The sequence below is a fragment of the Peromyscus maniculatus genome, chromosome 3, assembly GCF_049852395.1.
Source record: "Peromyscus maniculatus bairdii isolate BWxNUB_F1_BW_parent chromosome 3, HU_Pman_BW_mat_3.1, whole genome shotgun sequence".
NCBI classification, from domain to species: Eukaryota; Metazoa; Chordata; class Mammalia; order Rodentia; family Cricetidae; genus Peromyscus; species Peromyscus maniculatus.
The window spans coordinates 41,303,009-41,447,187 of record NC_134854.1 but is presented as its reverse complement, the minus strand read 5'-3'; the positions used below and the strand labels follow the sequence as shown (position 1 = coordinate 41,447,187).

The window sequence follows — 144,179 nt, the reverse complement described above, 5'->3', positions numbered from 1 at the left end:
ATATGGCAAGTGGTGCATAAAAGTTGTTGAACTTACACTTAACTAACTCTTTTTGCTAGAAGTTCAAACTGAATGGTATTCAACTCCATTTAGGAAACAGAATTATACCCTAGCTTGGATGAAAAGAAAAACAGCCTGCTTTTGAGGAAGGGTCACTCTGGTACTCTATTGTGTTTCCTACTGGGCCACAACAGTGAGCTGGCTCAGAAAAAAAGACTGTTAATCCTACACACACAGGGCACATCCAGTTCAACTCCGCCTTAGAAACAGACTAAATCAGGAGCTCCTCTTCAGTCCAATACACTGTACTTGCTGGGAAGAGACGTGGGTGCTATTTGCACGGTATCGGGCAAGTGAAGCATAAGAGTTGTTGAAATTACCGTAATTAACTCTTGAGGAAGAAGTTCAAACTGAATGGGATTCAACTAAGTTTAGGAAGGGGAATTGAACCCTAGCTTTTTTTTTTACAAGAAAAACACTCTGCTTTAGAGAAAGGAGCACTCTGGTACTCTACTGTGTTTCCTAAAGGGCCAGAACAGTGAGCTGGCTCACAACAAAAGAATTGTTATTCCTACAAACGGACCACATCCAGTTAACTTCAGCATAGGAAACTGTCTAAAACAGGAGCTCCTCTTCTGTCCAATACACTGTACTTGCTGGGAACAGATACGAGTGCTATTTGCACTGTCCTCGGAAAGTGGAGCATAAGAGTGGTTGAACTTGCCCTAAACTAACTCTTTTTGCTAGAAGTCAAACTGAATGGGATTCAACTCCGTTTAGGAAGGGGAATTATACCACAGCCTGGCTTACAAGAAAAACACTCTTCTTTTGAGAAAGGGGCACTTTGGTACTCTAATGTGTTTCCTATAGGTCCAGAGCAGTGAGCTGGGTAGAACAAAAGAACCGTTAATCCTACACACACGAGCCAGGTCCAGCTCAACTCAGCATAGGAAACTGTCTAAAACAGGATCTCCTCTTCATTCCAATTCACTGTACTTGCTGGGAAGATTCGCGAGTGCTATTGCCACTGTATAAGGCAAGTGGAGCATAAGAGTAGTTGAACTTACCCTAAAATAACTATTTTTGCTAGAAGTTCAACCATTATGTGATACCACTTAGTTTAGGATGGGTTATTGAACCCTAGCCTGGCTTACAAGAAACACACTCTGCTTTTGAGAAAGGGCCACTCTGGTACTCTACTGTGTTTCCTATAGGGCCAGAACAGTGAGCTGGTGAAGAACAAAAGAACCGTTATTTCTACACTCACGGGGCACATTCACTTCTACTCAGCATCTGAAACTGTCTAAAACGGAGCTCCTCCTCAGTCCAATACACTGTACTTGCTGGGAACAGACGTGAGTGCTATTTGAACTGTATACTGCAAGTGGAGCATAAGAGTGGTTGAACTTACACTAAACAAACTCTTTTTGCTAGAAGTTCAAACTGAATGGGATTTAACTCCAATTATGAAGGATTATTGAACCCTAACTTGGCTTACAAGAAAATCACTCTGTTTTTGAGAAAGGGACTCGCTGGTATTCTACTATGTTTTTTATAGGGCCAGAACAGTGAGCTGGCTCAGAACAAAAGAACTGTGAATACTACACACAGGGGCCACATGCAGTTCAACTCAGCATAGGAAACTGTCTAAAGGAGGAGCTCATCTTCAGTCCAATACACTGTACTTGCTGGGAACAGCCGCGAGTGCTATTTGTACTGTATAGGGCATGAGGAGCATAAGAGAGGTTGAACTTACCTTAAACTAACTATTTTTGCTAGAAGTTCAAACTGAATGGGATTCTACTTAGTTTAGGAAGGGTTATTGAATCTTAGCCTGGCTTACAAGAAAAACACTCCGCTTTTGAGAAAGGGGCACTCTGGTATTCTACTGTGTTTCCTATAGGGCCAGAAAAGTAAGCTGGCTCAGAACAAATGAACTGTGCTTCCTAAAAAACCGGACATATCTAGTTAAGTTCAGTATTGGAAACTAAGTAAAACAGGAGCTGCTTTCAGTCCAGTACACTATACGTGCTGGGAACAGACGTGAGTGTTATTTGCACTGTTTATGGCCAGAAGAGCACAAGAGTGGCTGTACTTACTCTTAATAAACACTTACTGCTAGAACGTGAAACTGAATGTGATTCAACTCTGTATAAGAATGGCAATTGAGTCTGAAACCTGGAACTTATGCAGGGACACTTGGCTTAGTCTGGGAGGAAGGGACTGGACCTCCCTGGACTGAGTCTACCAAGTTGATCACAGTTATCAGGGGAGGACTTGTCCTGGAGGAGGTGGGAATGGAGGGTGGGCTGGGGGTAAGGGGAGGGCGTGGGAGGGGGGAGAATAGGGGAACCCATGGCTGATATATAGAACTGAATGATATTGTAAAATAAAAAATATATATCACAAAAAAAATAAAAAATAAAAGATCATGAAAAAAAAAAGAATGGCAATTGAACCCTAGCTTGCCTTACAACAAAAACACTTTGCTTTTGAGAAACTGGCACTCTTGTATTCTATTGTGTTTCATAAAGGGCGAGAACAGTGAGCTGTATCAGAAGAAAAGAACTGTGCTGTCTACACAAGCAGGGCATATCTAGTTCAACTCACCATTGGAAACTGACTAGAATAGAAGCTTCTCTTCAGTCCAATACACTGTACTTGCTGGGAACAGGCATGAGTGGTATTTGCACTGTGTATGGCCAGAAGAGCACAAGAGTGGCTCTTCTTACCCTGAATTAACTCTTGCAGCTAGAACGTGAAACTGAACGTGATTCAATTCCGATTCAGAATGGCAATTGAACCCTACCTTGCCTTACAAGAAAAACACTCTGCCTTTCAGAAAGGGCACTCTGGTACTGTACTGTGTTTCCTATAGGGCCAGAAAAGTGAGCTGTCTCAGAACCAAAGAACTGTGAATACTACACACATGGGCCACATCCAGTTCAACACAGCATAGGAAACGGTCTGACACAGGACCTCCTCTTCAGTACAATACACTGTATTTCCTGGGAACAGATATTAGTGCTATTTGCACTGTATACAGCAAGTGGACCATAAGAGTGGTTGAACTTACCCTAAATAATTCTTTTTTCTAGGAGATCAAACTAAATGAGATTTAACTTAGTTTAGGAAGGGGAACAGACACGAATGCTATTAGTACTGTATATGGCCAGAAGAGCAATAGAGTGGCTGTTCTTACCCTGAATTAACACTTGCTGCTAGAACGTGACCCTGAAAGGCATTCAACTCTGTTTAAGAATGGCAATTGAACCCTAGCTTGCCTTACAAGAAAAACACTCTGCTTTTGAGAAACGGGCACTCTTGCACTCTACTGTGTTTCCCATAGGGCCAGAACAGTGAGCTGGCTCAGAAAAAAAGAACTGTACTTCCTACACAAACGGGACATATCTACTTCAACTCAGCTTTGCCAACTGTTTAGAATACCAGCTTCTCTTCAGTCCACTACACTGTACTTGCTGGCAACAGAAACAAATGATATTGGCACTGTGTAGAGCCAGAAGAGAACAAGAGTGGCTGTTCTGACCGTGAATTAGCACTTTCTGCTAGAACGTGAACCTGAAAGTGATTCAACTCCTTTGAATAATGGCTATTGAACCCTTGCTTGCCTTACAAGAAAAACACTCTGCTTTTGAGAAACGGGCACTCTTGTGCTCTACTTTGTTTCCTGTAGGGCCAGAATAGTTAGCTGCCTCAGAACAAAAAACTGTTCTTCCTACAAAAACCAGGCATATCTAGTTCAACTCAGGATTGGAAACTGACTAGAATAGGAGCTTCTCTTCACTCTAATAAACTATCCTTGCTGGGAACAAACGTGAGTGCTATTTGTACTGTGTATAAACAGAAGAGCACAAGAGTGGCTGTTCTTACCCTGAGTTAACACTTGCTGCTAGAACGTGAAACTGAACGTGATTCAACTCCATTTAAGAATGGCAATTGAATCCTAGGTTGCATTACAAGAAAAACACTCTGCTTTTCAGAAACGCGCACTCTTGTACTATACTGTTTCCTATAGGGCCAGAACAGTGAGCTGGCAAAGAAATAAAGAACTGTACTTCCTACACAAACGGACATATCAACTTCAACTCAGCATTGGAAACTGATTACAATACCAGCTTCTCTTCAGTCCAATACACTGTACATGCTGGGAACAGATACAAGTGGTATGTGCACTGTGTATGGCCAAAAGAGCACAAGAGTGCCTGTTCATACCATGAGTTAACACTTGCTGCTGGAACGTGAAACTGAACGTGATTCAACTCCATTTAAGAATGGCAATTGAACCCAAGCTTGCCTTACAAGAAAAACACTCTGTTTTTGAGAAACCAGCACTCTTGAACTCTACTGTATTTCCTATAGGGCCAGAACAGTGAGCTGGCTCAGAATAAAACAACTGTGCTACCTACACAAGTGGGGCATATCTACTTCAACTCAGGATTGGTAACTGATTAGAATACCAGCTTCTCTTTGGTCCAATACACTGTACTTGCTGGGAAGAGACACAAGTGATATTTGCACTGTGTCGGGCCAGAAGAGCACAAGAGTGGCTGTTCTTACCCTGAATTAGCACTTACTGCTAGAAGGTGAAACTAAACGTGATTCAACTCCGTTTAAGAATGGCCATTTAATCCTAGCTTTCCTAACATAAAAAACACGCTGCATTTGAGAAATGGACACTCTTGTACTCTACTGTGTTTCCTAAAAACTAGAACAGTGAGCTGGATCAGAACAAAAGAACTGTACTTCCTACACAAACCAGGCATATCTAGTTCCACTCAGCATTGGAGACTGAATAGAATAGGAGCTTCTCTTCAGTCCAAAACACTGTACTTGCAGGGAACAGATGCGAGTGCTATTTTCACTGTGCATGGCCAGAAGAGCACAAGAGTGGTTGTTCTTACCCAGAATTAACAGTTGGTATTAGAACGTGAAACTGAATGTGATGCAACTCCATTTAAAAATGGCCATTGAAACCTAGCTTGCCTTACAAGAAAAACACTCTGCTTTTTAGAAACAGGCACTCTTGTACTCTACTGTGTGTCATATATGGCCAGCACATTGAGCTGGCACAGAACAAAAGAACTGTGCTTGCTACACAAACGGGGAATATCTAGTTAAACTCAGCATTGGAAACTGATTAGAATTGGAGTTCCTCTTCTGTCCAATACACTGTATTGCTGGGAACAGACAAAATTGCTATTTGCACTGTATAGGGCCAGAAGAGCACAAGAGTGGCTCCTACCATGAAATAGCACTTGCTGCTAGAAAGGGAACCTGAACGTGATTCAACTCCTTTCAATAATGACAATTGAAACCTCGCGTGCCTTACAATTAAAACACTGTGCTTTTTAGAAACGGGAACTCTTGTACTCTATTGTGTTTCCTAATGGGCCAGAACAGTGAGGAAGCTTAGTGCAAACGAACTGTGCTTCCTACACAAACGGTGCATATCTAGTTCAACTCAGCATTGGAAATTGACTAGAATAGGAGTCTCTTCAGTACAATACACTATACTTGCTGGGAACAGACGCTAGTGCTATTTGTACTGTGTATAAACAGAAGAGCACAAGAGTAGCTGTTCTTACCCTGAGTTAAAACTTGCTGCTAGATCTTGAAACTGAATTTGATTCAACTCCTTTTAAGAATGGCAAGTGAACCCTAGCTTGGCTTAGAAGAAGTACACTCTGCTTTTGAGAAACGAGCACTCTTGTACTCTACTTTGTTTCCTGTAAGGCCAGAACAGTGATCTGGCTCAGAACAAAAGAACTGTGCTTCTTACACAAACGGGGCATATCAACTTCAACTCATCATTGGAAACTGATTAGAATAACAGCTTCTCTTCAGTACAATACACTGTACTTGCTGGGAACAGACGCAAGTGATATTTGCACTGTGTAGGGCCAGAAGAGCACAAGAGTGGCTGTTCTTACCCTGAATTAGCACTTGGTGCTAGAAAGTGAAACTGAACGTGATTCAACTCCGTTTGAGAATGGCAATTGAACCCTAGCTTTACTTACAAGAAAAACACTCTGCTTTTGAGAAACGGGCACTCTTGTACACTATTGTGTTTCCTATATGGCCAGAATAGTGAGCTGGCTCAGAACAAAATAACTGTTCTTCCTACACAAACAAGGCATATCTACTTCAACTCAGGATTGGAAACTGACTAGAATAGGAGCTTTTCTTCACTCCAATACAAAGTCCTTGCTGGGAATATAAGTGAGTGCTATTTACACTGTGTATGGCCAGAAGAGCACAAGAGTGGCTATTTGTAACTTGAATTAACACTTGCTGCTAGAACGTGAAACAAAACGTGATTCAACTCCATTTAAGAATGTCCATTGACCCTACCTTGCCTTACAAGAAAAACTCTCTGTTTTGAGAAACGGGCACTCTTGAACTCTACTGTATTTCCTATGGGGCTAGAACAGTGAGATGGCTCAAACAAAAGAATTATGTTTCCTACACAAACCAGGCATATCTAGTTCATCTCAGCATTGGAAACTGACTAGAAATCAGCTTCTCTTCAGTCCAATACACTGTACTTGCTGGGAACAGACACGAGTGCTATTTGCACTGTGTATGGCCAGAAGAGCACAAGAGTGACTGTTCTTATCCTGAAATAACACTTGCTGCTAGAATGTGAAACTGAACGTGAAATAACTCCGTTTAAGAATGGCAATTGTACCCTAGGGTGGCTACAAGAAAAACACTCTGCTTTTGAAAAATGGGCATTCTTGTACTGTATTTTGTTTCCTATACGGCCAGAAGAGTGAGCTGGCTCAGAACAAAAGAACTGTGCTGCCTACACAAATGGGGCATATCTACTTCAACTCAGGATTGGAAACTGACTAGAATAGGAGCTTCTCTTCAATCCAATACACTGTACTTTCTGGGAACCGACGCAAGTGATATTTGCACTGTGTTTTGCCAGAAGAGCACAGAGTGGATGTTCTTACCCTGAATTAGCACTTGCTGTAGAACGTGAACCTGAACGTGATTCAACTCCGTTTAAAAATGGCAATTGAACCCTAGCTTGCCTTACAAGAAAAACACTCTGCTTTTGAGAAATGTGCACTATTGTACTCTACTGTGTTTCCTATAGGGCCAGAACAATGAGCTGCCACAAAGCCATCGAACTGTACTTCCTAGACAAACGGGGCATATGTAGTTCAAATCAGCATTGGAAACTGAGTAGAATAGGAGCTTCTCTTCAATCCAATACACTGTACTTGCTGGGAACAGACGCGAGAGCTATTTGTACTGTGTATAAACAGAAGAGCACATGGGTGGTTGTTCTTACCCAGAGTTAACACTTGCTGCTAGAACGTGAAACTGAACATGATTGAACTCTGTCTCAGAATGTCAATTGAACCCTAGCTTGCCTTACAAGAAAACACTCTGCTTTTGAAAAATGGGCATTCTTGTACTGTATTTTGTTTCCTATACGGCCAGAAGAGTGAGCTGGCTCAGAACACAAGAACTGTGCTGCCTACACAAATGGGGCATATCTACTTCAACTCAGGATTGGAAACTGACTAGAATAGGAGCTTCTCTTCAATCCAATACACTGTACTTTCTGGGAACCGACGCAAGTGATATTTGCACTGTGTTTTGCCAGAAGAGCACAGAGTGGATGTTCTTACCCTGAATTAGCACTTTCTGTAGAACGTGAACCTGAACGTGATTCAACTCTGTTTAAAAATGGCAATTGAACCCTAGCTTGCCTTACAAGAAAAACACTCTGCTTTTGAGAAATGTGCACTATTGTACTCTACTGTGTTTCCTATAGGGCCAGAACAATGAGCTGCCACAAAGCAAACGAACTGTGCTTCCTAGACAAACGGGGCATATGTAGTTCAAATCAGCATTGGAAACTGAGTAGAATAGGAGCTTCTCTTCAATCCAATACACTGTACTTGCTGGGAACAGACGCGAGAGCTATTTGTACTGTTTATAAACAGAAGAGCACATGGGTGGTTGTTCTTACCCTGAGTTAACACTTGCTGCTAGAACGTGAAACTGAACATGATTGAACTCTGTCTCAGAATGTCAATTGAACCCTAGCTTGCCTTACAAGAAAACACTCTGCTTTTGAGAAACGGGCACTCTTGTACTCTACTGTGTTTCCTATAGGGCCAGAACAATGAACTGGCTCAGAGCAAACGAACTGTGATTCCTAGACAAACGGGGCATATCTCGTTCACCTCAGCATTGGAAACTGTTTAGAATAGGACATTCTCTTCAATCCAATTCACTGTCCTTGATGGAACAGACGCGAGAGCTATTTGTACTGTGTATAAACAGAAGAGCACATGGGTGGTTGTTCTTATCCTGAATTAGCATTTGCTGCTAGAACGTGAAACTGAATGTGATTCAACTCCGTATAAGAATGGCAATTGAACCCTAGCTTGCCTTGCAAGGAAAACACTCTGCTTTTGAGAAACGGGCACTCTTGTACTCTACTGTGTTTCCTGTAAGGCCAGAACAAATAGCTGGCTCAGAGCAAACCAAATGCGCTTCCTACACAAACGGGGCATATCTAGTTCAACTCAGCATTGGAAACTGACTAGAATAGGAGCTTCTCTTCAATCCAATACACTGTCTTGGTTAGGAAAGATGCAAGAGATATTTGCACTGTGTATGGCCAGAAGAGCACAAGGGTGGGTGTTCTTACCCTGAATTAGCACTTTCTGCTAGCACTTGAAACTGAACGTGATTCAACTCTGTTTAAGAATGGCAATTGAACCCTAGCTTGCCTTACAAGAAAAACACTCTGCTTTTGAGAAACGAGCACTCTTGTACTCTACTATGTTTCTTGTAGGGCCATAACAGTGAGCTGCCTCAGAACCAAAGAACTGTTCTTCGTACACAAACCAGTCACATCTAGTTCAACTCAGCATTGGAAACTGACTAGAATAGGAGCTTCTCTTCAGTCCAATACACTGTACTTTCTGGGAACCGACATAAGTGATTTTTACACTGTGTTGGGCCAGAAGAGCAGAAGAGTGTCTCTTCTTACCCTGGGTTAACACTTGCTGCTAGAACGTGAAACTGAACGTGTTTCAACTGCGTTTAAGAATGGCAATTGAACCCTAGCTTGCCTACTAGAAAAACACTCTTCTTTAGAGAAAAGGGCACTTTTGTACTCTACTGTGTTTCCTATAGGGCCAGAACAGTGAGCTGCCTCAGAACCAAAGAACTGTCCTTCCTTCACAAACCAGTCACATCTAGTTCAACTCAGCATTGGAAACTGACTAGACTAGGAGCTTCTCTTCAGTCCAATACACTGTCCTTTCTGCGAACAGACACGAGTGCATTTTGCACTGTGTATAGCCAGAAGAGCACCAGAGTAGCTGTTCTTACCCTGAGTTAACGCTTGCTGCTAGAGTGTGAACCTGAACGTGATTCAAATCAGTTTAAGAATGGCAATGGAAGCCTAGGTTGCCGTAGAAGAAAAACACTCTGCTTTTGAAAAACGGGCTCTCTTGTGCTCTACTGTGTTTCCTATAGGCCCAGAACAGTGAGCTGGCTCTGAAAAAAAAAACTGTTCTTCCTATACAAACGGGGAATATCTAGTGAAACTCAGCATTGGTAACTGACTAGAATAGGAGCTTCTCTTCAGGCCAATACACTGAACTTGCTGGGAATGGACACGAGAGCTATTTGTCCTGTGTATAAACAAAAGAGCACAAGAGTGGCTGTTCTTACCTTGAGTTAACACTTCCTGCTAGAATGTGAACCTGAACGTGATTCAACTCCGTTTAAAAATGATAATTGAACTCTAGCTTGCCTAACAAGAAAAACACTCTGCTTTTGAGAAAAGGGCAATCTTGTACTATACTGTGTTTCCTATAGGGCCAGAACAGTGAGCTGTCTCATAACAAAAGAAATGTGCTTCCTACACAAATGCGGCATATATAGTTAAACTCAGCATTGGAAACTGACTAGAAAGGAGCTTCTCTTTACTCTAATACACTGTACTGGCAGGGAACAGACACTAGTGCTATTTGCACAGTATATTACCAGAAGACCACAAGAGTGGCTGTTCTTACCCTGAGTTAACACTTGCTGCTAGGACGTGAAACTGAACGTGATTCAACTCCATTTAAGAATGGCAATTGAAACCTAGCTTGCCTTTCAAGAAAAACACTCTGTTTTGAGAAACAGGCACTCTTGTACTGTAGTGTGTTTCCTGTAGGGCCACAACAGTGATCTGGCTCAGAACAAAAGAACTCTGCTGCCTACACAAACGGGGCATATCTACTTCAACTCAGCATTGGAAACTGAATAGAATAGGAGCTTCTCTTCAGTCCAATACACTGTACTTTCTGGGAACCCACACAAGTGATTTTTGCACTGTGTAGGTCCAGAAGAGCACAAGAGCGGCTGTTCGTAACCTGAATTAGCACTTGCTGCTAGAATGTGAAACTGAATGTGATTCAACTCTGTTTAAGAATGGCAATTGAAACCTAGCTTGCCTTACAAGAAAAACACTCTGCTTCTGAGAAACGGGCACTCTTGTACTCTACTGTATTTCCTATGGGGCCAGAACAGTGAGCTGGCTCAAACAAAAGAACTGTGCTTTCTACACAAAAAGGGCATATCTAGTTCAACTCATCATGGGAAACAGAATAGAATAGGAGCTTCAATTCAGTCCAACACAGTGTACTTGCTGGGAACAGACATGAGTGCTATTTGTACTGTGTATAAACCGAAGAGCAGAAGAGTGTCTGTTCTTACCTTGAGTTAACACTTGCTGCTAGAACATGAAACTGAACGTGATTCAGAATGCTGCTGGAATGCTGGATCACAACAAAAGATCTGTGCTTCCTACACAAATGGGGCATATCTTGTTCAACTCAGCATTGGAAACTGACTAGAATAATAGCTTCTTTTCAGTCCAATACACTATATTTGCTGGGAAGAGACGCGAGTGCTATTTGTACTGTGTATGGGCAGAAGAGCAAAAGAGTACCTGTTCTTACCCTGAATGAACTCTTGCTGCTAGAACTTGAAACTGAACGTGATTCAACTCCGTTTAGGAAGTTTCATTGAACTCTAGTGTGCCATGCAAGAAAAACACTCTGCTTTTGAGAAACGGGCATTCTAGGACTCTACTGTGTTTCCTATAGGGCCAGTACAGTGAGCTAGCTCAGAACAAAAGAACTGTGCTTCCTACACAAGCCAGAGATGTCTAGTTCAACTCAGCATTGGAAACTGACTAAAATAGGAGCTTCTCTTCAGTCCAAACTGTACGTGCTGGGAAAAGATGCAAGTGCTATTTGCACTGTGAATGGCCAGAAGAGCACAAGAGTCATGTTGTTACCCTGATTTAACACTTGCTTCTAGAACGTGAAACTGAATGTGATTCAACTCCGTTTAAGAATGGCAATTGAACACTAGCTTGCTTTACAAGAAAAACACTCTGCTTTTGGAAACGGGCACTCTTGTACTCCATTGTGTTTCCAATAAGGCGAGAAGAGTGAGCTGACTCAGAACAAACAAACTGTGCTTCCTGCACAAACGGGTCATATCTAGTTGAACATAGCATTGGAAACTAACTAGAATAGGAGCTTCTCTTCAGTCCAACACTGTAAATGCTGGAAAAAGACGCGAGTGCTATTGGCACTGTGTATGGCCTGAAGAGCACAAGAGTGGCTGTTCTTACCCTGAATTAACATTGTTGCTAGAAAGTGAAACTGAATGTGATTCTACTCCGTTTATAAATGGCATTTGAACCCTAGCTTGCGTTCAATAAAAACACCCTGCTTTTGAGAAATGGGCACTCTTTTACTCTACTGTGTTTCCTATAGGGCCAGAACAGTGAGCTGGCTCAGAACAAAAGAAATGTCCTTCCTACAAAAAAGAGGCAGACCTAGTTCAACTCAGCATTGGAAACTGACTAGAATAGGAGCTTCTCTTCAGTCCAACACTGTACTTGCTGGGAAAAGACGCGAGTGCTATTTGCACTGTGTATGGCCAGAAGAGCACCAGAGTGGCTGTTCTTACCCTGAATTAACACATGCTGGTAGACCGTGAAACTGAATGTGATTCAACGCCTTTTAAGAAATGGCAATTGAAAGGATTCTCTTTCATTGCCAGTAGACTCTTTTTTTTTTTAACTTGGAAACATTTCCATATAATGTTTGACACAGAAATCAAATAGAAGTATACAATGTTGACAGGAGGCAGTACATTTATAATTTATAACCCCAAATGTATTTATAAATTAGAAATGGAAACATCTACAAATGAAATTATGAAGGTTCATCAAAGTCATTTAATCTGTCAGGTAAACCTGTATTAAATAAGACTGACCAATAATAAATTTTAAAAAAGATTGTTGCCATTATGAGACAAAACAAGTATATAGGTACAGAGAGAGAAGTCAAATGATGATACATAAAGAATAAGCCCACCAAGAAAACAGCCTTTAGGAAAACAAAATCCTGTTTTGATCAGTACACCTAGTCTTAGAATTTCATGTTTTTGAATATTGTTACACAGCTATAGAAATTAACAACACATCATGTAAGATAGACTTAGGGTTTATTAGATGTTTACATATAAATTGTTTTACAATAGAGACCACTCTGCAAACAGTTATCAGCTCAGTTAAGGTCTGGGACTACAGAGGAAGACTCTTATTGTAATAAAAACCAACAAAAGAAGAGCAGATCACAGTGACTAGCCAAGGTTCTCTTTTACTCCGGCACAGGCTGGTCTTCCTTGACTAGGACATGTATCTCAGTGGTCAAATGTTTGCTTAACAGGCACTGGATTCAACACCACAAACTAACCAAGTAAACGAACAAGCGATGTCTTTGTAAAGGAGATTACTCTGAGAAGTGTATATGCTCTTAATAAAGGTATGCTCCATGTTAAAAAAAAAAAAAAAGAAATGGCAATTGAAGCCTTGCTTGACTTACAAAAAAAAAATATGCTTTTGAGAAACGGGCACTCTTGTACTCTACTGTGTTTCCAATAGGGCCAGAACAGTAAGCTGGCTCAGAACAAAAGAACTGTGCTTCCTACACAAGCCGGAGATATTTAGGTCAACTCAGCATGGGAAGCTGACTAGAAATGGAGCTTCTCTTCAGTCCAAAACACTGTATTGCTGGGAACAGACGCGAGTGCTATTTGCACTGTGTATGGCCAGAAGAGCACAATAGTCGCTGTTCTGACCCTGAATTAAGACTTGCTCCTAGAATGTGAAACAAAATGTGATTCAACTCCATTTAAGAAGTGCAATTGAACCCTTGCTGGCCTTACAAGAAAAACACTCTGCTTTTGAGAAACAGGCACTCTTGTACTCTACTGTGTTTCCGATAGGGCCAGAAGAGTGAGCTGGCTCAGACAAAACAACTGTGCTTCCAACACACGGGAGGAATACCTCGTTCAACTCAGCATTGGAAACTATCTAGAATAATAGCTTCTCAACTGTGAAACACTGAACTTGCTGGGAAGAGACACGAGTGCTATTTGCACTGTCTATGGCCAAGGGAGCACAAGAGTGGCTGTTCCTAACCTAAATTAACACTTGCTTATGGAATTTGAAATTGAATGGGATGCAATTCCATTTAGGAAGGGTAACTGAACCCTAGCTTGCCTTACAAGAACAACACTCCAGTTTTGAGAAAGGGGTACTATTGCACTCTACTGTGTTTCCTATAGACCCAGAACAGTGAGCTGTCTCAGAAGAGAACTCTCCTTCCAACACACACGAGGCATACCTAGTTCAACTCAGCATTGGAAACTGACTGGAATAGGATCTTCTCTTCAGTCCAAAACAGTGTACTTGCTAGGAACAGACTCGAGTGCTATTTGCACTGTGTATGGCCCGGGGAACAAAAGAGTGGCTGTTCTTTACCTAAATTAACACTTGCTTCTAGAATTTGAATCTGAATGTGATTCAACTCCATTTAGAGAGGGCAATAGAAACCCAGCTTGCCTTCCAAGAAAAACACTCTGCCTTTGATAAATGGGCACTCTTGTACTCTACTGTGTTTCCCATAGGGCCAAAACAGGGAACTGGCTTAGAACAAATGAAGTGTGCTTACAACACACACAAGGTATACCTAGTTCATCTCAGCATTGGACACTGACTAAATGAGAGTTTCTCTTCAGTCCAATACACTGTACTTGCTGGGATCAGACGTGAGTGCTATTTGCATTGTGTGTGGCCAGGGGCTAAGAAGAGAGCCTATACTTGGCCAAAATTAACACTTGCTTCTAGAATTTGAAACTGAATGGTATTCAACTCCATTTAGGACAGGCAATTGAACCCTAGCTTGACTTACAAGAAAAACACTCTGCTTTTGAGAAAGAGGCACTTTTGTACTCCATTGTGTTTTCTATAGGGCCAGAAAAGTGAGCTGGCCCAGAACAAAAAAAAAACTTGCTTCCAACACAGGAGGCATACCGAGTTCAACTCAGTATTGGAAATTGACTAGAATATGAGCTTCTCTTCAGTCCATTACACTGTACTTGCTGGAAACAGACGTGAGTGCAAGTTGCATTGTGTATGGTTTAGGGAGGACAAGAATGGCTGTTCTTAACCTAAATTAACACTTGCTTCTAGAATTTGAAACTGAATGGGATTCAAATCCATTTAGGATGGGCAATTGAACCCTAGTTTGTCTTACAAGAAAAACACTCTGCTTTTGAGAAACGGGCACTCTTGTATTCTATTGCATTTCCAATAGGGCCAGAATAGTGAGCTGGCTCAGAACAAATGAACTGTGCTTCCAACACACACGAGGCATACCTAGTTCAACTCAGCATTGGAAACTGACTAGAAGAGGATCTTCTCTTCAGTCCAATACACGGTACTTCCTGGGAACAGACACAAGTGCTTTTTACACTTTGTACGGCCAAAGGAGCAAAAGAGTGGCTGTACTTAATCTAAATTAACACTTGCTCTAGAATTTGAAACTGAATGGAATTCAACTCCATTTAGGAAAGGCAATTGAACCCCACCTTCCACTACAAGAAAAACACTCTGCTTTTGAGAAGGGGCACTCTTAACTCTACTGTGTTTCCTATAGGGCCAGAACAGTCAGATTGCTCAGAACAAAAGAATGGCACTTCCAAAACACAAGAAATATACCTAGTTCAACTCAGCATTGGAAACGGACTTGAATAGGACTTTTTCTTCAGTCCAATACACTGTACTTGCTGGGAACAGACGCGAACTCTATTTGCACTGCATATGACCAGAGGAACACAAGAGTGGCTGTGTTTAACCTAAATTAACACTTGCTTCCTGAATTTGAAACTGAACATGATTCAACTCCATTTAGGAAGGGCAATTGAATCCTAGCTTGCCTTTCAAGGAAAACATGCTGATTTGGGAAAGGGGCACTCTTGTACTCTACTGTGTTTCCTATAGGGCCAGAACAGTGAGCTGGCTCAGAACAAAAGAACTGTGCTTCCAAAACACACGAGGCATACCTAGTCAACTCAGCATTGGAAACTGACTAGAATAGGAGCTTCTCTCAGTCCAATATACTGTATTTGCTGGGATCAGACGTGAGTGCTATTTGCACTGTGCTTGGCCAGTGGAGCCCAAGGGAGGCTGTTCTTAACCTAAATTAACACTTGATTCTCGAATTTTGAATTGATAGTGATTCAACTCCACTGAGGTTGGACAATTGAACCCTAGCTTCCCATAAAAGAAAAACACTCTGCTTTTGAGAAAAGGACACTCTTGTACTCTACTGTGTTTCCTATCAGGGTCAGAACAGTGAGTTGACTCAGAACAAAAGAACTGTGCTTCCAACTAATGAGGCATACCTTGTTCAACTCGCATTGGAAACTGACTAGAATTGGAGTTTCACTTCAGTCCAATACAATGTACATGCTGGGATCACACGCGAGTGTTATTTGCACTGTGTATGGCCAGGCAAGCACAAGAGTGGCTGTTCTTAAACTAAATTAACACTTGCACTAGAATTTGAAACTGAATGGGATTCAACTCTATTTAAAAAGAGCAACTGAACCCTAGCTTGCCTTAAAAGAAAAACACTAAGCTTTTGAGAAAGGGGCAATCTTGTACTCTACTCTGTTTCCTATAGGGCCAGAACAGTGAGCTTGCTCAGAACAAAAGAACTGTGCTTCCAACGCACACGAGCCATACCTAGTTCAACTCATCATTGGAAACTGACTAGAATAGGAGCATTTCTTCAATCCAATACACTGTTCTTGCTGGACCAGATGCGATCTCTATTTGCACTGCTTATGCCCAGGCAAGCACAGGAGTGGCCTTTATTTACCTAAATTAACATTTGCTTCTAGAATTTGAAACTGAATGGAATTCAACTCCATTTAGGAAGGGCAATTGAACCCTACCTTGCCTTACAAGAAAAACACTCTGTTTTTGAGAAAGAAGCACTCTTATACACTACTGTGTTTCCTATAGGGCCAGAACAGTGAGCTGGATCAGAACAAAAGAAATGTGCTTCCAACACACACAAGGCATACCTAGATCAACTCAGCATTGGAAACTGACTAGAATAGGTGCTTCTCTTCGGTCAATACACTGTACTAGCTGGGAACAGACGCAAGTGCTATTTGCACTGTATATGGCCAGGTAAGCACAAGAATGGATGTTCTTAACCTAAGTTAACACTTGCTATAGAATTTGACTGAATGGGATTCAACTCCATTTAGGAAGCACAATTGAACCCTACCTTGCCTTTCAAGAAAAACACTCTGCTATTGAGAAAGGGCCACTCTTGAACTCTACTGTGTTTCCTATAGGGCCAGAAAAGTGAGCTGGCTCAGAACAAAGAACTGTGCTTCTAACACACAGAGGCATACCTAGTTCAACTCAGCATTGGAAACTAACTAGAATAGGAGCTTCTCTAGAGTCCAATACACTGCACTTGCTGGGACAGACACGAGTGTTAATTGCACTGTGCATGACCAGGTGAGCACAAGAGTGGCTGTTCTTAAACTAAATTAACACTTGCTTCTAGAATTTGAAACTGAATGGGATTCAACTCCATTTAGAGAGGGCAATTGAACCCTAGCTTGCCTTAAAAGAAAAACACTCTGATTTTTAGAAAGTCATACTATTTTACTCTACTGTGTTTCCTATAGGGCCAGAACAATGAGAAGTCTCAGAACAAAAGAACTCCCCTTCCAACACACACTAGGCATTCCTAGTTCAACTCAGCATTAGAAACTGACTAGATTAGGAGCTACTCTTCATTCCAATACACTTTACTTGTTGGGAACATACCTCAGTTCTATTTGCACTGTGTATGGCCAGGCTAGCACAAGAGTAGATGTTCTTAAACTAAATTAACTCTTGCCCCTAGAATTTGAAACTGAATGGAATTCAACTCCATTTAGGAAGGGCAATTGAAAACTAGCTTGCCTTACAAGAAAAACACTCTGCTTTGAGAAAGGGGCACTCCTGTACTCTACTATGTTTCCTATAGGGCCAGAACAGTGAGCTGGCTCAGAACAAAAGAACTGTGCATCCAAAACACGAGGCATACCAAGGTCAACTTAGCATTGGAAACTGACTAGAATAGGAGCTTCTCTTGAGTCCAATACACTGTACTTGTTGGAAAGAGAGGACAATGCTATTTGCACTGTAGATGGACAAGGGAACACAAGAGTGGCTGTTCTTAACCTAAATTAACACTTGCTCTAGAAATTGATACTGAATGGGATTCAACTCCATTTAGGAAGTGCAATTTAAGCCGACCTTGCCTTACAAGAAAAACACTCTCCTTTGAGAAAGGGGCACTCTTGGACTCTACTGTTTTTCTTATAATGCCGAAAGAGTGAGCTGGCTCAGAATAAAAGAACTGTGCCTAAAACATACACGAGGCATACCTAGTTCAACTCAACAGTGGAAACTGACTAGAATAGGAGCTTCTCTTCAGTCCAATACACTCTTCTAGCTGGGGACAGACCCGAGCTCTATTTGTACTGTGTATGGCCAGGAGAGCACTAGAGTGGCTGTTCATAACCTAAATTAACAATTGCTCTAGAATTTGAAACTGAATGGAATTCAACTCCATTTAAGAAGGGAAATTGAACCCTACCTTACCTTACAAGAAAAACACTCTGCTTTTGAGAAAGGGGCAAAAAGGGGCACTCTTGTACTCTAATGTGTTTCCTATAGGGCCAGAAGAGTGAGCTGGCTCAGAACAAAAGAACTGTGCTTAAAACACAGGAGGCATACCTAGTTCAACTCAGCATTGGAAACTGACTGATATAGGAGCTTCTCTTCAGTCTAATACACTGTTCTTGCTGGGAACAGATTTGAGTGCTATTTGCACTGCATATAGCCAGGGTAGCCCAAGAGTGGCTATTCTTAAACTAAATTAACATTGCTTCTAGAATTTGAATCTGAATGGGATTCAACTCTATTTAGGAAGGGAAATTGAACCCTACCTTAACTTACAAGAAAAACAATCTGCTTTTGAGAAAGGGGCACTCTTGTACTCTACTGTGTTTCCTATAGGGAAAGAACAGTGAGCTGGCTGACAACAAAAGAACTGTGCTTCCAAAACACACAAGGCATACCTAGATCAACTAAGCATTGGAAACTTACTAGAATAGGTGCTTCTCCTCATCCAATATGCTGTTCTTGCTGGGAACAGACGCGATCTCTATTTGAACTCTTTATGGCCAGACGAGCACAAGACTGGCTGTTCTTAACCTAAATTAAGACTTGCTTCTAGAATTTGGAACTGAATGTGATTCAGCTATATTTAGAGAAGGCAATTGAACCCTTGCTTTCCTTACAAGAAAAACACTCTGCTTTTGAGAAAGGGGTGCTCTTATACTCTATTGTGTTTCCAATAGGGCCACAACAGTGAGGTGTCTCAGAACAAAAGAATGATGCTTAAAACACACACAAAGCATACCTAGTTCAACTCAGGATTGGAAACTGACTAGAAAAGGAGCTTCTCTTTAGTCCAATACACTGTTCTTGGTGGGAACAGACGTGTTCACTATTTGCACTGTGTATGGCCAGGTGAGCACAAGAGTGGCTGTTTTCAACCTAAATTAACACTTGTCTTTAGAATTTGAAATTGATTGTGATTCAACTCCATTTATGAAGGGCAAATAAACGCTAGTATGCCTTACAAGAAAAACACTCTGCTATGAGAAAGGGGCACACTTGTACTCTACTGTGTCTCCTATGGGGCCAGAAGAGTGAGATGGCTCAGAACAAAAGAACTGTGCTTCCAAAACATGAGGCATACCTAGTTCAACTTAGCATTGGAAACTGACTAGAATAGAAGCTTCTCTTCAATCCAATATACTGTACTTGCTAGGAACAGAGCAAGTGCTATTTGCACTGTATATGGCCAGGGAGCACAAGAGTGGTTGTTCTTAACTTAAATTAACACTTCCTGCTAGAACTTGAAACTGAATGGGATTCAACTTAATTTAGGAAGGTTTATTGAACACAACCATGGCTTACAAGAAAATCACTCTGCTTTTGAGAAAGGGCACTCTTGTACTCTACTGTGTTTCCTTTAGGGCCAGAACAGTGAGATGGCTCAGAAAAGAAGAACTGCTACCAACACACACATGAGGCATACCTAGATCAACTCAGCATTGGAAACTGACTAGAATAGGAGCTTCTGTTCAGTCAATACACTGTTCTTGCTGGGAACAGAAGTGATCACTATTTGCCCTGTGTACGCCCAGGCAAGCACAGGAGTGGCTGTTCTTAACCTAACTTAACACTTGCTTCTAGAATTTGAAACTGAATGAGATTCAACTCCATTTAGGACGGGCAATTGAACCCTACCTTGCCTTACAAGAAAAACACTCTGCTTTTGAGAAAGGGGCACTCTTGTACGCTACTGTGTTTCCTATAGGGCCAAACAGTGAGCTGGCTCAGAACAAAAAAACTGTGCTTCCAACACACACGAGGCATACAAAGATCAACTCAGCATGGAAACTGACTTGAATAGGTGCTTTTCTTCAGTCAATACACTGTACTTGCTGTCCACAGACGCTAGTGCTATTTACACGGTGTATGGCCATGGGAGCACAAGAGTGGCTGTTCATTACCTAAATTGCACTTGCTCTAGAATTTGAAACTGAATGGGATTCAACTCCATTTAGACAGGGCAATTGAACACTACCTTGCCTTACAAGAAAAACACTCTGTTTTTGAGAAAAGGGCACTCTTGTACTCTACTGTGTTTCCTGTAGGGCCAGAACAGTGAGATGGCTCAGAACAAAAAAACTGTGTTTCCAACACACACGAGACATACCTAGATCAACTCAGCATTGGAAACTGACTAGAATAGGAGCTTCTCTTCAGTCCAATACACTGTATTTGCTGGGAACAGACGCGAGTGCTATTTGCACTGTGTATGGCCAGGGGATCACAAAAGTGACTGTTTAACCAAAATTAACAATTGCTTTTAGAATTTGAAATTGAATGTGATTCAACTCCATTTAGGAAGGGCAATTGACCCTAGCTTGCCTTTCTAGAAAAACACTCTGCTATGAGTAAGGGGCACTCTTGTACTCTATTGTGTTTCATATGTTGCCAGAACAGTGAGCTGGCTCAGAACAAAAGAACTGTGCTTCCAACACACAGGAAACATACCTAGTTCGACTAAGCATTGGAAACTGACTAGAATAGAAGCTTCTCTTCAGCCCAATACACTGTACTTGCTGGAAACAGGCACGAGTGCTATTTGCACTGTGTATGGCCACAGGAGCAAAACAGTTGCTTCTAGAATTTAAAACTGAATGTGATTCAACTCCATTTATGTAGGGTAATTGAACCCTAGCTTGCCTTACATGAAAAACACTCTGCTTTTAAGAAAGGGGCACTCTTGTACGCTACTGTGTTTCCAATAAGGCCAGAACAGTGAGATATCTTAGAACAAAATAACTGTGCTTCCAACACACATGAAGCATACCTAGATCAACTCAGCATGGGAAACTGATTAGAATAGGAGCTTCTCTTCACTCCAATACACTGTATTTGCTGGGAACAGAGGTGAATGCTATTTGCACTGTTTATGACCAGAGGGAGACAAGAGTGACTGTTCTTAACGTAAATTAACACTTGCTTTTAGAATTTATAATTGAATGTGATTCAACTTCATTTAGGGAGGGCAATTGAACCCTAGCTTGCATTACATGAAAAACACTCTGCTTGAGAGAAAGGGTCACTCTTGTACTCTACTGTTTTTCCTATGGGGCCAGAACAGTGAGCTGCCTCAGAACAAAAGAACAGTATTTCAAACAGACACTAGACATACCTAGTTCAACTCAGCCTTGGAAAATGACTAGAATAGGAGCTTCTCTTCAGTCAAATACACTGTATATTCTGGGAACAGATGGGAGTGCTATTTGCACTATGTATGGCCAGAGGATCACAAGAGTGGTTGTTCTTAAACTAAATTAACACATGCTCTAGAATTTGAAATTGAATGGGACTCAAATGCATTTAGGAAGGGCAATTGAACCCTACCTTACCTTACAAGAAAAACATTCTGGCTTTGAGGAAGGGGCACTCTTGTACTATACTGTATATCCTATAGGGACCGAACAGTGAGCTGGCTCAGAAGAATAGAACTGTGCTTCCTACACACACGAGACGTACCTAGTGCCACTCTGCATTGGAAACTGCCTAGAATAGGAGCTTCTATTCAGTCCAATTCACTGTACTTGCTGGGAAAGGACGCTAGTTCTGTTTGTACTGTGCATGGCATGGGGAGCACAAGAGTGGCTGTTCTTAACATAAATCAACACTTGCTTCTGAAATTTGAAACTGAATGTGATTCAACTCCATTTAGGAAGGACAATTGAACCCTAGCTTGCCTTACAAGAAAAACACTCTGCTTTTGAGAGAGGGGTACTCTTGTATTCTACTGTGTTTCCTATAGGGCCAGAACAATGAGCTGGATCAGGACAAAAGATCTGTGCTTCCAACACACACAAAGCATACCTAGTTCCACTCAGCATTGGAAACTGAAGAATAGGAACTTCTCTTCTGTCCAATAAATACACTGTTCTTGCTGGGAACAGACCTGAGTGATGTCTGCACTGTGTATGGACTGGTGAGCACAAGAGGGACTGTTCTTAACCTAAATTAACACTTGCTTTTTGAATTTGAAATTGAATCCGATTCAACTCAATTTAGGAAGGGCAATTGAACCCTAGCTAGCTTTACAAGAAAAACACTCTGCTATGAGAAAGGGGCACTCTTGTATTCTACTGTGTTTCATATGAGGCCACAATAGTTAGCTGGCTCAGAACAAAAGAACTGTTCTTCCAACACACACGAGTTATACCTAGTTCAACTCAGCATTGGAAACTGACTAGAATAGGAGCTTCTCTTCAGTTCAATACACTGTACGTGCTGGGAACAGACGCGAGTCCTATTTGCACTGTGTATGGCCATGATAGCAAAAGAGTTCCTTCTAGAACTTGAAACTGAATGTGATTCAAATCCATTTAGGAACGGCAATTGAACTCTAGCTTGCCTTACAAGAAAAATACTCTGCTTTTGAGAAAGGGGCACTCTTGTACTCTACTGTGTTTCCTATAGGGCCAGAACAGTGAGATGGCTCAGAACAAAAAAACTGTGCTTCCAAAACACATGATGCATACTTAGATCAACTCAGCATTGGAAACTGATTAGTGTTGGATCTTCTCTTCAGTCCAATACACTGTATTTGATGGGAACAGACGCAAATGCTATTTGTACTCTGTATGGCCAGGGGGAGACAAGAGTGGCTGTTCTTAACCTAAATTAACACTTGCATTTAGAATTTGAAATTAAATGTGATTCAACTCATTTAGTAAGGGCAATTGGACGCTAGCTTGCCTTACATGAAAAACACTCTGCTTTTGAGAAAGGGGGCACTTGTACTCTAATGTGTTTCCTATGGGGCCAGAACAGTGAGCTGGCTCAAAAAAAAGAACAGTGCTTCCAACACACAAGAATCATACCTAGTCAACTCAGCATTGGAAACTGAATAGAATAGGAGCATCTCTTCAGTACAATACACTGTATGTGCTGGGAACAGATGTGAGTACAATTTGCACTATGTATGGCCAGAGGAGCACAAGAGTGGTTGTTCTTAAACACTCCTCAAACCTTTTGAAATTACTTCTCCTACCCATGTATCATCATGCTCATCAGCCTCAACATTAATTGTTTCTCTAATCCAATCTTGCATAGGTGCATATCTTGCCCTTAATGGCCTGATTATTCTTTTGCATGTTGCATTCGCATTCTCAAAGGCCAAAGATTCAATTATTGCCTTACCAGCTTCTGAATCTGAGACCATTCTCTTTACTGCTGAAGCCAGTCTTTGTAAAAAAAAAAAAATCTGTAAAAGACTCTTTTGGGCCTTGCATCACCTTTGTAAATGACTCAGATTTTTTTCCTGGTTCCTCAACTCTGTCCCATGCATTCAAGGCTGCCGTTCGACATAAAATTAGGGTTTGGACATCATATAAACATTGTGTTTGTACTAAAGCATATTGGCCTTCTCCAATAAGCTGATCCTGGCACACTTGTATTCCTTTATCGCTCCATTGTTTTTCTATGTTTTTAGCCTCCTCCTTAAACCAGGTCAGAAATTGAAGTCTCTGGCTGGGTTCCAGCACACCTTGTGCAAGCTCCCGCCAGTCCTGTGGTACTATCATATTATATGTTGTCCAAGAGTTTAACATTTGCTTTACATATGGGGAATGCATGCCATAAGATACTATTGCCTCCTTAAACCTTTTTAAATCCAACATTTCAATTGGAGCCCAAATATTTTGTGTAGCCATTTGATCAGGCATCTGCTGTACGGTTACAGGATAAATTAAGGGTGACTGTGTGAAAACAGGCTTTCTTTCTGTAACCTTATGATCCAGACTTGAAACAACTTCACTGTTAATTTCTTCTGTCTGAATTTTTACAGGTTTAAAAAGTTTTTCTAAAGCTGCTATCCTGGCACTTAAATTGACTATCTTTTTAAATATTAAAATGAGGACTAGCATAGTGATAAGCTGCATAATTCCACCAATACTATTATATAGTTGTTCTATTGTCAGACTGCCTAAAATTTTGAACAAAAACCAATTTTCTTCCAATGTACACATAAAAACCATATTTTTTTAATATGGAAAAAAATTCTCTTTTAGATAGTTTCCTTTAAAATATCTGATATGTTATGACTTACCAAATCTGGGTAGAACAGTAGAAATCCGAGGGGATTTTCAAAATAGCCACCTAGTGTCCCAGGTATAAATCCAGAGAGAGAGAGAGAGAGAGAGAGAGAGAGAGAGAGAGAGAGAGAGAGAGAGAGAGAGAGAACGCACAAGAAAGCATAGCCGGCTAAAGCTTAAATCCAGCCACGTGTTCCCTCTTGTGCCGAGTCAAGGCTTGGGTCTGGCTTCCTTAAGCTCCGACTACGTGTGTTGGCTTACAGGCAGGGCCCTGTTCGGCAGGGCAGGTCTGAGTTGTTTGTAACACCGGCTTTAAGCAAGCTGCTCACAGACCTAGGCTGGGGCCAAGAAGCCGCCGCTCAGACTAGGAAGCTGACCGCCATCTGCCCCCGCCTGCCGCCCTTGCAGAAAGCGGACCTGCCACCAAGCCAAGCGGTTTTTAACGGATTTGCCCCACATTAGGCGCCATATGTAGATGTAACCAACCATCTCATTAAATAAGAAACACAGAAACAATGTAAAAGAGAAAGCCAAGAGGTCAGAGCTCAGAGCTAAAAATCTCACCCTTCCTCCTCTGTGTCCCAGCTTCTCGAAAGAGAGCTACTTCCTGTGTGTAAGTGGATTTTCCAGTCATTCTGCCTTCTCATTGGTTGTAAACCCAAACACATGACTGCCTCGTCACTGTCTGAATGTACAGCCCCCTAGGTCTTTAAGGCATATGTCTCCAATGCTGGCTGTATCCCTGAACACACAGAGATCTATGGGATTAAAGGCGTGTGCCACTACCGCCACACTATGTCTATGGCTCTAATAGCTATGACCACTGGGCAACTTTATTGATTATCATACAATCAAAATCACATTTCAGTACAACTAGAATACCACCTCACAATACACTGTTCTTGTCTGGAAGAGATGCCATCTCTATTTGCACTGTGTATGGCCAGGGGAGGACAAGAGTGGCTGTTATTAAACTAAATTAACACTTGCTTCTAGAATTTGAAACTGAATGGAATTCAACTCCATTTAGGAAGGGCAATTGAACCCTACCTTGCCTTCCAAGAAAAACACTCTGCTTTTAAGAAAGGGGCACTCTTGTACTCTACTGTGTTTCCTATAGGGCCAGAACAATGTGCTGGCTCAGAACAAAAGAACTGTGTTTAAAACACACACGAGACATACCTAGTTCAACTCACCATTAGAAACTGACTAGAAAAGGAGCTTTTCTTCAGAAAAAATACACTGTTCTAGCTGGGAACAGACACGATCTCTTTTTGCACTGTGTATGGCCATGCGAGCACAAGAGTGGCTGTTCTTAAACTAAATTAACACTTGCTTCTAGAATTTGGAACTGAATGTGATTCAACTGCATTTAGAGAGGGCAATTGAACCCTAGCTTTCCTTACAAGAAAAACACTCTGCTTTTGAGAAAGGGGCACTCGTGTACTCTACTGTGTTTCCTATAGGGCCAGAAGAGTGAGCTGGCTCAGAACAAAAGATCTCTGCTTCCAACACACAGTAGGCATACCTAGTTCAACTCACCATTGGAACCTGACTAGAATAGGAGCTTCTCTTCAGTCCAATATACTGTACTTGCTGGGAACAGATGCCAGTGCTATTTGCACTTTGTATGGCCAGGGGAGCACAAGCTGTTCTTAAATTAACACTTGCTTCTAGAATTTGGAACTGAATGTGATTCAACTCCATTTAGGAAGGGAAATTGAACCCTAGCTTTCCTTACAAGAACAACTCTCTGCTTTTGAGAAAGGGGCACTCTTGTACTCTATTTTGTTTCCAATAGGGCCAGAACAGTGAGCTGGCTCAGAACAAAAGAACTGTGCTTCCAACAGACACGAGGCATACCTAGTTCAACTCCATTGGAAACTAACTAGAATAGGAGCTTCTCTTCAGTCCAATACACTGTACTTGTTAGAAAGAGACTTGAGTGCTTTTTGCACTGTGTATGACAGGGGAACAAAAGAGTGTCTGTTCTTAACCTAAATTAACATTTGCTTCTAGAATTTGGAACGGAATGGGATTCAACTCCATTTAGGAAGACCAATTGAACCCTAGCTTGCCTTACAAGACAAACACTCTGCTTTTGAGAAAGGGGCACTCTTGCACTCTACTGTGTTTCCTATAGGGCCAGAACAGTGAGCTGTCTCAGACAAAAGAATTGTGCTTCCAACACACGAGGCTTGCCATGTCAACTCAGCATTGGAAACTGACTATAATAGGACTTCTCTTCAGTCCAATACACTGTACTTGCTGGAAACAGACATGAGGGCTATTTGCACTGTGTATGGACAGGGGAGCAAAAGAGTGCCTATTCTTAACCTAAATTAACACTTTCTCTCAGAATTTGAAACTGAATGGGATTCAAGTCCATTTAGAAATGCAATTGAACTCTAGCTTGCCTTACAAGAAAAACACTGAATTTGAGAAAGGGGCACTCTTGTACTCTACTGTGTTTCCCATAGGGCCACAACAGTGAGCTGGCTCAGAAGAAAAGAACTGTGCTTCCAACACACACGAGGCATTCCATTTCAATTCAGCATTGGAAACTGACTAGAATAGGATCATCTCTTCAGTCCCATACACTGTACTTGCTGGGAAGAGATGTGAATGATATTTGCGCAGTGTATAGCCAGGGGAGCACAAGATTGGCTGTTCTTAACTTAAATTAACACTTGCTTATAACATTTGAAACTGAATGGGATTCAACACGCAATTTAACCCTAGCGTGCCTTAAAAGAAAAACACTCTGCTTTGGAGAAAGGGGCACTCTTCTACTCTACTGTGTTTCCGATAGTGCCAGAAAAGTGAGCTGGCTCAGAACAAAAGAATTGTGCTTCCTATACACTCGAGGCATAAGTAGTTCAAGTCAGCATTGGAAACTGACAAGAATAGGTCCTTCTATACTGTCCAATACACTATAGTTGGTGGGAACAGACACGAGTGCTATTTGCACTGTGTATGCCCAGGGAAGCACAAGAATGGCTGTTCTTAAACTAAATTAACACTTGCTTCTAGAATTTATAACTGATGGGATTCAACTCCGTTTAGGAAGGGCAAATGAACCCTAGCTTGCCTTATAAGAAAAACACTGGGCTTTTGAGAAAGGGGCACTCTTGTACTCTACTGTGTTTCCTATAGGGCCAGAACAGTGAGCTGGCTCAGAACAAAAGAACTGTGCTTCCAACACACAAGAGGCATGCCATGTCAATGCCGCATTGGAAACTAACTACAATAGGAGCTTCTCTTCAGTCCAATACACTGTACTTGCTGGGAACAGACATGAGTGCTATTTGCACTGTGTATAGACAGGAGAGCAAAAGAGTGGCTGTTCTTAACCTAATTTAACACTTGCTTCTAGAATTTGAAACTAAGTGGGATTCATCTCCATTTAGAAAGGGCAATTGAACCCTGGCTTGCCTTACAAGAAAAACACTGCTTTTAAGAGAGGGGCACTCTTCTACTCCTCTGTGTTTCCTATAGGTCCTGAAGAATGAGCTGGCTCAGAACAAAAGAAGTATGCTTAACACACAGGAGGCATTCCTAGTTCATCTCAGCATTGGAAACTGACTGGAATAGGAGCTTCTCTCAGTCCAATACACTGTACTTGCTGGGAACAGTCGCGGATGCTATTTGCACTGTGTATGGCCAGGGGATCACAAGAGTAGCTGTTCTTAACCTAAATTAACACTTGCGTCTAGAAATTGAAACTGAATGTGATTGAACGCGATTTAGGAAGGGCAATTGAGCCCTAGCTCGCCTTACAAGAAAAACACTCTGCTTTTGAGAAACGGGCATTCTTGCACTCTAATGTGTTTCCTATAAGGCCAGAACAGTGAGCTGACTCAGAACAAAAGAACTGTGCTTCCAACACACGAGGCATACCATGTCAACTCAGCATTGGAAACTGACTAGAATAGTAGCTTCTCTTCAGTCCAATACACTGTACTTGCTGGGAACAGATGCGAGTGATATTTGTACTATGTATAGCCAGGGGATCACAAGAATGGTTGTTCTTAACTTAAATTAACTCTTTTTTTTAACAAACATCACTTTATTCTTTCACATGTAAGTTTTACATGTCCACATTTATGTTTGTTTTTGCATACAAATTCCCTTTTTCCCATATGCATGTTTTTTCATGCCAAATCCAGCTTTATTCTTGAATGAACTCCATTCCTTCTTCAGTTGGCATTCTTTTTTTTTCTACTCCTTGAACTATAGCTCTAGCTACTAATTTTTTTCCATAATAACAAATATGTTTTTCCATCCTCCATTAACCCCCAGCAAAAACAAATATGTCAAATGTGTTTTTCCCAACTTTAACATCAAAACATCTTTAAACCCAAAACAACAGTTATCATTTTCCTGGTTTGGCCAAATATCGAGTTGGGTACATCCTGTCTTTACAAAACTAAAAGGTAATTGACATAGGTATACATTTTCAAGAACAACAATATCACTCAAAACATATTTACAGAAATAGCGGTGATCTGCCTCCGATCCTGTCAGCTCTGAATCAGGACAGCTCCCAGGCTCTTTCAGAGAGCTGGCTTCCCCAGACAAGAAACCTGAGAAGCATCAGCTCCCAAAGAATTTTAGGGGAAAATATTGGAGAAAAATTGGGTTTCCAGGAATGATCACATCTGTTCCATGCAAGATTGACAAAATGACACTAAATCCATCAAGAGAATCATCAATATCACGGGAGAGAAGAGAGAATGCAGGCCGCGTGGTCCCAGCAGTATCCTGCAGTATCCTGAAGTCCACTGGTCCTTGTCGAGTAAGATTGTCCCTGTGGGCTTTTACCTCATCTGGACCTGTTGGACATGCACTCATATACTGGTCCAAAACTAGACCTCAGGGCTCCCAACAGAGAATCATTGGTCTGAGGGCATATAATCAACCCAATATGGCAGGAATTTAACAAAGTTGGTCATATTGCTCCCACAGTCAAGAAGCAAGGGTAGATGAATGCTAACACCCAGCTGCTTTCTCCTTTTTTCCTTTTTATTTATCCTTGGACCTTAGGCCATAGGATGGTGGCACCCAATTTCAGAGCTGGTCTCAGTTCAACTTCTCTGGAAATGTCCTTACAGATATGCCCCAAACTGTATCTCATAAGTGATTCTAAACTTGGTTAACTTGACAATGAAAATGAATCCTCACAGCCCCTATTATCCAACATGACAGATTTCTACTCAACTGCCACTTGTATGTTCAAGAGATACTTTTGAGTCATATTACATTTGCCCTCATCGTTACTCCTTCCACATAAAAAGCCTTTCTTCTGAATTCAGTGCCACCTTTTTTTTCTCCTACTGTCTTCTGGCCACAGCTGGGTTTCTTTTTTTTTTTTTCTTTTTGAAAAAGAAAATATAACTTAAGATATTTGAAAAAAACAAGGTGAATACAGGTTCAAAAATGATTAAGATACATTTTCCTAAAGCTACCTAGAATTAGGCTTTAAAGAATTCTACCATTTCATGGGCCAGTGGCTGGCAACCATGATCCACAGACTAAAGCCAGTGGATGAGTTGGAAGTTTTGTTTGTTTGTTTGTTTGTTTGTTTGTTTGTTTGTTTGTTTTGGCCATAAGCCAGTGGTAGGTTTTACCTTTGAAAATGGTTAATAAGTACAAGACAAGTCTTGGTTTTGCCTCTTGGTTCACAAAGCCTGAAGTCACCTATTATCCTGCCTTTTAAAAGAAAGGTTGGCTCCTGGTACATACAGCAGAAAATGCAACTGAATTTTTGTTCCACAGTCAGGAAGTTTTCAAGGAAGCAGTGGGCCCAGTGGGCCCGGAGCCTTGAGGGCTCCCATTTGGTGTAGGTGGCTCCTACCTAGCCCTTGGATCTTCCTCCTGTGTGGAAGGAGCCAACAGACGTGGGTCAAAGTTACAAAAGTCATCTCTGTTCCCCTTTGCTGGTAGTAGACAGATGTTCCCTTAAGCTCAGGAAATGAAAACTTTTAATAAATTTTTTCTTAAATGTCCTACCCTGCTCTACCAGACAAAGACATGCCCAAGACAAGCAACAGCCTCCTCTGGGAGCTTGGTGGGACCACAGAGCAAGGCCATAGGCTGACCCAGTTCTTACCAGTAATGACTGCTAACTGCAAACTAACATAAGAATCACCTACAAAACTTACATCTTGACCCACACTGTCCCTGCAGCAATGAGCAGGTCTCACCTTCCTCCCTTTTAGAGAAAAAACTAAAATCAGTCCACACTGATAGGTGGTGAGGTGCTGCCCACAGGATCCAACTGCCCCCAGCACACACAGAAGCTTCAGTGGTCCTTGCTATACACCTCACAAGGCGGCAACCAGCAACAGGGCAGCTTTTCCTCACACATTTTGTTTGATCTGAATTGACTGTATATGTGGCTTGTGAACTGGGCCTGTCTGTAGCGGATCCTTCAGAGATGTCCACGCCAGCACCCAAGGCACCTTTGGCCTACATGGACTTTTTTTGTAAATTACACAGTTTCCAAACAGCATTAAACTTTTTATATTATGAAATTTGCCATGTAAAAAGAACTTCCTATTTTTATTGAGGCTGCGGGCGCTTGGCCCTTCCTTTGTGATTCAGTGTCTATTAAAGCATGAGCCTGTCAATTTAAAAAATAAAAAAGAATTCTACCATTTCAAGTTTACCACTAGTTACTAGATACCAATTTACAAAAAAGATATTCACTTTTTTGTTCCTTTATCAAGAGAAAAATCTACCTTCAGACTATGAGGGTGGTGATGGGGAGGGACTAGAAAACAAGATTCAAACAATCCCATGTAAATATCACATTTTTCAAATGGAAGAACTCCAAACTGCACTAGAAGTTCCAATCACTAAGACACTTTCCATTGAAATGATTTAAGTACAAATACATGGCACCAAGGTTTAGGCCTAATATAGGCCTGACAACCAAGTCCTTGTTTTCTGGAAGAAAGGCCTCAAAAGTCCCACTCAATTCCACATAACAATGCTTCAAAGATCAATTAGGTTTTCCTTTCCTTAATATTTTTGTTTTTGACTTCTAATCTTAAAGACTAGATTAAAACTTAGCTCAATTCCCAGAAGGCATTGCTTCCCTTTGCTCTATGAAAGAGTCCACCAAGACCTCTTCCTCAAAACCATCTAGCCCCCAGCCTCCAGCCTGTGCTTGTGATGCATCTTTCTCAACATCCTAAAAAGGTAATGTAGGTAAAATATGCTCATAAACATTAAAACTAATTGTTAGAAAGACGTAACTAGCTTTATAATTTAAGTTTTAAAACATAAATACTTGCAGCTTGATCTGCACTGACAATGATTGTCGGAGCCTAGAATTCAACATTTACAAATTCTCATTCACACACACAAAACACACTATTATCACACAACTTGTGTCTTGAGAGAATCTTCTGCTTTTTAAATCTTTGGCCTCCCAGTCAATCCCAAGTTCAACCAACTTTAACTAAAACTTCACTCAGAATTTCACCAAACTTTTCACCCACACATTAATGCTTGTCGTATCTTTCATCAACTCTCAAAATCTGAAGCGTGTAAACCATGTGCAACATCTTAAGCCAGTAAAGCACGAAAATAAAAAAAAAAATTAAAAACCCACCAAAAATCACTTTTCATAATGATTAACATAGAAGCACAAAATATCGACCATAAGTCAGGAAGCAATTACCCGGACAGATACAATGTCCACCGTTGAAAGAATTTTTCTTCAATTTAAATGTCTTTTCTCATCTCTAAAGAAACCTTAAAGTGCTAACTTTACTTATATAAAGCAAGCAAATTCTTCAAGTAATTTGCTACGCCAATTTTTATCAGCCTAAACAAGGAACTAAAAATAGCAAGTGAAGTGAAAAGGGCAGAACACCTGACCGGTTCCACACAGGTAGACACCCTGGAGAATGTCACCTATCATCCCACCTTTCTTCACTGCACTGCACAAGCTAAAAGATTCAGTATCCTTTTCTTACATTAATTCCCTAGGATTTGCTAAGGTTTTTGCAAGTCACTAAGTAACACATACAGTCCTAAGGAAATAATGTCACTTAAAAATCAGCACACTACTTAAAGCGGGCTTGTGTGTTTCTACTGCCTTAAACTAAAAGTGAGGCATTGCTTACAAACTGTGACGAGCCACCCTCCACCGGCCGGCTCACTACTCCTGCCCCTCGGCTGCTTTTTCAAGGAAGTATACATTAACCAGATGGCGATTGAGGTGCTTGCTGTAATCCTTTTCCTTTCTGAAAGACTGATCACAGAAAATACAAACAAACTCTCCCTCGGTTATTTTAATTGCCAACCCCTCCTTCCCACTTTTTAAACTTGCTTCTTGTGGCACTGGCCGAGCCCCATGCAGCCCAGAATCATCACTTCCCTCAGACATATTATCACTCAGGTCACTTCCATCATTGCTGTGGATGCCTTCATCTTCATCAATGTCCGGTGACTCATTTTTAGCCAAAGTGATAGGAGACGAGGCCCTTACGGTTGGTGATGGGACAGGAGGCAATGGTGACGCCGGTTCGGGTGCTGAGGCTTTCACAAGGACACTGTCTGGGTTCTGCTCAGTGTCCACTTCCATTTCACAAAGCCCAGCTGAACCAGTCTGACACTTAGCATGTAACGTTTCACCACCTGACCCATTTGAATTTTGATCCGAGGATAAGACACTGGTAGATTCCTTGGGAGCAGCAAGCATAGCTAGACTCTTGCCAGCTTCCTCTGTTCCCACTTTCTTGAGAGGGACCATCTTATTTCCTTCCCCATCAGAGCCAATTTCTTGGTCCTTGGGTGTCTCATCTCTTCTTGAGTTTCCCTTTGGAAGATCCTGTGTGCGCCTGCTTCCCTTCAGAAGCTGGCTATCTCTAACAGGCACTAAGCCAACTTCAATAAGGACTTGCTCCTGCCGCACAACCTCACTCCGCATGCCCGATTTCTCCTTGGTACTTTCTTTTCGGGGAGAAGAACTTTTGGTGACTGGTTTCACTTGAAGAGGTGGCTCCATGACAGCAGGAGGCTCCTTCTGAACAGATCCCATGTGAGGAGGCCCTCTCTGAGCAACCTCCACCTGAGCATGGTCCAAAGGACAAAGGAGCCTCTTCTGACAATGTTCCTGCTTAGACTCCATGGGAGGAGGTGGCCCCATCTGATCAGGCTCCATGGGAGGAGGCGGCTCCATCTGAGCAGGCTCCATGGGAGGAGGAGACTCCATCCTATCAGGCTCCATGGGAGGAGGCTGTTCCATCTGAGTAAGCTCCATGGGAAGAGGCTGCTCCATCTTTGGAGGCTCCATGGGAGGAGGAGGCTCCCTCTGAGGAGGCCCCAGGGGAGAAGGCAGCTCCATCTGAGCAGGCCCAGTCTGAGCAATATCCATGGGAGAAGGAAGCCCAGGCTGAGTAGAGCCTGTAGGGGTGACCACCACCTGAGTGAGCGCAGGACCGGAATCGATCTCCTCCTGAGCCAGCTCCATGGATGGAGGCTCTGCCGGAGCCTTCTCCTTCTGCGTCTCCAGAGCAGGTCTGCTGCCTTTCTTACTTGATTTACCTTTTTGAGGTTTCTTCTTTGCACCTTTTTTAATGGAAGTATTTTGCTTTTTATTGTCCCCCTTAGTCTCCTCTCTCTTGCTGTCATCGTTTGGCACCTCAGTACTATTTTTGGATTTGCTTTCCATCTTTTTTTTTTCTTTTTTGTCACTGGTTCCTCGTTCACAGGCTCATCTGACGGATAGGCTTCAGCATCCACCTTTCTTTTGTTCTTCTTGGCTTCACTGACTTTTTTTTATTATTTCCTGTATGTACATCTATGCGTTTCATCTCTGCTGCCTTAGTCTCTGTCGCGGATTTCCGAGTTCTGGTAGTTACCTGGACCACTGAGGCATTGCCACAAGACTTCTCTTTTGAAACATCCTTTTTCTCTAGATATTAGGATAGCTACACCAGCTTGTTTCTTAGGTCCATTTGCTTGGAAAGCCTTTTCCCAGCCCTTTACTCGGAGGTAGTGTCTGTCTTTGAAGATAAATTGTGTTTCTTGTATGCAACAGATGGATGGATCCTGTTTTCTTATCCATTCTGTTAGCCTGCATCTTTTTATAGGTGAGTTGAGACCATTGATATTGATGGATATTAATGACCAGTGATTGTTAATTCCTGTTATTTTCTGTGGTTGTGTTGTGTTGTCCTTCTTTGGTGTATATTGGTGTGGGATTATCTATTGCCTGAGTTTTCATGGATGTGTTTAGCTTCTATGGGTTGAATTTTCCCTTCTAGTGCTTTCTGTAGGGCTGGGTTTGTGGACAGGTATTTATTAAATCTGGTTATATCCTGGAATATTTTGTTTACTCCGCCTATGGTGATTGAGAGTTTTGCTGGGTATAATAGTCTGGGTTGGCATCCGTGGTCTCTTAGTGTCTGCATGAGATTTGTCCATGATCTTCTAGCTTTCATAGTCTCTATTGAGTAGTCTGGTGTTATTCTGATGGGTTGACCTTTATATGTTACTTGGACTTTTTCCTTTGCGGCTCTTAATATTTTTTCTTTATTCTGTGTGTTTAGTGTTTGATTATTATGTGTCGAGGGAACTTTTTTTTTGGATCCAGCCTATTCAGTGTTCTGTAAGCTTCTTGTATCTTCATATGTATTTCTTTCTTTAGGTTAGGAAAGTTTTCTTCTATGATTTTGTTGAATATATTTTCTGTGCCTTTGAGTTTGTATTCTTCTCCTTCTTCTATCCCTATTATTCTTAGGTTTGGTCCTTTCATGGTGTCCCAATTTTCCTGGATGTTTTGTGTTATACTTTTTTGTCTTTAGTGTTTTCTTTGACTGATGAATCTATTTTCTCTATTGTGTCTTCAGTGTCAGAGATTCTCAGTTCCATCTCTTGCATTCGGTTGGTTGTGCTTATTTCTGTAGTTCCTGTTCATTTAGTCAGGATTTCTATTTCCAGCATTCCCTGAGCATGTGTTTTCTTTATTGTCTCAAATTCATTTTTCAGATCTTGGAATGTTTCTTTCATCTGTTTAATTGCTTTTTCTTGGCTTGATTTGATTTCTTCCCATTTTTTGTTCATTTTTTCTTCCATTTCTTTAAGGGAGTTTTTTATTTCCTCTTTAATGGAGTTTTTCATTTCCTCTTTAAGGGAAGTTTTTATTTCCTCTTTAAGGTAGTTTTTCATTTCCTCCTTAAGGAAAGTTTTTATTTCCTTTTTGAGGGAATGTTTTATTTCTTCTTTAAGGGCCTCTATCATCTTCTTAAAGTCATTTTAGGGTTGATTTCTTCTGTTTCTTCTGTCATGGTATGTTTAGGTCTTGCAGGTGTAGAATCACTAGGTTCTGATGTTGCCATATAGGTCTTTATGTTGTTGCCTGTATTTTTGCATTGGCGTCTACTCATCTCTTCCTCTGTGCGGTGCAGGTGTTGTCTGTGTCTGAGAGTGCCTCTCTTGTTCTAATTTTTAGTCTTGGTTTAGTAGGGGTTCTTAGTTAAATTGGTGCTATTGGGCTGTTTCTTCAGGGGCAGCTGATTTCAGTCGGTGAATTATATACATATGATTCTGGTGATCTGGTTTGGTGGCTGGGTAGCGCCTTCTTCTGTGTTCCCAGGTCACGTTTTGTTCATTAGTCGACTCCTCAGCTGATCTTCTTTCTTCAGACTTCAAACTGTAGGCATCTGAATCCTCTCCCAGATGGGGTTCAGCTGAGCAGGGTAGTCTCACCAACACCTCCAAGTTGTTGGGTTTCACAGGATCAGCAGTTGGGCCCTGGGTTGTCCTCAGACGGAGTGTTCAGACTCGCTCCAGCTCCCACCCAGGGAGACAGCCTCCTCCTCAGGTGCTGGGGCCAGGGGCGTCCCCACTCCAAGCCGAGTCTGCCCGTCTCCATCCCCGGGCCCGTCCACCTCCGCGGTCCACTGCCACAGGCCTACCTGCATCTGCCTGTCCCTTCTGCTGGGCCTGTATGTCCCGGCCAGCCGCCGCTGGGTCCATCTGCCTCCTACTATTAATTCTTAATGGTTGTGGTCCTGTCCATCCAAATTATCTCTCTACTGGACTCATCAGCACCTTTCTTCACCTCCTAGCCACTAGCTTGGCTTAAATTAACTCTTGCTTCTAAAATTTGAAACTGAATGGGATTCAACTCCATTACGAAGTGCAATTTAACCCTAGCATGCCTTAAAAGAAAAACACTCTGCTTTGGAGAAAGGGGCACTCTTCTACTCTACTGTGTTTCCTATAGGGCCAGAACAGTGAGCTGGCAAAGAAAAAAAGAACTGTGCTTCTAACACACACAAGGCATACCTAGTTCAACTCAGCATAGGAAACTGATTAGAATAGGAGATTCTCTTCAGTACAATATACTGTACTTGCTGGGAACTGACGAGAGTGCTATTTGCACTGTGTATGGCCAGGGGTCCACAACTGTGGCTGTTCTTAAACTAAATTAACACTTGCTTCTAGAATTTATAACTGATGGGATTCAACTCCATTCAGGAAGGGCAATGAACCCTAGCTTGCCTTACAAGAAAAACACTGGGCTTTTGAGAAAGGGGCACTCTTGTACTCTACTGTGTTTCCTATAGGGCAGAACAGTGAGATGGCTAAGAAATAAAGAACAGTGCTTCCAACACACACAAGGCATGGCATGTCAACTCAGAATTGGAAACTGACTATAATATGATCTTCTCTTCAGTGCAATACACTCTACTTGCTGGGAACAGATGTGAGTGCTATTTGCACTGTGTATGGCCAGGGGGGCACAAGAGTGCTGTTCTTAACCTAAATTTACATTTGCTTCTAGAATTTGAAACTAAATGGGATTCAACTCCATTTCGGAAGGGCAATTGACCCTTGCTTGCCTTACAAGAAAAGTACTCTTCTTTTGAGAAAGGGGCACTCTTGTACTCTAGTATGATTCCTAAAGGGCCAGAACTTTGAGCTGGCTCAGAACAAAAGAAGTGTGCTGCCAAAACACACGAGGCATACCTAGTTCAACTCAGCATTGGAAACTGACTTGAATATGAGCTTCTCTTCAGTCTAATACACTGTACTTGCTGGAAAGGGACACTAGTGCTATTTGCACTGTATATGTGCAGGGGAGCACAATAGTGTCTGTTCTTAACCTAAATTAACACTTGCTTCTAGGATTTGAAACTGAATGGTATTCAACTCCATTAAGGAAGGGCAATTGAACCCTAGCTTGCCTTACAAGAAAAATATTCTGCTTTTGAGAAAGGGGCACTCTTGTAATCTACTGTGTTTCCTATAGGGACAGAAGAGTGAGCTGGCTCGAAATAAAAGAACTGTGCTTCCAACACACACGAGGCACACCTAGTTCAACTCAAAATTGGAAACTGACTAGAATAGGAGCTTCTCTTCAGTCCAATACACTATACTTGCTGGGAACAGATGTGAGTGCTATTTGCACTGTGTATGGACAGGGTAGCACAAGAGTGGCTGTTCTTAAACTAAATTAACACTTGCTTGTAGAATTTGAAACTGAATGGGATTTAACTGCATTTAGAAAGGGCAATTGAACCCCAGCTTGCCTTACAAGAAAAGCACTGCTTTTGAAAAGGGGCACTCTTTTACTCTACTGTGTTTCCTATAGGGCCAGAAGAATGAGCTGGCTCAGAACAAAAGAAGTATGCTTAACACACATGAGGCATACCTAGTTCAACTCAGAATTGGAAACTGACTAGGATGGAGCTTCTCTGCAGTCCAATACACTGTACTTTCTGAGAACAGACACAAGTGCTATTTTACTTGTGTATGGCCAGGGGAGCACAAGAGTAGCTGTTCTTAACCTAAATTAACACTTTTTCTAGAATTTGAAAGTGAATGGGATTCAACTCCATTTAGGAAGGGCAATTGAACCCTAGCTTGCCTTACAAGAAAAACACTCTGCTTTTGAGAAAGGGGCACTCTTGTACCCTACTGTGTTTCCTATAGGGCCAGTACAGTGAGCTGGCTAAGAACAAGAGAACTGTGATTCCTACACACATGAGGCATACCTAGTTAAACTAAGCATAGCAAACTGACTAGAATAGAAGCTCCTATTCAGTCCAATACACTGTAGTTACTGGGAACAAATGTGAGTGCTATTTGCACTGTATATGGCAAGAGGAGAACAAGAGTCGTTGACCCTTACTCCCAAGTAACGCTTGGAGCTAGAACTTCAAACTGAATGGGACTCAACTCTGTTTTTGATATGGAATTGAACCCTAGCTTTCCTTACAAGAAAAACACTCTGCTTTTGAGAAAGGGGCCTTCTGGTACTCTACGGTTTTTCCTATAGGGCCAGAACAGTGAGCTGGCTCAAAACAAAATAACTGTGATTCCTACACACAAGGGCCCCATCCATTTCAACTCAGCATAGGAAACTGACTAAAACAGGAGCTCCTCTTCTGTCTAGTAAACTGTACTTGCTGGGAACAAATGTTAGTACTATTTGCACTGTGTATGGCAAGAGGAACACAAGAGTGTTTGACCTTACCCCAAACTAACTCTTGCAGCTACAACTTCAAACTGAATGGAATTCACTCCATTTAGGAAGGGGAATGTAGCCATAGCTTGCCTTATAGAAAAACACTGTGGTTTTGAGAAAGGGGCACTCTAGTAATCTACTGTGTTTTCCATATGGCCAGAACAGTGAGCTCCCTCAGAAGAAAAGAAATTTGCTTCCTATACACTCGGGCCAAAATCAATTTAACTCAGCATAGAAAACTGAGTAAAACAGGAGCTCCTCTTCAGTGCAATACACTGTACTTGCTGGGAACAGACACGAGTGCTATTTGCATTGTGTAAGGCAAGAGGAGCACAAGAGTGGTTGAACTTACCCCAAACTAACTCTTAAAGCTAGAACTTCAAACTAAATGGGATTCAACTCATTGAGGAAGGAGAATTGTATCCTAGCTTGCCTTATAAGAAAAACTCTGCTTTTGAGAAAGGGGAACTCTGGTACTCTACTGTGTTTCCAATAGGGCCAGAACAGTGAGCTGGCTCAAAAAAAAAGAATTGTTATTCCTACACACAAGGGCCACATGCAGTTCAACTCAGCATTGGAAACTGAATAAAACAGAAGTTCCTCAACATTCCAATACACTTTACTTACTGGCAACAGTCACGACTGCTATTAGCACTGTATATGGCAAAAGGAGCACAAGAGTGTTTGTAGTTACCCGAAACTAACTCTTGCAGCTAGAACTTCAAACTGAATAGGATTCAACTCCATTTTGGAAGGGGAATGGAGCCCTAGCTTGCCTTACTCTGCTTTTGAGAAAGTAGTACTCTGTTACTCTACTGTGTTTCCTATAAGGCCAGAACAGTGAGCTGGCTCAGAACAAAATAACTGTGATTCCTCCACACACGGGCCACATCCAGTTCAACTCAGCATTGGTAACTGACTAAAAGAGGAGCTCCTGAACAATCCAATACACTGTACTAGCTGGGAACAGACACTAGTGCTATGTGCACTGTGTATGGCAAAAGGAGCACAAGAGTGTTTGTACTTCCCCCAAACAAACCCTTGCAGCTAGAACTTCAAACTGAATGGGATTCAACTCCATTTATAATAGAGAATTGAACCCTAACTTGCCTTACAAGAAAAACACTCTGCTTTTGAAAAAGGGGCACTGTGGTATTCTATTCTGCTTGCTATAGGGCCAGAACAGAGAGCCTCTTCAGAACAAAAAAACTGTGATTCCTACACACACAGAGCATATTCAGTTCAACTCAGGATAAAAAACTGACTAAAACAGGAGCTCCTCTTCAGTCCAATACACTGTACTTGCTAGGAATAGATGTGAGTGCTATTTGCACTTTGTATTGCAAGAGGAACCCGCGTGTTTGACCCTTACTCTAAACTAACTCTTACAGCTAGAACTTCAAACTGAATGGGATTCAACTCCATTTAGGAAGGGGATGGGAGCCCTAGCTTACCTTACAAGAAAAACACTCTGCTTTTGAGAAAGGGGCACTCTGGTACTCTACTGTGTTTTCTACAGTGCCAGAACAGTGAGCTGGCTCAGAACAAAATAACTGTGATTCCTACACACACGGGCCACATCCAGTTCAACTCAGCATAAAAAACTGACTAAATCAGAAGCTCCTCTCAGTCCAATACACTGTACTTGCTGAGAACAGATGTGAGTGCTATTTGCAATGTGTTCGGCAATGGAGTACAAGAGTCGTTGTTTGTACCCCAAACTAACTCTTGCAGCTAGAATTTCAAACTGAATAGGATTCAAATCCATTTAGAAAAGGGAATTGAACCCTAGCTTGCCTTACAAAAAAAACTCTGATTTTGAGAAATGGCAATCCTGTAATCTTCAGTGTTTCCTGTAGAGCCAGAACAGTGACCTGGCTCAGAACAAAAAAAAACTGTGATTCTTACACACGGGCCATTATCATTACAACTGACCATAGAAAACTGACTAAAACAGGAGATCATCTTCAGTTCAATACACTGTACTTGTAAAAACTTTCGCGAGTGCTATTTGCAATGTCTATAGCAAAAGGAGCACAACAGTGTTTGTACTTACCACAAACTAACTCTTGCAGCTAGAACATTAAACTGAATGGGATTCACATCCTTTTAGGAAGGGGAATGGAGCCCTAGCTTGCCTTACAAGAAAAATACTCTGCTTTTGAGAAAGGGGCACTTTGGTACTCTACTGTGTTTCCTATAGGGCCAGAACAGTAGGCCGGCTCAGAACAAAATAACTGTGATTTCTACACATATGGGCCATATTCAGTTCAACTCAGCATATGAAACTGAGTAAAACAGGAGCTCCTCTTAAGTCCAATACAGTGTAATTGCTGGGAAGAGACGTCAGTGCTATTTGCAATGTGTATGGCAAGAGGAACACAAGAGTGGTTGACTTTACCACAAACAAACTCTTGCAGCTTGAACTTCACCTGATAGGGATTCAACTCCATTTATGAAACGGAATTGAATCCTAGCTTGCCTTACAAGAAAAACATGCTGCTTTTGAGAAAGAGGCACACTTATACTCTTCTGTGTTTCATATAGGGCCAGAACAATGAACTGCCTCAGAACAAAAGAAATGTGCTTCCTATACACGCGGGCCATATTCAGTTCAACTCAGCATAGAAAACTGAATAAAACAGTAGCTGCTCTTCATTCCAATACACTGTACTTGCTGGGAACAGATACTAGTGCTATTTGCACTGTGTATGGCAGGAGGATCACAACGGTGGTTGATCTTACCCGAAAAAAACTCTTGCAGGTAGAACTTCAATCTAAATGGGATTCAACTCCATTTGGAAAGGGGAAGTAAACCCTAGCTTGCCTTACAAATAAAACACTCTGCTTTTGAGAACGAGGCACTCTCTTGTTACTCTACTGTGTTTCCTATAGTGCCAGACAGTGAGCTGGCTCAGAACAAAATAACTGTGATTCCTACACATACAGGCCACATGCAGTTCAACTCAGCATAGGACTGACTAAAACAGGAGCTCCTCAACAGTCCAATACATTGTACTTGCTGGGAACAGAGGCTAGTGCTATGTGCACTGTGTATGGCAAAAGGAGCACAAGAGTGTTTGTACTTACCCCAAACTAACGCTTGCAGCTAGAACTTCAAACTGAATGGGTTTTAATTCCATTTAGGAAGGGGAATTGAACCCAAGCTTGCCCTACAAGAAAAATACTCTGCTTTTGAGAAAGGGGCACTTTGGTACTCTACTGTGTTTCCTATAGAACCTAAGCAGTGATCTGGCTCAGAACCAAATAACTGTGATTCCTACACACACGGGCCATATTCAGTTCAACTCAGTATAGGAAACTGAGTAAAACAGATGTTCCTCTTCAGTCCAATACACTGTAATTGATGGGAACAGATGTGAGTGCTATTTTCACTGTGTGGCAAGAGGATCACAAGAGTCGTTGTTCTTAAACCAAATGAACTCTTGCAGCTAGAACTTCAAACTGAATGTGATTCCACTCCGTTTAGGAAAAGGAATGGAACCATAAGTTACCTTACAAGAAACACACTCTGATTTTGAGAAATGGCATTCTTGTACTCTACTGTGTTTCCTGTAGAACCAGAACAGTGAGCTGGTTCAGAACAAAAAAAAAAAAAACTGTGGTTCCTACACAGGGGCCATTATCATTTCCACTGAGAATACGAAACTGAGTAAAACAGGAGCTCCTCTTCAGTCCAATACACTGTACTTGCTGAGAACAGATGTGAGTGCTATTTGCAATGTGTATGCCAGTGGAGCACAAGATTCGTTGTTCTTACCCCAAACTAACTCTTGCAGCTAGAACTTCAAACTGAATGGGATTCAACTCCGTTTACGATAAGGAATGGAACCCTAGCTTCCCTTACAAGAAAAACACTCTGATTTTGAGAAATGGCATTCCTGTTCTCTACTGTGTTTCCTGTAGACCCAGAACATTGAGCTGGCTCAGAACAAAAGAACTGTGATTCCTCCACACATGGGCCATTATCATTTCAACTCAGCATAGGAAACTGAATAAAACAGGAGCTCCTCTTCACTTCAATACAATGTACTTCCTAGGAACATTCGCGAGTGCTATTTGCAGTGTGTATGTCAAAAGGAACACAAGAGTGTTTGTACTTGCCCCAAAATAACTCTTGCAGCTAGAACATCAAACTGAATGAGATTCAACTCCATTTAGGAAGGGGAATGGAGCCCTAGCTTGCCTTACAAGAGAAACACTCTGCTTTTGAGAAAGGGGCACTCTGATACTCTACTGTGTTTCCTATAGGGCCAGAACAGTGAGCTGGCACAGAACAAAATAACTGTTATTCCTACACACAAGGGCCATATTCAGTTCAACTAAGCATATGAAACTGAGTAAAACAGGAGCTCCTCTTCAGTCCAATACAGTGGAATTGCTGGGAAGAGATGTCAGTGCTATTTGCAATGTGTATGGCAAGAGGAGCACAAGAGTGGTTGACCTTACCTGAAACTAACTCTTGCAGCTAGAACTCCAAAGTAAATGGTCTTCAACTCCATTTAGGAAGTAGATTGGTACCCAAGCTTGCTTTACAAGAAAATCACTCTGCTTTTGAGAAAGTGGCACTCTGGTACTCTACTGTGTTTCCTATAGGGCCAGAACAGTGAGCTGTCTCAGAACAAAAGAACACTTATTCCTACACACAAGGGCCACATCCGTTTCAACTCAGCATTTAAAATGACTTAAACAGGATTTCCTCAACAGTCCAAAACACTTTACTTGCTGGGAACAAATGTGAATGCTATTTGCACTTTATATGGCAAAAGGAGCAAAAGAGTGTTTGTACTTACCCCAAACTAACTCTTGCTGCCAGAACTTCAAATTGTATGTGATTCACCTCCATTTAGGAAGTTGTCAGGAACCCTAGCTTGCCTTACAAGAAAAACACTCTGCTTTTGAGAAAGGGGCACTCTGGTACTCTCCCGTGTTTCTTATAGGGCCAGTACAGTGAGCTGTCTCAGAACAAAAGAGATGTGCTTCCTACATACAGGACATATCCAGTTTACTCAGCATAAGAAACTGAGTAAAACAGTAGCTCCTCTTCAGTCCAATACACTGTACTTGCTGGGAACAGAAGGGAGGGCTATTTGCACTGTGTATGGCAAAAGGAGCACAAGAGTGTTTGTATTATCCCAAACTAACTCTTACAGCTAGAAATTCAAACAGAATGGGATTCAACTCCATTTATGAAACAGAATTGAACCCTAGGTTGCCTTACAAAAAAAAAAAAAAACACTCTGCTGTTTAGAAAGGGGCACTCTGATACTCTACCTTGTTTCCTATAGGGCCAGAACAGTGAGCTGGCTCAGAGCAAAAGAACTGTGCTCCCTACACACACGGACATTTTATCATTTCAAATGGGAATAGGAAACTGACTAAAACAGGAGCTCCTCTTCAGTCAAATAAACTGTACATGCTTGGAATCGACGCCAGTGCTATTTGTGTATGGCAAAAGGAGCGCAATAGTATTTGTACTTACCCCAAACTAACTCTTGCAGCGAGAACTTCAAACTGAATGGGAATCAATCCATTTAGGAAAGGGAATGGAACCCTAGCTTGCCTTACAAGAAAAACACTCTGCTTTTGAGAAAGGGGCACTATGGTACTCTACTGTGTTTCCTATAGGGTCAGAAGAGTGACCTGCCTCAGAACAGAAGAAATGTGCTTCCTATACACACAAGCTATATTCAGTTCAACTCAGCATAAGAAACTGACTAAAGCAGGACCTCCTCAACAGTGAAATACACTGTACTTGCTGGGAACAGACAGGAGTGCTACTTGCATGGTGTATGGCAAGAGGAGCACAAGAGTGGTTGACCATACACGAAACTAACTCTTGCAGCTAGAACTTCAAACTAAATGGGATTCAACTCCACTTAGGAAGAGAAATGGAATCCTAGCTTGCCTTACAAGAAAAACACTCTTATTTTAAAAATGGGCACTCTGGTACTCTACTATGTTTCCTATAGTTCTAGAACTGTGAGCTGGCTCAGAACAAAAGAACTGTGCTTCCTACACACACGGGCCATTTTCATTTCAACTGAGCATAAGCAACTGACTAAAACATGAGCTTATCTTCAGTCCAATACACTGTAATTGCTGGGAACAGACAGGAGTGCCATTTGCACTATGTATGACAAAGGGGCCTAAGAATGGTTGTCCTTACCCCAAAACTAGATCTTGCAGCTAGAACTTCAAACTGAATGGGATTCAACTCCGTTTAGAAAGGGGAATGGAACCCTAGCTTGCCTACAAGAAAAACATTCTGCTTTTGAGAAAGGGGCACTCTGGTACTCTAGGGTGTTTCCTATAGGGCCAGAACAGTGATCTGGCTCAGCACAAAAGAACTGTGCTTCCTACACACATGGGACATATCCAGTTCAACTCATCATAGGAAACTGACTAAAAGAGGAGCTCCTCCTCAGTCCAATACACTCTACTTGCTGAGAATAGACACGAGTGCTATTTGCACTTTGTATGGCAAGGGGAGCACAAGAGTGACTGTCCTTACCCCAAACTAACTCTTGCTGCTATAACTTGAATCTAAATGGGATTTAACTCCTTTTAGGATGAGGAATTGAACCCTAGCTTGCCTTACAAGAAAAACACTCTGCTTTTGAGAAATCGTCCCTCTTGCACTCTACTGTTTTTCTTATAGGGCCAGAACAGTGAGCTGGCTCAGAACTCAAGAACTGTGCTTCCTACACACACCAGCCCTATCTAGTTGAACTCAGCATAGGAAACTGACTAAAACCGGAGCTCCTCTTCCTTTAAATGCACTGTACTTGCTGGGAACAGATGCGAGTGCTATTTGCACTGTGTATTACAAGGGGATCACAATACTGCATTTCATTACCAAAAAAGAATTGTTCCTCGTAGGACAAGAACCTGCATGTGATTCAACTCCATTAGGAAGGGAATTTAAAACTAGCTTGCCTTACAAGAAACATACTCTGCTTTGAGAAAGGAGCAATCTTCTACTCTACTGAGTTTTCTGTAGAGCCAGAACAGTGGGCTTTATCAGAACTAAAGAAGTGTGCTCCCTACACACACGTGCCCTATCTAATTCAACTCTGTTTAGGAAACTGACTAGCACAGGGGCTTCTCTTTGTCCAATACACTGGTAACAGTCAAGAGTGCTCTTTGCACTGTGTTTGCTAAAGGGAGCGCAGTAGTGAATTTCCTTACTTACAAGAAAAGAACTGTTGCTCATAGGACAAGAAACTGCATGGGATTCAACCCCATTTGGGAATGGGAATGGCGCACTAGCTTGCCATACCAGAAACACACTTTGTATTTGAGACAGGAACATTCTTCTACTCTACTGTTTTTCCTATTGACTCAAAACTGAGCTGGCTCAGAACAAAAGATCTCTGTCCACTAAACACACGGGCCAGATCGATTTCAAAGCTGCTTAGGAAATTGACTAGAACAGTAGCTTCTCTTCTGTCCAATACATTGTACTTCCTCTGATCAGACGTGAGTTTCATTTGCAATTTTTATGGCAATAAGACACTAATAGTGAATTTTCTTAGCTACCAGAAAAGAACTGATGCTCGTAGGACAAGAAATTGCATGTGATTCAACTCCATTTAGATAGGTGAATTGAACATTAATTTGCCATAATAGAAACAAACTATGCTTTTAAGAAAGGAGCACTCTTCTGCTCTACTGTGCTTCCTATAGAGCCAGAACAGTGAGTTTGCTTAGAACAAATGTACTGTGCTTCCTACACACACGGGCCATATCTAGTTCAGCTATGTTTAGGAACCTGACTAGAACAGTAGCCTCTCTTCCGACCAATACACTGCACTTGCTGGGAACAGACATGAGTGCTATTTGAACTGTGTATGAAAATGGGAGTGCAATAGTGACTTTCCTTACTTACCAGAAAGCAACTGTTGTTTATAGGACAAGAAACTGCATGTGATTCAACTTCGTTTGGAAAAAAAAGTGAACACTAGCTTACCTTGCAACAAACACCCTCTGCTTTTGAGAAAGGAACACTCTGCTACTCTACTTTGTTTCCTAGATAGCCAGAACAGTGAGCTAGGACAGAACAAAAGAACTGTACTTCCAATATACACATGGGAAATATGTACTTCAACTCTGCTTAGGAAACTTACTAGAACAGTAGCTTCTCTTCTTTCCTATAACCTGTTCTTGCTGGGAACAGACGCAAGTGCTATTTGCACTGTGCAGGCCAATGGGAACACAATATTGACTTTCCATACCTGAAAAGAACTTTTGCTAGTAGGACAAGAAACTTCATGTGATTCAACTCCATTTCAGTAGGGAAATTGAACCCTATCTTCCCTGACAAGAGACAAACTCTGCTTTTGAGAAAGGAGCACTCTTCTACTCTACTGTGTTCAAGAGAGCCAGAACAGTGAGCTGGTACAGAACAAAAGAACTGTGCTTCCAATATACACACAGGAAATGTCTAGTTCAACTCTGCTTAGGAAACTGAATAGAACATTAGCTTCTCTTCCATCTGTACTTGATGGGAAGAGACACAAGTGCTATTTGTCCATTGTACTGCAATGGGAGCACAATAGTGACTTTCCTTACGAAAAGAACTGTTGCTCTTAGGAGAGTACCTGAATGTGATTCAACTCTGTTTATGAATGCGAATTGAACACTAGCTTGCCTTACAAGCAACACACTCTCCTTTTTAGAAAGGAGCACTCTTTTATTCCATTGTATTTTCTATAGAGGCAAAACAGTGAGGTTGCTCAGAACAAAAGAACCTTGCCCCCTACACACGGGCCATATCTGGTTGAACTCTGCTCAAAAATCTGACAAGAACAGTATCTTCTCTTCTGTCCAATACACTGTATTTGCTGGGAACAGATGCGAGTGCTATTTGCACTGTGTATGGCAGTGGAGGGGCAATAATGATTTTCCTTACCTTCAAGAAAAACACTCTTGCTTGTAGGACATGAAACTGAATGTGATCAACTCCTTTTAGGAAACAGAATTGTATGCTACCTTGCCTTACAAGAAACACACTCTGCTTTTAAGAAAGAAGCACTCCTCTACTCTACTGTGCTTCCTATTGAACCAGAACCGTGAGCTTGCTCAGAACAAAAGAACTGTGCTTGCTAAACACAGGGGCCATATCTACTCCAGCTCTGCTTAGGAAACTAACTAGAACAGTAGCTTCTCTTCTGTCTAATACACTGTACTTCCTGTGAAAAGACATTAGTGCTATTTGCACTGTGTATGGCAAGGCGAGCACAATAGTGAATTTCCTTACCTCCCAGAAAAGAACTGATGCTCTTAGGTCAAGAAAGTGCATGTGATTCAACTCCATTTAGCAAGGGGAATTGGATCCTAGCTTTCCTTACAAGGAATACACTCTGCGTTTGAGAAAAGAGCACTCTTCAACTCTACTGTGTTTCCTATAGGGCCAGAACAGTGAGCTGGCTCAGAACAAAAGACCTGAGCTTCACACAGACACAGGCCATATCTATTTTAACTCTGCATAGGAAACTGACTAGAAGACTACATTCCTTTCTGTCCAATACACTGTACTTGCTGGGAACAGATGTGAGTGCTATTTTCACTGTGTATATCAATGGGAGCACAAGAGTGTCTTTCCTTACCAGAAAAGAACTGTTGCCTTTAGAACAAGAAACTGCATGTGATTCAACTCCATTTAGGAAGGTTAATTGAACCCTACCTTGCCTTACAAGAAAAACATTCTGCTTTTGAGAAAGGGGCACTCTTGTACTCTCCTGTGTTTCCTATAGGGCCAGAACAGTGAGCTGGCTCAGAACAAAAACTGTGCTTCCTACATACAAGGGCCATATCTAGTTCAACTATTTTGGAAACTGACTAGAACACCAGGCCCTTTCTGTCCAATACACTTTATTTCCCAGAAACACACGCAAGAGCTATTTGCACTGTGTAGAGCGCCATAATGACTTTCCTTACCAGAGAAGAACTGTTGCTCATAGGACAAGAAACTGCATGTAAATGAACTCTATTTAGTAAGGGAATTGAACACTAACTTGGCTTACAAGAATCACACCCTGGAGACAGGCAAAAGTGGCAGCCAGCAGAGACATACAGGCCCAGCGTCAGCCGTCAGAGACTGAGTGGCAAAAGTCACAGGCAGGTTGGCCCAATTGTGGCCAGCAGAGACAGACATGCCCGGCAGGGTGCTAGCTGGCAGAGACAGACAGGCCCAGTGAAGGCCAGTAGAGACAGACAGGCCCAGCGGCAGCTGGCAGAGGCAGGTAGGCCAGCAGTGGCCTGCAGAGGTAGACAGACCCAGTGGCGGCCTCCAGTAGACAGGCCCAGCAGAGGCAGACAGGCCCAGCAGAGGCAGACAAGTCCAGTGTGTTGGCAGGCAGGCCAAGCAGGCAGCGGCCGAAACACAGTTGCAATAAAGACCAGAAACTGAGCTATTACCTGCTGAAGAGCTAGTGAAAACAAGCTCTTAATCAAGAGCTTGGAACAGGAACGTCTTTAACCCCAACACCCAGGAAAGAAGCTATCCCCGTGGGACCGAACCAGAACGAATCTGAACACTCTGTCTGAGGCCAACCCAGGGCCCAGCTGCTGATTCTGCAAAACAAAACAACTCAGCTGAAATCCATCCAGGAGGGGATTCAGATCCCTATGATTTGAAGTCTGAAGAAACAAGATCAGCTGAGGAGTTGACGAATGAACAAAATATGACCTGGGAACACAGAAGAAGGTGCTTCCCAGCCATCAAACTAGATCACCAGAATCATAAGTATATACTTCACTGACTGAGATCAGCTGCTCCTGAAGAAACAGCTGAATAGCAAAAATTTAACCAAGAACTCCTAGTGAACCAAGACTAAAAATTGGAACAAGTGAGGCACTCTCAGACACAGACACCACCTGCACCGAGCAGAAGAAGAGATGAGTAGATGCCAGTGCAAAAATACAGGCAACAACATAAAGACCTATATGGTAACATCAGAACCTAGTGATTCTACACCTGCAAGACCTGAACATACAAAGACAGAAGAAATCAATCCTAAAAATGACTTTAAGAAGATGATAGAGGCCCTTGAAGAAGAAATAAAAAATTCCCTTAAAGGGGAAACAAAAAAAATTCCCTTAAAGAGGAAATAAAAAACTCCATTAAAGAGGAAATAAAAACTTCCCTTAAATAAGAAATGAAAAACTCCATTAAACAAATAGAAGAAAAAATGAACAAAGATGGGAAGAAATCAAAGAAAGCCAAGAAAAAGCAATTAAACAGATGAAAGAAACATTCCAAGATCTGAAAAATGAATTGGAGACAATAAAGAAAACACATGCTGAGGGAATGCTGGAAATAGAAATCCTGACTAAACGGACAGGAACTACAGAAACAAGCATAACCAACCGATTGCAAGATATGGAAAAGAGAATCTCTGACACTGAAGACACAATAGAGAAAATAGATTCGTCAGTCAAAGAAACACTAAAGACAAAAAAGTAGTAACACAAAACATCCAAGAAATTTGGGACACCATGAAAAGACCAAACCTAAGAATAATAGGGATAGAAGAAAGAGAAGAATACAAACTCAAAGGCACAGAAAATATATTCAACAAAATCATAGAAGAAAACTTTCCTAACCTAAAGAAAGAAATACATATAAAGATACAAGAAGCTTTCAGAACACCGAATAGGCTGGATCCAATAAAAAAAATCCCCTCGCCACATAATAATCAAAACACTAAACACACAGAACAAAGAAAAAATATTAAGAGCCACAAAGGAAAAAGACCAAGTAACATATAAAGGCAAACCCATCAGAATAACACCAGACTTCTCAATAGAGACTATGAAAGCTAGAAGATCATGGACAAATCTTATGCAGACACTAAGAGACCACGGATGCCAACCCAGACTATTATACCCAGCAAAACTCTCAATCACCATAGGCGGAGTAAACAAAATATTCCAGGATAAAACCAGATTTAATCAATGCCTGTCCACAAACCCAGCCCTACAGAAGGGAAAATCCAACCCAAAGAAGCTAAACACATCCATGAAAAGTCAAGCAATAGATAATCCCACACCAACATACACCAAAGAAGGACAACACAACACAATCACAAAAAAATAACAGGAATTAACAATCACTGGTCATTAATATCCATCAATATCAATGGTCTCAACTCACCTATAAAAAGACACAGGCTAACAGAATGGATAAGAAAACAGGACCAATCCATCTGCTGCATACAAGAAATACACCTTGACTTCAAAGATAGACACTACCTCCGAGTAAAGGGTGTGGAAAAGGCTTTCCAAGCAAATGGACCTAAGAAACAAGCTGGTGTAGCTATCCTAATATCTAATAAAATAGACTTCAAACTAAAATCAATCAAAAGAGATCAGGATGGACATTACATATTTATCACGGGAAAAATCCACCAAGATGAAGTCTCGATTCTAAACATTTATGCTCCAAATACAAAAGCACCCACATTCATAAAAGAAACACTACTAAAGTTTAAAATACACATCAAAACCCACACATTAGGAGTGGGAGAATTTAACACACCACTCTCACCAAAAGACAGATCTACCAGACTGAAACTTAACAAAGAAATAAAGGACCTAACAGATGTTATGACTCAAATGGACTTAATAGATATCTACAGAACATTCCATCCTAACACAAAAGAATATACCTTCTTCTCAGCACCCCATGGAACCTTCTCAAAAATTGACCACATGTTTGGCCACAAAACAAATCTCAACAAAAACAAAAAAAAATGGAATAACCTCCTGTACCTTATCAGACCACCATGCCTTAAAGTTAGACCTCAACAACAACAAAAATTATAGAAAACCCACAAACTCATGGAAATTGAATGATGCCCACCTGAAACATCAATGGGTCAAGGAAGAAATAAAGAAAGAAATTAAAGATTTCCTAGAATTCAATGAAAATGAAAGTACAACATACCCAAACTTATTGAAAGCAGTGCTAAGAGGAAAATTCATAGCTCTAAATGCACACATAAAGAAGATGGAACAATCCCATACCAATGAATTAACAGCACAACTGAAGGCTCTAGAACAAAAAGAAACAAACTCACCCAGGAAAAATAGATGCCAGGAAATAATCAAATTGAGGGCTGAAATCAACGAAATAGAAAACGAGAACAATACAAAAAAATCAATGAAACAAAGAATTGGTTCTTTGAAAAAATCAACAAGATAGACAAACCCCTAGCCAAATTAACCAAAAGGCAAAGAGAGAGCACCCAAATTAATAAAATCAGAAATGAAAAGGGAGACATAACAACAGAGAACAAGGAAATCCAGAGAATCATCAGATCATACTTAAAAAACCTGTACTCCACAAAAATAGAAAACCAGGAAGAAATGGACAATTTTCTGGATAAATACCACATACCAAAATTAAATCAAGACCAGATAAACCATTTAAATAGACCAATAACCCCTAAAGAAATATAAACAGTCATCAAAAGTCTCCCAACCAAAAAAAAAGCCCAGGACCAGATGGTTTCAGTGCAGAATTCTACCAGACTTTCAAAGAAGAACTAATACCAATACTCTTCAAAGTGTTCCACACAATAGAAACAGAAGGAACACCACCAAACTCTTTTTATGAGGCTACAAATACCCTGATACCCAAACCACACAAAGATGCAACAAAGAAAGAGAACTACAGACCACTCTCCCTCATGAACATTGATGCAAAAATACTCAACAAAATATTGGCAAACCGAATCCAAGAATACATCAAAACAATTATTCATCATGACCAAGTAAGATTCATCCCAGGGATGCAAGGATGGTTCAACTTATGAAAATCAGTCAATGTAATACACCATATAAACAAACTGAAAGAAAAAAAAACCACATGATCATCTCCTTAGATGCTGAAAAAGCCTTTGACAAAATCGAACACCCCTTCATGATAAAGGTCTTAGAAAGATCAGGAATACAAGGAACATTTCTAAACATAATGAAAGCAATTTATAGCAAGCCAACAGAAAACATCAAATTAAATGGAGAAAAACTCAAAGCGATACCACTAAATTCAGGAACAAGACAAGGCTGTCCACTCTCCCCATATTTATTCAATATAGTACTAGAAGTTCTAGCTAGAGCAATAAGACAACAAAAGGAGATCAAAGGGATACAAATTGGCAAGGAAGAAATTAACACTAACTAAACAAGTGAAGGACCTTTTTGATAAGCACTTGAAATCTCTAAAGAAAGAAATTGAAGAAGATATCAGAAAACGGAAGGCTCTCCCATGCTCATGGATAGGTAGGATTAACATAGTAAAAATGGCAATCTTACCAAAAGCAATCTACAGATTCAATGCAATCCCCTTCAAAATCCCAACACAATTCTTCACAGACTTGGAAAGAAAAATATTCAACTTCATATGGAAAAACAAAAGACCCAGGATAGCTAAAAGAATCCTATATGATAAAGCAACCTTTGGAGGCATCACCATCCCTGACCTCAAACTCTACTATAGAGCTATAGTAATAAAAACAGCTTGGTACTGGTATAAAAACCGACATACGAACCAATGGAATCAAATTGAAGACCCTGACATTAATCCATGCACATATGAACACCTGGTTTTTGACAAAGGAGCCAAAACTATACAATGGAAAAAAGAAAGTATCTTCAACAAATGGTGCTGGCATAACTGGATCTCAATATGTAAAAGATTACAACTAGATCCATATCTGTCACCATGCACAAAACTCAAGTCCAAGTGGATCAAAGACCTGAACATAAATCCAGTTACACTAAACTTAATAGAAAAGAAAGTAGGAAGCACTCTTAAACGTATTGGCACCAAAGACCATTTCCTAAATAAAACGCCAACAGCACAGACCCTGAGCACAACAATTAATAAATGGGACCTCTCAAAACTGAGAAGCTTTTCCAGGGCAAAAGACACAGTCAATAAGACAAAAAGACAGCCAACAGATCGGGAAAAGATCCTCACCAACCCCACATCTGACAGGGGATTGATCTCCACAATATATAAAGAACTCAAGAAATTAGACATCAAAATACTAAACAGTCCAATTAAAAAATGGGCTAAAGAGCTAAACAGAGAATTCACAAAACAAGAAATACAAATGCTCAACATACTTAATCATTAGAGAAATGCAAATCAAAACGACTCTGAGATACCACCTTACACCTGTTAGAATGGCTACGATCAAAAACACCAATGACAGTCAATGTTGGAGAGGATGTGGAGCAAAGGGAACACTCCTCCACTGTTGGTGGAAATGTAACTTGTACAACCACTGTGGAAACCAGTATGGCGGTTTCTCAGAAAATTAGGAATCAAACTACCTCAAGACCCAGCCATCCCACTCTTGGGCATATACCCAAGGAATTCTGATTCATACCATAAAAATACATGCTCAGCTATGTTCATAGCAGCATTATTTGTATAGCCAGAACCTGGAAACAACCTAGGTGGCCATCAACAGAAGAATGGATGAAAAAAAATGTGGTACATATACACAATGGAGTACTACTCAGCAGAGAAAAACAATGAAAGCATGAAATTTGCAGGCAAATGGATGGAACTAGAAAAAATCATCCTGAGTGAGGTAACCCAAACCCAGAAAGACAGTCATGGTATGTACTCACTCATAAGTGGATTCTAGATATTAAATAAAGAACAATCAGACCACAACCCATAGAACCATGAATATATATAATAATATATATATATATATATAGCATGGAGGTCCCTAGGACGACTGTGGCTTAAAATTTTGGTTTTACTCAATTATTGAAAAAAATAGCCAAATGAATGGAAACACATGAACTATGAACCAAAGGCTGAGGGGCCCCCAGCTGGATCAGGCCCTCTGAATAGGTGTGACAGTTGATTGGCTTGATCAGTTTGGGAAACAACTAGGCAGTTTGACCAAGTCCTGTGCTCATTGCATGAGTTGGCTGTTTGAAACCTGGAGCTTATGCAGAGACACTTGGCTCAGGCTGGGAGGAAGGGCCTGGACCTGCCTGGACTGAGTCTACCAGATCTATCGCAGTCCTTGGGGGAGGATTTGCCCTGGAGGAGGTGAGAATGGGGGATGTATTGGGGGTAAGAGGAGGAGGTGGGAGGGGGAGAATAGGGGAACCCGTGGCTGATATGTAGAACTGAATGGTATTGTAAAATAAAATAAATAAAATTTAAAAAAAAAAGAAAAAAAACAATATCTACAGCAAGGGTGGGCACCTCCCCTAGCCTCTGCTGTGGCAGGGTGTTCAACAACACCCTGCCTCATGGTTTGAACTGCACCAATAAACCTTGCTTTTGCATTTCCGTGAGTTCATGTCTCTGGTCGTCTCTTTGGGGGTCTCACGCCCAGGGCACAACAGTACCATGTAATGTCCTAAACTTTTCTGGGCCATTACACCCTAAAGCAAAATGGGGAAGGCATTGGGCATAATTCACAGTTAATCTGGACCAGTTAGGAGACTGAGCTCCAGGGAGCAATAAGGAAAGAGGCACAGAGAAAAGGCACTTGTGATACTAAAATGGATAGGCAGGGATCAAAACTTAAGCTTTCTGCCCCTGAATAAGAATCCCTTCTTACAGGTTTCAACCTGTCTCCTAAGGTCTAAAAAATGATTAGGAGCTTAGAAAAGGGATGACCCAAATCCTTTCAAGGTGTTCTCCAGTCTGCATGTGACACTGGACATGGTGTCCCGCTGAGGACCCTGAGCAGTGACAACCAGAACAGAGAAGGAAATGTTTTTGATATTGTTATCCTCTTATGTTCTTGGAGAGAATCAGAACAGAGTCAGTAGTTATAAATTCATTTTCAGCCATTGGTCCCTTCTGCTTGGGGCCAAGAGAGAATGTGTTACCCTTGCCATAGAGGTAGAAAAGTCACCAGATCCAGATCCTAGATCCACTCAGTGAGCTGCAGAAAGAAGATGTGGCTGGGAGACCAGAAAGGCCCCAGTAGACAGCTACTCACCCATGCTCTCAGTGCACTATGACAGCCTAAAGATGCCCTTCAGGCACAGGATGGACACCAGGTGAGGCTGCATCTTCTTTAGTGAAGAGAGCAGGTCCTGGAAGTCATCTTGCTCCTTAGGAGGGTACACTGGAGCAGTAGCTACTTCTCGGTGCCTCCACACTCTTAATCAAGCTGCTGCCGCTCACCTGGGCTCAGAGCTCCCATTGCCTCAAATCATGGCCTCCACAGTGGTCATGACCTGGGCCATGTTCTGCTGCTACCAGGCTCGCAGCTCCTGGTGCTGAGGCTCTACACTGGATAGCAGACCTGTGTCACCTCACCCATCTCTTTGGGATGGCACCATGACTACCAGAGACCTCTGTGCTATGTGCTGAGATGGGCGGCTTCCTAGGGTACTGATAGCCACCAGAGGGTGGGACCATTGCCTGGGGTGTGGGGGCTTGGGACAGCAGAATTCCAGTGGTGCTCAGCAGCCACAACCTGGCCTCCTAGGTTCCTGCAGAGGCAGGAAATCTAAAAGAGGAGATGGAGGTGGAGGAGACTGAGAGGCTAGCAACTACAATCTGGTTCTTACTGAAAGGAAATGGGTGGAGGGGTACAACGGGAAATGGCACAAAAAAGAAGAAAGCCCGATGGCAACGTCCCACCTCCCCTAACACTTCTCCCCCCCACCTAACCTCTTCTGATTTCTCTGGATTGAAAGAGAACAGTCCAGGTGATGGTTTCAATGGTGAGATCCCAGATCCCCCCATTTCATTTTGCACCTGAACCACAGCTCCATCTCCAAGCCCCACACCCACAACTGCGAACCTATAATATTGCCACTGCAGACCAACTTTGTCTCTTCCAAGGTGTTGCCTACATTTGATACTCAGCCATCCTAAAGGGAGAGGTGGTAAAAATCTCAATGATCTTCCTTTTTAGTTAGACAGTTTTCTTCCTTCCTGTCTCTCACCCACTCCTCTTACTCTGGGGTTTCCCAAAAGGCTGGAAAACTGCAATCCATCCTCTGCCTAGCCCTACCTTCACTCAGAGGGCAGGTAAGAGGTTGCAAGAAAAAACCTGAAAGCACTGTGAGAGACCCCCCCAGCCCAGCTCCCCCTAAGGCCCGGAGAGCTGAGGAAAGGGACATCTTAAAATAGCCAGAACGGAGTCAGTTCCCCATTCCCAGACAGGGTGAAGTCAGAAGTTTTAAAAGTACAAAATCAGACTGCCTGGTGGTATCTAATCACGAGACGCCCCCCTCCCCAGAGATAACATGACCAAATTTTGGAGATGGGCTCCTGACAGAGCAAAAGTAAGATAAAGTCCAAGCTCAGGAAAACTGGACCAATCAAGGGTGGACCCATACTAACCCCGTCCTCTCTGAAGAATTTTGTGGTTTTTGCCTTCAAAAGCTAACCTCAAGAAAGAGGAACTCTCCTCTGTGCCTCGATTAGCTGCGTGCTGTGGACAAGGGCTCCCTGCTAGCTTTTATTAAGAAGTAAGCCTTGCTATTGCATTCTGGATATCTTTAGTCTCCAGTGGTCTTTTTGGGGGTCCTAATCTGGGCAGAACACACTGAATGTCCTTAAAGACTCCCTTGCTTTGCACACTGGGCCATAGGCCTAGTTATTCTCTCTTCCACCCACTCCCGTTCCCACCTCCTGTGCCCATGAAACTGGCAGACTGAAGGTCACACCCAATCACATGCCTCCCTGTGGCTCAGAACCCACCTAGTCCGTGCCCCGAGGATCCAGACTTATACAGGCCCCATCTTCTATCTTCTCCTCCCCTTCCTTTTCCTTCTCAAGTCCCTCAAAATAAGTGGCATTGAGTTCTGCAGACTGTTGTTAGGCTCCTACACTTGGAGAATGAAAGCAGTTGCAAGAGAGCCCCAGAGCACATGGGGTGTTCAATTAGCTTCTGTATTCAAGAAAAATCAGCAACTTCCCCTGCTTTCACAGGTCTGGGAGACCCTCCTTATGGGGGTTAAGTGTGGGGAGCAACTTGTTCACTGACCTCATGGCTGGAGTTGTGCAATTGTAGCTGTAACCTTATCCCTCTACAAAAAGCATGCTTCCTAAGCAAGGCATGGGACCAGCTGGTTCCGAGCTGCCTGCTTCCCAAAGTGTTTTTACTATTATTGTTAACCAGAGACTAAGGAAGGAATGATGGTGGCATCGACAACACCTAAAGATCAAGATCCTTATCTTGCAGGTAAATTCTAGTTGTCAAGCTGAAAATGGAAGGCTTCTCAAATGTGCAAGGGCTGCTAAGGGCTTATAGAAGGGCTTGCTTATTCAAGAGCAGAGTTGTACTATGAGGGAAGGGGAGAGGGAGAAAGTATGGCAGCTGAAAGGGAGAGATCATTTACTTTTCCAGCACATTTAGTCCTGATACTGGATGAAAAGGGCAGGGAATAGAAAAGAAAAGGAAAACTATTGGTAGAATTCTCCAACTGGCAGAGCCCCCAGTTTCTCTACCGGGCCTGCCTTGACCCTTATTAGGGCTGAAAACGTGATAAGTCCTCAGGCAAAGCCAAAGAGGAAGTCTGTGTTTCTGAGGCCCCTCTCCTCTCCTCGGTGTAGTTCTCTTACCCTAAATATTAGATTACCAGCTCAGTTTCTTACCTTTTAACTATTCCATCCTCTAAACTGGTTCTTCCTATTTTTAATATTTTCCAAAACATTTCTCTCCAACAGTGAGCTATATGTCCAATAGTGGAGTGAAGTAGGAACAGTGTCCAACAGGGTACCAACATACATTATCCACTCAATGTTTTGAAGAAATGAATATTTTATTTTCATGTTGACACAGAGACTAGAAGCCAGAGCCTTCTGTGAGTATTTAAGTCATCAGGAACTTCAGTTAAGCTTATCAAGCATGCTTGTTCAATTCCTTATTTACCTCTAACCTACAGGTTTTTTTCAGGTCCCTTGAAATATGAATAATAACTCATCAGACTATATAAAATAGCCTCATTTGGTTTAATAGATGGAAAACTAGCTGGAATTGAAAACATTGGAAATAGCATATATCATATCAAAAGGAAGTAAAAATACTTCAATGTAAATTACATTCTCTGCACCAAAGAACCATTGCCTAAACATGAAGTTTCTTTGAATCACAGTTTGAAAAGCACAAACAAATGAACTTCTTATTTATTCTAATATGGCCAGAAGAATGTTTGGGTTGCCATTTATGAGAGAAATAGGGCCAGCTATCTCTTCAAATTATAACTTCATTTTTTAACATATTTCAATAAAACAATTTACTAGTGTATTGTATTTGAATCTGAAATGTCCTATTACAAATTAAGCATCTTGCATGGTAAATATAAGTAATTCAACCCCCTTGTTATGTCTTATTCTCTTGGATAGAGATTTTATATGTACTTGTGGTTTCCAAACTTTTTTTAAACATTTATTTATTAGGTATATAATGTTCGGCCTGCAGGCCCGAAGAGGGCATCAGATCCCATCATAGATGGTTGTGAGCCATCATGTGGTTGCTGGGAATTGAACTCAGGACCTCTGAAAAAGTAGTCAATACTCTTAACCTCTGAGCTATCCCTCCAGCCCTTCCAAACTTTTAAAGCTTTCTTTCCTGCCAATTCTCTCTATATGTAAAAATCATTTTCTCGTTCTTCATTTAAATGTAAAATAGTGAAATGAACACACACTTAGTTTTGGAATATTTACCAATGAGCTATCTGGTTACAGAACTCACAGCAACATGTCTGGGGTTCTAACCTGTACCCCCTCACTCTCTGCTATTTTGAGCACTCTGTGGTGTTGGTTTTAAAAATAATAAGTGGCACCATTACCAGGTAAAAAGGTCGTGAGACATGACAAAACCCAGTATCAGAGCTTTATTAGGAGGAAAGGGGGAACAGAAGAGAGTGTAGCCAGTCCTGGAGGAGACACACATGCAGGAGAGAGAGGAGGGGAGGAGAAAACAGAGAGAAGAGAGTGTAGGAGTCTGTGCCTGGATTTTATTGCACCCTGAACATGCACAGATGGGCTTATGGAACTTCACCACACATATGCTGATTGCATGACTGTGCTGTGTGCATTTGATCATGCAGTACACTGATGACATTGGACATAAGACCCCTTGCTTAGCTACTGAATTGAGCATGTGTGGTCATGCAGCTGGAATGGCAGAAGCCTAACATATGGCCTGGTACTGTTCTAGTTGAGAATGATCTAGGCACTGCCTTCTGCTCACACCTCAGACCTCACTGCTTGTGAAAGGCTCTTTCTCATCCTAGAGATTTGTGAGGACATTAGGGAGGAGCTGTGGGGTTTCCCAAATACTTAATAAAGTTCCATGGGTTCTGAAGACTGCCTAGAACATTCAAGATGGGTCATTGTCTTGTAGAAAGTGAGCATTGAAAGAGGACAGAGGTATTTCTTTCCATAGCATAATCATGTCCGCAAGAAGTCACAATGACAACTGAGAAAAGTGTTTGTGAATTATTCTGAAATAATTCACAGAACTTCAAAGGAACTCAAATTTAGGTCAATTTCCAAGAGAATTTTCAGATAAACACTGTAATTTTGGAATACTGAATGAACCAATGGAGAGAGATTGCAGGTCCACCTTGTTTAAAGAGCTTACAGTAAAATCAAAGAAAGTGAACTCCAAGGTAGAAAGGGTATTGTTATGTACATTTATACCTTCCACTTTTTGTTTTATTTTTCCAAGACAGGTGTCCTCTGTGCAACAGCTCTGTCTGTCCTAGAACTTGCTTTGTAGACCAGGCTGGCCTCTAACTCATTTGCCTCTGTCTCCCAAGTGCTGGGATTACAGGTGTGTGCCACCACCACCCAGTATATTTTACTTCTTAAGGTTTGATTGTTGAAGCCTCTTTAGTGGGGCTGGAGAGATGGATCAGCAGTTAAGATCTGCTCTCCCAGAGCACCCAAGTTCAGTTCATCACACCCTTGGATAATTTCAATTGCAAGAGGTCTGGACTTCTTGTAAACACACACACACACACACACACACACACACACACACACACACGGGTGGAGGGAGGAAGGAAGGGAAAGAGAGAGAAATTTTATATATATATATATATATATATATATATATATATATATATATGCAGACACACACAGAGACATGTGCACACATGTAATTAAAAATAAATTATTTAAATATCCTTTAGTTAGCTATACTCACTGGAGGGTAAGAGAGTTCTGTCACAATTTTCCAACCAATAACAGAAGGGAAGCAAAGAAACAGAATTAACTCAGGATATAGCATTACAACTTGATTTTTGTTCAACTATTGTCAGAATTGTTTTTTTCTCTCTGTAGCATCTCTGCCCTCTGTGAGTAGGTTTGGCATTTAATGTATTCTTTGGATGTCATGAGAATTTTTGAGTGTTCAATCATTTAATAAAACTTCTTATATAATGACAGAACAGCACCAACAACTCCAGCAGCAGGGTGCTAGGGAAATTCCCAGGAATCCTCAAGGATGACCCCACCTTAGACTACTAGCAATAGTCGAGATGGTGCCTGAATTGGTCTGCTCAGGTAACCAGATTAGTGAATACCCTAATGTAGTGGGTAGCCATTCCAGCTTTGATCTGGAAGTACCAACCCCACTGAGGCCTTGGTAACTGTCACGCCTACAAGGTGGAGCCAAGGGAGGACCCTTGAAGACCCGAGATCCGGATAAGCTGGTGTTCTTGGTTCCTGGACACTGGACGCTGGAGATAGACCAAGCAGAGTTCTCCAGAGAACACCGACAGACTGTGCTACACCTTTTCCAGGCCCTGTAACCTATCCCTTCACTTGTAAGTTACTCCACAAAATAAACCTCCCTTTTAACTACGTGGAGTTGCCTTAATATTTTAACTAATACCCTAACTGTGATCTTAGAGCCTTCATCCAGTTACTGATGGAAGCAGATGCAGAGATCCACAGCTGGGTGCTGGGCCAACCTCCAGGATTCCAATCGATGAGAGAGAGGGGGGGATTCTATAAGCAAGGGACATCAAGATCATGATGGAAAAACATACAGAGACAACAAGCCAAACTAGTGGAAATACATGAACTGTGGACCGTAGATGTGGAGTCACCATGAGACTGGACTAGACCCTCTGGATAGGTGAGACAGTTGTTTAGCTTGAACTGTTTGGTAGGCCCCTAGGCAGGGGGATCGGAATCCATCCTTGGTGCATGAGCAGGATTTTTGGAGACCAGTGCTTAAGGTGTGATACCTTGTGCAGCCTTGGTGCAGGGGAGAGGGGTTTGGCCCTGCCTCAAATGAATGTACCAGGCTCTGCTGACACCCCATGGGAGACCTTGACTTGGAGGAAGTGGGAATGAGGAGGGTTTGGGGGGGAAGCAGGAGGGCAGAAAAAGTTAGGAGGGGGAAATCTGCGGTTGGCATGTAAAATAAATAGAAAATTTCTTAATAATAATAAAAGAAAAAAGGTTAATTATAGAATATATTTTATATCTTATATCTTAAATACTAAAATAAGTGAGAGTTTTAGTACTATGAATCTTAAAGTAAGGGTGAGATTATGTCAGAACCATTTAAAGTTTCAGTGTTGTGTGTGAGTTTAACTAAACACACACATCTTGGGACCACTGAGATGGAATGGGAGTGAAATGTGCCTGCTGTCAAGTCTGATAACCTGAGTGGGATCCTCAGCACACACTTGATAGAAGGAGAGAATTGACTTCTCTAAGTGGTCCTCTAATCTCTCCACATGCACCAGAGCAGGCACATGCCCACAGATATGTTTACACACACACACACACACACACACACACACACACACACACACACACACACACACACGTGCATGCACACATAGTATATATTACAATGTACACATATTATATATAATATAATAATATATAATATAGTACACATGTTTTATGTATGTATATGTTGGGTACATTTCTACTAAATAAAAAGCCCACCATGTTTTCAAATATAATTTATACAAAGGGAATTTTTTTCTGAGAGCCTAACTTCGGTTTTCACTCTCTTACATGATTTAAAAAACTACTTCATATGAGTCTATAAAACAAAAAAATAAAGTTAACTTTAATTATTTAATATATTCCAAGGAGATTTGATATGTTAAAAAGAAATATAATAGTAATAGTATCTCATGAAACTCAGAACTTTCTGAAAATCATAAGTAGTATGAACTTCTTAGTTAAGCCATTAAATCTGAAGGCAGATGTGCTATCAAGTATTTGAAAACTATTTTCATCCATGCCACAAACTCTGAAAGCAGAAATCCTTATTTTATCTTCAGTGTCTTAGCTTTCAATTCTCATTTCTTGTCCTAAGATTTTGTTGATATTTAAACAATTATCCTTTTTCATGGTGCTCTAAAACACATAAAAGAGCTCAGTTTAATTTTTCGCTATTGTTTAAGAGAATTGCAGTCTTCTGTAAAAGTCACTGCCTTGCTCTGGCACAGGCTTGGATTATGAGAGTAGTACTGCAACTAGCTAACTACTATGGGGTTCCAGTGACCCAGAAAGTAGATGAAACAGCTTGACTGCCCGCTTATGAAATTAGATTTTTCAGGTGAGCACAATCAGGACAGTTTAAAATTACATTGAGCAAAGTGTACTGGAATGTTTAACTATTTCAGGGTCAAAAAATCAGAAATATCAGTTTTGCCCATAAAGCTCCCATCACATGCCCGTAGCCTCCTCTTAGAAGTAAGCATTCTGTGCGGGGCGGTGGTGGCACACGCCTTTAATCCCAGCACTCGGGAGGCAGAGTCAGGCAGATCTCTGTGATTTTCTAGGCCAGCTTGGGCTACAGAATGAGTTCTAGGAAAGGCACAAAGCTACACAGAGAAACCCTGTCTCAAAAAAATGTAAGAATTCTGTGTAGTTTGTGTCTATTTTCACATGACCACAAACAATAATCCCTGACACTTTCATTATCTTTTTTATTTTCACTAAACATTTTGAAACTGGATTTCTGTGAAAGACTAATAAATGGTTAAGAATGGAAGGAGGAAAATATCAGATAATTCCTTTAAGACCCAAAGCTTCTGAGTTACAAATAACAAAAAAGATGCTTATCTGTGTTAGCACACTCTGTTCAAGGAAGCACATGCAACAGTGCCATGAGTTTTCTAAGCAGTGTGTTGTGTGCACAGAGAGCTGTCAACCCCAAAGATGAGAGGAAAAAGACCAATGACCCAAATCATCATGGATACAGTAACTACTGAAAGAAATTAATTTAAGAAAGTTTTTTCATTCTTGTGTTAGGTACAAGGGATCACAAAAAAACGGGGGACAGAACACCAAAGTCTAAGAAACCAGAAGCAAACTTTATTCCAGGGCACTAAAAGCTTATTACCTAGTTGAGACCACAGCCAGAGTTTGGGCTTCTGAAACTATGGCAATGGGGTCGGCTTTGGGGCCCCTTTTATAGCAAGAAGTAAGCATTAGGCATGGACAAGGGAATTTTTATAATTTTGAGGTAAAACTTAAAGACATATTGCAGTTTACAACGTTTGCTTACAAGGTTTCAGCTTAATGGTGTTTACAAGAACCCTGGAGCTTTATTGACACAACTAAGGGTGTAACCTCAGTTTTCTTGACATAGCTGATTTCCCATAGCAGAGAAGGATACAAAACAATGTGACGTCAAAAGTCATGTAGAACAACTTATTAAAAGTTAACCTTGGTCTGTGGCAGTTGCTGGCTGGCCATAGGGGCAAAGGGATTATCGTTAAAAGGTAACCCCTGGCTGTTGACAGAGAAGCTGGCTGTAAAGTAGAGAGCTATTGTTAGAAGTTAACCTTTAGCTGTTGACAGAGCTGATGACTGTCAGGTTTTACTCTTTAAGGTTTATAATTTTATATTTTTATATTCCTGGACCCATCACTTGTACCCAGACTGCCTCTCCCTAAGGTGGGTTTTAAGAGGTCAGCATTGGATGTGAGGATGAAAAGAATTTAGGACTTCAGAGATCAAGGGTTGGGTATTTCCAAATGGAGGATTTGGCAGGCAAAATAGGTGGGTTACAAGAGGAGAATATAAACATAACAAGATAGTGGATAACAACTGGTAGTCATAGGTGGTCAAGATGTCAATAGAAGTGGCCAAGATGACATTTTAATCTTTCATTTCATCTCTCTCTCTCTCTCTCTCTCTCTCTCTCTCTCTCTCTCTCTCTCTCTCTCTCTCTCTCTCTCTCTCTCTCTCTCTCTCTCTCTCTCTCTCTCTCTCTCTCTCTCTCTCTCTCTCTCTCTCTCTCTCTCTCTCTCTCTCTCTCGATACCCAGGCTAATCTCTGACTTGTGTTTTTCTTTCCTCCATGTATGACACTGTGCTTTGATGGGAGCCATAAGCCTAAGTGACCCTTGACACACATGCTGCCATATTTGGGCTTCTCTCTTCTTTTTCTAGATCTAGGCCTTGCTTAAGTCTCCATTGTTGGTTAAACAGCACACTGCTCATGGCTGGCCACTGCTCGTGGCTGGCCACCACCCACAGTTATGTTATGCTGTTATGTGGCCAGATTTACCAGTGCCCGCCCCTATCCACCAATGTAGGTGGTAAATGTGTCCACCCCTTTGGCTCATGGCTGTAGCCAAGAGAAAAATAAAAAATTAAAATAACAAACCGGGATCAGACTACAATCCTGGGCATCCCCAAAGAGTGGAGAGAGATCTATAACTCAGCTCAAGTCACCATCCTCTTCATCAAGGGAAGGTGAGGGCTCTGGCTGTACTGCAGTTGGTCCACCATTGAACCCTAGACACCATTTACTTCCTTGTCAGGAGCGAAAATGTGCCTGCCTTTGCTAGCACAGCCCAAGGACAACCCCCGGGGTGTCTGTCACAAAGAATATAGGTCAGACTACAGCAGTGAGAACAGCAGACTCACTGTGGTGATGGCAGCGGTAGTTGTGTGGTGGTCCAGCAGAAGTGATGAGGGATGCGCATCTCACTGGATGGGGGGAGAGGCGGCAGGTGGCAGCGGTCACAGCAGGTCCTTGGTGCTCAGTGGTGTATCTGAGTCTGAACGGCACCAATGTTGGTTAAAGGGAGTGCTGCTCATGGCAGGCCGCCACCCACAGAGGCCATACTGGTGGAGAAGAATGATGGTTGAAAGAATCATAGAACATGGTTACCTTTTTAGAGCTTTATTGGGAAAGAGGGGGAGAGAGGGGGAAGAAAGAACAGACAGAGGGAGAGAGCAGAAAGAGAAGGGGGCACACAGAGGGCCCACCCACTTTTTAGGCTGGGATGCTGTCACAGGCTGATGATGTAATTAAGGACCGAATCCTTACATCCATAGCACCAGCACCTCTTCTCACAAATATCAGAGCCTCTTCTCAGAAATCAGGTGACCGAGCTGCAGTTAGGCAATTAGGTAAGAGTAGATAGATAACCCCCAGAGCAGCATTCCCTGCTGGCTGAACAACCCATAATTAAAGTCCCTCCCTGCTTTTACTCCCCTTTGCCCCTGCCTATGCCTTAAGAGGAAAATAAAATTTTAGAGCTTGATCAGACATCCTGTCTTGCTCTCATTCTTTGTGTCTCACATCCCTTTCATTTGCTGACCCTCCCTTCAGGTCCCCATTGAAGACCCTGCTGGCCGGGCCAGTGCTTGGCACAGAAGATTCCATACCCTGAAGCTTGCCTGAAACCTGTTAAATAAATCCCATCAAAAGTGAGTACTGACATAACTCAATTCAAATATATAGCTAAATTTACCAGCACCACCACAACCACCCCCACCACCATTACCACCCCCATCCCGTGTGCCCCATGCTTACCTTGCATTGGTTGATTGGGCATCTCACATCTGAAATATGAAATGCTATGAAATCTGAAACTTTTGATCCCAAGCATTTCAGAGAAGGTACACTCAGCCTGCAATTAGCACATAATTAACAATTAACAATGGAGGTCATTTGCTGTGAGGACTTTTAATGCTTTTCACAATCACAAAGAAGGAAGGTGGCCAACTGTAACAGTTCTCATCTTACCACCTGAAATGAAAGCTGGGAGGTTGAGTGAATGCCTGAGAACAAGGCTAGCAAAGCCCTGGCTCTGGAGACCCTGCCTTGCCTCCAGGCTCTGAGTTCTATGCCATCAGATCACACTGTGCTGTCTTCATAAGACCCAGGAAGTTGCAGTGACCTTGACCTCACCTTAAGTTCAAAGCATTTTGCTTACTTGCTCTAGTAAGCTTCCAGGCTTTAATGGATTCTTTGGGAAGATGCTGGATCTCTTATTTGGCCTCAGTTTCTGACTGTGCACCCTGCAAAGTCATCTGACAAAAACCTGTTTATTTTAGAGGCAAATGTTAGTACTGCACTATAATCTCTGTAACTAAAGTCTGGTGCTATTTTTCATGTTTAGACATAGGCAGCTAATAACAGAGCACAACTGAGTTAAATAAATTTAGAAACAAAATAGAGTAAGCATATTTGTTATTTTTTATCTTAACACAAAGTTAACACAGATTTTGGGTTTATAGAATATAGAAATCAACATAATTTTTATTGACATACAGCTCCAGTAAAACTTAAAATTCCGTGAGATAGGCATATCAATATTCTCCATCAACTTTATATAAGATTTATTATTGCTATTATTATTTCTGTGCCCTTTTGTGACATGCATGTCACAGTACATGTATAGTACATGTATAGAGGGGTGGAAGGCCCCTCAAAAAAGATTAAAACAAACAACAACAATTTGGCATTCCAATGGCCATATTTCCAAGTAGGGTTTAAGAAAAAAGTGGGGAGGAGTATGGCTCCTTTAATAGTTTCAACCAGACCATTTCTGCCAGTCACTGAGCCCTTGAGCAGTTAAGTAGAAAAAAAAAAAGCTAAGTGAAAAAGCTTACCACAGTGCAAGCATTGGCATTCTAGACCTCTAGAAAGGTTGAAAGCAGTTCTTGGTCAGACAAACCTCCAACTGGCTTTACACTTGGCTTTCACAATCCAAGAAGCAAGCAGAGCCAGTGGAGAGCCGCATATTTGAAGAATTCAGGTGTACCTTATCAGTCTAAAGCTTGTTCACATGGTTCAAAAAGACTAGAGGTATGCAGTAAAAGAGATCTCGATGGAAAAACCTCTAAGCAAGTTACAGCATGTTTAACAATGTATGTAGGCTTAAGAAAAGAAGAAGAGTATAGTCATAGAAAAAGAAATAAATAGTTTATAAAGTCTTTAAAGAGAGAATAAAAATAAGAAGCCATGTAGAGATAGGAAATACACAGATAGTTTGGATCCCATATGTGTTGATTTTAAATTTTTTGACTGTTGAGAAGCAAAAGACAGATGCTAGGACACCTGGATTGTGAACTGGACTGCTAAATTGAATCAATCTACATACTTTAGAAATGCCTTAATGTGGCAGGGTCCTGTGCTGTTGTCCCCTGAAAGTAGGCACAGAGTCAAACCACACAGATTCTGGGAGAATGTCGAAACAAGCTCAGTTTATCCAGGAAGAGGCAACCCTTATATACCCTCCACCCCACCCTGGGGGAGGTCTGATGAATATGCATCTGCTGGTGTGATATGGCTGCCTCTCATTGGTCCAGGTCATCTCCATATCATGTTTCAGCTGCTGTTGCTAAGGCCCTTAGGCAGACCCAAGTTGACTCTCAGAAAGTATCTTTTTTACTTGTTTGAGCCGGCTGGTCCTCAAGCCTGTTAGGGATGAGTCATCCCACACCTTAACTTAAAACAAATTCAAAAAACATATTTGTCAAATGGAAATCAAAAATGCTTTGGAGTTTTGTTCCCACTGGAGATATGAGGCTGTGGATTCCTTCAGGGTTAATATGGATCAGGTTTGATCAGGTAAGACCTCCTGAACTTGACAAAGGTTACTGCTGGTCTTCCGAGGACTTGGTCATTATCTCAAAATTTTCTCTCTGGGACCCCAAAGATAATTCATCCACAGACAGCAGGAAGATATATGGAAAAAACTATGCCAACATTCCCAAAAATCCAGGGGGGGTGGCTTTTGATTATTTGATGGGTTATGGATGTTTGTTATCCTTTTAGGGGAATACAGAATGTTCATACAAATTTAAAGTTGTTTTTGTTACACTGTACATATGTTTCTACTCTTGTTTAAAGGATTTTTGGGCAGATGGTAGTGGAACATGCCTTTAATCCCAGCACTCAGGGATGGGGGAGGGACAGAGGCAGGTGGATCTCTGTGAGTTCAAGGCCAGCCTGGGCTACACAGTGAGTTCCAGGAAAGGCGCAAAGCTACACAGAGAAACCCTGTCTTGGAAAAAAAAAAGGATTTTTGTATATTGATAAAAGTTTAAGGTTATTTTTGTTACAACATATTGTATATGTGATTCTATTCTTGTTTAAAGTATTGAAATCTACACAGTTTATTTAAAAAGTTAATGTAAAATTCTAGTTTTTGAAAGCTGTTATTATAAATTATATCATATTCCCAAGGAATGCTCAATCATACCACAAGGGCATATGCTTAGCTATGTTCATAGCAGCATTATTTGTAATAGCCAGAACCTGGAAACAACCTAGATGCCCTTCAACCAAAGAATGGATAAAGAAAATGTGGTACATATACACAATGGAGTATTACTCAGCAGAGAAAAACAATGACATCATGAGGTTTGCAGGCAAATAGATGGATCTAGAAAAAAATCATCCTGATTGAGGTAACTGAGACTCTGAAAGACAAACATGTTATGTACTCACTCATAGGTGGATACTAGATGTAAAACAAAGGATGACTAGACTGCTACTCACAACTCCAGGGAGGCTACCTAGAAAAGAGGACCCTAAGAAAGACACAGGGATCGCCCAACAACAGAGAAATGGATGAGATCTACATGCACAAACTGGATGGGGAGGGGGTGTAATGAAGGGCAAGGGTTGAGGGAAAGAGAGCTTGGGGGAGTAGGAGATCCCAGCTGGATCAAGAACAGAGAGGAAAAACAAGGGAAAAGAGACCATGATAAATGAAGACCCCATGGGAATAGGAAGAAGCAAAGTGCTAAAGAGGTCCACAGAAATCCACAAAGATACCTCCACAATAGACTACTGGCAATGGTCAAGAGAAACCCTGAACTGACCTACTCTGGTGATCGGATAGCCAAACACCCTGTCATGCTAGAACTCTCATCCGATGACTGATGGAAGCCAATGCAGAGATCCATGGCCAGGCCCCAGGTAGAGTTCCAGGAGTCCAATTGGCAAGAAAGAGGAGGGATTGTATGAAGTGAGAATTGTTGAGTCCATGATTGGAAAAAGCACAGGGACAAATAGCCAAACTAGTGGAAACACATGAACTATGAACCAATAGCTGAGGAGCCCCCAACTGGATCAGTCCCGCTAGATAAGTGAGACAGTTGATTGGCTTGAACTATTTGGGAGGTACCCAGGCAGTGGGACCAGGACCTCTCCTTAGTGTATGAGCTGGCATTTTGGAACCTAGGGCCTATGGAGGGACACTTTGTTCAGCCTGGGTGAAGGGAGGAGGGGACTGGACCTGCCTCAACTGAATCAACAAGGCTGAGCTGAACCCCCAGGGGAGGCTTTGCCCTGGAGGAGATGGAAAGGGGGGGTGAGTTGGGGGGAGGGGAGGGGCAGGAGGAGGGAGGACAGGGGAATCTGTGACTGAAATGTAAAATTAAATTAAATTATAAAATAAAAAAATAAAAATAAACTATATAGGATAATCAGGAAATAAGAGATCGTGGTTAGTCATTTATAACAATCAAATTTGTAGATATGTTAGATATGTTTTCTAGGTTAAAGAGGTATACTTGCAATGGCGGAAGGAGACGAGCTTCTGCCACTGTCAACGTCGGGTGGGGACAGTTGGGAAAAAGATCTTGAAGAAGCCCTGGAAGCAGGAGGTTGTGATCTTGAAACCTTGAGAAATATAATTCAAGGGAGACCACTGCCTGCTGAACTGAGGGCCCAGGTTTGGAAGATCGCTCTGAACGTTGCAGGAAAAGGCGATAGCTTAGCATCCTGGGATGGTATTTTAGACTTGCCCGAGCAGAACACCATTCATAAAGATTGCCTAGAGTTTATTGAGCAGCTCTCAGTGCCAGAGGAGAAGGCAGCAGATTTACTTCTGGATGTGGAGTCTGTAATTACTTTTTACTGTAAATCACGCAATGTTAAGTACAGCACATCCCTGAGCTGGACCCACCTTCTCAGGCCACTGGTGTGTCTCCAGCTGCCTCGCAGCGACCTGTACAACTGCTTTTATGCCATCATGAATAAGTACATTCCCAGGGATTGTTCCCTGAAGGGGAGGCCATTTCATCTCTTCTGATTGCTCATCCAGTACCATGAGCCTGAACTTTGTTCTTTTCTTGATACAAAGAAAATCACTCCAGACTCCTATGCACTCAACTGGCTTGGGAGCCTTTTTGCACATTACTGTTCCATTGAAGTCACCCAGGCAATACGGGATGGATATCTACAGCAAGCAGATCCATTTTTTATTTATTTTTTAATGTTAATTATCCTTGTAAATACAAAAGAAGTCATTTCAGCACAAGAGTCTGAGAGCAAAGAAGTAGTTATCCACTTCTTGGAAAATACTCCATCTAGCTTGAATCTGGAAGCTATAGAAGACCTCTTCTCTTTGGCTCAGTATTACTGTAGTAAAACACCAGCTTCTTTTAGGAAGGACAATCATCATCTCTTTGGTAGTACGCTATTGGGAATCAAGGATGAAGAGGCAGATCTGAGCCAGGCTCTGTGTCTGGCTGTTTCGGTGTCAGAGATCCTTCAAGCAAACCAGCTGCAAAGGGAAGGAGTCCGGTTCTTCGTGGTGGACTGCCGTCCTGCAGAACAGTATAATGCCGGGCATTTGTCAACGGCCTTCCACTTAGATTCAGACCTGATGCTCCAGAGTTTGCACAGTCAGTGAAGTCCTTGCTGGAAGCACAGAAGCAGTCCCTTGAGTCTGGCTCCATAGCCAGTGGGGAGCACCTCTGTTTTATGGACAGTGGCCGAGAGGAAGAAGACATGTATATGAACATGGTGCTGGCACACTTTTTACAGAAAAACAAAGAATATGTTAGTATTGCCAGTGGAGGATTTATGGCCCTGCAGCAGCACCTGGCCAACATTAATGTGGAGGGACCAGAAAGTGGATATGGCCATTGGATTGCTAGTACCTCAGGCTCAAGGAGCAGCATCAGTTCTGTTGATGGTGAATCTTGTAATGGCTCAAATGATAGAGGAATGAAGTCCCTTGTAAATAAAATGACTGTGGCTCTAAAGACGAAATCTGTTAATGTCAGGGAGAAGGTCATCAGTTTTATTGAGAATACATCAACTCCTGTGGACCGGCATGTGAGCAGCAGCGACCGAGTGGGCAAGCCTTACTGTGGAGTAAAGCCCGTGTTCAGCATTGGGGATGAAGAGGAGTACGACACAGATGAAATTGACAGTCCTTCAACGTCAGATGATGACAGAAAGGAAGTGGTAAACATTCAGACCTGGATAAACAAGCCAGACACCAAGCATCATTTTCCCTGTAAAGAAGTCAAGGAAAGTGGACATATGTTTCCCAGTCACCTGCTCGTAACTGCAACACATATGTACTGCTTAAGGAAGATTCTTTCTCGGAAAGGACTGGCTTACATCCAGTCTCGACAAGCACTAAATTCTGTAGTTAAAATTACGTCCAAAAAAAAGCATCCCGAGCTGATTACCTTCAAGTATGGAAACAGCAGTGCTTCCGGGATAGAAATCTTGGCTATTGAAAGGTATTTGATTCCAAATGCAGGAGATGCTACCAGAGCCATAAAACAGCAGATCATGAAAGTGTTGGATGCTTTGGAAAGTTAATGTAAAAGAAAGTTATTTAAGTGAAATTATGGCAACCAAGAGAAACATGAAAATATATTTCCTGACTCAATACTAACCAGAGACCTTTCATTTGCTCATGAGGATGCCTGAGTAGAGGGTCTAAGTGCAAATTATTGTAATCAATCTCGGGATGGGTACACTTTTTTAAAAATTTCTTTCGCATCTTTGGTTTTATAAAATGATTTATTATAAAGGCCAGTTATTAAATGACTTTGAAGTAACTGGCCTTGTGCCCTATGGACCAAGGGCACAGAATGCAGTTCTGTTTTGAAGAGCTGTTTTAAGGGACATGCATCATTTTCAGGTTTTAAAACAACTGTACACATAACATATTTGCAATGTCTTCACTGAAGTTTAGAGATAGATTTAGTTGAAGAGAGTTAATTGCTACATTGAGTTTTGCTGCAATGAGCAATATCAGAACATTGAAAGTATAGATTAATAATTAGCTCACTGTTTCTGTTCTTAAAAAGATTGAAGTCTGTTTAATGGAATGAATGGAGATTGTAGCCGATTCAGAATCGAGCCCCAGTGAAACACTGCAGCATCAGTTTCTCTCACCTTCACTCCAGTAGGAAATGACTTGTCGACTGATTGCCTCAGAGATTCTAAGCTCCATCCCCATGGTGCTAAGGAACAGTTAACAGCATTAGAAGTAAGTAGGCATGTTAAGGTTCAGATTAGCATTGGGGGGACAGAATGGTATCTGTAAAATGTCATTGGTCTTTATTACATGGATCATTTGGTCTAGGATATTTCAGAGTGTTTTGACTGCTCTGATTTAGCCTTCTTGAGATGATCACCTGTGACCACACTAATGTCCAGTTTAAAAAAAAGGCAGATAATCAGAGAGCCATAGAAACTGCAGTGTTTTTATATCACTTTCTAAAAATGTTCTTTTGGTTTTGTCTTCTCAGTAAAAATGTCAGTTGTTGAAACGATTTTCATTCTAACAAACTGAAGCAGTCTGCTGTATTTTGCAGCTTGCTCAGATTAATTTCTGTGGCCCAGATGAGTCACATGTGATGAGAGATCCAGAAACATCTTTTGGACCATGGGATGATTTTCATAAAATCTGTTTGAAAAATAGTAACTATAACCTGCCATGTCATAAAACATAATAGATTTTCGTTGAGGGGTCGGCTGATAGAAATATCTAGATGACCCCACTAGTAGCCAGTTGTTTTAATTTGCTTAATGGAAATCAAGTGAATAAAAGATAATACAATTAAAGAACCTTATTCTGATACCTAAATAAAAACAGTTTATTTGAGTGGTTGAAGACATTTGCATGAAATTGCACCTGTGCAGTACTTGATATTTATAACTCTTTCCCCAAAGTATTGTATTGCATTTTTTCCATTTTCTTGACACCCTCTTTGAAATGTCCTGAAGTCTCGTTTTTCAACCATCTCAGCTATGGGACTTTTTTTCATAATATTAATGTAAAGATGTTTGTGTTACTGTTTATAAATTACAATTGTAAATAAACTGATATGTCGCTAGAGTTTTCCGCCTTGCCCACAGTCAGGACAAATCTCTGTCACCCGCCAGTCCCACAGCCTCTCAGACCCAACCAAGTAAACACAGAGACTTATTTTGCTTACAAACTGCATGGCCGTGGCAGGCTTCCTGCTAACTGTCCTTATCTTGCTAACTGTGCTTTTATCTTAAATTGATCCATTTCCATACATCTATACCTTGCCATGTGGCTGGTGGCTTACTGGTGTCTTCACATGCTGCTGGTCATGGCGGCGGCTGCAGTGTCTCTGGTCATGGCAGCGGCTGCAGTGTCTCCTTCTGCCTTTCTGTCCTTTTATTTCTCCTCTCTGTTAGTCCCGCCTATCTTTCCTGCCTAGCCACGGCCGATCAGGTTTTATTTATTAACCAATCAGAGCAACTTGACATACAGACCATCCCCCAGCACAGCCAAGTGCAGACCATCTCAAACACCTGCACTCAGGCCCATGGTCCTAATCATCCTCTATACGGACCTGCTGGGTAACGCCACAAAGAACCCAAGAAGGGCTCCCACAGGACATACAGAACATCCCACAGCACTGATACAGTTTGCTCAGAAAAAAAATAGGTATACTTTTTATAGATGATCTCTCTCTCTCTCTCTCTCTCTCTCTCTCTCTCTCTCTCTCTCTTGGTTTTTCAAGACAGGGTTTCTCTGTGTAGCTTTGGTGCCTTTCCTAGAACTCACTCTGTAGCCCAGGCTGGCCTAAAAACTCACAGAGATCTACCTGCCTCTGCCTCTCAGGTGCTGGGATTAAAGGCATGCACCACCACTGCCTGACTATATAGATGGTCTTAAAACCTTTCAAAGACCTACAGAATATGGCATTTAAAATGTTTTGTTAAAGTTTTTTATGACAATGAGACACACCTGCTCCTGATAGCACTAATTTACCAGAAACTCTTTATGGAATTTGCTTTCATTGTGACAAGGTTAGCCACTGGGCAAAGAAACTGTTTTTGCCTTTGACTGCTGACAGTGTGCTGAACAGACTGGACATGCAGGACACACAGGAAGAAGACTTTTGAAATTTGCCAAAACAAGGCAGAGCAGTCCTTCAAAATTCCTACTTCACAGAAGAGTCTGCCAGATATTCTGTGGGACACAGAGGAAAGTGACTGATGAACTATGCTAAAACAAGACAGGACAGTTCAAAATTCCTGCTTCATATAAAAGTCTGCCAGATACTCTAGGCCTGTATGCTGAAGATGAATACCCTAACATTGCACAAGAACTTTGGGTGACTGTCCAGGCAGTTGTTAGATAATATTACATCCTTCTGGGTCTTTGATGGAGTTGAAGACTAAATAGTCATAGTTGCAGTTGTTCTTAGTTACAGTAGATAATAAATTAGGTATAAAACTTTGGATTCATTAAGATAGAATAAATAATGCATTATTTCCTTTGAATATGCTAACTACAAATGGGCTGAATATTGTAAATTAATTCTTACTTGGTAACTGTTTTTGTTGTATGTAGTTATACTATGTTAAAGTTAAAACCTTTGTTTTTATTTAGAGAAAAAGGGGGAAATGTAGTAGAAAATAATTTTAAGGTGTGTTACTTTTGTTTATGTTGCATTTGTTTAACTCTGTGAAGCTGTGTTACTGTGCCTGTGTAAAACAACTCTTGGGGTAATAGAAATCTGGCCAATTGCAAGGCAGGAGAAAGGATAGGTGGAGCTGGCAGACAGAGAGTATATATAGAAGGAGAAAACTTGGAGAAGGTAGCTGAGAGGTAGGAGCAAGAGAAGGGGAGGACATAAGGGCCAGCCACCCAGCTACACACATAGCAATCCATGGAGTAAGAATAAGATACGGAAGTAAGAGAATGGGGAAAGCACAGAAGCAAAAGGTAGATGGGATAAGTTAAGTTAAGGACAGCTGGCAAGAAATGAATTCCAGTGAAAGCTAGGAATTCATAATTAAGAATAAGCCTCTGTGTATAAATTTATTTGGGAGCTGGGTGATGGACCCTCAAAAAGAGTAAAAAACAACCAACAGCAGTATCTTGTTCAGTTCTTTCGGAGTATGTTTTCAATGAATTCAAAGAGTGCCTAAAGCCAAAAAAAAACTGTCAGGGACAAGGACAGAATCTCTAGTTAATGGAAAAATACAGACCCCCCAATAAGACAGGGAACTAGAATATCTTATGGTCAGGTTGCCTAGCGACAGGACATTGAGTCAGAGCCCTTGACCTTTTCACCCTTCCAACATCCTGCATAAATATCCTACACAAACAACCTGTTAGCTTGCCCCACCCTATGCAGATAACAGCTTCCTGCTCCCCCCACCATGCAGGAACTATATAAACCCTCCTGGAGAAAAATTAAGTTGCACCTTGATCAGAATCTTGTCTTGGTATATTCCTTTGTGTCTCCTGTCCCTATTATTCCGTCCTTAGGGTGGTCAAGTTCCCATTGAAGCCCTGCTGGCCAGGGCAAAAAATCTTTTTTTGGTTTTCTGAGACAAGATTTTCCTAGATAACTAACTCATGGCTGTCCTGGAACTTACTCTGTAGATCAGGCTGGCCTTGAACTCACAGAGGTTCACCTACCTCTGCCTCTTGAGTGCTATGATTAAAGACATACACCACCACCACCTGGCAAAAATAATGTCTTTGTGAGTGATGTTATGTTCAGTTTTGATTAACAGTATCACACATAACCAATAAGATCCTTTCATAATTAATGTTTTTTTATTTTTTTATTTTGGATTTTCAAGACAGGGTTTCCCTATGTAGCCTTGTCTGCACTGGAACTTGCTTTGTAGACCATGCTGGACTTGAAACCATAGAGAGCTACATGTCTCTGCTTTCTTAGTGCAGGGATTAAAGGCATGTACCACCACCATGCAGTCCATAAAAGTTTTGTTCTTAACTTTTGTAGTTGATCAGATATTGCATCTCATAGGTACCTCCTAAATTAATTTTCAATTGGACCTTAGCATAATAATCTTTGACAAATGGGACATTAGTAAGCATCAACCTCTCTAGTTCCTGAAAACTCTTCTTCTACCTTGTGAAGAAGGCTGGACTAACACATCACTAGCAAGTTCAAATAACAGACATGTTAGTGAATCCCAGCTGAGATGCTAGATGACTGCATGTCCATGAGTTACACAGCTAAAATGAAATCAAATGCCCACCTGAACATCCTAAAAAGAACTATGTGAGTCATGAACAAAACATGACTGTCTAGACATCAAATTATGGAATATTTATTATTATAATAAAGAATATGTGTAATATAACATAAGCAAATACATTTGAAAGAGAATTATAAACCAATCTCCCTCATGAACATCAATGAAAAATACTCAATAAAATATTGACAAACAGACTCCAAGAACACATCAAAACAATTATCCACCATGATCAAGTAGGCGTCATCCCAGAGATGCAAGGTTGGTTAAACATAGGAAAGTCTGTCAATGTAATACATCATATAAACAAACTGAAAGAAAAAAAATGACATGATCATTTCATTAGATGCTGAAAAGGCCTTTGACAAAATCCAACACCTGTTCATGATAAAAATCTTGGAGAGATGAGAAATACAAGGAACATACTTAAACATAATAAAGGCAATTTACAGCAAGCCAACAGCCAACATCAACGTAAATAGAGAGAAACTCAAAGGGATTCCACTAAAATCAGGAACAAGACAAGGCTGTCCACTCTCCCCATACTTATTCAATATAGTACTTGAAGTTCTAGCTAGAGCAATAAGACAACTAAAGGAGATCAAGAGGATACAAATTGGAAAGGAAGAAGTCAAACTTTCACTATTTTCAAATATGATATGATAGTCTACACAAGTAACCCAAAAAATTCTACCAGGGAACTCCTACCACTGAAAAATACCTTCAGTAATGTGACAGGATACAAGATTAACTCAAAAAAATCAGTAACCCTCCTATATACAAATGACAAATGAGCAGACAAGAAAATCAGAGAAACATCACCTTTTACAATAGCCACAAATAATATAAAATTCCTTGGGGTAACTCTAACTAAGCAAGCAAAGGACCTTTATAACAAGAATTTTAAGTCCCTGAAGAAAGAAACTGAAGAAGATATCAGAAAATGGAAAGATCTACCATGCTCATGGATAGGTAGAATTAACATAGTAAAAATGGCAATCTTACCAAAAGCAGTCTACAGATTCAATGCAATCCCCATCAAAACCCCAGCACAATTCTTCACAGACCTGGAAAAGACAATACTCAATCTCATATGGGAAAAACAAAAACCTAGGATAGCCAAAAAATCCTATACAATAAAACAACTTCTGGAGGCATCACAATCCCTGACTTCAAGCTCTACTATAGAGATATAATAATAAAAACAGCTTGTACTGGCATAAAAACTAACATATGGACCAATGGAACTGAATTGAAGACCCTGACATTAATCCGTACATGTATGAACACCTAATTTTTGACAAAGAAGCCAAAACTGTACCATGGAAAAAACAAATGGTGCTGGCATAACTGGATGTCAACATGCAGAAGATTGCAAATAGATCCATATCTGTCACCATGCACAAAACTCAAGTCCAGGTGAATCAAAGATCTCAACATAAATCCAGTTACACTGAATTTGACAGAAGAGAAAGTAGAAAGTATACTTGAATGCATTGGCACAGGAGACCACTTCCTAAATATAACACCAGTAACAGACACTGAGAGCAACAATTAGTAAATTGGACCTCCTAAAACTGAGAAGCTTTTGTAGAGCAAAGGACACTGTCAATAAGACAAAATGACAGTCTACAGAATGGGAAAAGATCTTCACCAATGCCGCATCTGACTGAGGGCTGATCTCCATAATATATAAAGAACTCAAAAAGCTAGACATCAAAATACTGAACAATCCAGTTAAAAAATGGGCCACAGAGCTTAAAAGAGAATTCTCAACAGAAGAATCTCAAATGCCTGAAAGACATTTAAGGAATTGCTCAACATCCTTAGTCATCAGGGAAATGCAAATCAAAACAGCTCTGAGATACCATCTTACACCTGTCAGAATGGCAAAGATCAAAAACACTGAAGACAGCTTATGTTGGAGAGGATGTGGAGCAAGGGGAACACTCCTCCACTGTTGGTGGGAATGCAAACTTGTACAACCACTCTGGAAATCAGTATGGCACTTTCTCAGAAAATTGGGAATAAATCTTCCTCAAGACCCAGCTATACCACTCTTGGGCATACACCCAAGGAGTGCTCAATCATATCACAAAGACACATGCTCAGCTATGTTCACAGCAGCATTATTCATAATATCCAGAATGTGGAAATAACCTAGATGTCCCTCAACTGAAGAATGGATAAAGAAAATGTGGTGCATATACACAATGGAGAAAAACAATATACAGCAGAGAAAAACAATGACATCATGAGGTTTGAAGGCAAATGGATGCAACTAGAAAATCTCATCTTGAGTGAGGTAACCTAGACTCAGAAGGACAAACACAGTATGTACTTACTCATAAGTGGATACTAAATGTAAGGTAAAAGATAACAACCCACAGCTCCAGAGAAGCTAGCTAACAGGGAGGGACCCTAAGAGAGACACATAGATAGCCCAGCAAAGGAAAAATAGATGAGAGAGGTAATGGAGGGCAAAGAATGGGGGATGAGAACATAAGGAAATGAGAGGGTCTAGCTGGAACAGGGACATAGTGGGAGAGAAAGGAAAGAAATATCATGATAAATAAAGACATCATGTGAATAGGAAGAGGCAGGGTGCCGGGGAAGCTCTCAGGAATCCACAAGGATGACCCCACACTGGACTACTGGCAATGGTCGAGAGGGTGCCTAGACTGGTCTACTTTGGTGACTGGTCTAGTAAATACCCTAACTATCATCATAGAGCCTTCATCCAGGGAGTGATTGGAAGCAGATGCAGAAATTCACAGCCAGATAATAGACTGAACTCTGGGAATCCAACCAATGAGAGAGAGGAGGGATTCTGTGGGCAGAGGACATCGAGATCTTGATGGGAAAATGTGCAGAGATGACCAGCCACACTAGTGGAAACCATGAGCTGTGGACTAATAGCTATGGAGCTCCCATAGGACTAGAGTAGGCCCTCTGGTTATGGGAGACAGTTGTTTAGCTCGAACTGTTTGGGGCCCCCCTGGTGCATGTGCAGTCTTTTTGGAGCCCAATGCCTAGGGTATGACGCCTTATACAGCCTTGATGCAGGGGGGAGGGGCTTGGACCTGCCTCAACTGAGAGTGCCAGGCTCTGCTGACTCCCTGTGGGAGACCTTGATTTGGAAAATGTGGGGATGAGGGGTGGGTTTGGAGAGGAAGGCTGGAGGGTGGGAAGAGAGAAGAGGAGGGAATCTATGGTTGGTATGTAAAGTGAATAGAAATTTTCTCAATAAAAAAATGAAAAGATAGATAGATAGATAGATAGATAGATAGATAGATAGATAGATAGATAGATAGATAGATAGATAGATGATAGATAGATAGATAGATAGATAGATAGATAGATAGATAGATAGATAGATAGATAGATAGATAGAGATAGATTAGAGATAGATAATAAGTAAATAAATAAATAAAAACATTAGTGCTGAGACCAAGCAGGCTCTGTGCCTGGAACCCTGTACTGAGTTTTTGCTTTATCTATGATTGACCACCTTTCTATTTGCCTGGCTGCCAGACTGCTTCACACAACACTGGCTGCTTCTGTTGATTAATTTTCCTTTTCCAGCCAGTGTAAACAGTACCCTGGACCCATGGAGAATGACCATTGATCATCCGGCACCCCTCTGGTGTCCCCAAGATTGGGGGTATACTCATCCATCGCCTTCATCAGCTATGGCCAGCCCCCATCACAGGCTTCCATTTCTAGCCATTTCCTGTGACTGCAGTCATTCTTGCTGTCAGACCCCCATCCTTGGTCTGTGTCCTCTGACTGCATAGACCCTGCTTCATTCTCTAGCTTGATGAAGCTTTGAATGCTGCCAGACCCCTAGGTAGTCCTCCTGCTATGCATGCCCTGGCCCTCACCCTTCTGGCTTGACAAAGTGTTGGATAATTTGTACTAATTGCCAATCCTCACTTGATCTTGGGGACACCAAGATTGTAGTCTTGGATCACAATTGTTGTTTTTTGTTTTGTTTTGTTTTGTTTTGTTTTGTTTTGTTTTGTTTTGTTTTGTTTTGTTTCTCTCTGCTGTAGTCATAGTAAATAAGGTTTCCAACCCTATTAGTCCTCCCTCCCTCCTGGGATGTCTTTCCTCCTGGAAACTCTCAAACCTCTCAGCTTAATTAGCCTTACTTAAAGATCTCTAAGCTTGTCTGCCTCAGCACTAAGAAATGGCCTAAATATCCCTTAGATCACAATAAGAAATGGCTAGCTAATGGCTCCTTTGACCCCAATATTTTCTGGGAATTATCTAACTTCTGCCAGCAAATGGGCAAATGGAAAGAGTTGCCGTATATCCAGGCTTTTTTTGATCTAAGTTTTAAACCTTCCCTCTCTTGACCCCTTCCACCCTGCCCACGTGCTCCTACCTATGCAACCTGAACCTGAAGAATCTTTGACTACCACTCTGGACCCTGCAAATGAACCTCCACCTATCTGTCCTCCAAGTGTCTGCCCCTTTGGCTCCTCCTCTAGTCCCCTCCTCCTCTCTGTTATGGGCTGCTCCAACCACCCAACTCTGGCTCCAACCTTTACACCTCTTTACTGGTTCTCAGACTGCTAAGGGATCTGACTCCAGCCATGCTGACCTGGCAACTATTCTCTCTTTGTGAGAGGTAGCCAGGGTGGATGGACTGGTGAAGGTTTATGTCTCTTTCTCCCTTGCAGAACTTTCTCAGATAGAAAAAAAATGGGTTCCTATACCTTTAATTCTGCTTCCTTTATTAAACAATTCCAATATATTACCCAATCTTATAGTCTCACCTTTCATGATGTATATATGATACTTGCTAATAACCTACTTCCTAAGGAGCACAGATGAATTTGGGAACATGCAGACAAATTCATCAAAGTAATGCTGCCCATCCACCCAGGGCTGAGGCGATTCCCAATCAGGGTCCACACTGGGATTATAATACCCCAAGTGGTTCTCTAGCTAGGGATAGGTTTATAACCTGCCTCCTGGCAGGCCTTCACAAGGCTGCCCTCAAACCAGTAAACTATGAAAAGCTAAAAAACATAATTTAAGATAAGGAAGATAATCTGTCTCATTTTTTAGAATGGCTTACAAAGGCTCTCTTAAATATACTAGCCTAGATCCTGAGAGCCCAGAGGACAGACAGCTCCTTATGACCCACTTTGGTTCACAGAGCTTCCCTGACATCATGACTAAACTTAAGCATCTGGAGAGGGAACCTCTCCACAGGTTCCCACAGGCAGAAGTCTTAGCAGTGGCATTTAAGGTGTACCATGGGAGAGATAAGAAAGCCCATAAACAGAACTTCCAAATACTGGCACATCTATCCAACTGGCTTCCTGAAGGCCTCAGGTCCCTGTTTTAAATGTGATAGAGAAGGTCACTGGGCTCGTGTGTAACCTGCCCCACACAGGCCACCAACTGGGCCTTGTCCAAAGTGTCAAGAGGGACCCTGATCAGCTCACTGACCTGTGAACCTCATTGCATGGGGACATCAAACGAAGACGATTCCCCAGCCAATCTCCTAGGCTTGGCTGTGGTCGAGAATTATTAAAGGTGCCCTTTTCCTGGTCCAACCACAACCTTCTCTTACAGTATTAGGAGGGGATCCATTTCCTTCCTTTTGGCCACCAGAGCCACTTACTCAATCCTGAGGGAGTTTGGGGGTGCCACCTCTCCTCATCTCCCTATTGTTAGGATAGAGGGACAGCCTTACCCACCTCACCAGACCCCACCACTTAATTGTATTTTCAGGGATTTCCCTCTCACCCACACATTTTTAGTTGTGCCAACCTGCCCTGTGCCCCTAATGGGAAGAGATTTTTTAGATAAGGTAGGAGCTTTTATTTCATTTGCTCCCCCCATTTGCCTCACTCAACTCATCAGAAGCACCCCTCCTTCTCCTCTTAGCCACCAAATCTACTAGCTCTAACATTTCATTTCCCTTGCCACCTCTCAGGTAGACCCCAAAGTCTGGGACACCCAGAACCCTTCTATTGCTAGGCACCATCTCCCAGTTACAGGACTCTACCAAGTACATTACCCAAGCTCAGTACCCTCTCTCACTCCAGAGCCTTAAAGGACTTAAGCCTGTTATTTCTGACCTTCTCAGGAAAAAAACCACTCCCCCAACCTTTTCTCCTTTTAACACCCCCATACTTGTAGTTAAAAAGTCTAATGGAACTGACCATCTAGTTCAAGACCTCCAGCTCATTAATTCTGCAGTGGTCCTCCTCCATCCAGTAGTGCCTAGCCTTTATACTCTTCTCTCAACTATCCCTTCAAGGACCTCTCACTTTTCAGTGCTTGATCTCAAGGATTTTTTTTCTATTCCTTTCAACCCTCAGTCTCAAAAATATCTTTGCTTCACCTGGACTGACCCTGACACTCACTTGTCTACACAGCTTACCTGGACTGTCCTGCCACAGGGATTCAGGGACAGTCCACACCTATTTGGTCAGGCCCTAGACCCTGACCTGATCTCTTTGTCCCTCCCTGGCTCTAAACTAATATTGACCTGATCTCTTTGTCCCTCCCTGGCTCTAAACTAATAAATTAATGTTGACTACATTCTGCTCTGCAGCCTGTCATTACAACTTAGCCAAACTAACACCTCTGCTCTCCTAAATTTCTTGTCCAGCTGGGCTTACAGAGTTTTGTCTTCCAAGGTTCAGCTGTCCACTCTTCAGTTCACCTATTTGGGTCTAACCATTACTCCAATCCATAAGGCTATCACTGTAGATAGAAAGCATCTAATCCAATCTCTTGCTATCCATCCCCTCTACTAAACAGATTTTGTCTTTTCTGGGAATATCTGGTCTTGGGTTCCATCTTTTTTCTCCTTGCTTGCCCCTTATATGAGGCAGCTCTGGGCTCCCTGCATGAACCCCTCCTTCACCCCATTACTAAACCCTTTCAGAAGCTCCAACAAGCTCCAGTACTTCACCTCCCAAACCCAAATCATCCCTTCTCCCTCTATGTAACAGAAAGAGAGGGATGTGCCCTTGGAACCCTAGGGCACCAGCTGGGACCCTCCTTTGCACCTGTACCATACCTGTCAAAGAAACTAGATATTACCACTCAGGGATGGGCACCCTGTAATTGTGCTTTAGCAGCTGCTGAGCTAACCTTTGGGATTCCCACCACTATCTTCTCTCACTATAACTTGTCTCATCTCTTAACTTATACAGGCTTACAAACTTTACCTCCTTCCTGGGTTATTTCTCTCCAGGTGGCATTACTGGAAGATGCCATACTTACTTTCCAGACTTGCCCACCCCTTTATGTGTCAATTCTCCTTTGTCAACATAACACTGACTACTCTCCATCTCATTGCTGCACTGAAACCTTAGAGGAACTATTATCACATTCTTCACATATACAGGAGGGCACATTGCCTCAGGCCACTTATACCTGGTATACAGATGGCAGCTCCTTTTTATACAAGGGGACCCATAAAGTGGGCTATACCATAGTGTCAGATACTGGGGTTGTAGAAGCACAGGCATTACCCATGCATACTACTAACCAACAGGCTGAGCTGATAGCTTTCACCCATGCCTTCCAATTGGCATAGGGGCAATCCCTAAATGCTTATAAAGACTCCAAATATGCTTTTCATATTGTCCTGTCTCATGCTGCTATTTGGAAGGAACATGGGCTCCTTACAGCAAAGGAAGAATCCATATCTAACTCAGGCCAAATAATGGCCATGCTAAAGGCCTCCCATCTCCCCAAGGCTACAGGAATTGTCCACTGCCAATCTCATCAGACCGACAGCTCCATCATCTCTAAGGGAAATAACCAGGCTGACCAGGCAGTTAGGACATCAGCCCTCCAGGGCCAAGACTCACCCACCCACCTCAAGGAATTCATACAGTGTATTCATCCTCACAGGCAACTCCTGATACTAGGCAAATTGTCCTGTTTAAATCAGCTCTTTCACCCTAATAGTCTTGCTCTGTCTTAATTTGTAAAAGCCCACTTGCAGCCCACTTCTAAGGACTTACAGTTCTTAAGAACTACTACTGCCTCTTGTGAAATTTGCCAAAAGTCGGATCCTAACACCAAATACTGGAGCCAACATTTTCCCACCCACCAGGCTAGAGGTTCCCTTCCAGGGACTGGCTGGCAGCTTGATTTTCCCCATATGCCCACTGTCAGGTGAATTAAATATCTCATGATGGTGGTCTTATTTTCGAATTGGATGGAGGCATATCCAGTTTCTAATAAGTAGGCTCAGACAGTTGCATATCTCCTTCTGTGGGAAATTATTCCCGTGTTTGGGATTCCTGCCTCTCTTGAGTCTGATAATGTTCCAGAGTTCACCTCCCAGATTTCCCAGACACTAGCTAAGGCTCTTAATATTCCTTGGCATTTTCATATCCCATACCATCCTCAGTCCTCAGGGAAGGTAAGCACACCAACCGGTATTTAAAATCCATTCTTACTAAGATGTCACAGGAACTTTACCATGACTGGGTAAAACTATTACTTCTAGCTCTTCTCAGGCTCTGGGCCCTTCCCAAGTGCCCCCTCTCAATCTCCCTGTTTGAACTGATAACACCAGGCCTCCTATCCAAACTTTTACCCCTCCCAAATGACCTCTTAACCCCTTTACTCTGTCATCTTCGTTCACTCCCATGGAATTTCACAGACCATTCCTTACCCCAGCCATGTGATAATCCATGCCCACCCCCAATCCACACTGGGGATCAGGTCCTTCTTTCCCCTCCAGGCCAGTGCCCCCCACCTCTTTCCCCTAAATGGCAGAGACCCTTCAAGGTAATTCTTGTAACCCCCACAGCTGCTAAGCTTGAGGGCTTTTCCCACTGGATTCACCTGTCTCACCTGAAGCCTTTTATTTTACCTTCACCCCAAGAGAATTCCTCCTCATACACAGTGACACAGACAGGGAGGGCCCTCCTCTCTCAAGTTTCAGAGGACACCAGGATCCAGTGCCTTGTCACCAATTCCAGAAGAATGAGGTTTCACCCCACAAGTTATCCCTTCCTGGTTCTCTCTCATAATTAACTGAAGACAAATTTCTAAACAATCTTATTAAATAAGTAACACAGAGCCAAATACAGGGGTAATAGCTGAAGAGATCAGAGAAATAGCGAATAGCCACGACTAGCCTTAGCTTACCACCACACTGTAGCTTCCCCAGAGAGAGCTTCTTCCTGTCTAACCTGTGCTTTTATTGCCTTCCTGTTCTGCCTTTTCATTGACTCTAAGCCCAGCCACATCACTTACTCGTCACTGCCTATCTATACAGACCTACAGGTCTCTATGGTTGCTATTGGGATTAAAGGCATGTGTTACCATGCTTGACTGTGTCCTTGACCACACAGAGACTCTGCCTGCCATGTGATCAGATTAAGGGCATGTGCTACTACCACCTGACTTCTGTTTATGCTCGCTATGACCTCTGACCTCCAGGCAAAGTTTATTTATTAACATATTTAAATAAAATATCACATTTCAACACAAATAAAATATCACCATATTTAACTACTCAATTAATTGTTACAGGACCACCATAAAGCTGGAGGCCAAGGACCATCAAGTATACCCAGGCAATAAGGAATAGTAACAGTCCAGAGGTATTTATATCCCAAGACTCAAAAGGGTCTGGACTCTGCAAAAAACAGACTTTAATATAACAGTCTATCACTGTTAAATGCCCTCAGCAATTGATCAGCTGTGTCTCCTGGATGTTTAACTAATAAAGGAAAAAGATGCCTTAAAATTTGTCTCAGATAAGGCTTATCAGAGGTAACAATTAAAAGCATATTCCAAGTTTCTCTCCTCTCTCTCTCTCTCTCTCTCTCTCTCTCTCACTCACTCACTCACTCACTAACCAATAAAGTTCTGATAGCAGGGTACTGAACTTTATAATATCATGGCTACCAGCTCAAGATTTTAAATTCCCTTTGGCTGCTTCTTAATATGCTTAAAAATTCTTCCAAGCTCCAGAGCCAGCTTGAATCCACCTGGACAGGTCAGATCCACTTCATATAAGTATAACTCAAACTTTCCTGGTCCCAGGACCCCCCTACCTCACCCTGGGATCCCTCAGGGACCCCACACACACAAGGTAAAAATTTTTTTCTAAACTTCCTCTTCTGCCTTGCCAGCACCTTGTCAGACCCAAACAGCCACAAAGCCCTAAGCAACGGAAGACAATGGACAATTCCTAAAGCAGCAGAGGGCAATTCACTACTTCAGGTCATCCGGCTACATCAAAAGCTTCCTTCCCTACCCCCAAGAGTTAACTGACACCCACTGAGTCAGCTGGGAGCAGACGATGGATGATTCCCAAAGCAGCAGAGGACAATCCTCTACCTCAGGATGTCCAGCTACCTCAAGCTTCCTTACCCCTAAGAATTAACCAATGACCACAAAGTCATCTGGAAGCAGTTTCAGAAGATGTGGCACCCATTCCCATTTACCTGCCATCTTTTACAAGAACAAAGAGTCTGGAATGATAGAATTTTTAGCCATTCCCCATGACCGTGCATGCACTGGCAAGATGTTTAGTCATTCCAGGGCCTTATGTCTTATGTAATCTGTGTGCTGCGTGCAAATCACATGATCAAAAAATCTATGCACATGTGTGGTGTAGCTACATAAGCCTATATGCGCATGTGCAGGGAAATCCATAGAAAGCAGGCCACATACACCTCCCTTCTCCCCTTGCATGAACATTTCCATAGACCTAAGCACCTCCTTCTATTTCCTTCCCTTAATAATCTCTTATAGTGGGTTTTGTCATGCCTCATGGCTTTTCTCACACGGTAAACAGCGCCACATAGTAAACAACAGTGGGTTCTTCTGAGCATGGGAGACCTTGGGGTGGTCTTTGGGCTTGTCCTTTTATTGGGTCCTGGGTCTTTTTTTCCTTTGATCCCCTCTGCCCATATTCCATCTCTAGCCCATGTGGCCTTGGCCTGGATGGAGATAACCAATGCAAGAAGTCCTTGTTAGAGGCATTCCCCCATAAGTGGAAAATTACTTCCTGTTTCCCCTCCTACTTCCCTGCCTGCCTGCCCCTCTCTTCTCCTGACACCCAATCTTGTTTCTTTTCTCTTCTCTTTTGAGGCACGGCTTTACATTGTAGCCAAGGCTGACTACAGTTTATGGCAGTCCTTCTACCTCAGCATCCTGAGTACTGAGATTTATAAGCATGAGCCACAACCCTCCTTCCCTGTCCTTTTGCTTCTTGATCCTTTCAGTCAGTCTGTGTCCTTTGATGGGAGAATTGAGGCCACTGATATTTAAAATCATTGAAATGTGTGTCAGTAGTGGTAATTGTGTTGTTGACTTTTGGTGTTTTTCTTCTTCTCAGTGGTATTTTGTGTTTTAATAATTAATACTTAGTATTTCTTTCCACAGTCTCTCTCTCCCTTTCTCTCTCTGTTTCTCCTCTCTCTGTTTCTCCTCTCTCTGTCTCTCTGTCTCTGCTTCTCTCTCTGTCTCTGTTTCTCCCTCTGTCTCTCTCTCTCTGTCTCTGTCTCTCTCTCTCATCTCTCTCTCTGCTATGCTCAATTCTCTCTTCAGGGAGAAATAATGCTTCCTATATTTTCCTTAGGTTTTAGTTTGTTGGGTATAATTTGTTTAGGATGTTCATACCGTGCAAAGTTTTTCATTCTGCTTCAGTCATCACAGTTTTCCAGGGTATATTTTTTAGGTAAATTACATCCTAGTCTACCTTCTGAAAACTCTTCTACCATGTTAAGAAGGCTGGGCTAACTTGTCATAGACAGAGAACAAATCGTTAGCAAATTTGATTGACAGACACGCTAGTGAACCCTGGTTGAGCTGCTAGATGACTGCATGTCCATGAGTTACACAGCTAAGACCAGACAAAATGCCCAGCTGAGCATCCTACAAAGAACTATGCTTGTCATAAACAAAACATGATATCAAATTATGAAATATTTATTATTACAATAAAGAATATGTTTAATACATAAGCAAATATTTAATTTATATAATATATTTAATAGAACTCAAATAATATAAAATAGAAAAACGAGATATTTTAAAGATGGGTTTTTTCTCAGTTGTGAATAGATGGAAAGAAGCATCAACTCAGATGCTTCTCCCAGTTTATGTTTGGTATTTTGATTCTTTTGTTAAAGAAGTCATTTATTTCTCTTCAGACAGGATTTAAACCAAGTTCTAATAAATCCCGCCAGAATTTTTAAAAAGAGTTGTCAGAAGAATATTATAACAATAAATGAAGAAAGAAATAATATGTGGTTACAGGTATTCTAATCTCTAGATGAATAAAAGAAAAAAACATAACAGTTAACTAAACAGGGTGATCCAGATGAGGCCTCAGACACCCTGATGCAGTTGTCCCTTGTGTAGAACATGGTGGCATTTAATGGCCTTGGGCCAAACGTTGTCCCATAGTCACTGTTGAATGAAAAATTTGTTATTTGTTACAGATATCCTCTCAGAAACTAGACTTACCTTAGTTCTTATTGAAATAGATTCTATGACTTTCCAAAACAAATAGACAAATAATATCAAGCAAAGGAATGTCAGGTATATGAAGATGAAAGGACTAAAGATGTATGACTTTAGCCGGGCGGTGGTGGCGCATGCCTTTAATCCCAGCACTCGGGAGGCAGAGGCAGGCGGATCTCTGTGAGTTCAAGGCCAACCTTGGTCTCCAAAACGAGTTCCAGGAAAGGCACAAAGCTACACAGAGAAACCCTGTCTCGGAAAAAAAAATTAAATAAAATAAATAAATAAAGATGTATGGCTTCAAGTTCTAAATCTCATTTCCATTTTAGACAGTGAATTATGAACTGTCTGTAAGTCCCTGGGCTTGTATGACACTAACTGCTGACTTCAAAGAAAACTCTACTACACTCAAGGTATTATTTCAGAGATTCATTATGCAATGTGTCCTATTTAAACCATTTAATAGGCTAATTATTTTGATATTTTATCTTTATTTGAGATGAAGCAAGTAGGGTGACAAACTATTTTGAAAGTAACAACACAATAGTGGCATAGGGCTTTGTTCTTTAGAATGTTTGATATTTTTATTGAGTAATTAATTTTTGGGCCCTCTACCATCATCCAGAAAGTAGTGTGTCTTTGCTTAAGCCAGTGAAAAAGACAAGAATGTACTTTCTTCCATGTTTACCTTCTATAAATCAGTAGAACCTAAGTGGGTTTTTTTTCTTTAAAAATGATAGTTTACTAGCTTTCTTTCTCTTCCATGGTCATGGGTTATCTAATAGTTCTTCCAATTAGAGAAAGGGTTTTTTTAAAGATTTATTTATTTATTAAGTATACAATGTTCTTCCTGCATATATGCCTGCACACCAAAAGAGGGCACCAAATCTCATTATAGATGGTTGTGAGCCACCATGAGGTTGCTGGGAATTGCTCTTAACCTCTGAGCCATCTCTCCAGCCCTGAGAAAGGGTTTGTAAGTGCTATATTCTCTGGAAATACTGTGGCCACAGAAGAAAAAAAATGATGCATACCATAATTGGAGCAGGCAGCTCTTCACCATCTTCACAAATATCCATGAGCGTCTGTCCAAACAAATGCCCAGTATTTGGGGCTGGTGTGTCCAGATGGACATAGTCAGGGGCCCGCCGAATAATCCGGTTTATGAAAGAACATATTCTTCTAACTGTTCTCTCTGAATCTGAGGAATAATGGAGGTCATTACATACATAAGTTTGATGATTCCCATGCATGATACTATAATGCTTGCTTAAATATACAGTATATATCAAGGAATTTCAAAGTGAATGCAGGGGGTATGATGTAGATGATATATGACATTACACCAAATATTTTATCTAACTGGTCACTTGTCTCTTCTGGGAATCACTCCTTAAATAATTTAGCTCACTGTAAATAGGATCCTGATTCTAGGAACAATACTAAGTCAGTTACTCAAAGCTCTAGATAAGTGTATTTCACTTGGAATAATCTTACAAGTCCAAAAACTAGTAAGAGAAGATGGGGAGAAATTTCAAGGCAGCAGAAATAGAACATGATATAAAGGGGGAAAGAGGAATCATGGAAAAGGAGGTAAATGGCATGGGAGTGAGAAGGCAGCATAGAGGAGTGAATACTAGGAGGACAACAAACATTAAAAAAAATTTTGAAAAGCCATCTGAAATCCAACTATTGTAGATACTGCCTAAATGTGTGTGTGTGTGTGTGTGTGTGTGTGTGTGTATGTGTGTGTGTGTGTGTGTAAAATAGTGTAAGTGGAGTTACCCACTAACAGGTGATGATAACCAGGCTAGACTGCATAGTCTAACAAATGTAAGAGAGTGCTAGAAATGGGATGTTCTTTGTGAATTGTTGGCTAGTAGATACCAAAGATTCCCAACAGGCTGCTGACATTGATCTTGGTTATCCTCCAGAACTTGACACTAAGCTATTGTTGGAGACAACATATGCTTGACTCACAGAAATGGAGAAATCAACCTGGTGTGACCTGGAAGTTTCCTTCCATCTGTGCTATGCACACTACTGGAGAATAAGAGTAACTATCAATGTTATCTCAGTGTAATCCTGTAAGCTACAATAATAGATGCCCTGTCAAGATTTACCCAGTAGTGCAATAGTGGCACAAAAGCAATGGGGTTACCAATGTTACATGTTCTGAATGTATTAAAGTCCAAACCTCAAGATGGAATACATAACTGACACCATCATCAGGACCAATAACCTTAACTAGATGGGCTGAGGCTTAAGCAAAAAACTATCACTATTTTTTTACTAGTATATCTACATAGTATTAAACCAACCCCAAAAAGCTTATCATTATACAATAGATTAGTGAAATTCTCACTCCTCATCAGAGTTGCTTCTTTGGTAGTAGATAGTGATTTAACACCCGGATTTAATCCACAGCTGGTCTATGTGAGGAGAATAAAAGGCTTCGGAGTGCAGAATCCTGGTATCTCAAGAAATCATAGTCCTTCCTCCTATGGCTTAGTGATACTTTCACAAGAGAGCATAAAGACTGTAAGAGAGGAAGGAACTGTCTGACTACAATGAAACAATGTTTTCTACACACCAAGCAGCAGTTGCCAATATGAACTCACATGTGCAATTATGATAAATGCACAAGACATGTGAAAGCTCAAAATTCTAGAACTAATCCCAACATGGGGAATGGAGTTGGGCAGAAAGTATCACCCACATGTGATGAGCTATGGACAATTCCTATCTGCCCAATAGTGGAATTCAGTTTGCTTTAAGGATGTGGTCTCCAGTTGGTGGAGCATGCTCCAGTGGATGGCCACACACTCAAGAGTATATGGCCAATATCAAACTGGATTTTTTAAATTGTTTTAAGGAAAAAATAAAGAAGACACAAAGTGGATGGGTTTGGAAAAGGCATGAATGTGGGAGAAGTTGTGCAGTTGGGATTAAATATGATAAATATACAATATCTCTCTGATATTATGTTAAATCAGTTTTATTATGAATGAGACTACCTAACCATGAAAGACATTAAGCCCTGCACAGCTCAAGCCATGGTCAAAGAAATGTTCATAAAATGTTAACCTTTACTTTGATAATTTTTGGCATTCTAAACTAAACTGCTTCATTGGCTATACTCCATTTGGATGAGCAGCCACTTAACAGGTATAAGGTCCTGAAGCCATGCAGCCCCATTACTGCAATTAATACCCTGTCCTCTTAAAAGGGAGAAAGCATGCATCCTTACATCCTGGAGGATGTTTCTACAAATCAATAGGTACAAATGTTTGATAACTAAACATGGAGATAGACAGTAAACAGACACTTGGCTCTAGATTCCAAAGCGACCACTGGACCCAGAACACACCTTTTGGACCCCAGTCCCAGCCTGCGAACGGCAGAGGCTTGCCCGGGCCGCGGCCATGGACCACTTTGTGTGGACCAGCGGCCTCCTGAAGATCAATGAGATACTGGTGATCCAGCAGCGTGGGGTGCGCATCTACGACGACGAGGAGAAGATAAAGTTTGATGCTGGGACTCTTCTTCTTAGTACGCACCGGCTGATTTGGAGAGACCAGAAAAACAATGAGTGCTGCATGGCCATTCCTCTGTCCCAGAGTGTGTTTATTGAGGAACAGGCGGCTGGAATTGGGAAGAGTGCCAAAATCATGGTTCATCTGCACCCTGCTCCTTCTAACAAAGAGCCTGGTCCGTTCCAGAGCACTAAGAACTCCTACGTCAAACTGTCTTTCAAAGAGCATGGCCAGATTGAGTTTTACAGGCGTTTATCAGAGGAAATGACACAGAAGAGATGGGAGAATGTGCCAGTCTCCCAGTCGTTACAAACAAACAAAGGACCCCAGCCAGGAAGAGTAAGAGCTATAGGAATTGTAGGCATCGAAAGGAAACTCGAAGAAAAGAGAAAAGAAACTGACAAAAACATTTCTGAGGCCTTTGAAGACCTTAGCAAGCTAATGATCAAGGCTAAAGAAATGGTGGAGTTATCAAAATCAATCACTAATAAGATTAAAGAGAAATGAGGTGACGTCACAGAAGATGAGACCATCAGGTTTAAGTCCTACTTGCTGAGTATGGGAATAGCCAACCCAGTTACCAGGGAAACCTATGGCTCAGGCACACAGTACCACATGCAGCTAGCCAAACAACTGGCTGGAATATTGCAGGCACCGTTAGAGGAGCGTGGGGGAATAATGTCCCTCACGGAGGTGTACTGTTTAGTGAACCGAGCTCGGGGAACAGAGGTCCCACCGAGACGGTAATGCAACCGATCCCAGAGAAGCCGGTGGGAGCCCCAGGGAGAGTTCTCTTTTCTTTGTGAAGGGCAGGGCGCCCAACGTGACAAGAATCCATTAAAAACTGCTTGGCGCTCTTTCTCTTCTCTCCTCTTCCTCACGCACGTGTCTCTCCCACAGGCCTGAGCACTCTATCCCTTTAACTCTAATAAACTCTATAAGCGGATTCTGTCATGTTTCGTGACATTTCCTTGCAGGGTAAGAACACAACGCAGCTAAATAACTAACATTTTGGTGCCGAAACCGAGCGGGCGCTTCCGGGTGCCCTGCACCTGGAAGCCCGCGAACCGGGTAATCTGCTCCGTACGCAACAGACCGCTCTCCATTCGCCTGAACCGCATCCAAATTGCATCCAACACCGCTTTCTTCGATTGGTGAGTCCCCCCATTTTTCAGCCAGCGTAAACAGTTTCCTGAATCTGTGAAAATGACCGTTGATCGTCCGGCGCCTCACACGTGTTCTTGAGACCGGGGGAACCCCTGACCACGGTCTTCATTGGCTATGGTCGGCCCCTATCGCAGGCCTAACTTTTCTAGCCATCTCCCACGTCTGCAGCCTGAGATATTTCTCGAGTTAGGGCCACCACCCTTGGTGCGTCCTGGGAGCCACGTGAGGCCGGCACGTCCATCTCCTTGACGAAGGGGCAAACGTTGTCTGGATTCCCGGGGAATCCTTTCCTCACCATGGAGGGGGCCCCTGCTTCTGTGGCTGACGAGTCAAGGAGCAGCCTGCGCCCGGTATCTGCCCTTGGCCTTGGGGACGCCTGGGGCCTTGGCTCCGGATCACGTTTATTTTTTATTTTTCTGCCTCTGCTGCAGACATGGGAAACAAGGCTTCCAACCCTGTTAGTCCTTCCTCTCCATTAGGCTGTCTTGTTGAAGCTTTAAAACCTCTCAATTTAATGCCTTACGTAAAGATTTGTAAGCTAACTTGTTTATGTTCAAAAAAGTGGCCAAAGTATGCTTTAAAAAATAACAAAGAGCCGCCGAGCGGCTCCTTAGATCCCGATATTTTATGGGAGCTATCTAATCACTGTTGGCGTTCAGGCAAATGGAAAGAGTTGCTTTCTTCTTTCTCAACGCTAAACTATCTCTTCTCATTTCCTTCTCTCCTGCTCATATGCTCCTAGCTGTACGTAAACCAGAGGATTCTCTGACTCCGGAATCTCTGACTCTAGAGCTTGCTAAGGAACCAATAATTAAAATTCATGTTCCATTCTCTGTCTCTAACAGAACTCTCTCAGATAGAAAGTAAGCTGGGTTCTTCTACGTCTAATTCTGCTTCCTTTATTAAACAGTTTCAATATATAACTCAATCTTATAGTCTCACCTTTCATGACTTCCTGAGGAGCTCAGGTGTGTATGGGAGCAGGCTAGGACTCATACAGATGAAATTCATCAAACTAACCTTTCACATCCCCCAGGAGCTGAAGTGGTTCCTGACTGAGAGCCACACTGGGACTACAACACCCAGAGTGGCTGTCTAGCCAGAGATAGGTTTATTACCTGTCTCCTGACAGGCCTCCGTAAGGCTGCCCTAAAACCAGTAAATAGTTCAGGATAAATACGAAAATCTGTCTCTTGTTCCCCAGACCTACCTGACTAAAACTTAAACATCTGGAGAGCAAGGCTCCTGACCCCACAGGCAAAAGAGTCACCTGTGGCATTTAAGGTGTGCCAGGGAAGAGATAAAAGCCCAAAAACAAAATTGCCAAGTGCTGGCACTCGCTGACTTCCAAAAGCTGTTGGGTCCCTGTTTTAAATGAGGAAAAGGCCACAGGCTACCGAATGCCCTGCCAGGCCATCAACAGCCTTGTTAAAAGTGCCGCCTAGAAAGACAGAGTCAGCTGACTGCCCCCAGGCACCAAGATGCATGGGTACATCAAGCTAAGACCTCCAACAGACCTAGGCTTGGCTACAGACATGACAGGGAACCCAGAACACAGCAGGGAAGTGATCTGTTTCTTTCCTTCTGGACACCAGAGCCATTGACTCAGTCCTGGGAGTTTTGGGATGCCACCTCTCCTTTATTGTCGGGTACAGGGGACAGCCTTATCTACCTCAGCAGACACCGCCATTTAATTGTATTTTCAGAGGCATCCCTCTCACACATACATTCTTAGTGGTGCCAAGTTGCCCTGTACCTTTAATGGGGAGGGATCTCCTAGCTAAGGTAGGAGCGTCCATTTCTTTTGCTCTACACATTCACCTTCTCCCAGACACGCCAGTAGCTCTCCTACTTCTCCTCCTAGCCACTAACTCTACAGACTCCAAATATGCTTTTCATATCCTCCTGTCCCACGCTGCTATTTGGAGGGAGCGTGGCCTTCTCACAGCAAAAGGAGGATCCGTATCTAACTCAGGCCATATAATGGCCATGCTGGAGGCTTCCTACCTCCCCAGGGCTACAGCTCGATTTTACCCATATGCCCACCATCAGGAAAAGTTAAATATCTCCTCAGACCAGTTCTAACACCAGGTCTTTTTTCCAAGCCTCCAACTGTTCCAGATAGCCTGTTAACTCCTCTTTTATGTCACCTAAGGTCTATTCTATGGAGCTATGCGGACTGCTCACTGCCTCAGCCGTGTGACAATCCTTGCCCATCTCCAATACACATTGGGGATCAGGTTCTTCTCTTTCCTCCAGGCCAGCGCCCTTTCCCCCTTTCCCCTAAGTGGCAGGGACCCTTCAAGGTAATTCTTGTAACCCCTACAGCTGCTAAACTCGAGGGCTTTCCTCACTGGGTCCACCTGTCTCACCTAAAACCTTTTATCTCACCTCCATCCCAGAAAAATCTCTCTTCATATACAGTGAAACAAACAGGGCCTCTCACTCTCAAGCTCCAGAGGACATCAGGATCCACTGCTTTGTCGCCAATTCCAGAGGATTAAGGTATCACCCCTTCCCTTTCCAACCAGGGCCACACAGAGCTGGAGGCAAAAGGACCATCAAAAATATCCAGGCGGTAAGGAATAATGTAATACAACAATTTATCATTGTTCAATACTCAGCAACTGATCACCTGCGTTTCCTAAATGCTAACTTAATAAGGGAAACAGGTACCTTAAATAAACTACCTCCAGCAAGGCTTGCCTAAGGAAAACAGGTGCCTTAAATAAACTACCTCTAATGAGGCTTGTCTCAGATAGAAATTAAGCAGAGTACTAGGACCAGATCTACCTCAGGTAAATGTCACATGCCTCTATCTGGGCAGGCCAAATCTACCTCAGACAAATGCCAACTCCAAAATAAAATAATAATGATTCTTTCTCTCTAAGCTCTCTCTATGTCAACAGTATCTTGTTAAATGGGAGGTCCCCAGCAGCAGCACGGATGGACAGCGCAAAACCAGGAGACGGCAGAACGTCGTTCCAGGACCTCCACCATCATCCCCGGACTTCACAAGATATCCCTCACCCCCCCCCCAAGAGCCAACCAACGCCCACTATTCAGCTGGAAGCAGTCTTTGAGAGAAACGTCGCCCCCGTACCCAGTCAACCACAATTTTTTCTTTTTTTTAAAAAATAAGAGTCGGGAATGAAGGGTTCACAACACCCCCACACACAGTCGCATTTACCAGGCGGACACTTCCGCCTAGCCAATTCCGGTCAGGCCGGACACCGCCTAGCAAGTTCCGGCCAAGGCATCTCGCGTGACCAGAATCCGTGACGTTACATGGCTACGTAAGCGCGCAACGTGACCATGTGATCTACGCACAGGTGTGGAGTAGTGACATGACCTGGCCACGCCCCCAGCCGGTTTTTAAAGCGGAGGGCCATATTCCCGGCTCTCTCTCTTCTCTCCTCTCTTCTTCTCTCCACGCACGTGTCTCTCCCACAGGCCTGCGCACTCTCTATCCCTTTAACTCTAATAAACTCTTATAAGCGGGGGGGAAAAAAAACTGCTTGGCGTCGGCTCCCTAGCCCCGGCCCAGGTCTGCTTGGCCTCAGGCCGGACTAACCATGAGCTGCTTGCTTAAAGCCAGTGCTACAAACAACTCAGGCCTGCCCTGCCAAACAGGGACCCTGCCTGTAAAGCCAAGCCTTGACTCTGCTCAAGAGGGAACAAGTGGCTGGATTTAAGCTTTAGCCAGCTATGCTTTTGCTTTTGCTTTTGCTTTTGCTCTCTCTCTCTCCTCTCTCTCTCTCTCTCTCTCTCTCTCTCTCTCTCTCTCTCTCTCTCTCTCTCTCGGAAGCTAGGAGCACTGCAGGAGGTAAGATTTTAGCTCTGTGCTCGGACCTCTTGGCTTTCTCTTTTACATTGGTTCTGTGCTTCTTATTTTAATCAGACGATTGGTTACATCTACACCCAGCTAACCAGCTGATACCCCAATACCTTAACAAGTATGTCACTGCCTCCCTCCACTCCTGCGAAAGGCCCCTAAATCAGTTCAGCCATGTGATTACACGGACTTCCTACTGTGAGGCCGTGATCTCGCCCAGGAGCAATAAGTCCCTAAAAATGTACCTGCCTTTTATTTATTTTTTTTTACAATACTATTCAGTTCTACATAACAGCCACAGATTCCCTTGTTCTCCCCCTTCCTGCACCCCTCCCCTTCCCCCCAGCCCACCTCCCATTCCCACCACCTCCAGATCAAGGCCTCCCCCGAGGATTGAGATCGACCTGATAGACTCAGTCCAGGCAGGTCCAGTCCCCTCCTCCCAGACTGAGCCAAGTGTCCCTGTATAAGTCCCAGGTTTCAAACAGCTATCTCATGCAACGAGCCCAGGACCTGGTACCACTACCTAGATGCCTCCCAAACAGATCAAGCCAATCAACTGTCTCACCTATTCAGAGGGCCTGATCCAGTTGGGAGCCCCTCAGCCTTTGGTTCATAGTTCATGTGTTTCCATTCGTTTGGCTATTTGTGCCTGTGCTTTATCCAATCTTGGTTTCAACAATTCTCGCTCATATAAACCCTCCTCTTTCTCGCTAGATGCCCTTCAACTGAAGAATGGTTAAATAAATTGTGGCACATATACACAATGGAATACTACTCAGCAGAGAAAAACAATAACATCATGAGGTTTGCAGGCAAATAGATGGATCTAGAAAAAAATCATCCTGAGTGAGGTAACCCAGACTCAGAAAGACAAATATGGTATGTACTCACTCATAGGAGGATACTAGATGTGGAACAAGGATGACTGGACTGCTGCTCACATCACCAGTGAGTCTACCTGGAAAACAGGACCCTAAGAAAGACACGGGGATCACCCAATGACAGAGAAATGGATGAGATCTACATGAACAGCCTGGACATGAGTGGGAGCAATGAAGGGCGAGGGTCAGGGGAAAGAGAGCGGGAGATCCCAGCTGGATCAAGAACAGAGAGGGAGAACAAGAAATAGGAGACCATGGTAAATGAAGACCACATGAGAAAAGGAAGAAACAAAGTACTAGAGAGGCCCACAGAAATCCACAAAGATACCCCCACAAAAGACTGCTGGCAATGGTCGATAGACAGCCGGGACTGACCTACTCTGGTGATGGGATGGCCAAACACCCTAATAGTTGTGCCAGAAACCCCATCCAAGTACTGAGGAATCTGGATACAGACATCCACAGCTAGGCCCTGGGTGGAGCGCCGGGAGTCTAATTAGCCTTTTACTTTTTAATTCAACTCAATTGGATTTGTTGCAGCCTCTATCGGAGTAGTCATTCATTTGGTGCAGAAGTCCCGGGAGGAGGTGACCTCCTGCTTGGCACGCCAGGGCACAGAGGGGAGCTGCGGGGACCCTCCTCTCCTTTGCTCTACCCTGGCTTTCTGCCTAACCAGATCGACCCGTAACTCGTTCTTTCTGGAGAGCAGCGGCTACACAGGCACCAGGTGCTTACTGGTTGTTTTTGGGTTTTTGCTTTTTGTTTTTCTGACATAAGTCGCCGCCACACCAGAAAAAGCCCACAGTAGAACAAAGGCAGCCTTTATTCGGAAAGGTCTTGGTGGCTGGAAGAACGCCTCCTACCTAAGACTTCTCCACCCCATAATCCGACCTCAGGTTACCTTAGAGGACGCTCCGGGCTAACCTTCCGTTTATGCTGCAGCTTTAAGGGATGGGCAACTCCGGATTGAACCGCAATCCTCAGTCACCCCTGGAGTGTCTGCTGCGAATTTTGTCTAAATTGGGGCTTTTTCAGGCCCTAAGCGACTGGTTTCTTTGTTCTGTAACCTCCGCAACAATATACCAGGGATAATGAGTTCAAGTGGCCACCAGAGGGCATCCTTGACTTGAACACTCTTGGTGATTTAGAAATTTTTGCAAATACTGTCAAGCAACCTGAGCTCCCTTACATACAGGGATCCTGGGATTTACGCTCCTACTCCTTCCTCTGTAGCCAATGCTCTACAGCTCAGATTCTGCTGGCCAGGGTCAAAGAGTTCTCAGCTGTGCTTCCACAGGGTGGGACTGACCCTGAGGCTTCAGCCCTAACTGAGCCTCCTGAAGCTCTGGCTTCCCTTCCCCCTACTCTGCCAGCCCTGTCTCCTACTCCTTCTACTCTTTCTCCTACTTTATTCACTCCACCCACCCTGCCTGCTACCGGCATCCCTAAATCCCTTTATCCACTTCTTCTGGCTTCTACACATGAACCCAAGGCCTCACTTCCGATGCCCCCAACCCTGTTCCTGCCCTGACTCCTCCTTCTCTTTCACTGCCAAGGGCTCCACCCTCTGACCAACACCTCCCGTGTGTCTGTCCTCCTTCCCCCAGGGCACACAGACTCTTCCCTCTGGACTTCTGTCTTCCTGGTCACTGGTGACACAGTAGTCTGCTCCTCCAGGGTCCTCCCTTGTGGCTGGCCACACAGGGTCCCTTACAGGATCCCTCTCGCCTCTGGCCCCTCCTGGAGGTGGCTGGAGTCGAAGGTGTCCTCCGGTTCATGTTCCCTTCTCCCTCCAAGATCTTGCTAACATTGGACAATAGTTGGGCTCTTTCTCCACTAATCCCTCTGCCTACATAAGAGAGTTCTGTCACTCAACTCAAATCTGTGATTTAACCTGGCATTATCTCTGCATTATTCAGACCTCCACTCTTCGGCGTGAGGAGCTCCAGAGAGTCCAGGCAGGGGCCAGATAGTATGCAAAGTGGATCCATTCAGTGGATCCTTGGACCCCAATCCGGTGAATAATGATGCAGTCCTGTTCTAGGACCCTGACTGGGACTACCAGCAGGGACAGGATTTGCTGCCTCCTGGAAGGCATGGAGACAGTTCTAATAATGTAGTTAACTTTGATAGACTTCAGTTTTTCTCAACTGATTACAAGAGGACTTGACTGGGCCTTTCCAATAGACTCCACGGTAATGGCCTCTCATTTTATTTCACAATAGGCTCAGACATTTGAATGAATGAAAGAAAAAGAAAGAAAGAAAGAAAGAAAGAAAGAAAGAAAGAAAGAAAGAAAGAAAGAAAGAAAGAAAGAAAGAAAGAAAGAAAGAAGAAAAAACTCAAAAAGTTTGAAGACAGTCCCCAAACCCCAATTCACGACTTGGTGAAGGTGAACTTCAAAAAGACATGGCATAAGTCTTCCCAACAGGCTCCAGGGCGCCAAATTCTTAGGCAGCGATGCATACCCTAGCAGATGCCCTAAGGCTAACAACAGCCGGCAAAGGGGACAGTTGAGATCTCCTAGGCCTCACTCCCCCACCAGGGGAGGGAAGTCCGTTCCACTAGAAGCCTGCTTTTGATGTGGCAAGGAAGGCCACTGGTCCAGCATCTGTCCTAATCTCTACCCACTAACAAAGCTGTGCCTTCTTTGCCAACAACCTGGCCACTGGAAATTGGAGTGCCTTAATGGGAGCTTGACCCCTGTGCCACGCCACAGAGGCCCAGCCTCACCATCAGGGTCATTTCAAACTCCCAAGGCCATTAAACTTCTCCTTTTGGTGGAGAGCTGACAGTGCCCAACCTGGGAGACTCCCATTACCCTATCCGTGCCTAGGGTAACTCTCCAGGTAGGGGGTAAGTCCACCAACTTCCTACTGGACAGAGGGGCTACCTTTCCAGTCCTCACCTCGCACTTGGGCCCTACAATTCCTTCACTGGTCTCGAATACAGTGTTTCAGATACAGTTTCTCTTAAAGGATTTTAAAATACTAAAACCGTAACCCAATACAATAGATTGTCTTTTTGTTATGATGTTAGTATTATACAATGAATTTATATAAAGTGTTATCAACTTGGCTATTGACACAAAAAAAATGTTTACCAATAAACTATGATGTAAATCAAGTAAAAAAAAAATAGCTGGATGTTCACAGTGCAACAGTCACAACCAGAACATGTTTAGCACAATTTCTTTTCTTTTGTAAACACTTCCCCAAGTGATAATCTGTTTTCATTAGATAAAGAAATATCAGTGTGGTTACACTGGAGTTATTGGTGGGAAAGGGGAACAGAATGATTTAGAACCTGTAAACTTAAACCGTGAAGGAAGGTAAGAGACTCACTGCTCTGGTGTTTGGGTGGGTCCTTGGGCTTCAGGAAGAATATTCCTGGCATATGTGGGGACTGCAGCTCCTGGACTGCCTTGTTGATATCAAGATAATCAGTGTAGTCACTTGGCCCCACTGCCACAAAGGTAGAATTTTGAAAGTCACTCATTCTGATGGCGTAGGTGTTCTCATGTCCTACATAGACAAAATAATAAATATAGATTAATGCTAACAGTAACGAATGATCAAACACATCATCTTTTTGGCGAACATGAGCACATGTTGAAATGAGCTGCAGATCTCCTCTGACTATTGAAGTCCTCAGGGAATAAGTTCTAGGTGTCCAAGCATGGACTACTTTTTTTTTCCATCACAGGCAATTTATTTTGTTCTATTCATTCACAGTTAATACAGAAAATACTTGGAAACATTTCCATATAATGTTTGACACAGAAATCATCAAATAGAAATATACAATGTTGACAGGAGGCAGTACATTTATAATTTATAACCCCAAATGTATTTATAAATTAGAAATGGAAAGATCTACAAATGAAATTATGAAGGTTCACCAAAGTCATTTAGTCTGTCAGTTTCTCATTCATTTTTATGTCTTAATAATATTCTATTGTATGAATAAGCCACATTTTATTTCTCTCCAGTATTTGATAGCTATTTGAGTTGTTTTAACTTTTTTACTATTAGCAACACACTGCTGTAAACTTTCATGTACATGTTTCATAGGTGCACATTTTCAGTAGTTTGAGGATATATTCCTAAGGGTAGAATTGTTGAGTAACAGAGTAACAGTGTTTTGCATTTTGACCAACCACCAAACTGTTTTGCCAAAGTGGCACACCATTTTACAATCTCACCAAATCCTTGTTTTTAAGGCTCTGATTTTTGTACAAAAGCATTCAATCATTCTGTCAGACCAAACCAGGAAAAGTAAGCTATAGTTCAGAGCTGTTCTATCCCATTTACTATGCAAAGCCATTCTTGGCGTTTGCAACTCTCAGCCCTTTTGAGTATTCTTGCAGTGTTCACCTTTTCCTCCACCACTTTTTTTTTCTTCTTTTTTTCTGGTTTATTTCTATCTATTACAAATGTATAAAAAATCCTCCATCAACGCTGCTGTTAGCAGCAGAATCTTGAGAAATATACCTTTGGTTTGCCTCAGAAAAGGAACACATATTGCACTGTAAAGTTTATAAAATTGGCGCAAAACATTGTGATAATGTTACAATACCAGTTTTAAGAGTTCAGTGACTAATGGGGAGCCGATGGGATACATGCAGAACTATGAAAGCGATCTCACTTAGCCAGCTGTACACGTAGACTGTAAATCTACATTCAGATCATTTCTGAACTAAGACTATCAGCTCAGTTTATCTGTTGAGGTCAACCAGGAAACCCTAGAATATACCTTGATTTTTGCAAAAAACAAAATAGGGGGAGGGGTTTCTTCAGCATTTCAGTCCACGAGTAACAGTATCCTAACAGGCAAAGTGTTCTCTCACTGTCAACATAGAATGAACTGCTGCTGGAGGTCAACTTGGGTTTTAATTTGCATTAGCACTTACATGCATAGTAGTCCAAGTTGTTGACCTCATGACTTTAAAAAGTAACTCTAAAAAAGTAAAATGGCCCTTCTTGGAAGACTAAAGAAAGACATCCAGCCACAGTTGTAAAAAGTCTCATCAAAACAATATACCCTTTTATGAATTACACCTCAATTAAAAAAAAAAGTAGCCCCAAATAAGAAGCAGCTCTGAAAAAGAAAATATAACTTAAGATATTTGAAAAAAACAAGGTGAATACAGGTTCAAAAATAATTAAGATACATTTTCTTAAGGCTACCTAGAATTAGGCTTTAAAGAATTCTACCATTTCAAGTTTACCACTAGTTACTAGATACCTATTTACAAACAAGATGTTCACTTTTTTTGTTCCTTTATCAAGAGAAAAATCTACCTTCAGACTATGAGGGTGGTGATGGGGAGGGACTAGAAAACAAGATTCAAACAATCCCATGCAAATATCACATTTTTCAAATGGAAGAACTCCAAACTGCACTAGAAGTTCCAATCACTAAGACACTTTCCATTGAAATGATTTAAGTACAAATACATGGCACCAAGGTTTAGGCCTAATATAGGCCTGACAACCAAGTCCTTGTTTTCTGAAAGAAAGGCCTCAAAAGTCCCACTCAATTCCATATAACAATACTTCAAAGATCAATTAGGTTTTCCTTTCCTTAATATTTTTGTTTTTGACTTCTAATCTTAAAGACTAGATTAAAACTTAGCTCATTTCCCAGAAGGCATTGCTTCCCTTTGCTCTATGAAAGAGTCCACCAAGACCTCTTCCTCAAAACCATCTAGCCCCCAGCCTCCAGTCTGTGCTTGTGATGCATCTTTCTCAACATCCTGAAAAGGTAATGTAGGTAAAATATTCTCATAAACATTAAAACTAGTTGTTAGAAAGACGTAACTAGCTTTATAATTTAAGTTTTAAAACATAAATACTTGCAGCTTGATCTGCACTGACAATGATTGTCGAAGCCTAGAATTCAACATTTACAAATTCTCATTCACACACACAAAACACATTATTATCACACAACTTGTGTCTTGAGAGAATCTTCTGCTTTTTAAATCTTTGGCCTCCCAGTCAATCCCAAGTTCAACCAACTTTAACTAAAACTTCACTCAGAATTTCACCAAGCTTTTCACCCACACATTAATGCTTGTCATATCTTTCATCAACTGTCAAAATCTGAAGCCTGCTCAGAGATCGCCAGGTAAAAGAAAATAAATGAAATACACAGAGGTTATTTCAAAACAGAACATGACCATCATCCAAAAAAAAAAAAAGTCACGATTCCCGATTGGGATCATCTTTTGTTTCCCACGTTGGAATATTTCACACTCCGGCATTGGCCAAAGGACACGAGAGCTGGTTCTGGAGCATACAGTTTCTCACACAGGTATCCCCAGAGGAACACCAGAGACAAAGTCACGTGAGGCCTCTCCCGTACAGAGACTGTCTCACAGGGGCAGTGAGGGAGGACACCCACTAGTTTGTGGAGATCCCTGAGAGAGTATGATTCTTAAAATCTGGACTGTACATAATTCACATCAGCCCTGTTCAGGTACTTACTGGAAGAAAGATGCAGCTGTTTGCCAGAACTCAGCACTCCACTCTAGATCTCTGCTGCCTTAGTCTCCGTCACGGATTTCCGAGTTCTGGTAGTTACCTGGACCACTGAGGCATTGCCACAAGACTTCTTCTCTTTTGAAACATCCTTTTTCTCTAGATATTAGGATAGCTACACCAGCTTGTTTCTTAGGTCCATTTGCTTGGAAAGCCTTTTCCCAGCCCTTTACTCGGAGGTAGTGTCTATCTGAAGTTAAGGTGTGTTTCTTGTATGCAGCAGATGGATGGGTTCTGTTTTCTTATCCATTCTGTTAGCCTATGTCTTTTTATAGGTGAGTTGAGACTATTGATATTGATGGATATTAATGACCAGTGATTGTTAATTCCTGTTATTTTTTGTGGTTGTGTTGTGTTGTCCTTCTTTGGTGTATGTTGGTGTGGGATTATCTATTGCTTGATTTTTCATGGATGTGTTTAGCTTCTTTGGGTTGAATTTTCCCTTCTAGTGCTTTCTGTAGGGCTGGGTTTGTAGACAGGTATTGATTAAATCTGGTTTTATCCTGGAATATTTTGTTTACTCCACCTATGGTGATTAAGAGTTTTGCTGGGTATAATAGTCTGGGTTGGCATCCGTGGTCTCTTAGTGTCTGCATGAGATTTGTCTATGATTTTCTAGCTTTCATAGTCTCTATTGAGTAGTCTGGTGTTATTCTGATGGGTTTACCTTTATATGTTACTTGGTCTTTTTCCTTTGCGGCTCTTAATATTTTTTCTTTGTTCTGTGTGTTTAGTGTTTTGATTATTATGTGGCGAGGGGACTTTTTATTGGATCCAGCCTATTCGGTGTTCTGTAAGCTTCTTGTATCTTCATAGGTATTTCTTTCTTTAGGTTAGGAAAGTTTTCTTCTATGATTTTGTTGAATATATTTTCTGTGCCTTTGAGTTGGTATTCTTCTCCTTCTTCTATCCCTATTATTCTTAGGTTTGGTCTTTTCATGGTGTCCCAAATTTCCTGGACGTTTTGTGTTAGGACTTTTTTGTCTTTAGTGTTTTCTTTGACTGACGAATCTATTTTCTCTATTGTGTCTTCAGTGTCAGAGATTCTCTGTTCCATCTCTTGCAATCGGTTGGTTCTGCTTGTTTCTGTAGTTCCTGTTCGTTTAGTCAGGATTTCTATTTCCAGCATTCCCTCAGCATGTGTTTTCTTTATTGTCTCAAATTCATTTTTCAGATCTTGGAATGTTTCTTTCATCTGTTTAATTGCTTTTTCTTGGCTTGATTTGATTTCTTCCCATTTTTTGTTCGTTTTTTCTTCCATTTCTTTAAGGGAGTTTTTTATTTCCTCTTTAATGGAGTTTTTCATTTCCTCTTTAAGGGACGTTTTTATTTCCTCTTTAAGAGAGTTTTTCATTTCCTCTTTAAGGAAAGTTTTTATTTTCTCTTTAAGGAAGTTTTTCATTTCCTCTTTAAGGAAAGTTTTTATTTCCTCATTGAGGGAATGTTTTATTTCTTCTTTAAGGGCCTCTATCATCTTCTTAAAGTCATTTTTAGGGTTGATTTCTTCTGTTTCTTCTGTCATGGTATGTTTAGGTCTTGCAGGTGTAGAATCACTAGGTTCTGATGTTGCCATATAGGTCTTTATGTTGTTGCCTGTATTTTTGCGCTGGCGTCTACTCATCTTTTCCTCTGTGCGGTGCAGGTGGTGTCTGTGTCTGAGAGTGCCTCTCTTGTTCTAATTTTTAGTCTTGATTTAGTAAGGGTTCTTGGTTAAATTGGTGCCATTGGGCTGTTTCTTCAGGGACAGCTGATTTCAATCGGTGAATTATATACTTATGATTCTGGTGATCTGGTTTAGTGGCTGGGTAGCGCCTTCTTCTGTGTTCCAAGGTCACGTTTTGTTCATTTGTCAACTCCTCAGCTGACCTTGTTTCTTCAGACTTCAAACTGTAGGCATCTGAATCCTCTCCCAGATGGGTTTCAGCTGAGCAGGGTAGTCTCACCAACACCTCCAAGTTGTTGGGTTTCACTGGATAAACAGTTGGGCCCTGGGTTGTCCCCAGACGGAGTACCCAGACTCGCCCTGGTTCCGACCCACGGAGATAGCCTCTTCCCCAGGTGTTGGGGTTAGGGGTGTTCCCATTCCAAGCTGTGTCCGCCCCTCTCTGTCCCCGGGCCTGTCCACCCCTGTGGCCCGCCACCACAGGCCCACCTGCGTCCACTTGTCTCCGCCGCTGAGCCTGTATGTCCCTGTCAACTGCCGCTGGGTCTGTCTGCCTCTGCGGACCGCCAACGGGCCTGTATGTCTCTGCCAGCTGCCGCTGGGCCTGTATGTCCCTGTCGGCTGCTGCCACCGGGCCCGTCCACCTCCTCAGGTCGCCGACCTGCATCCGCCTCTCTCGGCCGCCGCATGGCCCGTCCACTTCTGTGGGCCACCGCCAGGCCTGAATGTCTCTGTTGGCCGCCGCCGCCGGGCCCGTCCACCTCCGTCTGCTTATCTCTGCTGCAGGGCCTGTCCACCTCTGTGGGCCGCCGCTGGGCCTGAATGTCTCCGCCAGCTGCCGCTGAGCCTAAATGTCCCTGTCGGCCGCTGCCGCCGGGCCCATCTACCTCCACGGGCCGCTGCCACAGGCCTACCTGCATCTGCTTGTCTCTGCCATCTTCCGTGTATGTGTTTTTAATACTTTAAAATTTTTATTCAAAACGAGGCCTTCAAATTTGTCTTCTTAGCTAGGTGTGGTGGTGCATGCCTTTAATTCTTTTCTTTTTTCTTTTTTTCTTTTTGAGACAGGGTTTCTCTGTGTAGCTGTGCGCCTTTCCTGGAACTTGCTTTGGAGACCAGGCTGGCCTCGATCTTACGGAGATCTGCCTCAAGCATGGACTTTTAAAGGATAAAATTCATACATGTTGCCTTGCTACACATCATGTACAATGGAGATCTGCTACAGCCTTCCAGCTCTAATCATTTTAGTCATGTGTCCTTCATATGTCAAGAGTTATAATGAAAGAAGAAAATACATTAATTTCTTATTGGTTACTATCTTTTTAATAATTTAACAACACATGTTAAAATAGGTATTTTCTCCAATGTGATTCCTAACAGATTTATAGAGACATTTCCCATTGTAAGTTCTGAAGCCAGCTTCTCTAGTGGAGTGGAGTGGTTTTCCTTATGCTTTCTTTCTACTGTTTTCCACCAGGCACCTATAAGGGGAAAGTTACAGGGTACTAGAAACCCAGGACCCCTTGCAAGGCTGCATTTACAAGACAGAAGACTATGCACTGTCTTGTCACTATTTCCATGTATAATCCAGGGTTTGTTGTTTCGTGCTTTTAATTACTTCCTCTACAAAGAATTCTCAAAGATCCTGTATGTCAAAATGACATTCCTTTTTTACAGGAAGTCTCCTTTCCTCAGTTTTCATTAATCACCGATGAAACATGGAAGCTCTTGCTTTTCCCTTCCTTGTAGCACAGATGCAATGCATTTGAGACACACACACACACACACACACACACACACACACACAAAAAAAAAAAAAAAAAAAAAAAAAAAAAACCTACAACAGCAATGTGGTTTTTTCAGCAGCAATAGTTGAGGTCCAGGAAGCCTCCACAGGATACATACAATAACATCTACAAGGGCATCGGGATAACAGCTAATGAAAACATGAGAACTGAGTGTGTTTGCACTCGGGAAGGAGCCTGTCCTGGTTGGCATTATGTCAACTTAACACAAGCTGGAGTCATTTGGGAAGAAGGAGTCTCAATTGACAAAATGCCTTAATACCTCTGGCCTGAAGGCAAAACTGAAGGTAAAACACAGGGTAGGTGTTAGCTATTGTTCCAGGAGGTCTTTGTAGGTGACTACTTTGAAGCTTTCTGGAGGAGAAAGCTGCAGTTGCTAGTCTTGTACACATTGGTCAATCTTTTGTAAACACTCAGACTCCCAAGGAAAGTCCTGCCATTTCTCTTGATCCTTGTCCATATAAAGAGACAGCTTTGCTGACTATCTTATATGCCCAAGTCTTTAAAATCTCCAACATGTTCATGGCCTTGTCAAAACACAGATTCACTCAGGACTTGACTAATTTAGAGAATCCTCTGCTCCCTACAGATTGATGTAGGACGGCCCATTCTATATGAGTGATGCCTCCCCTGGGCTGATGGTTCTGGCTGCTATAAGAAAGAAGACCAAGTTAAGCAAGTAAACAATTCTACATGGCTTCTGCAGGTCCCCAGGTTGTTTGAGTTCATGCTCTGATTTCTAGGCAGTGAACTCTTGGAGGAAAATGAAAGAAACCCATTCTTCTCCAAGTTGATTTTGGTCATGGTCTGTTATCACAGTAATATAGGATCTAACTGAAACAGAGCCACCATGATTGATAGAGTATAAGGAAACCTCAAGCCAGACATGGTACATAAAGCTGTTCCAATTCTTAATGTCAAGAAACATTTTATAAAGTTAATATACATATTAAATAAAATAAATGTAGTTTCCATTTCTGTCTGCTGTCTCCATGTGTGCATCTTGAGTACTACTTGTATTTTTAGACTGACTGAATATTGTTGCATGCAGAAATCTATGGTATGCAGCAATCCACAGCCTGTCAGAGAATAAGTGTTTGTAGGGTCCACAACTCCAATTTTTACATCTAAATAGCAATTTTTATACCTGACATTAGGCAGCTTCCTGGGAGAATAGGAAGAAAGTTTATAAGAGCCAGAGAACCAGGACCTTTTCTAGGAGATGCTGTCTTCAGTATATGAGAGGAAAGCTGCACACATGAAATTTCAACAACATAATTGCTAAAATAAGACTTAAAAGGTGGCAGCACCAATTGAACTGCCGCTGTGGCAATCTCACAAAACCCCATCCTTAGATGAAGACCTAAAGACAGTCAATGGCTACTCAGAGGGAGAATCAGTCTCCCCCAGGGATGAGCCAACTAATAGTTTATCCTGTCCAGTTGTTCATCTCTAAACACAAACTCATATGAGCAACATTAAATGTGCTCTTTCTCCCAGTCCTACACACACACACACACACACACACACACACACACACACACACACACACACAATCAACCAAACAACAAAACAAGATTAATTTTAAAAGGTCATGAAATTGAAGGGGAGTGAGGAGGATGAGGGAAGAGATGAAGGACCGATAGAAGGATGGAAATAATGTAAATACAATATTCATGTATGAAATTCACAAATGGATATAAATTTTAAAAGATTTTATCATGGATGGTGGGGTACTTATATGTGGATGAGGGGCAAGACTCACTAAGTATTTAAGTATAATTTATATGATATTTCTTTTTATGGGTATTTAAGCTTAAGAAAAACAATGAAAACTTTTAACAATTTAGGGTTAATGATTTTTTAACTCAATCAATGCCTCCTTAGGTTTCTCAGATGCTTACCCAGGAGTGGGCATGGTGCTTCTTTCTGGCTAGAAGAGAACCACAGTTGATAATCTTCCTCAGCATTCTGGAAAATGGAAGAACCAAAAGTCACACTGTACCACTTAAAGTACACCCTTTAAGTGAATTTTTTCTTCTGCATCTCTAAAACTGGAAAATATTGAGGCAGGCAATAATTCTGTTCTACATAAAAAAGGCTGCCATTGGAAATTAACAGTGGTGAGATCAGTTGTCCCTGCTCCCTCTGAGAATCTGCAGAGAACAGAAGTTCCTGCCTTCTCATTTCTGGTAGAAAAGATTGGTCAATGCAAAATGTATTCTTTCTGCTACATTTCTGTGACTCTGGGAATAAGAAATCACTCCATGCCCTGTCTCCAAGCAAGAAAAGTGTCCCTGTCACCCACATCCCTACAGGCTTTGGAGAATGTTGAGTTTTGCCATAACCTGTTCCTGTCCAGACAACTTATTACCCCAGTGCCACATGCACACCCTCTCTGTGATGACTAAGCAAAGCTAAATTTAGAAACCTTGGAACCTCATCAACCTGAGTAAAGGAGACAAAAACTAGAGAGGGCTGGAGGACACTAGAACATGAAATCTGCATTTGACCTTCATTCAGAGGTCTCCATCCTACAAAGAAAAAGGACAAATAGCTAACCTTCATAATAATGCAGAAGCAAAAAAAAAACAAGATCCACAACAGTACAGCCCATGACCTTGGATTCATTGAAACAAGCAAATGTAAATTATGTAGCATCTATTGAATTATGTTAGGCCCCCACGTGAGATGCCCAAGAAAAATGCATCAAGTAGAGTTATAGCTTATTAATAACTTTTAATTTGATCTCAGTTATGATAGTATGGTAATTAGCAAGTGCACTCCTGCACATATATGTGTACATACATACATACACACACTAAAATTAAAATGAATGAAAGAATAGCCTATATTCAAGGATTTTCAAAATATATTTCCCTCTTTCCCAGTTATTCCAGGCATCATCTATTAGATTCTTGGGACAAGTATTTAGAAGATAGAGCTCTAGTGATATATTCTAATTAAAATTGTATATCAGACCTGTCATTTTATAATTATTAATTCGAAACTTTGTGCGTAAGGAATAAACCCATATCAAAAATATCTACATGACAAAAAAGATATAGAAACAATGGCACCAAAAGATATCTAGTGATTTATATTAACAACTTTACATCATGTTCATTGGGTGTATACAAATATTTACAAACAATTCATGTATACATGCATTTTCACATGCAACACACACAGAGACACATACTGTTTATTGTGCTCTAGTGATACAAATACATTTTACATGCTGCTCATTGATATGAAATTTTACTGGAGAATACAGGAGCAGTGGCCATGTATAGACTAATATAACATGTCAGCTGACTTTACTTCTGAAAGTGAAAGGAAGATGGAAATTTTTCAAACATAGAAAGCATTTGGTAAGTGATGTGTATAGACTTATTTAAATAGTAATGGATCACAAAAAAGGCACTGGATAAATAAAAAGTTTCCAAGTTTCTTACAGGTATTCCCAGCAATGGTTGTAACTTCCTGATGATATCATTCACTGTGTCCAATTGTGCTGCTGTTACAGTGAATGACTGTAGAAAACACAGCAAAAAAAATGTTATGAATAATATTCATGAAATACCTGATTTGATAGCTATTTGTCCAAACATTTTCCACATCATGTAACCAAAGCTCCCTTCAGTTAATGGCAAAGTAAATACATGTAAGGCTCAAATTATGAGTATGGTTTTTCTTTCCTTTATATAATCTGAGGGCAGTAATAGGGATTTTAGTCTAATGTGTATCTCTTTAAGGATTTAGATCAAAATGTAATAGGATGTGCACTGATGAGCTGGATTATGGGAGATGGTAAAACAAAAGTGCTTTGCCCCAAACCTTATGACACAAAATATAACCACAGAATATACATGGTAGAATGAAAGAATCAATTATGGCAGTCTTCTGAATTATACACTACACACACACACACACACACACACACACACATACAACACACACATGCACGCATGTATGCACACACTCACACATGCACAGATACAAAGGTTGAAAATGAGATTATATTTTCAGAAGAGACACAGGCTCTGATCCTCAGCTATGAGTCCGCTTTCACAATGGGAGGGAGGTCTTTTGTAGAGATGGGGAAGCATTTTCTTGTTTTCACACAATGTGTTTATAGAATTGATTTATTTCATTACACATCTTGTATTCATTTCTCATAAAATCATATGAACTGCTACAGAATTTAAACAACAACACTATGCAATGAGGATTCCCTGAGACTGGCTTCATGGTTAGTTCAGTTGCCCCTGGAATCTATTGAGATGATGAATATATGAATCCAGAATGAAGATTTTAGTCATTAAAATTTCCATCCCTATACAGAAGACGATTGTTTGGCTCAAACTGTTTGGGGGGCACCCAGGCAGGGGAATCGGGATCCATCCCTAATGCATGGGCAGGCTTTTGGGAATCGGGTGCCTGTGGTGTGACCCCTTGTGCAGCCTTGGTGCAGTGGGAAGGGGCTTGGACCTGCCTAGGCTCAGTGTGCCTGGCTCTGCTGACTCCCCATGGGAGCCCTTGATTTGGGGGACGTGGGGATATGGGGTTCACTTGGGAGAGAGGACTGGGGGGAGGGAGGAGGTGGGATCAGTGGGTGGTATGTAGAGTGAGTAGAAAATTTCTTTAAAAAAAATGAAAAAAGAATTTCCATCCCTAAATCTGCCAATGACTAAGGTCTCTATGGTAGGAGATAATACTACACTTCATAATTAGAAGCTGTCCACAGAAAGAAGAAGATATTTCAAGAACACTGCTACTACACATGACAGTCAGTTGACAAGAAAGTTAACTATGCTTACAGATTTTTGAAAGCAGATGGATCTGCATTTGCAGATGTATCCTCTGGTAAACATCACTTAGAGAAGAAAAACAGCAGAAATGACCCTCTCTAAAAACAGTAAACAGTGTTAAAGGGAAATCCTTTCAGGATCTAGTAGTCTTACGCTAACTTTGTGTCAACAAACATGCTACACACCACAAGCTAAAAAAAATAAAACTTCTAGGCCAAAGAATGGATGACTTCTTTTGGAGTTGTTGAACAGTGGGGTCCCATAGGACCCCCAAAACTAGGCTATTATCATTGCTCTTGATTATTATTCAGAAATGAATGGCAAATCCCTACAGCTGAACATGCTACAATACTTGAGTCATAAAACAAAAGAGAAATAAAGCTGGTATTGACTTGGAAATTCATATCTACTCTCTAACTCTGATAATACTCAAGTTTGGAAAACGTGCTACTGGAAGACAACAGCAATCTTCCATCTAATCAGCAGTAGACTCTGCAATTTACAATTTGCTCAGCAAGATATGGCCAAGGGTGCAATAGTATCTAAATAAAATTGACTTTATAAGATATCAAGGTGATTTTCTGTACACACACACACACACACAAATAAGCACAAAAGCATTTGCCACAATTGAAATCAAGCAGAAAAGAAAGCACTTTCCTTCAGGAAGGTCTGCTCATCCCTCTCTCCCCCATACTCTGGCACAAAACTCAGGTGACAGCATTCTCCTTGCTATTGCACAGGGCACATACACTCTAATTCTACCATTTGCCTCCTTCACTGCTATGTTGTCTAGTATAGAACGTTTGTACAGGACTGAGCATAGAATGTTTATATTCATAAATATACCAGTTACTACACTGCACTCTTAAAGTTTACTATACCAGTTCAGTGCATTTATATATAAAAATCAAGCACATACTAATTCCTTTATAGTAACCATTCCTCTCAACTCAATAACTCCTGATGATCGCATAAAAACAAAGACCTCCAGATTACCGAATCTCACATAACAGACACCTGACCCATCAGTGGACTTTTCTCTGGAAATAGAACAATACTCAAGTAATGGATGGCAAATGGAATTTGGGTGAGAAACTGAAATTTCATGGTAGAGGTGTGCTTCAGTGGATGGGCAATTGTCTCATACATGTGGAACCCTGTGTTTATTTTCAGCACTACTCATACACTACACACACACATGCACATAATACAAATACAAAAATCCCCAACATGCAAAGGAATGTTATTTTTAAGTACACAGATGAAGTATAACTATATGAAATAATTTTTCATACTTGAGAGATGCATAAGCATGCAAGATAAAAGAGCCACAATGCATTAAGGAGATCATACACACATGCACAGATACATAAACACATACACCAAAAAAAGAGTATTAATGAACAGGTAAGGTAGAGTGAATGTCATTCTTTGTCTTGTTTTAAACTTTTATGTATGATTATAACTATGCTAACATAAAGAAAAACTATTTCGAAGTAACTGAAAATCATTTAAAAGATGTTAGGAAAAAATAATTGAATCTGTAGAAGCAATGGCAATTGAGAAAAACATAATTACAGTAAGAAATATCTGCAAAGGTGTTTTATAATAACACCTCTCACCAGGCACAAAATAATTTATTAAACATATTGTACTGTAACTAACATGTACATGTAACTAACTAATCCTAACTAGTTCTCCTATGTATAGGCAAAGACATATTTATATGTATGAAAATATTTTTCCAAATAGCACTATCTAATTTTCCAACCTCCTACTTCGTCCCCCTCTTGTCATCAACCTTATCTTCAAATTTCCTCCTGTTTCCCATTCCTTGCCCTTTCGTTCCCTCAGTCAGTTTCATGCAAGGAAATATTGGTCTTTTGTACACATACAGTATTCCAGTTTGGGATGTCCTCTGTGAGTATCTCAAGTGCAATACTCTTTCCACGGTCTTTCTCCTTATGTTCATTAATGGATCTGGTCAAATTCAATAAAACAAAAAAATGTGAAGTAAACTGTCTAGTTGCTTGTTTTCATATTAATCAAGGATGTAATATTAAATTTTTAAATTGATAGACACAGCAATAATTTTTGCAAAACAAACAAACAAAAAAGCCACAGGGCATGTTCCAGAAGATAGCATGATGCACTGAAGTGTGACATTTAGGAAACAGATTTGGTTTTGAAAGCATTAGTGCCCACATTAGAGGTATCATGGTCATACATGGTTCAAAACTAAGAAGCAGCATTTCCTTTCAGTGTGCATAGTAAGATAACTTGTATTGATAATAAATTAATATGTTCCAGAATATTGTTTGATCCAACATAAAGGTTGGAAAAGGAAAGTATGAAGATGGCAGCCACCAATTCCTCAAAATTGGAAAAGTGAGAAATTGCAAGAACATCCAGGAAACATAAGCAAGAAAGAAAATAACTGGAGATAGTCTAATCCTGATGCCAAAACCAAATAACCAACAACCAAAAAGAATAGTATACACCAAGATCTCTGATGAACTTTCATGCAAAAATTATTAATGAAATACTTGCAAACAAAATTAAATAACACAAACAGATTTCCCAGTATGTTCAAATCATCTTCATCCCAGATATGGAGGAAAGTTTCAACATATATAAAATAAAAAACATAATCTACCATATACATGGACTAAAGGATAGAAAGATGATCACCCCATTCGATTAATGAAAGATCTTTGACAAAATACAACATCAATTTGTAGTAAAGAAGTCTTGGTGAGAATAAAGATGCAAAGGATGTATTTCAATGTAATAAGGGCAATATACAGGAAACCCATAGACACAGTCATCCTAAAAGAGAAGAGACTCAAAATGTCAGTACTAAAATCAGGACCAAGTCAAGTTTATTCTTCTCACTTCTCCTCAACCTAGTCCTTACAATGTTAGCTAGAGCAATAAAACAAGTGAAAGAAATGAAGCAGACACAGATGAGAAAGAAGCTGGCATGTATTTATTTCCAGAGAATACATAAAAACCTAGAGTACACACAAAAAAAACTCCTAAAGCTGATAAATATTCAGAAAAGTAGGATACAAAATTAAAACACACCAATAAGTATCCCTCTTATATACAAATGACAAGCACAGAAAGAATGAAATCAAGGTGACAATTCCTTTCTCAGTAGTCTAATAAAACAAAATACAACACAAAAAATCTTGAAATAGATCTGACCAATAAAATGGAAGATTTGTGCAATGAAAACTTTAAAACACTGAAATAATTGAAAATATCAGCATATGGGAAGACCTCCCATGCTCCTGGATTGGCAGGATTAATGTTGTGAAAATGGCTATGCATTATGTATTCAATGCATTTGCCTTCAAAATTCCAACAAAATTTTTCACATAAATTAAAAATCATTTTTTAATTTCATATGGAAATACAAATGACTGAGGATATTTAGAACCAAACTAGATATTAAGCATCATGATAAACAATAACAAACATGCTAGATGTGTCACCATACCAGATCTCAAGTTATGCTGCAGTGAAATAATATATACAAAAACTGTACTTTCATAAAAACAGTAATTTATCAAAGGAATAGAATTTATGTCTTCATATAAACCCAAATTGCTACAGTCATCTGATTTTTGACAAGGAAACTAGCCATACACATTGGAGAAGATATAGCATCATCAATAAGTAGTGCAGTTCAAATTGAATCACTACATGTAGAAGAATGAAATTTGAAGTTTATCTCTTACCCTACACAAAACTCTCTGATATCACAGATCTTATATAGGAGAAAATTAGGAAATATATGCAAACTCATTGGCAAACAGTGTTAATGTCTGAAATATATAAATAACTAAAAAAATGAACATCAAGAAAGTAAGCAACCCAAATAAAAATTGGAGGACAGGACAAAAAGAGTTCTCAAAAAATGTCATACATAGAAAAACACTTTTTAAATTTTAACATCATTAGCCACCTGAAAAATAAAAATTAAATGTATTTTAAGATTTCATCATACCTTAATCAAGATGACTAAGATAAAAACTTCAAATGATGACAAATGCTGATGCAAATGTTAGAAAGGAAGAACATTTATCCACTCTTGTTGTGAATGCAAACCTATACAGCCACTATGGAAATTGTGTGTAAGTTGATCAAAAAGAAAGAAAGAAACTTACTACATGATTCAACTATATTAGTCTTCCATATGCACCTGAAGGACTCTGTAACCTACTCTTCAGATACCTGCTCATCAATGCTCTCCTCTTAATGGACAGAAAAAAGTCTATATGCTCATCATATGATGTAGCAGGAATCTTAAATTGTCTTATTAATAAAAACAAACCTGAGGACACTTTATTGGGGTGAATGCTGGAATATCAGAGAAGCAGAACAAGCCACAGCTACCTCACCTCACCAGTTCCTCAGCTGATCCTCTTTCCTCAGACTGGAAGCTTCTGTGTCCTCATCCCAATGGCTCTCAGCTGAACTGCTGCTCAAAAGCCTGAATGCTTAACCAGCCAAAAGCTTAATCAGCCAAATGTTTCTAGTTTCTGGTCCTTGCGCCTTACATATCTTTCTGCTTTCTGCCATCACTCCCTGGGATTAAAGGCTCACTTCTTGGAATTAAAGGTGAGTGTTACCATGCCTGGCTGTTTCCAATGTGGCCTTGAACTCACAGAGATCCAGAGGGATTTATGCCTCTGGAATGCTTAGGATTAAAGGCATGTGCTACCACTCACTGCCTATCCTCTATGTTTAATATTGTTCTCTTATCTGACCCCAGATAAGTTTATTAGCGTGCACAATATTTTGGGGAGCACAATACCACCACAACATGATGAAGGGATGAAGAAAAGGTGGTATATTTTCACAACAGAATACTATTCAGCTATTGAGAAGAATGAAAATGAAAATTTGAACTTCACAGATAAATGCATAGAGCAGGAAACAATCACTTTGAGTAAGGTAACTCAGACTCATATAGACAAAAGTAAAAAAATTTCTCTCCTATGTGAATGTTAAGACTCTTCAAATATACATGTTTAATTTGAAATAATGTTAGAGATCTGAAATTTACAAAAGGGTAGTAGGGAGGCATGTTCTGGGAAAGAGATATAGAATATACTAGTATACTGGATTATAGGGAAATAATGAATCAGGAAGGGTTAAATGGATGGGAAGCTGAAGGTAAGGTAGACAAGAAAGTATGAGGAAGGACAAATAACACTAAAGACTATCAAAAAAGTCATGAAAAGCTACTTGTGTAGAACCTTCATATATACTAGATCTTGAATGATTTTTTTTTGAAGGACAAAATTGAGTCCTACTGTAGCTGGCCTGCAGGATCCCATCACCCATCCTACCTTCATTCTCTGGGGACTCTACCTATTGGTGCAAACCCAGGATCCTACTACGTCTTTCATTCTAGTCTGGTTAGACTGTACTTAGTACTGTGGAAGCTGCATTCAGGAACTCTCTTCACATAACCTCCATTCCTTGGGGATTCCACCTCTTGATATTGGCATAAAAGTAGACATGTTGATCAATGAACCTGAAGTTAATATCTAGGCATTAGTCAACACACCTAAAGACACCTGATTTTTCACAAAGAAGACAAAAACACACACTGAAATAAAAGACAGCATCATCAACAAATGATACTAGGCCAACCAGAGAGAATCATATCCATCATCCTGCCCAAATATAAACTCAAAATTTCATCATAAGAGCAGATACTCCGAATCTGATAGAAAAAAATGGGTATTACACACCACTGGAGAAGAAAAGTAATCCTCATTAGACCCAGCTATGAACTCTGCAATCTACAGCTGTAACATGTCTGAAAGATGTACTGGTGCAATACAGACACATGTGATGAGAGTAACCAACCACCTTTTCATTGATGTTAATGCTTACTTCAGGAGATGGTACCCATAAAGGACACAGATTAAAGTAGCCAGAATCTCAGACTAGATAAGACATAGGCCTTGAGAAAAATGGACTACTATTAATGTACCAGACTCTGCTGACTCCCCATAGGAGGTCTTACCTCATTGGAGGAGGGATTGGGGTGTGGGGTGACTGGAGGCAGGAGGAGGAAATAGAGAGGGATCTGTGGTTAGTATGTAAAATGAATAAAAAATTTCTTAATAAAAAAGTCACATTTTGTTAGAAAATAAAGAATATAAAATGACTCCTGATGACATATTGCTATACCTTACATCAACATATCACTTGATACTCATCAGAGAAGCTTGGTCTCACAGTATACTGTAATTAAGAAAGAGATACCCAGCTTGAAAATGTGCAGAAAGTGAGACACTTTGGAGCACTTAGTCCTAAATGGATGTCTTCAAGAATTTATGAGGACCGGCAGACAGAAAGATTGTAAGAGTCATAAATGATAAATGACTCAGAAACAGTGTCGTCCATACATAACAGGGCTGATGCACATACAAACAGAGACAATGACAGCAAGCATAAGACCTGTACGGGTTCAAGCAAGATGGTGTGTCAGCACTGAGAGGGGAAATAGAGACAAACTTCCATCCCTACCCACAAAGCTATCTGCTATTTACACCAGCTGGCAAAGAGAAACCACTTTTCTCCAGTGGACTGTTACTGGGTTTATCAACCACATATCAGGGCAGGTCCCATTCCAGGGAGCAGTTGGCCAACACAAAACAAACTCAGAGGTACATTGGTGGATTATTTTTGTTGTTGTTTTATCTTCCTTTGTTTTGGTATTTTTTCCTTAACATCCTTTTGTTTATGAAGAGGGGTGTGTGTGACTATTTTGGGTGGAGAGATTGTTTCTTTTTCTTCTGATTTGTAGGTTTTGAAAAACAGAAGGGGAGAAAAAGAACCTAAAAGTGGGTATGTAGGAAGAATCTAGGAGGAACTAGGAGAGGGAAAACATGATCAAAGTGTATTTTGTGAAAAAGGACACTGTGTTATGTTGATAGAGAAGGGGGTGGATCTCGGAGGAGTTGAGAAGATAAATTTGTAAAGACATAAAAACAAAAAAGGTGAGCAGATTAGGGTGTTGGTTAGCAGAGTATCTCCTTCTTTCCTAACAAATTAAAGAAGTAAAATATGTACAGTTACAAGATACCTTTGAAGTAAAGTATACCACTCTCTTTTTTGGGCAGAGGAACTGTAATATAAAAAGTAAGAACATTAAAGGAAGCAAAATATTGTTAGATTTTACATATATCATGACCAAAATACCAATGTCTAATACCAATATGGGTAAAGATAAAAGAAGTCTCCTCGTGTTAGGATTTCTGTTAGAACCTGTGACCTTACAGTGATGGCAAGCAACAGTACGATCCAAACTCTCTAATCTCAAGCAGGTAAGGGTACCTCTCTAAGCCTTAGGTTCCCCACAGTTAAAGGGATAACTGTCTCAAATAAGTCTCACTGGTTGAGTAGCTTGTCAAATTAAAAAATACATTATTTGCATTAAATTAAATCATACTTCAGGAATTTTAAATATGGATGGAATACTTGACTGAGAAATAATATATTTTAGATAAATAGCAGACACATTACTATTTAGGCAAATTGCAGAAACAGATTTTGTTAAATAGTTTGTGGAGTATTCATTCTTCACATATTGATTCTCATACTAATATCAATTTACATGCTATATTCCTGATCACCTATAGGATACTCCATTATGGATTTTAGTACTGGAAATAAAAATGTTTTGAGGATAAACTTGGCCCTACCTCTTCTGAAAAGTTTGTTAAAGTACATGCAATATATAATTGATCAAGAGTGAGAACATTTGTTCACTCACAATAGTGGCCACTAACCTGATAATGCTACGAACATTTTCCTTATCATAGATGATTCCTAAACCAGTTCACTACTCTCATTCTTCTTCTCCTACATTCTACTCCATATTTCTTTTATACATTCAATGGCTGAATACTTGGGTTCTTGCCTCTTTTTGGAAGTTATGAACTGTGCTTTGAGTTAATTTTATTCAGAGACTTTTGTGTGGTGGTACAACGTCATTTTCATGTGTCTACATCCAGGACTGGAGCTGATAAGTCATACAGAAATTCTGTTTAACCTTCTATGGAACCACCAGGTTTCATTTTCCCTGAAGGATAGCACAATTTTTGTTTATACTACTAGCTATTCCCCACTTCCCACCAGTGTTTTAGTGTAGATCTATTTCATCTGATGTGTAGACAATCCCTATAAATCACAAAATGCACATGTATGCGGATACTCCTTCTAATTACACTGAGTGATATAAGTGAGATAACAGCAATTACGAAATACAAAAGATGACAGGCAATATTCAGCTATATATCTATATAACCTAACCTAACTTATAGAAAGATGATATCCACAATTTAAGAAAAGATCTTGGGGCTCTCTCTCAAACACTTCAAATATTTCCAATATAAATTGAAAATATGAAAAAAGAGAAATAAAAATACTAGCTAGTTCTGGTATGGAAAATAAGATACACAGAGAATGGCACAGACACGGACATCTTACTAAAAAGCTCTGTAAATACTTTCTTCAAACCAATAACCGAGGCAGTGATTCATAAGTTTACAAACCATGGAGGCATGTATGTCAACTTACTGAGCTCTGATGAGAGCTAAGGTCTGGGTAGAGGAGTGAGGTGAGTAAAGGTGGGTATGGAGAGACAGGATGAACTGCTCTTGTGCAAACCAGTGCAAGTGCTGCTGTGTGGGTGTTCAGGGCAGCGGGTCTGTGCACAGGACCCTTCTGAGTGCAAGGGTTCTGCTGGAGAGCTTCCCACTACATAGAGAAAATCCATATTTAATACCAGCCTGAGAATGTGAACTCAAAAATAACATATGCCCACAAGTCTCCTCTAATTCTGATGGTCTAATGAACCATTCCTCTCAGGTTGTCTGTAGATACTAAGACTGAAAAACTGCTACACAAACATTCAGGGATACCAGAGTTTACACTGTCATTATCTTTTACTACAAACGATCAATGTTCTTTGGGAGTATAAATGGATCTTTTCAAACTAACTTGCATACCCAATAGTATTAAAAATCCATATTCATATAGTTTTAATGCACAGATAACATCAGATTGTTGTTGGAATAAAAAGACGGCAAGAAGGCCAAATATCTGCTCACTCAACTTATTTCCACAGTACGTTAAGACCTCTGTCACCCCAACACAAGGAGGTAGAGATGCTGACTGACAAACGTAGGATATGTATTTTAAGATGGACTCCAGTACTATCAACTATTGATCAATTTAGACATGTCTTCATGCAGGTAGCTCTCTAGAGGTAAATACTAGGCAATCAAGTGCCAAAACATCAGATTAGAAACAGACCTGACAGTGTGTTTGTAACTAGATAAGACTGATTTCTTTCCTTAAAATGTTTTAGTAAAAAGAATTTCTGTCTGCATTTTCCATTTGTTCTGGACAATATGAAGTTTACTATGTCCTTCAACAGCCAGCTCATGTCAGCACAAGACCAAGCTATGGGTCTTACTGAAAGGTGGCCACAAAATTCTCCACGGGCCATCCCAGGAGAATGGATTTCCTGGCCCGACTAGGGCCTACAAAGTTGGTGACCACACACTCCCCCATCCACAGGGCAGTCAGCAGGATGATGTATTTTATTTTGTAGGTTATCTTAAACCTAAAATAGGAATTAAAGAAGATCTATTAGTTTGCTTCTTAAACAAGGGAACAGTGGGATTAACAGAAAGACCCAATTCTTCCTTTCCCAGAAAAAGCAGGACTCACCCATCTCTTTCACTGCAGACACAGATCAGCAAATGAACAAATGCACCTTGACAAAGCAAAGGCTGAAGGAAGCTTGCCTAGGGGAGATTCTAAATATACCTTTTCCATGTGTGCAAACATCTATGGTCTGTTTATTCAGAATGTTAAATGCTAAGTATACATTATGCTGTGCATTTGAAACATAGTGCTCTGAAAAATTATTCATATAAAGACAGGAAAACAATTTAAACACTACTTCAATAAAAGGCTTTCTTAAAACCTATGTAAGTAAATTGTGTTAAAGCCAAGGCCCTACATTCTGTACATAAGTACTTAATGGGCACCTGCCACTTATGAAGAACATTGAAAATATTTAATTTTCAAATAACATCACCTGAACTCTATTTGCCACACTTTCTAGATCAGGAAATGTCATAATGGCTAATAGCCATTTCTATTGGGACTGTATGCTTATATTAGGGGTGAGGGGATAAATTATGTAAACTTGTTATCAATAAATCTACAGCTACCTTGAAAATATATAAAATGTACCATAACATGCCTTTTTACTCAAACACTTGCTCATCTGTTGCCTAATGTGTTTCTTCCTCTTAATAACTGGATCTACCTGACTGTGACAATGACTTTCTAAAGTGGAGGGATTAGTGACATGTGCCACCAATCACGGATGCTTCAGTAGATTTTTGACTGATTCTCTATAGGGTCACAGGACAGACTAAGATCTCAAGAAACTGTTGAATAAATAAGGAATAAAAACATTTGTAAGCACAGAAGTGTAAAAATCCTTTTGATTTGTTTTACAATCAGGGTTGGAGATAATACAGTCTTTGATAATCAATAAAATATAAAGTAAATACATACCGACTATTAGTCACAACCAAGAAGTCTCTGTACAAATGGAGATGACAATTCTTACTGCTACAGCCTCTTCTGAATTCTACCGGTCCATGAAACATCAGGTATTGAATATTCATCTCACCAGCTACAACTTTCTCATTGACAGTTTCCATCAAAGTAGAGAGGCTTTTCCTGTTACAGGCCAAACACTAACAGAACAGATAGTCAATAGTCAACAAAATAACTTAACACAAAAGTTGAGGAGTTACATGAAATTAATCATGAAGTTTCAATTCTTATAGCAGGGCTCCACTGAGTAACAGTTTTTAAACATACGGAATGGATAAGGACATTTAGGAAGTTGTACTAAGAACAGATTCAAGACCTGGAATTTGAAGAGTAATATAGAATGAAGGAAAAAGAATCAGCACATCAGTGTAACATTGTGATAAGATAAATGGCCATATTACAAGTAGTGTATAATAGTTGTGTCAAAACTACAGCAAGTCCAAGATATGTAGCAATTAAGAACTGGCCAACAGAGTAGCAACATGTAAGCAATTGAGAACATTAAGCCAAAGACAAACAAGATCTGTTGAATGACAGGAAGACTTTCATAAAGGACCAAGAAGTGCAGAATTTTCCTCAAAGATCCCAAATCTCTGATTCCTCCAAACTATGAATATGTCAGGTGGGACAGACATCATGCAGATGTCACTGACATTATGATCCTGAAGCCCATCAGTTCTATTCTCGTCACCTAAGATACAATAAGTCATAGTGATCAACCCAGATACAGTCAGACAACTGTCACTCTAGGGAAAGTCAGATTTTAAGAATAGTAGAGATTCAACCTGCGGTTGTTGTCTGAAGTGGAGTGGAATGCATGGGAAGAAATACAGTTTCCTCTGAGGAAACCACAGTACTCAGGTGACCATCCTCTGTAATAATCAAATTAAGTTCAAACTCTGAAGGAGGCAAGAATCAGATCCTTCTGAGTCTCCAAGGAAGACTGCAGCCCTATAATAACCTTGAACAACCTGTTCCACCATGAGTATAGGAACTATAAAGTCCACCTGCCCTACTGTCTATGTAATTGAAGCTTAGCAGTGCTGTTTTCAGTGATTAAGATTTTAACGATTGTTAAACATGTATTTCATAGCACTTGGAGGGAAGTTGGCTCTGTTGCATCAAATGCCAAAAATGTGGAAAAGGCAGAAAATAGATTTTTTAAAAAGTTGAAGGATTTTAAAGAACAAAGCTTGTCTTATTTTGAACAAATTGATACCCACATGCAGACTTTTGGGACTAAAGACTTGGCTATGGAGCACTCTGATAGAAGTTAAGATCACTAAATTAAAGCATTATTTCTTTAGAGCATGTATGAATCATCCTAAGTTCATATTGTCAGCAGTAATAATTGTACATATACTGTGCATAAACAATCTTAGGAACATGTAATTAAGGCTCCAGGAAAAGATTCTAAGTATTTTATGTCTTTAGTCAATGATATATCCCTATTAGAATTGTGCCTCTGACTATGCAGAACATACAGTTTTAAAATCATGACATTAAATATTTAGTCAAAGCCATCTGAAAGAAATGTGAAAATAATGGTATTCTGTGCATAACATTCTTATATTAAAAATCAATGTAGGTAGTTCTAAGAGGCAAGTTCATAGCACTAAGTGCCTACATAAAAACTTGGAGAAATCTAATAATAGTAACTTAACTTTCCAGATGCTCAAGAACAAAAGGAAGTAATCACACACAAAGAAGTATATGTACAAAAATAAACTCGGGGATGAAATCAAGAAATTAGAAAAAAAACAACAACATCAGAGTATAAAGAAATAAATGAAATAGAGTTGCTTATTTGAAAAAACCAAGTAAAACTGACAAACTTCTATCCAAATTAACTAAGACAGAGAGATAATATCTCTATTAGATAGGGTTTGTATTACTGTGATGAAACACCATGAACAAAAAACCAAGTTGGGGGGGAGGATTTATTTGGCTTACACTTCAGCATTGCTGTTCATCACTAAAGGAAGTCAGGACAAGAACTCAAACAGGGCAGGATCCCAGAGGCAGGAGCTGATGCACAGGTCATGGAGGGGAGCTGATTACTGGCTTGCTTCCCATGGCTTGCTCAGCCCACCTTCTTATAAAACCCTGGACCATCAGCTCAGAGATGGCACCACCCATCATGGGCTGGGCCCTCCGCTACTGATCACTAAATGGGAAAATGCCTTACAGCTGAATCTCATGGAGGTGTTTCCTCAACTGAGGCTCCTTCCTCTCTGATGACTCTAGCTGGTGTCAAATTGAAACACAAACACAGTCAGTACAATATCAAAATTAAAAGAATTAGAGATAAAAAGGATATATAACAACAGACGTGGAGGAAATCCAAAGAATCATAAGAACATACTTTAAAAACCTGTAGTCCACCAAATTGGAAATTAAAATAAGTGGCTAATTTTCTTAATACGTATGAGAAAGTTAAGACTAGGTAAGTAATTTAAACAGACTTATAACTCATAGTGAATTAGAAGCAGTCATTAAAAATCTCCCAACCAAACAAAGCCCAGGGTCAGATGGTTTTAACACAAAATTCTATGAATGTCAAAGAAAAGTGAAGTCTAATACTCCTCAAATTATTCCATAAAGTAGAAAAAGAACATTGCTCAATTTTTTAAATGATGTCATACTTACCCTGATGACCAAACAATTCGAACAACAAAGAAAGAGAATTACACACCAATTTTCCTTATGATCATACTTGAAAAAATACTCAATAAAATTCTTGGAAACTGAACCCAAGGACACATCAAAAAGATCTTCCCCCATGACCAAGTAAGTGTACTTCATCCCAGAGATGCAGGGATGGTTCAACATATGTATATTGACAAATGGGATCTATGATATAAAGAAATTCAAAGACAAAGCCAGGACAGGAACTCACTAACAATTAGATATAGAAAAGGACTCTGGCACAATCCAACACACCCCTTCATGATAAAGGTCCTGGGGAAATTACAGATACAAGGGGCATACCCCAACATACTAAAGGCAGTTTATGGCAAACCCAAGGCCAACAACAACTTAAATGGAGAGATATTCAAAGAAATTCCACTAAAATCAAGAACAAGACAAGCTTGTCCACTCTCTCCATATCTATTCAACGTAGTACTTGAAGTCTTAAATAGAGTAATAAGAAAACTGAAAGAGATCAAAGGGATATAAGTTGGAAAGGAAGGAGTCCAAATATCTTTATTTGCAGATAATATGACAGTAAAAATAAGTGACCCTCAAAACTACACCAGGGAGCTCAGACATTGATAAATGTTTTGAGGAATGTAGCAAAATACAAAATTAACTCACAAAAACCAGTGACACTTCCTATATACAAATGACAAATTGACTAGGATAGAAATCAGGAAAACACTATCTTTCAAAATAGTCCCAACTAATACAAAATACCTTGGATTATCTCTAACCAGGCAAGAGAAAGACTTGTATGATAAGAACATCAATGCATTGAAGAAAGAATTTGAAGAAGACATCAGAAAATGGAAAGAAATCACATGTTCATGGATTGGTAGGATTAATACATTTAAAACGGCCATAGTACAAAAAGCAATCTACAAATTCAAGGTAATCCCTATCAAAACTCCAACACAATTCTTCACAGATCTTGAAAGGACAATTTTCAGCTTTATGAGAGAGAGAGAGAGAGAGAGAGAGAGAGAGAGAGAGAGAGAGAGAGAGAGAGAGATAATCAAAAAATCCCCAATTTCAAGTTGTACTTCAGAGTTAGATTAATAAAAATAGCATCATGTTGGCAAAACTAAACAAAACAGACACGTTGATCAATGGAATCAAATGGAAGATCCAGACATAAATCCAGACACTTATGGAAACCTTGATTTGATCAAAGAACCAGAAATATACACTGAAAAAAGACAACATCCTGCAACAAACAGTCTGGTCAGACAGGAGGCTACCAGAAGAATCCAAACAGATCGATGCTTTTCCCTTCAGAAAATTCAACTCCAAATGGATCAAAGACCTCAACATAACATTAGATACACTGAAGATGATATAATTATAGAAGAGAAATTGGGGAATAGCCTTGAACTCACTGGCATAGGAAAAGACTATCTGAATAGAACACCATCAGCACAGGTACTAAGATCAATAATTAATAAATGGGACCTCATGAAACTGCAAGGCTTCTGTACAGTAAAGAACTCCATCATCCAATATTCCAATAAAACTTATTGGAATAAGTTTTAACAATTGCACATCCAAAGAAGGGCTAATACCCAAAATATATAAAGAATTCAAAGAAACTAAATATCAAGAAAATAAACCAACTAAAATATGGGGTACAAATCTAAACAATGGATTGTCAAGGGAAAACTCAAATGTCTAAGAAACAATGTTCAAATTAGCCATCAGCATAATGAGATTTCACCTTATACCTGTGAGAATTGCTAAGATTAATAAAACAAATGGTGGCTCATCCTGGCAAGGATGTTAATGGTATTAGTGGAATATCCATCTATTGCTAGTGTAAAGTACAAAGTTTTATAGACACTGTGAAAATCAGTGTGTTGCTTCCTCAGGAAGATGGGGATTGACATACCACAATATTAAGCTATATCACTCTTGGGGCATATACCCAAAGACTGCTTTATCTTACCAGAGAGACACTAGCTCAGTCATGTTTATTGCTGTTCTATTCATAATAACCAGAAATTGGAAGCAATCTTGATTTGGCTCAACAGAAGAATAGATAAAGAAAATGTGGCACATTTACACAATGGAAGATATACAGCTGTTAAGAAAAATGAAATTTTCAGGCAAATAAATGGCAAAAGAAAAAAAAATCATCCTGAATAAGGTAACCCAGACCCAGGAAGAGTATATGATCAGACTGCTATTCACAATTACTTAAGCATTAATGTCTGTATAAAAGCTACTAGAGTAATATTCTACAATGAAAAAGAGAGGCAGAAGCCAAGAAAAGGCTTCAATTAGGTAGCTGTTCAAAATTTACAGGCATCATTAAAATCAAGGAATGGAAATGTACAGTCACAAAATTTTGAAGAGAATGAATTACTAGATTAGAAATCCCATTAATCTATGCAATGTAGCTACCTAAACAGTATATTTGTATATACACCCACATAGATGTATATTCACCCACATATTTACCTAATTTTCTATGCTTCATTTTTCAAGAAGGACTCATAAATATAATACAAGGACTGAAGCAAAAAGAACAAGAAGGGGTTAAAAAAAAGTAGCTATCCCAAAACTGAAAATTTTGACAAAGTATGTGAACAAGTAGTTCAAATTTAGTTACATGTTAGCATAAAAATTCAAGTGGACGAGGATTCTTAGAAAGTCATTCGTGCATAAGTATTGCTCAAATTTTAGAAATAGGTGCTGAAGAACACCAAATAGTTTTGAAAACATCAAAAGCTTCCTTAATACAAGAGAGTTTCAAGAACTGTGGATGAAATGTGACCTCTATCCTGTGCTGCTCTATGATCAAAATAGTTAAAACAAGTTGACCTCCAGCAGCAGTTCATTCTATGTTGACAGCGAGAGAACACTTTGCCTGTTAGGATACTGTTACTCGTGGACTGAAATGCTGAAGAAACCCCTCCCCCTATTTTGTTTTTTGCAAAAATCAAGGTATATTCTTGGGTTTCCTGGTTGACCTCAACAGATAAACTGAGCTGATAGTTTTAGTTCAGAAATGATCTGAATGTAGATTTACAGTCTACGTGTACAGCTGGCTAAGTGAGATCGCTTTCACAGTTCTGCATGTATCCCATCGGCTCCCCATTAGTGACTGAACTCTTAAAACTGGTATTGTAACATTATCACAATGTTTTGCGCCAATTTTATAAACTTTACAGTGCAATATGTGTTCCTTTTCTGAGGCAAACCAAAGGTATATTTCTCAAGGTTCTGCTGCTAACAGCAGCGTTGATGGAGGATTTTTTATACATTTGTAATAGATAGAAATAAACCAGAAAGAAAGAAGAAAAAAAAGTGGTGGAGGAAAAGGTGAACACTGCAAGAATACTCAAAAGGGCTGAGAGTTTCAAACGCCAAGAATGGCTTTGCATAGTAAATGGAATAGAACAGCTCTGAACTATAGCTTACTTTTCCTGGTTTGGTCTGACAGAATGATTGAATGCTTTTGTACAAAAATCAGAGCCTTAAAAACAAGGATTTGGTGAGATTGTAAAATGGTGTGCCACTTTGGCAAAACAGTTTGGTGGTTGGTCAAAATGCAAAACATTGTTACTCTGTTACTCAACAATTCTACCCTTAGGAATATATCCTCAAACTACTGAAAATGTGCACCTATGAAACATGTACATGAAAGTTTATAGCAGTATGTTGCTAATAGTAAAAAAGTTAAAACAACTCAAATAGCTATCAAATACTGGAGAGAAATAAAATGTGGCTTATTCATACAATAGAATATTACTAAGACATAAAAATGAATGAGAAACTGACAGATTAAATGACTTTGGTGAACCTTCATAATTTCATTTGTAGATCTTTCCATTTCTAATATATAAATACATTTGGGATTATAAATTATAAATGTACTGCCTCCTGTCAACATTGTATGTTTCTATTTGATGATTTCTGTCTCAAACATTATATGGAAATGTTTCCAAGTATTTTCTGTATTAACTGTGAATGAATAGAACAAAATAAATTGCCTGTGATGGAAAAAAAAAATAGTTAAAACAACTAGACTGAGCAAAACATAAAACCTCCCCATAGCTCCAACAGCCATTTTAAGAGAATTACATTTTCCTACCATGTACTTCAGAACATTCCTCCCCTGACAGTATAATGTCTCCTTTATTTAGAGGACAGCACTTAACATTATCCTAAGTAACTTTTCATGAAGCTAGAGCTGAAGTGTAAGCATTAGTTCAAATAATCTGGAGGAATCAAGACAAAACATCTCCTGAGAGCACCAGTCTAGCCTAAGGATAGAAAGTGGATATTAGAAGAATACCTTTTCAGCAGAGCCTGGAATGGAGAGTCATTTGATGGACTTGCAATTCTCTTTTTCCTCTTTGGTACTAAACACCAAAGACAGCTACAGCAGTTGGCAGACCAACTACTGAAGTCTGAGGAGTCTGCAGTAGTCAAGGTGATGTCACTGTGATGTCAGAGTTCTGAGGCTCATGACAAAACTGACAAAATGGCACGTGCCTTTGCCTCACTTGTTTTTAATCAAGACATAATTTTAGATTCAAAAATAGTTTCAGGGATGAACAGGGATGCTATGATTACACAAAATTGTGCAATAGAGATATTACTATTCATTCGTATTAAAAGTAACCTGTATCTTCAAACCCTAGTGCACTATAGTATCTATATATACTAGACTATTTTCTGTAGCTCACTGTTTTGAAGTTTGAAAGTGTAAAAGTAGTCTGTCATTTTGGTTTCTGTCCACTCTAACCTTGATTATGTTGCATCACATCAAATGGCATTCTTGTTAGGGGTATGAATGAGACAACATGTGGTGAAACATGAGCCAGACAGTGAAACAGGCTTACTCTTGTTCTCCATCAATTATGCTCGTGTATCTACTATAAAGGTCCCACTAAATCAACTTCAATGCCTTCAAAGGTCAGCACTTGCAATTACAGGGTGGCCTCCTTGTGAGTCCTATCTCTCAAAAAAAAAAAAAAAAAAACACAACCATCTCTCATCATTGCCACACTGGGGGTTAAGTTTCAACACATCAGCCCATGGGAGTAAATGACTCAAGTCATAGACCCAGTACAGTTAAGATTAGGACATCCCCACTACAACAACGGTTCTTTATATTATTTTTTTCTTGTTTATGAAATTTGATTGTTTTCATTGAAATAAAAATGTATCACTTTCTCTTTTCCTCCCTACATTCCTTGCCATCTGTCCTCACTTAAACTCCTCCCATCCCTCCTCACTCTCAAGATGATAATCTCTTTTTTCTTCTATTATTATTGATTATATACAAATATATATTGTGCATTGCATTTGGATTGAAAATTATATTGTTTAGACTCCTATCTTCTCTAAAATCCTTCTTTCTTTTAAATTTGCTACCTCTAAAGCAACAACTTTTTTGGCATTGGCTTTTGCCAATGAGGAGATGATTAGAAAACCCAGTCTTTTGCCCAACATATCTCTTAAAGCTGTCTTCTTTAGTACCTATCATGCTATGAAGTTATTTTTCAGTCTAATGACTCTGTTTGTCAAAGAACTCACATGTATGGTAATTATGTCCATGAAGGCAGGAGATTTCAAGTAATACTTACAGTACCATTGTGGTCAATTTCTGTCAGAATTTAGCCATGTATCTATCAGTATCAAATCCCACATGTGAAGTGACATGGAATGGGAAAATTGAAACCCTGTCTTCATTGCTGTCTGTCTCAGATGTTCAGAGTTAACAAAAGGAAAATACTGGATTTATGCATGTGTGTTCCATATGAGTCAAAAGTCGGGGGTTTTATGAGACATCAACATTTACTTTTTGATATAGGAAGGATGGATTTTTTTATGGGTTGCAGTTTTTCTGTTTGCTAATAATTGATGGAATGTGACAGATTATTTTATAAACTAGGTAAAATATTTTCCATTAATACTTTTCAGAGTAGTTCTTTACAAAACTTAGAGCCAGCTCCATGATTATCATCTTCCTCATATGGTTGCTTGTGTTCTGTGTCCTTTAACTTACCTATGGGCTATTTCATTGTATCCTGAGAGACCGTGACATGGTCTTTATCTGCATCTGAGAGGACCAAGCAGACACCATAAGAGCCTGCTCAGTCTTCTCTCAGAGATCAGGCCTCAATTTCAGTTTCCTGAAACTGAGCAAGCAGTTTCTGAGAGAGCCACCAACAAAGGACAATTCATCTCCAATACTCTCGACAGCAAAGTACATACAGTACCAGGCCTGAACTACAGTCAGCAGATAACCAAGTAAGGACAAAGCCTGGGACTTGTCCAGACCTGCTCCAAAATGGAAAGCTGTAGCCTTAACCAGACTCTAACTAGCCCTAGGCAATTAGAACTTACTAATATGATTGCCACTTGCAGGTGAGAATGATTTGTCCCAAGTGTGGGCCAGGTAGGACACAGGAAATCTTTTGAAAACAAATGTTTCTTTTATAAATGTAGGTGCTCTTGTATTGAGGGCATAAATGTTCAGAATTGAGACTTCGTTCTGACGGATTTTTCCTGTTATAAATATGAAATGTCCTTCTTTATCTCTTTGATTAATTTTAGTTTGATGTCTATTTTGTTAGATATTAGGATAACTACACCAGCTTGTTTCTTAGGTCCATTTGATTAGAAAACCTTTTCCCAACCATTTACTCTGAGGTAATGTCTGTCTTTGAGGTTGAGGTGTGTTTCTTGTATGCAGCAGAAGGATGTATCCTGTTTTTGTATGCATTCTGTTAGCCTGTGTCTTTTTATAGATAAATTGAGCCCATTGATATTAAGAGCTATTAATGACCAGTAATTGTTAGTGTTTTGGTGGTTGCAGCTAACTTCCTTGAGTTGGAATTTTCCTTCTAGTACTTTCTGTAGTGCTGGATTTGTGGATATGTAATGTTTAAATCTGGTTTTGTCTTGGAATATCTTGTTTTCTCCACTTATGGCGACTGAAAGCTTTGCTTGGAATGGTAGTCTGGGCTGGCATCCATGGTCTCTTAGTATTTGCAGAACGTCTTGTCCAGGACCTTCTGGCTTTCAGAGTTTCCACTGAGAAGTCAGATATAATTCTAATAGGTCTGCCTTTATATGTTACTTGACCTTTTTTCCTTTACTGCTTTGGGTTTGTTTGTTTGTTTGTTTGTTTGTTTGTTTGTTTGTTTGTTTGTTTCAAGACAGGGTTTCTCTGTGTAGCTTTGAGCCTTTCCTGGATCTCGCGCTGTAGACCAGGCTGGCCTCGAACTCACAAAGATCCGCCTGCCTCTGCCTCCTGAGTGCTGGGATTAAAAGCGTGCGCCACCACTGCCTGGATCCTTTGCTGCTCTTAAGAGTACAGGTTTTTGAAGTATGACTTAATGATTCTATGGATTTCTTCAGTGTCTTTTGTTATGTCTCCCTTTTTATTTCTGATTTTGTTGATTTGGATATTCTCTCTGTGCCTTTTAGTTGGTTAGGATAAGGTTTTGTCTATTTTGTTGATTTTCTCAAAGAACCAACTCTTTGTTTCATTCATTCTTAGTACTGATCTCTCTGTTTCTATTTTATTGATTTCATCCCTCAGTTTGATTTTTTTCCTGCTGTATGTCTACTCTTTTTTGGCTGTAGTTGTTCTTTTCATTATAGAGCTTTCAGGTGTGCTGTTAAGTTGCTAGTATGAGATCTCTCCAAATTCTTGACAAAGGTGCTTAGTACTATGAACTTTCTTTCCACTTAACGCTGCTTTCATTGTGACCCATATGTTTAAACTTGCTGTGCATTAATTTTTTTGAATTCTAGGAAGTCTTTAATTTCCTTCTTTATTTCTTCCTTGACCCTGTAGTAATTCAATATATTTTTTCAGTTTTCAAGACTTTGTAGGCTTTCTCTTGTTTCTGTTTTTGTTGAAATCCAGCTTTAATTCATTGTGCTCTGATAGGATGTAGAGAGTTATTTCAATTTTCTTGTATCTCTTAGACTTTCTTTGTGACCTAATATGTGTTCAATTTTGGAGAGGGTTCCATTAGCTAATGAGAAGGAAGTGTATTCATTTGAGTTACAATGTCTGTTAGCTCCAATATTTCTCTGTTTAGTTTTTGTCTGTATAACTTGTCCATTGGTGAGAGTTGGGTGTTGAAGTCTCCCACCATCAATATGTGAGGGTCAGTGGGTGATTTAAGCTCTAGTTGTCTTTCCTTTCCAAACAAAGGTGCCCTTGTGTTTGAAGGATAGATACTAAGAATTGTAATGTCATCTTAGTGGATTTATAATTTGATGAATATGAACTGCCCTTCCTCATCTCTTTTGACAAATTTTGGGTTGAAGTCTATTTTATTAGATATTAGAATAGCTACATGACCTTGCTTCTTGGAGCTATTTGCTTGGAAAATCTTTTTCCAACCCTTTATTTTGAGATAATTCTTGTGTAACATTAAAAGAACCAGCCTTAATATTATACTTCCCAGGGGCTCAGGAGAGAAAACTACAAATGGTAAGGACTATTTTCAGGAAATAGAATCTCAGCACACAGAGCTCTTTAGTCCACTTGCTTTAATCCCTCTGGGATAGAATCCTATCTACATAGCTTTAGTTCCATTCTTGTGCTTAGTTCCTTTCTTGCCTGATTTCTCTTTACCTTTATCTACTGTTCCCTCTAAGTTCTATCTTAATTCTCTCATCTTAATTCTGCCTCATCTAGGTCCTTCTCATCTCGTTATTACCCAGCTAGTACTTCGCCATCTGACTCTTCCTCATCTTCCATCTCATCCACACATTCTCTCTGGTCAAAATCCTCCTTATCCCTCTCAGTTCTCCATCCTCAGGTTCTCCCCTCCTCTTTTCCTCTCCGTCTCCTTATACCTCTAAGTTCTATCTTTCTTCTCTGAAAATAAAACTGTCCTTTTATTCCTTTGGCCCTTATCTCTCCAAGCCATCTCTGCTCCTACCATTTCTGGCAAGTGCTCCATCACTAGGCAACTTGGCTAGGCAACTTCCATCACAGCTAGATGCACATGTAAGTTGGAACCCTTTAGTTCTGAGTTAATTGTTAAGGGTGGATCTAAAGCTAGAGATAAGACTTTAGAAAGCAGAAAGTTAAGCTTAATTGGCACATCCACCGGGCCTTCTCAAACAGGTAGTCTGGATGCTTAAGTCTGTTCTTAGAGAGTATAGAGGTATCTCTGATAAGGTACTTTCCTCCATCTGGGGATGGACCTGGTGGATGCTGCCAATGATGATAATTACAGGGAGGCTAGAACTGGGGTTCTGCGTGTGCATAGCTGTCAGCGCAGAAGGTTATCTAAATATTCCTAGAAGTGGTTAGGTAAGGAGTTAGAGGACTATAAAGTTAGTAAGGCTGTTAGAAAAGGAGGGTCCAAGCTAAATTGTGTGAAGCTATTGCTTAAGTTCCACCTAACATAGGCGGTGTCTCCTTGAGGAATTTACCTTAAATCAGGAGACTAGCATGTGATGGTCTGGACTGTTAGTCCTTGAATGTGGCTAAGGGAGATACCTGATTCCAGCTCTAAAAGGAGAAGAAACGGATGGGCCTGAGGGAAGGATGTCTTTCCTGGGTGGTTCTCTAAATACCTCAAACATATATGTACAAATAGTGATCAGTCCACACTGTTAGCAATTCTCAGGAAAAAAATCAATTGGGAAAGTTATAAAGGCACACATGATTTTCAGAACAGAGCACAGCTGATATATAACAAGTCAAATAACACCAAAAACTCCTTGGAATTTGGCTTCCTCTGAAGGAATTCCTTGATCCCTTCAGGTAGTGGCTTTTCCGTAACCAGCTGAGCTTTTATAATACATTCTTGTGGCCCATAGCAGATAATGTCTATATTTAATGTTCAGATGTGTTTCTTGTTTGCAGCAGAAAGATGGGTCTTGGTTTTGCATCCATTCTGGTAGTCTGTGTCCTTTTATTGGGGAATTGAGTCCACTGATATTGAGAGATATCAATAACCAATGATGGTTAACTCCTGTTAGTTTATTGTAGTTTTTGATGATGGTAGTGTGTGTGTGTGTGTGTGTGTGTGTGTGTGTGTTTTCCTTCTTTGTTATGCTGGTTAGAGATTATTTCCTGTGTTTTTGTGGGTGCAGTTAACCTTCTTGTGATGAAATATTTTTCAACCTTTTGTAGGACTAGATTTGTGGATATTTATTGTTTTTATTTGACTTTATCTTGTTTTCTCCATCTATGATGATTGAAAGATTTGCTGGGTATAGAAGTCTGGCCTGGTATCCATGGTCTCTTAGAGTCTACAACACATCTGTCTAGGACCTCTGGCTTTTAGATTCTCCCCTGAAATATCAGGTATAAATCTAATAAGTCTGCTTTATATGTTACTTGGCCTTTTTCTCTTGCAGCTTTTAATATTCTTTCCTTGTATTGTGTGTTTAGTGTTTTGATTAGTGTGTGGCAAGGGGTCTATCTTTTATGGTCTAATTTATTTGTTATTCTGTAGGCATCTTGTTCCTTTTAGGTTAGAAAAACTTTTTTATATGATTTTGCTAAAAATATTTTCTAGGCCTTTGAGCTGGGAATCTTCTCTTTCTATTCCTGTTTACTGGGGATACTGTGAATGTGTTGCTCTGATTGATTGATTTTTTTATTGTTTATTTAAACAGCTTATTGGCCAGTAAACCAGGCAGGAAGTATAGTATAGGTGGGATAAGCAGAGAGGAGAATTCTGGGAATAGGAAGGCTGAGTCAGGAGTCACCAGCCAGAGACAGAGGAAGCATGATGTGAAAGTACCAGTAAGCCATAAGCCATGTAGCAACTTATAGATTGATTAAAATGGGTTAATTTAAGAAATAAGAACTAGCGCCGGGCGTTGGTGGCGCACGCCTTTAATCCCAGCACTCGGGAGGCGGAGGCAGGCGGATCTCTGTGAGTTCGAGGCCAGCCTGGGCTACCAAGTGAGCTCCAGGAAAGGCGCAAAGCTACACAGAGAAACCCTGTCTCGAAAAACCAAAAAAAAAAAAAAAAAAAAAAAAAAAAAAAAAAAAAAAAGAAAGAAATAAGAACTAGATAGCAAGAATCCTGAGCCATTAGGCCAAACAGTTTAAATAATATAAGACTCTGTGTTTATTTGGGTCTGAGTGGCTGCCGGCCCAGGCAGGACTGGAGCTACAAATGGCTCCAAAACATGGGGCAAGATTTTCCACCTAAAACCTAAAAAAAAAAAATTCTAAAACGGAGCTAAAAACAGCTTCCTAGTAGTCTCTCTCAAGTTAGCCACACTTGACCTGCAGCATGGTGGAAATGAGGCGTCTCCAAGCCGCACAGAGCACTGCATGACAGATTTAGCTTTTACTAGTAAGAGAGAGAGAGGGGTTTCTGGGCTACATGCTGCTTTGATAGAAGCATAGACCCACTGCTTCTGAGAGTTGATGGTACACATGGCTTCCAGATCTAGAGCCGGTGGTAAACGTACCACTGCCATGTTGGGAAGCTGAGTTGGGTAAAGCCAGCAGCCAAGGTTGCTTCAGTACAAGCCGCTGCAGTTTAAAACAATAGTTACACAATAGTTATACAATAAGACAGATTCAGATAGAACAAGACTTTAAATGGTTTACAATATGTATAAAAATGTATGTAGGCTTAAAAGAAAAAAAGAAATATTAACAGTTATATTAAAAAAGTAGAAAGTTTTAAAAAATAAAGTCTTTAAAAAAAGTAGAAGTAATATAAAAAATAAGCCATGTAAAGATGGGTATCACACAAAAAATCTGGGTTGTGTTGTCTTTGGGATATTTAACTGCAGAAAAACATTTTATTATAAAGGATGCTAAGTTAAACCTTAAGTATCTTGACTTCAAAATTTGGATCTAAGGATATGTTACTTTGGAAAGGAGGCTCTGCTTTTGTTTCCACAGAAAACAAGAGGCTATGGATTTGTTCCAGATACATCAGGTTTAACCAGCCAAGACCCCCTGAAAGGTCTCCAATGACACCATGGCCCAGATGATCCAACATCCAGAACAGTTTCAAGGCAACTGGCTCAGAAAATACAGCATCAAAGACTACTCCATAATCCTAAAATTTTCTTTATGTCTCCACAGGAATACAGCACCCTCATCCAGCAGGAAGCAGTATGAGAAACTACGCCCAAATTCCCAAATATACCAAGCTGGCTTTGGAGATGGAATTGGCTCACTCCTTCTCTAAACCCAAGCATATTACTAAAAAAATAAAATAAAATAAAATAATTTTAAAGGTTGATTATAAATGCATTCTCTTTCTAAAGAAGAAAGAGGGATAGTATAGAAATGATGAAAAGGTAGATTAATAAATCTACTATTATAGAGCAACAACTTCTGTAGAATGTTTTAAATTGCTATAGATTTTAGTTTATTACACATTTATTTATTTATTTATTTATTTATTTTTTATTTTAGAACACCATTCAGTTCAACATAATAGCCACAGTTTCCCCTGCTCTCCTCCTCTCGCCCCCCTCCCCCTCCCCCCAGCCCACCCCCCATTCCCACCTCCTCCAGATCAAGGTCTCCCCCCGAGGACCAGGATCGACCTGGTAGACTCAGTCCAGGCAGGTCCAGTCCCCCCCTCCCAGACCGAGCCAAGCGTCCCTGCATAAGTCCCAGGATTCAAACAGCCAACTCATGCAACGAGCCCAGGACCCAGCACCAACGCACAGCTGCCTCCCAAACAGATCAAGCCAAATGACTGTCTCACCCATTCAGGGGGCCTGATCCAGCTGGGGGCCCCTCAGCCTTTGGTTCATAGATCCTGTGCTTCCATTCATTTGGTTATTTGTCCCTGTGCTTTATCCAACCTTGGCTTCAACAATTCTATTACACATTTAAAGTTAATTTTGTTATACTGTATGTCTATTTCTACTCTTGTTTAAGGTATTACTTTTGTGTAACTCATTTAAAATTGTAATGGATAATTAAAAAATACAAATTAATAATTAGTCTTCTATATTAGTTAAGTTTTCTAGGTATGAATAGATATATTTCAGATAAATAGGTAATCTTCAAACACTTCAAAGATGTACAGAACATGGCATTTAAAATGATTCAAAATCTTAGACTTTCTGGACAGTGAGACACGTTTGCTCCTGGTAGGACTGATTTACTTCAGAGCAGAGCATGGCATCAAAAACACTCTATATGGACTGTATCTTCTTCTTGACAAAAGTAGCCATTTGGACAAGAAACTGTTCTTTCCTGGATTGCTTGATCGACTGGACATGCAGGACCCATAGGAAGGTGATCACTGAATTTTGCTTGGTGAAATAGTCCTTCAGGTTCCTGATTCACAGAGGAAACTGCCAGACATTCTACAGGACACAGAGAAAAGTGACTGAGAGACTCTAGGCCTGTGGGCTGAAGACAGAGGCCCCAACTTTACAGAGGAACTTTGGATGAATGTTCAGGCTTCCAGCTGTCTCTGTCTACTCTCACAAGACTCCTAAAAGTTGCTTGCATCCTTCTCCCGTTTCTCAGGTAATATTATATCCTTCTGAGGTCTTTGATGTAGTTGAAGACTAGATAGTTATAATTTCCTTAGTTATGATAAAAGATAAGTTAGATATAAAACCTTAGACTCACAAATATACAATAGATAGAATATCTTGTTTAATTTTGCCAAATACAAATAGACTAGATATTATAAATAGACTAGATATTGTAACTGTAATTCTTGCTTGATAATTGTTCTGTTATATATAATTTTACTGTTAAAGTTAAAACCTTCCCTTTTAAAAAAAAAGAAAAGGGGAAGTGCTGGGGACGCTGGGAATGTGTTGCTCTGATTGATTGATAAATATCATCCTGAGTGAGTTAACCCAGATGAAGAAAGACAAACATGGTATGTACTCACTCATAAGTGGATACTAGATGTAAAGCAAAGGATGATCAGATGCAACTCACAACTCCAGGGAGGTTACCTAGTAAAGAGGACCCTAAGAAAGACACAGGGATCACCCAGAGACAGAGAAATGGATGAGATCTACATGAGCAAACTGGGGGTGAGGGGGGTAATGTGGGGCAAGAGTCAGGGGAAAGTGAGCTTAGGGGAGCTGGAGGTCCCACTGGATCAGGAACAGAATAGGAGAACAAGGAAAGAGACACCATGATAAATGAAGACCCCATGGGAATAGGAAGAAGCAGAGTGCTAGAGAGGTCACCAGATATCTGCAAAGATACCTCCACTATAGACTACTGGCAATGGTCAAGAGAGTGCCTGAGCTGACCTACTCTGGTTATCAGATGGCCGAACACCCTAACTGTTATGATAGAACTCTCATCCAGTAACTGGTGGAAGCAGATGCAGAGATCCATGGCCAAATCCCAGGTGAAGCTCCAGGAGTCCAACCAGTGAGAGAGAGAGGAGGGACCATATGAGCAAGAGACCATGATTGGAAAAAGCACAGGGACAAATAGCCAAACTAGTGGAAACACATGAACTGTGAATCAATAGCTAAGGAGCCCAATGGAACTGGACCAGGACCTCTGGATAATTGAGACAGTTGTCGAGCTTGAACTGTTTAGGAGGCCACAGGCAGTGGGACCAGGACCTGTCCTTGGTGCATGAGCTGGCTTTTTGGAACCTAGGGCCTATGCTGAAACAATTTGCTCAGCCTTGGTGCAGGGAGGAGGGGACTGGACCTGCCTCAACTGAATCTACCAGGCTGGGCTGACTCTCCAGGGGAGACCTTGCCTTGGAAGAGGTGGGAATAGGGGGTGGGTTGAGGGGGAAGGTTTGGGGTGGGAGGAGGGAGGACAGGGGAATCCGTGACTGATATGTAAAATTTAATTAATTATAAAATAAAAATATTTATTAAAAAAATAAAATAGAATGCTGATTGACCAGTAGTCAGGCAGGAAGTATAGTATAGGTGAGATAAGCAGAGAAGAGAATTCTGGGAATAGGAAGGCTGAATCAGGAAATGCTGCCAGCCAGAGACAGAGGAAGCATGATGTGACAGTACCAGTAAGCCACAAACCATGTGGCAACTTATAGATTGATTAAAAATGGGTTAATTTAAGATATAAAAACTAGATGGCAAGAATCCTGAGCCATTAGGCCAAACAATTTAAATAATATAAGATTCTTTGTGTTTATTTGAGTCTGAGTGGCTGTGGGCCTGGGTAAAACTGAAGATAACTCCAGCTGCACTTGTTATTCTTAGGTTTGGTGTTTTCATAGTGTCCCAGGTTTCCTGGATGTTTTGTGTCAGCAACTTTTTAGATTTAACATTTTCTTTGACCAAAGTATCTATTTCTTCTATCGTGTCTTCAGTGCCTGAGATTCTCCCTTACATATCTTGTGTTCTGTTGATGATACTTGCATGTGTAGTTCCTGGTTGCTAATCTAGATTTTACATTTCCAGAATTCCCTCAGTTTGTGTTTTTTTTTTTTTAACTGCTTCTATTTCCATTTTCAGATCTTGAACTATTTTATTTGTTTACATCAACTGTTTGTTTGTTTTTCTTGGTTTTCTTAATATTCTTAAAGGGAATAAAAAAAGTTCCTTAAAGAAATTGAGGAAAATATGGGCTGGAGAAATGGCGTAGAGGTTAAGAGTACTGACTGCTCTTCCAGAGGTCCTGAGTTCAATTCCCAGCTCAAAACCATCTGTAATAAGGTCTGGTATGGTGATATTTTATTTGTACTGAAATGTGATTTTAATTGTATGTTAATAAATAAAATTGCCCTGGGGTCAGAGCTATTAGCAAGCCATAGCAAAGCAGGGCAGTGGTGCTTATAATCCCAGCACTTGGTAGGCAGAGCTAGATAAGTCTCTGTGTGTTCAGGGATGCAGCCAGCATTGGAGACAGACACCTTTAAGACCTGCAGGGCTGTACTTACAGGCAGTGACGAGGCAGTCACGTGTTTGGGTTTACAACCAATGAGAAGGCTGGACAGAAAGACTAAATAAAGACACATAGGAAGTAGGTCTTTTTTGGAGAGGTAGGACCACCACAGGAGGAAGGGTAAGATTTTAGCTCTGAGCTCTGACCTCTTGGCTTTCTTCTTTACATTGGTTCTGTGTTTCTTATTTAATAAGACGGTTGGTTACATCTACATTTGGCGCCCAATGTGACAAGAATCTATTAAAAACCACTTGGTTTGGCAGCAGGTCCGGTTTCCCGCAAGGGTGGCCGACTCCCTAGCCTGGGCCCAGGTCGGTTTGGACTCAGGCCGGACTAACCGTGAGCTACTTGCTTAAAGCCAGTGCTACAAACAACTCAGGCTTGCCCTGTGGAACAGGGCCCCTGCCTGTGAAGCCAATGCACATGGTCGGAGCTTAAGGAAGCCAAAGCCAAGCCTTGACTCGACTCAAGAGGGAACACATGGCTGGATTTAAGCTTTAGCCAGCTACACTTTCTTGCGTTCTCTCTCTCTCTCTCTCTCTCTCTCTCTCTCTCTCTCTCTCTCTCTCTCTGGATTCACACCTTGGACACTAGGTGGTTGTTTTGAAATTCCCTCGGATTTCTACTGTTCTACACAGATTTGGTAAGTCACTTAAAAAATCAGATATTTTAAAGGAAACTATTTAAAAGAGAAATTTTTTCCACACTAAAAAAAATAGGTAATAAAAACAGCTTGATACTGGAATAAAAACTGACATACGAACCAATGGAATCGAATTGAAGACCCTGACATTAATCCATGCACATATGAACACCTGGTTTTTGACAAAGGAGCCAAAACTATACAATGGAAAAAAGAAAGTATCTTCAACAAATGGTGCTGGCGTAAATGGATGTCAATATGTAAAAGATTACAAATCGATCCATATCTGTCACCATGCACAAAACTCAAGTCCAAGTGGATCAAAGACCTGAACATAAATCCAGTTACACTAAACTTAATAGAAAAGAAAGTAGGAAGTACTCTTGAA

The 144,179-nt window shown here is 40.9% G+C and overlaps 1 protein-coding gene and 2 pseudogenes across 5 annotated transcripts; 1 reads left to right on the top strand and 2 right to left on the bottom strand.

Annotated features, from left to right (window-relative positions):
- Window positions 1-31,440: 31,440 nt before the first annotated feature.
- LOC121828193 (RE1-silencing transcription factor pseudogene) lies at window positions 31,441-34,133 on the bottom strand (annotated as a pseudogene). The gene has a single exon (XR_013049638.1). The product of XR_013049638.1 is annotated as an RE1-silencing transcription factor pseudogene (transcript).
- A 31,697-nt stretch (window positions 34,134-65,830) lies between these two features.
- Window positions 65,831-131,730, bottom strand: LOC107399785 (rho GTPase-activating protein 20-like). Of its 4 annotated transcripts, XM_076566378.1 has the most exons (12): window positions 131,614-131,730; window positions 124,572-124,756; window positions 121,057-121,098; window positions 115,838-115,922; window positions 112,584-112,661; window positions 111,030-111,096; window positions 102,457-102,636; window positions 93,061-93,253; window positions 92,056-92,229; window positions 90,725-90,891; window positions 66,483-66,579; window positions 65,831-66,058 (listed from the first exon to the last, which is right to left on the bottom strand). In XM_076566378.1, the coding sequence occupies exons 2-8, from the start codon at window positions 124,718-124,720 to the stop codon at window positions 93,240-93,242; spliced, it is 615 nt and encodes a 204-aa protein (XP_076422493.1). In that variant the 5' UTR covers window positions 124,721-124,756; window positions 131,614-131,730; the 3' UTR covers window positions 65,831-66,058; window positions 66,483-66,579; window positions 90,725-90,891; window positions 92,056-92,229; window positions 93,061-93,239. The 4 variants fall into 4 exon arrangements, with proteins under 4 accessions (XP_076422493.1, XP_076422492.1, XP_076422491.1 ...); XM_076566377.1 differs by lacking the exon at window positions 92,056-92,229; XM_076566379.1 differs by lacking the exons at window positions 65,831-66,058; window positions 66,483-66,579; window positions 92,056-92,229 and adding an exon at window positions 81,190-89,636.
- Window positions 70,468-72,603, top strand: LOC102924832 (TBC1 domain family member 23 pseudogene; annotated as a pseudogene).
- Window positions 131,731-144,179: the final 12,449 nt, after the last annotated feature.

What these genes read in the sequence shown, in the direction of transcription:
- LOC107399785 (XM_076566376.1), bottom strand. Translation starts at nt 93,454, where the DNA reads ATGCTCTTTGAAAGACAGTTTGACGTAGGAGTTCTTAGTGCTCTGGAA. An exon ending in CTGGGACTGGGGTCCAAAAG is followed by an intron (nt 90,892 to 93,060) that starts GTGTGTTCTGGG and finishes ATTATTCCTCAG; the next exon opens with ATTCAGAGAGAACAGTTAGA. An exon ending in AGCTGCCTGCTCCAATTATG is followed by an intron (nt 66,580 to 90,724) that starts GTATGCATCATT and finishes TGCTAATTGCAG; the next exon opens with GCTGAGTGTACCTTCTCTGA.